General features: G+C 41.6%; 1 protein-coding gene across 1 annotated transcript; it reads left to right on the top strand.

Annotated features, from left to right (window-relative positions):
* Positions 1-18,109: 18,109 nt before the first annotated feature.
* Positions 18,110-71,383, top strand: GPATCH2L (G-patch domain containing 2 like; the record flags this gene model as incomplete). The annotated part of the gene is given in 12 exon segments (XM_079698812.1): positions 18,110-18,771; positions 32,099-32,163; positions 35,916-35,978; positions 36,797-36,973; positions 38,542-38,621; positions 41,626-41,693; positions 42,685-42,739; positions 44,268-44,297; positions 44,300-44,308; positions 44,662-44,747; positions 60,851-60,945; positions 71,223-71,383. Coding segments are annotated over 12 exon segments (1,551 nt in total).
* Between the last annotated feature and the right edge of the window lie 72,796 nt (positions 71,384-144,179).

Consider the following 144,179-nt stretch of genomic DNA (forward strand, 5'->3'; position numbering starts at 1 on the left):
CATGTCTTCCCTGGCTCCTGGTCTTGGCTCTTCTAGCCTCACACATGCCCTTGTCTTTAACACCACTGCTGCCCGGAGCCACATGGAGCCATCGCTGTTGGTGGTGCTTGCCACTTCTCCCTGGTGACCATCTCCTGCCCTGTGTATTGGGGACACACCTGGCCACTGTCTTCATTTGTGTTCCCCTGAAAGCAGAGCTTGAACAGACTTGGGCATAGATAGTTTGAGAGATGACATCAGGAAGCAGGAGTGAGGGGTGGAGAAAGTGAGGGTGATAAAGAGGAAAAGACAATAAAAGCATGAGTTAACGAGGGAGCTGTTTGGCTGGCAGTGGGGCTTGACTCCACCAGGCCCTCTGAGCCAGGTACACAATGCCTTCCAGAATTGTGCTTCTGGAAAGCCTGGGGTATTTGTTCACAGGGCCCTGTGCCCCATTGGCTAAGGGTTGCCCCCAAGGGTATAAACTCTCCTGTACTTCTTTTTTTTTTTAATTTTTTGAAGTTGATTTACAATATTGTGCTAATTTCTGCTGTACAGCAAAGTGACTCAGTTATACACATATATACATTTAAACTCTCCCATACTTCTCCACCATGCTTGTGCGTGGGTGATAGGTACTGCTGAGCACCTTCTGCGTGGAGAAGTCCCTAGGGCAGAAAACTGGAGAGAAATGTGAGGCTTCTTCTTGAGATGGGTTTGGTTGGGATGGGTTCACAGGGCCCTGACCAGCACAGCTATCGCTGAAATCAGAGATGGGCCAGGAGGAGTGAGGTGGCATGAATAGCATCTACTCCTGCCAGCATCCCACATGCCCACCTCCTCTCAACAGCCCCTCCCACTCAATCCCCAACCCCCAGAACCTCCAGTAGTACACAAATGCTATCACAGGCCAGGCAGGGGTGCAAACAAGTGAGGCAGGAGGGGGCCAGTAAACAGGAACTGGTGGGGACTGACAAATCAGAGAGTAGAGACAATCTTGTAAAGACAATAACATAATTTAAAAATGGCATAAGTTTGTGCTATTAGACAAACTTGTAAGGGGGCTAGAAAATCTCACCTGTAGACTATCAGTTTAGCATCAGGATGGATGAAGTCTTTGGAGAAGGTATGACTTTTGCAAAGTTTTCACTCACTGTTTAGCATTTTCCCCAACTCTAGCTGATGGCTTTGGGAACTGTTTGGAAGTGAGTAGTCGGGGCAGAAGAGCAGGAAGGCCCATCTAAAGGCCAGTGGCTTTTCCCCCCAGCTCAGTCCTTCCCAAATTCCCTTGGCCTCCAGATCCCTGCAACCCTCCCTCACACTTCGCTCAATAGCTCTTGGAAGTTCTCTAATCACCTCTCTGCTTCCTGCATTAATGAGCCTCTCATCTCACTGATGGCAATCAGAATATTTGCTTATGAAAGAGACACGGTTAATAACACGATTGCTCCCTTCCACCTTCTTCCTTCCTCTCCTCCCGCCTCCCCTTCCCTCACCCTCCACACAATTCTCTCAATTAACGATAGGCAGAAATTAATTTTTCCCCTCGATTGAAACAATTGCTGGGAAGCGGATTGCCAGCGTCGCTTCAGATAGGGACCATTCCCAGCAGAGTGGAGAGAAAGGAGGGGAGATGGAGGAGATATGCACGGCCCTATCTGCAGGCACAGGACAGAGTAATACAAATGTTATCCTTAGAAATGTACTTAAAGAGGATATGTTTATAATTCGGAGGGGATTTTCAGGGGCTCTCCTGCCCTCCCTCCCTCTCTGGGGCACTCCACTCCACGCACTTCAGAATAGCAGAACCCAGAGTTTGTTGGGAATTTTGCTCCTGTTGCCTCTGTGAGTGGAGTGGGCCTGGGGTGAGAAGGGAGATCAGGTTAGCTGGGGGCATGGTCATGGTCCAGGGGCCCAGGGCTTAGGCCATTACCGATAGTGCTGATTTAGTGGCCAAACGCCAAACACCAGGTGTTAAATCTGGCTGTTGTGTGGGCTTTCCAGGTGAAGGCCTTGCTCATTTGCCACCCTCACCATCCCTTCTGCGCCTGCCTGGACTTTCGGTTTGGGCCTCCCTCTCAGTCCATCCCTCCATCCAGGCAGAGAGGCAGGGGCCTCCGTGGAAGCCAAGATCATATCCTAGCAAGGTGGTTTTAAGAACATGGACTCTGGAGCCAGACAGCCTAGGTCTGAACCCCAGCTCTGCTGCTTAACAGCTCTGTGATCATAGGCAAGTTACTTAACCTCTCTGTGCCTTGGTTTCCTCATCTGTAAAATGCGGATCACATCTACCTCATAGGGTTGTATAGGGGTTAAATGACTGAATGTCATTTAATAACATTTTAATTTAACGTAATTTACTTAGAATAGTACCTGGGAGGTAGCAGGTGCTATTTACATGTTTGGGAAAGAAGTAAAAAAACACACAAAAACAAAAACAAACCTATATTCTAGTGGTAGTCAGGAATTTGTTGATCTATTCATTCAACAAACATTTACTGCATACTGATCCTATGGAGGATATAGACATTTTAAAGATTGGTGGTTTCTGTACTCTAGTTGTGAACAACCATAACAGCATGGGCAGAATTCAGCACATAAAGGTGGTGTGCAGACTGCTATGGGATTTCAGAAGAAGGGAGGGAAATTCAGGCAGGACGGGGCAATCAGGGTTGGCTTCACAGAGGAGGTGGCATCTGAGCTGACCTTTGAAGAGTAAAAGTTGAATTTTCTATAGGTTGGGAAAGGTTGCTGCTGGGCAGATGGGGCCAGAAGAATGAGAGTATCAAGTTGTGCGGCCAACTGGTCAGGCCGGAAAGTTGGGACCTTGGGTCGGGGAGGGGATTAGAGCAGGGTAGTCCCTTCTGTCATCTCCGCCCTTCCGTGTTCACTCACCCCAGCCCCACCTGTCCCAACTCTCCCGCTTCTCTCAACATCCAAGAAAGATTAACTTCACTCAGTGCGAGAAAGTTATCATTAGCAGAGAATTAAAAGAGTGATTAATCATACACCCCTCCCCCCACCCCACAGCCCTTATCTGGTGGCGGTGAGCAGGACAATGCGGCGGGTGGGGAGGAGAAGAGAAGGAGAGGGAGAAATGGAAAACAATAAATACCAAGTGCAAGAAAAAAGGGAGCGCAGCGCTGTTCCCACTTGTTAGATTGAAGGCGCCTCTCCAGAGGGGGGAAGGATCCAAATTGCTAATTAGCGCCTCTGAAAAGGCCTCGCTCCGATATGTGCGCCGCTGAAAGGCCGCCGTTAATGAAGCCGCAGCGAGCCCGCTTCCCTTTGACTGGCCTTCATCCCTCCTCCGAGCCCCGGGCCGCCTGAACAATGAGGCGGGGAGCAGCGGCTCCCCCAGGCCTCGCCGGGACGGCCCGGGCAGCGCTCGCGGGGAGCGGCGGGGCGCCAGCGAAATGTGGAGGGGGAGATAAGGCCGAGCGGAGGGAAGAGGCTCACTCCCAGGGGCCCAGGGAAAATTTGCAGTTATTATGAAGGAGATGAGACAGATTAAAAGCCCTTGTGTTCGCCGCTCTGCCCTTTTATTTAGTGGCTTCATCTAGGAGATGAAAGAAGTTGGAAATGACTTTCTCTGCTTTGCGCTGCAAGAAGCTTCATGGCACATTTCTTGACTTTATTCCTTCTTTTGTTTCTCTCTTCCTTGCCTTTAATCCCTGAAAGACTTCACTGTGTGGCCATAGGCACTGGAGGCCAGGAAACAGGGACCGGTAGGGTCCAAACCCTATTGACCACTGGTAGCCAGACCTTGGAGAGCCGTGGCTTCTGGCTGATCTCTGGGGGCAGTGGCTGAGCTAGGGAGGGATGAGCTTGCCATCTGTCCCTGGAAGGTCCCAAGAGGAGGCTGGATGACCCATTATCCAAATGGGGAGAGGGGTAGAGGCTCTCATAATACCCTGGGCCTGTTCCCAGAGGGCAGTACAACATTGTGCACAGGGACTCCACAGCCAAATTACCTGGGTAGAAACACAAATTCCACCACACATGAGCTGAGACCTTGGGCAAATTATTTAACTTCTCTGTACCTGTTTGCTATCTGTTAAATGAGGACAATGATAATAATACTAATATCTGCTTCATAGGGTAGGATAGACTGATTGCATTACTGTCCTGGTTTTTCCTGCCTCCCTGAACGTATACCCTTTGTTAGTGCCTTTTCATGCTGACTCTGGGCTTCGCCACATTGCTAGCTTTAGCCAGTGGCTCAGTTCATTACAATCTTGATTCGAGCAGAGTCATCGCTGCATTTTTCCATCTTAGAATGTGTACTTCTGTGTGTACCTCTCAGAACACTACCACAGTCATGAGACTATACCAGGGCTAGACTCTGGTCATGATAACATGACTGTGCCAGCCTGCTGGAGGCATGTGGAAGATAGCCAACTTGTCCCAGTAAAAGATATACTAGAGCAGCTAGCTCCTTGCTGACTGCAGGTACATGAGCAAGCCCAGAGATCTGCCAGTCCTAGCCCAGATGGGCAATGCTCTCCAGTCAGCCTATGGACCTGTGAGAAATAAATAAGTGGATGTTGTTTTAACAACTCAATGTTGGGGTGGCTTGTTATGCAGCATTATTCTGAAGTAGATAACTGATACACAGATTGGTGCTTAGAAGTTTGATGCTGCCAAAAACAAAAAATAGATCAAAACCCAAGCCCAAGATACAAACATTGGCTTTGGGATTGGAAAGCAAGTAGGAAGTAGAGGCTGGAAAAGATGATAAAGATACTGCTATAGCAGGTTGGCAAAAAGGTAGCCCATATTATGTATGCTTAAACAATCAGTAAAACTGCTGTCTGAGGTAATCTGGACAGTAGAAAAAGTACTTAATCAACTTATAGATTTGAGTAATTTTCAGGTAGAGTCCTGAAAGGATCAGCTGGCTCTTACTAGCTGAATACCATAAGGTACTATGAGAAAAAGGTGGACTAAAAAAGGAAACAACTAGTTTGTCAACAGAATTTAGAGGGGATATAAAGGGGCCAGAACTTCCTGGACTGAAAAATAATCTCTAGTCTCCCAAGCCAGTAAAATATTCTCAATGTAATACAGGGCCTGGGACTTCTGTTTCTGGCATTAATGGAGTAATAGGGACTGTATTTACTCTCCCACCTTAAATAATTAAAGGAATACAAAATTTTCCAGTATCCAACAAGGTAAAATTAGAAATGTCTGGAAAACAATAAAAAAAATTTACCAGGCACAAAGAAGCAACCATAATGTAAAGAAAAACCAATTAGTAAAAACAGACTCAGAATTACACAGATGACAGAACTATTAGATGAGTATATTAAACAGCTTTTATAACTACATTTCATGTTTAACAAGGTAGAGAAAAACATGAGCATATTAAAGAAAGTCATGGAAATTTTTTAAAGCCCCAAGTCTAACTTCTATAAATATATAACGTCTGAGATAAAAAATATATTGGGTGGGATTCACAATAGATTAGACAATACAGAAGAAAAGATTATGACTCTTAAGACATAGTAATATAAACTATCCAAGATAAAACAGAAAAAAAAAAAAAAACAACCAGAAGACAGCAACAACAAAAGAAGAAAGAACAAAAGAACAACTTAAGGCAATCTAAAATATGTGTAATTGGAGTCCCAGAAGTAGAGAGGAAGTGAGAGGAGAAAAATAATATTTGAAAAAATAATAGCCAAAAACTTTCCAAATTGAATGAAAATTATAAACCCACAGAACCAAAAAGCTCAATGAATCCCAAGGACAAGAAACATGATAAAAATGACACTAGGACACATCATAGTCAAATTGCTTAAAACTAGTGATAAAGAGAAAGTCTTAACAGCAACAACAGTATAAAGGCATGGCCTGTATAAAGAAAAAATAAAAAGATAAGAGTGACAGGAGACTTTATCTCAGAAATAATGTGAGCCAGAAGACAATGGAGCAAAATCTTTAAAAAGTACTAAAAGAAATGCACCGTCAACCTAAGATTCTATACCCAGCAAAATATCTTTCAAAAATTAAGATAATATAGATTTTTTTTCAGACAAACCTGAAGGAATCATCAACAGCATACCAGAACTACAAGAAATGTTAAAGAAAATAATTTAGGCAGAAGCAAAATTATACCACATGAAAATCTGGATCTACACAAAAGAATGAAAAGCACCGAAAGTGGTATTTGTGAAATCATGATTTTTTTTTCTGATTAAAAAAAATCTCTTTAAATGATAATTGTCTGCTTAAGGCAAACAAGTAAGAATGTATTGTGGGATTTCTGCCATGTTTAGTAGTACAATGTGGGACAACAATAGCACAAAGGCTAGGAGAGAGGAAATGAAGGGATATTGTTGTAAGCTTTTTATACTAGGTATAAGTGTTACAGTATTACTTGAAGTCAGACTAAGATAAGTGAAAGATGTATACTATAAACTAAAGCAAACACTAAAAATATAAAACAGAAGTATAACTAATAAGCTAACTAAGGACATAAAATGAAATAAAAAATACTCAATCAAAAGAAGGAAGAAAAAGTGGGAAAAAGAACAAAGAATAGATGGGACAAATAGAAAATATATAGCATGATGATAGATTTAAACCTAACTGTTATGGGCTGATTATATCCCCCCAGATTCATATGTTGATGTATTAACTCCCAGTACCTCAGAATGTGACCATATTTGGTAATAGGATCTTTAAAGAAGTGATTAAGTTAAAGTGAGATTGTTAGTGTGAGCCCTAATCCAATATAACTGGTGTCCTTATAAGAAGTGGAATTTGGGACACAGACACACACATAGGGAAGACAGTGTGAAGATACAGAGGGAAGACAGCCAACTACAAGCCAAGGAGAGAGGGCGCAGAAGAAACCAAACCTGCTGACACCTTGATCTTAGACTTCAAGTCTCCAGAATTGTGAGAAAATACATTTCTGTTGCTTAAGCCACCCGGTCTGTTATGACAGCCCTGGCAAACTAATACACTAACCAGATCAATAATCATATTAAATATAAATATTCTAAATAACCCTTGTCTCCACCATACCACCCCAGCCCAGCCAGACCAAATTGTCCTTTTAATCAGTAAATCTCTGGATCAAGAGGAGCCACATTTAAGGAGCTGCATTTGGTCCTAATGTAGATCACAACATCTTAGACTCCTAGCCCAGTGCCATGGTTGGATGAGACTTTTGGGTGTCCTGGGATGGGGTGTGAATATTTTGCATGTGGGAGGGACATGAATAATTGTGACCCTCAGGAGGACTGTGATAAGATGATGCCATTAATGACTCCAATTTTTCATGTGTCCTCCAAAAAGATATGTTCAAGTCCTAACCTCCAGCTAACTTATTTAAAAATAGAATCTTTGCTGATGTAATCAAGTTAAAATGAAGCCATACTGGATTTGGGTGGGCCCTAGTCCAATAGCTAGTGTCCTCACAAGAAGAGAAGAGACATAGTGACAGCCACACACTGAGGGAAGACTGTCTTGTGAGGATGAGATTGGAGTGATGCATCTACAAGCCAAGGAGTGCCAAGAACCACACAAGAAGGTAGGAGACAAGGAAGGATACTTCCCTAGAGTCTTTTGGAGGGACCCTACCAACACTTTGATTTTGGACGTCTAGCCTTTAGAACTGTAAGAGAATAAATTTCTGCTTCAAGCCACCCAGTTTTGGGTACTTTGTTATAGTAGCACTAGGAAACTAACATGCCACCTCATGACCCCTGCCTTAACTGTTCCCTCTGCCTGGAATGTTCATCCCTGAGATGGTTGGATGGCACACTCCCTGCTTTCTTTGAGGTATCTGCACAGATGAGCCCTTGTCAGAGGGACCTATCACAAATAGCAGCAAGCCCCCAAGTCCAGCAATCCCTTTCCCCTTATCCTGCTTTGTTATTCTTCATAACACTTCCACCACCTGACAGTTCATATATGGATCTGTTTATTGTTTGTCTTCCTCCCCCGAGAAGGGAAGAATACTGAAGGCAGGGACTTTTGTCTGTTTTGTTCACAGATGTATCTTCAGTATCTAGGATTTTGTACGCACTCACTAAATATATCCTGACTGGCTGAATGAATGTCAGTGCAGGCAATACCTGTCAAATGCCTCCCAAAAGGGGAGGAGAGAGTATAGTGAAACGAGTACCCTTTGAAATCAGATGCCTGGTTCTGATCACAGTTATTTCACACACCAGCTGTGTGATTCCAGTTAACTTCTCTAAGGTTCAGTTTCCTCTTCTGTGTAAGTTAAGATGAAGCGCTTTCATTAAATGGTTATTATGAGGATTAATTGAGTGGTTTTATTAATATATAATAGAGGTAAAAATCTCTGTATAATCAATATATGTCTAACAGTTAATGTATATCATGTATGTGTGTATGTATTGCTATGTGTCATGCAGTGTGCTAAGCACAGCTATTCATTTTAGGGGCATATAATTTAGTGGTTAAGGACATGGCTCTGCCTGGTTACATGCTTACCAGTGTGTGGCCCTGGGCAAGCTACTTAACCTCTCTGTGACTTAGTTTTCTCATCTGTAAAATGGAAATAAGAATAGTACTGTAAGGATTATTAGGTTTATCCATGTTAATATTTAGAATGGTGTCTGGCACCTACTGAGGACTCAATAGATATTAACTACTATTATATTATCATCTAACTTGATCTTCTGTGCATTTCTGAGGCAGTTTCTGGCACATTAGTGCCCCATAAACACTAATTTCCCTTTCTGGCCCCTTCATAATTCAGTTCGAGCTGCCTTTACAGCACATTTTCCCATATGCTCTCCAACGAGCTGCAGCTTAAACAGTCTTGGCCCAGTCCTCTGAACACTCCGGTTTCTTGCTTATTGTTACTTCCAGTGCCTTCCATGTCAAAGTAAGCTCATCTATGCTTGGTTACTTCAGCCCCTCATTACCTGTCCAGACAGGCCCTACATCTCGTGTGAGCCCCTTTCAAACAGAACTCCAAGGATTTGTATTGTCTAAGCTCTCAATGGCTAAGCTACTTTCATGCATGTCAGGGCAGAAGATTGGGTGCACATTGCACTGTCACTTCTGTGAAGGGAATGCAAGAGGGACATGAGTAGAGGAGCTGCAGGTTTTGTCAGCCTTGAGTGGTAGAGCAGCTTTTGGTCCTAATGGCGGGCAACAAGATGGTAGTGGATACAGAGCGTGGCCTGAATGGTGGGCAGGTAAAAAGCTAGGATGCTCTTGGCTGCAAGCAACCCAAAGTTGCTTTAAAAACATGGACATTTGGGCTTCCCTGGTGGTGCAGTGGTTGAGAGTCTGCCTGCCGATGCAGGGGACACAGGTTCGTGCCCCGGTCCAGGAAGATCCCACATGCCACGGAGCGGCTGGGCCTGTGAGCCATGGCCGCTGGGCCTCCGCGTCCGGAGCCTGTGCTCCGCAACGGGAGAGGCCACAACAGTGAGAGGCCTGCGTACCACAAAAAAAAAGAAGAAGGAAAAAAATAAACATGGACGTTTGGTATGTCACATAACAGAACACATAAGTTCTGGAATAGGTCCTTCAGGGTTGGTTGTTACCTGAGGTCCAGGTTCTTTTCCTCTCTCTGCCCTTTTATCCTCAGTTTTGGCTTCATCCTTGGGATGTTAGCAAGAAGGTTGTAACAATTCTAGATATCATATCTAGACATAACAATTTCCAGAAAAGGAAGAGACATGATGTCTTCCTATGATTCTCTCTAGAGTAGAAACTTGTCTCAGAAGGCATCCCCAACAATTCTCCCTTCGTGTCTCCTTGCTCATAGTTGGGTGATGCGCCCACTCCTGAAACAATCTGCATGGGGAATGGGGTTCAACAACCCTTGAGATGGGGGTGTGGTCAGCATTTTCCAAGCACATGGATTAGTGGGGAGCTGTGGGCTAAATTATGTCTCCACGCAAGTCCATAAGTTGAAGCCCTGAGCCCAGGACCTCAGAATGTGACTGTATTTGGAGGTAGGGCCTTTAGAAGCGATTAAGTTAAAATAAGGCTGTTAGCGTAGGGTCCTAATCCAATCTGACTGGTGTCCTTATAAGAAGAGGAAATTGGGACATGCAGAGAGCCATTAGGGGTATGAAGAAGCAGCAAGAGTGTTGCCACCTGCAAGCCAAGGAGAGAAGCCTCAGAAGAAACCAATACTGCTGGCACCTTGATCTTGGACTTCCAGCCTCCAGAACTGTGGGAAAATAAATGTCTGTTGTTTAAGCCACTCAGTCTGTGGTATTCTATTATGACAGCCCTAATAGACTAATATAAGGGGGAAGGCTCCATTAAAAAAAGGAAAGGGATTGTCTGGTCGGCAGCCAGTAGCATTCACTGCAGTAGTAGTGAGAGGAAAGGAAGGGGTAGGAATAGGTGAGCACAGCTTAGAGATAGTGTGTACAAGCTTTGGAGTCAGGCAGAGCTGGATTTGGGGCCTGACTCTATCCTTTACTGGTTGTGTGAATTTAGGCAAGTTTATTAGCCTCTCAAAGCTTCAGTTTTGTCATCTATAAAATGAGGATCATATAACACTGTGGTAGGCAGAATAATGGCCCCCTGGAATCTGTGAATATGTTACCTTACATAGCAAAAGGGACTCTGCAGCTATGATTAAAGCTAAGGACCTTGAGATGGGATGATTATCCTGGATTATCCATGTGGGTGCACAAGGGTTCCTAAAAACAGAGAACCTTTCCCAGCTGTGGTCAGAGAGTGATGTGATGGCAGAAGGAGGATAAGAGAGATTCGCCATTGCTGGCTTTGAAGACGGAGGAAGGGGCCACGAGCTGAGGAATGTGGGGGGGCCTCTCGAAGCTAGGAAAAGCAAAGAAATGGACTCTCCCCTAGAGGCTTCAGAAAGGAACAAGCCATACTGGCACCTTGATTTTAGCCTAGTGAGATCCATGTGGAACGTCTGACCTACAGAACTGTAAGATAATAAATTTGTGTTGTTTAAGTCACTAAATATGTGATAATTTGGTATCAAAGCAACAGGAAACTAATACGTACACCAATGTCAAAAAGGTTCTGGAGAAGATGAGATGAAATAATGAATTTAAAGTCTTTAGTATGATGCCTGGCCCATAGTAAGCCTTCAATAAATGTTACCTCAACGACCCCCCCCAAATTCTATAGAGTTGAGGAGGGTACGTGAGAGAGTATGAGAGCTGTGGCAGAGGTGGAGTTTGGCAAACTTCTGCCATCTGCCACCTGCAAGAGAAAAGGCATCAGGTGTCTGGGGCCAGGGAGGAGGGCAAGTTTCAGGGAGTCACTCATTTTTTCAGGTAAATGCAGACACTTCCTGCCCTCCTTGGTGGACACTGCTTCTATTAGGAACATCTCTTCAGTGACTATTGGAAAAATTTCTGGAAAGATTCCAGAATGTCTTGGATCAGTTTAAAGAGAAGCTCTGAGCAAGGAAAAGAATTGTGGAGGGACACGAAGGCAAAAAGAAAGACAACGTCCCTGTTCTTATGATATTTATATTCTAGTGGGAGGTGACAGAATATAAATAAATACGTACCAAATAAACAAGGTAATGTTGGATTATGATATAGGCCATATGGCTAGGGGAGTAGGATTTCTTCAGATGGTATTAGAAAAGCCCTCTTTATGGAAGTGACATTTTAGCCAAGACTTCAAAGATGAGGAGATTCCTTGACCCTCACCTGCAAAGCCCTATAGACAGGTATTCTTGGTGGCAGGACAGCATATGCCAAGGCCCTGGGGTGGGAGTGGGGAGGCAGGGAGGGACAGCTTAGTGGGTTCGTACTTGGAGCATGGGGCAGGGACCAGATCCCAGGCTGTGCAGACCACGAGGAGGACTTTCACCTTATTATAACCGCAGGGAATCTAATGAATCAGCAGAGGTACTTTTTTTTGGTGGGAAGGACAAAGGAGGGAGAAGCTTACTGTGTGCAGATCCTTTTCAGCTGGTGATTTGCTCATTCAACTTACAATTCCACCCTGATGGTCAATTGAGGGAACCTTGTTGACTAGACTGTCTTCCTCTTCTTGGTAATTATTAATATTTTTGGAGTGCTTAATTTGTGTCGGGCTCTATATGAAATGCTTTGCATTCATTATTTCATTTAACCTCCACCCAGGAGATGAGTACGCTCTGTTATTGTCTCATTTTACAGATGAGGAAGTTAAGCCATCAGCGCTGGACACAGCTAGGCACATATGGAGCTTCACCCTTGGCTTCTCTCCCGCCTCCATTTTACCTGCTCCAAGTCTGCTCACAACTCCTATCATCCACTGTCATCAGTGCCTGCTTCAATCAGCAAGTGTGATGGCCTTTCCTGAGAACTATTCCTCCCCCATTTTCCTTTTGGTCCTCTTTTTCTTAAATGTCACCCTTCTCTGGCTTCTGTACACTGGTTCTCTTCCAATGCTCTCTGTCCTTTGAGCTGGCCACCTTGTTCTCCACAGGCTTCTTCTCTTGCACCCTTTTTCCTCGAATGGCCCTGCCCACAGATGCCACCATCACTAGCTTTCATTTACATTTTCTCTTAAGATTGAGACAAGCACTTCTAATTTCCTGTTCCAGCATAGTAAACAAATATTTGTTTTTTCAGCTGACAATAGTTTCTGAGAACCTAGCACATGCAAAGCACTGTGCTAGGAATTGGTGAGAATACAATGGCTAGGACGGGGTTTCTGGGGCAATGGACTGTAGGCTTCATTTTTGTTCACATAGCTATGTCTCCAGAGCTTAGTTAGTGTAGGGCCACGCATGTTGTAGGTAGTCAGTAAATATTTGTTATATGAGTAGTTTAGCTGGGGAGGCAAACTTGCACATAAATGGCTCAGATTCAAGGTTGAATGAAGAAGATGATGTAATAAAGATACCAGCAAGTGCTGAGAGAGCCCAACAGAGTAGACAAGCAAGGGGAAGTCTTCATGGAGGTGACATTGGCATTGAGCCTTTATTTTTTAAATTAATTTATTTTTTTAACATCTTTATTGGAGTATAATTGCTTTACAATGGTGTGTTAGTTTCTGCTGTATAACACAGTGAATCAGCTATACATATACATATATCCCCATATCTCCTCACGGCATTGAGCCTTTAAATCCCTTCAAGTCCCAGGGGTGTTCAAGAAAGAGCAAGTGGTCTGGTGTGCCAAGCATGATATAGGAAGTAGTGGAAGATGGATGAAGTGAAATGGTGTTTCAGGAATCTCACTCTGGTGCCAGTGTAGAGAATGACTTTTGGGGGAGAGACTGGAAGTGGCAAGACCAGTAAGGAGGCTGCTGTACCATCCAGAAGAGTGGTTGCCTACCCAGATGTGGCCAGTGGCAGACAGAAAGCAAAGGAGGGAGGGTGGATACAAGAATACTATCAAAATAGAATCCTCAAAGCTTGGCATTTAATTAGATGAAGAGGTATGAAGGAAAAAGCAGGGACTAATGGCTAACTCACCCGGGTAACTGCATGATGGTGTTGACATTTCCCAAACTGGGAATAGTTGAGGAGGGGCAAATATGATAGAGACTATGGAAGAAACTAAGATTTCTTTTGACATCTTAAACTAAGAGATGCTGGTCGAGAAAATAAGTGGAAATATATAGCATAAATCTGAAAACAAAAGCTGGATTTCAAGAAATTTGGGAGCTTTCAGTGCTGATGGAGGCAACTGACACCATAGGAGTGGATATGATTTGTGGGAGAGAACTTCACTTAAGCAGAAAAGAGGGCTGATGGCTGTGGACACCTCTTGAACATTTCCATCTTTTTGTCCTGTGGGAATCGCAAACTCAGCGTGTCCAAAGTGAACCTTTTTCTCTCCTTGTCTTCTCTCGCTGTGCAAATGGCACCAACCACTCTGTTAGTCACTCTGGCTCAAAACCTCAGTCTTCTTTGCCTCCTCCCTTAATTCTTTACACAATGTTTCACCTACAGAAAATTCTGAAAATCCACAAAAGCAACAGGTAGTAGAGACAGTCACTTATAATGGAACTATTTTGGATGATAGGTAGTGTATCATTCGGGTCATATTCCTGCGCAAGTATAGATTTAGTTTCCTTTATGTATGAACAGAGTCATAAGCTACATTTTTAGAGTAACCTTTTTATTAAGGTACAACCATCATACAGAAATGTACACAAGAAATTGATGACTTTTCATGGCATTAAATATTCTTCCACAGTCAATTTCAAAAGGCTACAAGGTATTCCATCCCATAGACATAATTTAGATAACTAACCCCTGTTGTAGGATGTCTGGCATTTTTCTAGTCTTCTCACTGCTTCCTCCACAATGCTACAAAGATGAATTTACCTGTATTTAACATTTCTGTGCCCATTTCCAATTTTTTCTTTAGATAAAATTTGTAGAGGCAGAATTTCTGGGTCAAAGGTATGTGCATATTTAAAAATAAACTTTTTATTTCAGAATAGTTTTAGGTTTCTAGAAAAATCCAAAGGTACTACAGATAGTCCCCACATACCCCGTATTCAGTTTCTTCTGTTATTAACATCTCACATTAGTAGAGCACATTTGTCACAATTAATGAACCAGTGTACAGACATTATTATCAACATTAACTGAAGTACATAATTTATCCAGATTTCTTTAGTTTTTACCTAACATCCTTTCTCTATTCCAGTATCTCATCAGGATACCATATTACATTTAGTTGTCATGTCTCCATAGGCTCCTCTTGGCTGTGACAGTTTCTCAGACTTTCCTTATCTTCGAAAATCTTGACAATTTTGAGGAATACTGGTCAGACATTTTGTAGAATGCCCCTCACTTGGGGGTTTCCACTTTTTTCCTTTTGATTAGACTGGGGTTATGAGTTTTAGAAGGAAAGTACCATAGAGATAAAATGCCATTCTCATCATATCATATCTACTCCGCATACTACTAACATGATTTATCACTGTTGATGTTAAATTAACCTTGATCACCCGGCTGAGGTAGTGCTAGTTTCTCCACTGGAAAGGTTACTCCACTGTAGTTGTTTCTCCACTCTAAAAGTTACTCACTTCCCCCCACTTTCCATATTGTACTCTTTGGAAGGAAGTCACTGCACAGTCCACATTTAGAATCAGGAGTTATGCCTCAGGGTGGAGTATCTATAAAAATTGTTCGGAATTCTGCACCCGAGACTTAGTTCTTCTTTCCCATTTATAAATTTATTTGTATCCGTAATTGATTTATACCGGTTTGACTATGGATATTACTTTTACACTTCAAGTTATAATCCAATACTACTTTGTTTTGTTACTCAAGCATGTATATCTTTAATAGTCTGAGCAACTCACTCGTGCTACCCCCCCAAAGGTTGTACAACTCGCATGGTTAAGAATGAGGACCCATTTCCCTAACTTCACACACCCCGTAAAAAGTAGGTCAGCGATCAAGGGCAAGGCCGACGCCCCTCCCTAGCGCCCAATTTCCTGACGCCTCCAAGGCAGACGAGGCCTGCATGGGTAGGCCCTTCACTAAGATGGGCACCTCAGCCCCACGCGAACCCCCGCTCCAGTCAGCCCCTGAACACCGCCCCTCCTCGCCCCCTTGCTTTTCTTCCGGGTTCTCGCGGCCCCGCCCCCAGGGGGCGGAAGTGGGCGCGGCCGCGGGCAGGAAGCGCTGGGCCGGGGCGGGCCCTCTCGCGCAGCCTGTCCCTCCCATTCCACCACCGCCCCACCCCCACCGGCTCAGACCGGAAATGAGGTCAGAGAGGGAAGCCCCGGCGGGGAGACTGGGCCCCAAAAGCCGCGGCCGTCGGAGGTGACTGCGGCAGCGGGTGAGGGGGACGGGGAGTGAGGGGGTCGGGGCCTAGGGGGCCCGCGCCAGCGGGGATCGGCGCTCCGGGCCGCGGCGGAGCGGCCACGGGCGCCATGGGGCCCCGGAGGCTGGCGGGAGGGGAGAGGGTGGCGGGGCCTTGTTTTTCAGGGCCCATCTCCCCGATCCGGGGGATGAGGGTCGGGCCATTTCCCGGGCAACAGTCACCTTATCTCTTCTCTAGTGTCTGGCTCTTTTGAGCTGGCGACAGCATGAGGGCTTGGTGTCCCGAGCAGTGGTCGCCCTAGTCCTCGGGGGCGGGCCCGGGCGTGGGGGAGTCCTTCGAAACACGCTTTTTCTCACGGATGTGGCCATGTTGCGACCCTTGAGCACGGAGGGAGTTTAGTCGCCAGGACTTGAATTTTGGCAGTTTCTGCCCTGGAAGTGCTGACCCCCTGCCCCTGGTCACCCAAATTGAGAAGTTGCCTCCTGCCTCCCCCAGCCCCTCCCCCCCCGGTCCCCCCCCCCCCCCCCCGACTGTGCGCCTGCCCGCCTCTCTTTTTACTTCTGCTAGTTTCTCGTTCCTTCCGATGTGTGACTCGGACAGCCTTTGTCTCCCCGAGTGCTTGCCTGGCCCCGGGACCCTCTCGGACTGTGCATTCAGGGAGGGTGGGAGTTCCAGGGTTCTTCTGTCACCTTCTGTTCGAATTGCAGCCTTTGAGCTTGGCATTCGACTGCACAGCCAACTGCAAGTTGTTTGGTAACTTCGTTTCACGTTAAAGTTTGTACAGTTCTGCTTGAGTTTTTAAAGCAGTAGGTCTTTATTAGGGAAATAGATTTAGATAAGTGCGTCCCCACTTATTTATTTTGGTTTTAGAGACAGCTGTCTCCCAAACCCCAGCCATGGTGTTTTAAACTACTTATTGCTTAAATGAGTGTGGCTTTTGACACTTTGAGTTTTGTTTGGTTGGTAGTTTGGGACTAGGTGTCCCCGTTGCTCCTCCTGCCTTTAAATTGCTTGGCATAAGGATAGCATGAAAATAGATTTTAGAAAGTCCTTTGCAAAATGTAAACTGTGTGAAGGGAACTATGGTCTGAGAGTGGCGCCACAGAGTTTTAAGCTCTAATTATGGTCTTGAAGTACGTTGGACTTAACAAGGGCTAGGGAAAAGGTGCTAATTTAAAATGTTTTTTTTGTTTGTTTGTTTTGTTTTGTTTTTTGCGGTACGCAGGCCTCTCACTGTTGTGGCCTCTGGAGCACAGGCTCCGGACGTGCAGGCTCAGCGGCCATGGCTCACGGGCCCAGCCGCTCCACGGCATGTGAGATCCTCCCGGACCGGGGCACGAACCCGTGTCCCCTGCATCGGCAGGCGGACCCTCAACCACTGCGCCACCAGGGAAGCCCTAAAATGTATTTAATTAGATGTTGTACGAAGTATATTAAACGTTTCCCTTTAAAAAGGTATTTTGAAAATCGCTCCTCCTGCGCTCAGCCTCTGGAAGGCTTGCCTATGAAGTGATCCCTGAAGTATGATGGTTTGACAAGAATGAGTTGAAAAACAGGAAACTTTGGAAAGCTGTTAGCTAGAAATCTTAGAGACTCTTCTTATCCTTGTCATTTCAACCTCAGCTGTAACGTGTTTTTGTGTGACTGTCTGGCACTAAAGCACAAAACTTGGATAATCAATTTATTTTCTGAAGGTTGGCAAGAAGACTTAAAAGTTGCTAATTATTCACAAATATATGACATACTCTTTAAGGCTCTTTACCTGGTAGCTTCTGGGTGGTAGTTGGGACCAGAATGGGTGCAAACTTGGTCTTTTTTTTCCATGCAGAGTACAAACCTGGGTCACTACAGATTCTTGGAACACTAAAACTGCAAGCAGCCTTCCGTAAAGTGTGTCACTAAGTTGTCTTTCTCTTCCTGCCACAAACATTCTTATTAGTGACCCCAGACCATAGAACGGTCTTTTCATCCATGGTTTTGAAGTTGAGTGTTTTTCTGCTCCTGTTTGGACAGATGAGACATTCTCTAATCTTTTTAGATCTGATCATCAGGTAATTTAGTTTAGCAAGTTTAATTGGGGGAAAAGGGGAATGACTGATTTATTCCCCTGAGTTTGCTTGTTTTTACTAATAACCCAGTTGTCATCTGGTGAGTATTTTGAGAACATGCTGACTTCAGGCATTTAACAAGGGCCAGATACCTATTTTTAAAGGCTTAAGGGAGTATGGATGGTAAGAATAGAGTCTAAGGGTAGCCAGGTGAAAGGTGACTTTATTTTCTGTAGATAGGGTGGACTCTGCAGTGCCATGATCTGTTTGAAAAATTATTCGAAAACAACAGATCCTATTCAGTCTTTCTTCTTCTTTTTTCTCTTTTTTGAACCTCCTTTTGGCAGATGTGGCCTCATGGATGAGCTGGTACATGACTTAGCCTCAGCCTTGGAGCAGACATCTGAGCAGAATAAGCTTGGTGAGCTGTGGGAGGAGATGGCGCTGAGCCCTCGGCAGCAGAGGCGGCAGCTTCGCAAACGGAGAGGCCGGAAGCGCCGTTCAGACTTCACTCACCTGGCAGAGCATACCTGCTGCTACAGTGAGGCCTCTGAGTCAAGTCTGGATGAGGCCATCAAGGACTGTCGAGAAATGGCCCCAGTCACCAATTTTAGTGACTCTGATGACACTATGGTAGCCAAACGGCACCCAGCTCTTAACGCCATTGTTAAGAGTAAGCAACATTCTTGGCATGAATCTGATTCCTTTACTGAAAATGCACCTTGTCGACCGCTGAGGCGCCGGCGGAAGGTGAAGCGCGTAACATCAGAGGTCGCTGCCAGCCTTCAGCAGAAGCTCAAGGTGTCAGATTGGAGCTATGAGAGAGGCTGCAGGTTCAAGTCTGCTAAGAAGCAGCGTCTGTCCCGCTGGAAGGAGAATACTCCCTGGACCTCATCAGGTCACGGGTTGTGCGAAGCAGCAGAAAACAGGACTTTCCTAAGCAAAACGGGAAGGAAAGAAAGGATGGAGTGTGAAGCAGATGAACAAAAACAGGGCTCTGACGAGAATATGTCAGAATGGTGAGATCTCCCTTACTAAGTCATAGATTTTCCTGGTTAACTTTACCTAAAGCACAAAACCACAGTCCTGATGAGTTCAACTTTCTTTCCAACCAGCCTTTGTAATACTGACTTTGTAGCTCTGCTTTGACCAGTCAGGTTGTGTTTAGCTTCTTAAAGTACACTCATGATCCTGTTTCCCTACATCAAGAAGGCTATATTTTATAGAAACACATTTGTTTCTAAAAATCGTTTAAAACGTGTACCTCTTATTTTAAAAAAACATTTTGCTGCTCTTTGTGCCACGTAGTTCATACACAGATACTGTTCTTTAGAAACAGGGCCTCAGTAGAGGCTGGTGTGTATATGTATGTGTGAGAGAGAGAAAACACGGGTGCCAGGCATATGGAGTTTGTAAATGTTCTTGGTAAGCTGCCTTTACCCATTAAGAATCATGGCTTTAAATATTTCTGGACTGTAATTCTGTTCTCTGCTACTTACAGTTTGACTGTATTGAGTTTAACATTCAAGTTGTCTGAACACATGGTAGGCTTTGAAAATAACAGGGCTAAATCCCATCAGTCTTACACCAAATGTCCTAGAGCCAGAAAAATCTGTCTCTAATGGGTGCATGTTTAAAACGTCGGTATAGTTTTTGGTGACTTTTAATTTTTTACATCTCAAATAGATAGTCCTAGGGACACTGATACTCCCCAGCTTGATATTTTAATATTATTATTAATATTAATCTGTGATATCTGTTTCTCAGTGTGGATGCTGTTGGTGTTTTGGATGGGGCAGTTCTTTGTGGTACGGGATGTCCCATGCCTTGTAGGATAGTTGCCATCCCTACGTTGTTCCCATCACCCTTCACAGTATCAAAACAGATGCCTCCATGGGTGCTCCCTAAGTGGGTTGAGTAGTCCCAATTGAGAACCAGTGTATTCTATTATTGTTAATATTAGTTAGCATTTATTAAGCACTAACTGTGTGCCAGACACTGTACTATTGTGCAGAACATATTTCTTCTTTAATGTTCATAACTCCCCTGTCTGGTAGGTACCACTATTTGTATTTTTTTTTTTTTTTTTTTTTTTTTTTTTGCAGTATGTGGGCCTCTCACTGTTGTGGCCTCTCCCTTTGCGGAGCACAGGCTCCGGATGTGCAGGCTCAGCGGCCATGGCTCACGGGCCCAGCAGCTCCGTGGCATGTGGGATCTTCCCAGACCGGGGCACGAACCCGTGTCCCCTGCATTGGCAGGTGGACTCTCAACCACTGCGCCACCAGGGAAGCCCCCACTATTTGTATTTTATAGAAGAGGAAATAGAGGTTATGAGTGTGGAGATAATTTGCCCAAGGTCACCTAGTAGCAAAACTGGGAATCAAACCTGATTCCAAAGCTCATAGTTAACAACCATGTTTTGCTATGCTCTGAGCTTGCCTTTGCCATGGCACGTCTTCTGTCTCATCTGAACTTTTACAACTGTAGAACAGATGACCTTTCTTAGGACTTGGCTTCTTCTGACGTTTGTCTGAAAAACAAAGGCATAAATCTTACGAACTTGGAGGTGAGGTTTTGTCAGTAACAGGAAAAGCTGTTCAGGTCTGTATGCCTGTACCTTTCATGGGTGGTTTTAATCCAGTTTTTAAAATTTTTCTTAACTAACTTTATATTTGCCAGGCTGTGCAACTAGATTTGGCTTTCCTGACTTTCCTCTAATGTATAGTCTAAGGCCTATTTACCCAATTTATATGTATAATTTTGGATTATAAAGCTTTTTTCCTTATCATACTATTTTTAATCAAACAAGAAATGCCTAGTTAACTTGTATCCTTCACACTGTTGAAACCCTCAGTTGAGGTGTTCAAGTTTGTTTCAATGTCAAGCTTACATACCAAATAGTAATCATCGTACTGTTAAGAATGTTTTGGGATGATATTTTTGGATGTATGTATTTCTTCCCCAGAATTTCTTGCTAAACTATGACTTAATTGTGTGTGTGAGTGACTGTTAACTCTGTCTTCTCTAAGATCACAGCCCAAGTGTGGTTCCAAATGCAGAGCCTGTAACCTTGCAGTGAGGCACTTCAGTCTTTCTAGGTCCTTCTTACCCCAGATACATCTGTTGCACATTATAGTCAGGTTGTGATAATATACACCTAGAGCTTGGATAAATTGAGGTAGGCAGCAATTTACCCTTTCAAAAATCTCCTTGGATGTGCCAGTTTGTTTGCATACAGATCAAAGTGTAGAACTTTATATCAGAGGTATTGAGGGTTGTCAGAGTATATGATCCAACTTGTGAAATTATTAAGATGAAGTTGATCATTAAGCTTTACTTAGCCTAGTCAATAGATAGAGTTCTTTTAAAAAGCATATGTTAGGTGTTTCAGGTTTGAAAATCTGTGTCTCAATCAGAGAGCTTTATTTCTACTTTCCTTAAATTTATTCTGCTAACTAAACATAGAGTAATTTTAAGCTTAACCGATAATTCTTTTCGCTTTTCTGTTTCTGTTCTTCCTTCCATTCTATACCAATCAATCCCTCAGGCATCCTGAAGAACTGAAAGTGGTTATGATGTAATAGTTTTTTAAAGCCTTCAGAAAGCTCAGTTATTATTTTAATATTTTTCTTTGCATGTGTGTTCCATTCTAAAATGGATCAACTCTTTTGTAGGATTACTTTCTACTGATCTTTATTCAAATTGTCTATATAGCAGTTATTAATTAGGTGAGTTATAGCCTAATTTTGCTTTATTCTTCACTAATGCATCATTCATTTGTTCCCCTTGAATATAATTTAGCTTCTTTTCTTTCATAAGTGAATTGGTTTGGTGATGGCCTGAAGTCAGGAGCCTTCCTAAGGTGATGTATTAGAAGCCGATCTCACAAGAAAGAAAATATTCCCTTCTGTTGGAAGCCAAGTGACAGAGATAGAGTGCTAAACCTTCCCCCTCCTTCTCTAGCCCAAGCTGACCTTCTGCGCCCCTTGGTGCCTCTTGTTTTCTTATTTTTATAGAAAATCAATATCCTTTCTGACACAAACAATAGCTCAGAAGCAAGAATAAATGGTAGAAAGCTGAGATCTCTGTCCATCACCTTTCACTTTAACTCCCCCAAACTCTTTAATTATGAGGGTGCTTTGCTCCAGGTGTTTGTGACAGTAAAATTGCTAAATGAGGACCATTTTAACCAAAGATTGGGTGATCAATAACACTTTATAGCAGTAGCTTGTTGGATCAATAGCATTCATTATTTCATGGTTAAGGTAAGTAGCCTCCTTTGCAAGTGGAGGTCATTAATCAGGGGTTACTGGAGCTGTGGAAAAGACTCTGTGTGGTAGGTTGAGGATGTTCTGTTTTCTATTCTGTAAATAGGGGTGCTGACCAAGAGGATATTTACCATTGTTGAAGATTGTACCGTTGCATTTGAGAGTACTGAGTAGCTAGCATAGAGTGCTTCTGTAGATTTATTCAAAGCTCTGCTACTATATCCTTAGGAACAACTGAAAAAAAAAAAAACAACTTGGGAGATAGATTTGATACTATTGTATTTGAAGATCTGTCTCTTGAAAGAAATGTTAGGATTATTCTTTGACTCCAGAGGAAGGAACTAGGACTCATAGGTAAAAAGTACAGAGTGTGAAGTGTTGCCTCAGTATAAAATACAACATTCTAAAAATTAGGACTCTATAAAAATGAAGTGAGTTGTTTTACCAGGTGATGAGTTCTATGTCACTGGAGGGATTCAAGCCTGGGCTTGGTGACCACTTACTGCGTTGTTGTAGAGTTGGAGAGGTTGAACTGAATGACCTCTAAGGTCCCTTGCAACACTGAGATTATGTAATTCTTTTCAGTCACAACCTCCTTCCCATCACTGTAATTTCATATTTTAAAAAGCATCTGATAAGCAGCCTCAACTGCCCCTAAAATATTTATGAAGACATAAAACATTGCAAACTCACATCACCAGAGATCAGGACTTACAGCTGGCTTACTGCCAAGATTTTCTCAAAGTCCGAGGCTGATAGAGCTGCGCTGGAGAGTGCAGTTGGAAGCCCACAGCAATGCTGAACCTGCCCTGAAGGTCGGTAGTGAGGCCCTGCATTCTTTCTCTGTAGTCTGCCCTTGGTTCAGAAAGGCAGGATCCGGTTCAGTTAGAAAATTGGGCAGCTACAGTTTGAGCCAGAGTGTTGTTCCACCCTTTACTTGCAATCAGTATCTTTCCGTTTCTCTTTGGAGGCTGTAACTCCCTTATATACTTGGATAGGGAATTGTAGTGTTTTCTGTGTGTGTATTTGTTCCGAGGCATAGGAGGCAGTCATAGCATATTGAGTTCTGGGAAATAGAGTCTCCAAGAGTAGTTTACTGTTGGCATGGACAGAGAAGGAAAAAACACTCTTAGTAGTAGTGCATTCTGGAAACTGGAGTGTTTTATATAACTTCATTTATTGTAGACTCCTGGAATGGGCCCAGAATCAGGCAGTGAGCGTCAGAAGAAGATCTTGTCTCAGTCCCACGTAGCTACATGAGATAAAAGCCTACCAGTGACACTGGGGATTAGGCTAGGGGCTCTGCGCATCCTCTTGGCCAGTTGTAGATGCGACAAGAGCATGTTACCCGTATCCAAGGAAGCAGAGGATGGAACCAGGGGTAATTTACATACCCTTTCTGTTGGTAAATACCAAATTCTAGGTAAACCGGTTCTCAACAAGAGGCTTTTGGACAAGTTATGCAGAATAAGGGAAAGGGAACATCATCCTGAATGTTCAGTGGAAGAACACATCTTTGAAAATGACTGCCAGTGGAAACCAGAAGAACATTTTAGAAAACCTTCATTAGGATGCAAGGAGATAGAACCACTTTGAAACAGGAGCAGTAAGTCATAAGGACAGAAAGATAGCCATTTGAAAGCCCAGTAGTATGGGAGGAAAACGTGTAGGGAGATTTGAAATGTAATTACAATGTTAAAATGAAGGACAGTTCTTTCTGCAGAAAATTGAGTTGATGATGTGGGAAACTTTGGAAGCCCTCCCAAAATGCACAGAGAGGAGATAGAAATGAGAGAGAAGGTGATAGATCTGGAGGACAGGGATAGAGGCCCAGTCAGCAAGTATGTAAATACTCCCAAGGAAGAAACCAAAGCATAGGGGTAGAAGAGGGATTTTAAAAATATAACTGAAGGGAAAACATGTTCCTGTGTTGAAAAAATTAAGTATACAGATTAAAAGGGAAAACTAATGAAAAGAGACCTCTACCTAGACATATCCTGGCAATATTTTTGCATTCTGCATTGGTGGTGGGAGGGGAGCAGTTATAAAGAAAAATCTTTAAAGGGATGAAAATAAGGTTGACGTTGATCCCTGCAGTACTAAATGTGAGGGGCTATCGACTTGCCTGTAGAATTTTGATGGCAAAAGTCTCCCACCTTCCCACCATGAATTTTATATATAGCTAAGATAGATTTCATATGGAAGGGCACTAGAAAGACATTTTCAGATATCAAGTCTCAAAATATATGCTCTTTAAAAATTTACTCTGAAAAGATATTTCATCTAACTGAGGATGAAACTGTTAGTTCTAAGAAAAGGTAAGTCTTAAAAGGATGGGTGGACTTCTCTAAGGCACAGCCCACGGCTCAGTAGCAGAGTCCTGACAAAAATCATTATCTCTGCAAAGTATACCTGATTGCAGTGGCCACGCTAATGAACCTGTGAAACTAGAGAGGTTGCTGCCTTCTTTTGTGGTGCCATCTGAATGAAACTGAAAAACAAACTCCTTCGTTATACATTCTCATAACTTACTGTGAGAGTAATTTTGCAGTTGGTGTGAGATATTTCTCTGAAAAACCTGTCCCTCAGTCCTGTTTACTTTCAGAATCAGAAGTCTGGTTACATATAGTTACAAGTGTACCACCTCAATCCAGAAAAAAGAAGGAAAAAGAATTGAGTAGAAATGTTTTGGGTGATAGGTCTAGGAGTGACCTTTCCGTTTTTTGTAAATTCTAAGACAATTAAAAGTGTTTTTTAAGTGTATTATTATTTAATAAAAAAATTAAAATGAAAACCCCTTAGTTTTTAGCATGATAAAGTAAGACATTAACTCTATCCTGCTTGTTTCTTTTAAAATTAGATGTAAAAGACACCTCTTATTTAATAATCTTAACTGGGTGAGAAACCCAGGTGGTAAAGTTACTGATACCAACTTTTGAATATAGATGATAAACTAATTCTGTACCTCTGTACTATAATTGTGACAAGTATAAACTACTTTGATTCAGTTCTAAGTTTACAGTTTTTCTGTGTTTAGGAATATGAAAGAATTAGCAAGCTCTCGGGTCAGAGGACAAGCTGTGTTTTCCCCCTCTCAGCTGTGGGAATTCAGAGATTTAACTTACAGAAGTTAGAAACTTCTTGTTAGAGCTAGACAGGAGGGAATTCTTTTCAAAAAAGAATTCATAAAGATGCTATATTATCTGTTGCTGCAGAAAAAGTTGCCCTAAAACTTAGTAGCTTTATAAAACATTTATAGCCTTACAGTTCCTGAAGTCAGGAATCTGGCAACAGTTTAGCTATGTGATTCTGCTTCAGTCTCTCATACTTTTGCAATCAAACTGTTGGTCTGGGCTGCAGTTGTCTAAAGTCTTGGGTGGGGCTGAGGAGTCCACTTCCAAGCTCACTCACAGGGCTGTTGGCAGATCTCATTTTCTTATTGGCTGCAGGATCGAGAGAGTCTCAGTTCCTTTCCACGTGGGCCCCTCTACAGGGCTGTTAGCATTCTTAAGATATGATAGTTAGCTTCCCCTAGAGCAAATTGTCTGAGGGAGAGAGCGAGAGAGCGAGCCCTCACTCAAGTACCCAAGATGGAACCCTAGTGTTTTATAACCTAGTCTCAGAAGTGACATACCGTTAGTTACATCTGCCTGTGCTACTGGTTACACAGCCCAACCAGGGTGTGAAATACCAGGAGGCTGGGATCACTGGGAGTCATCTGGGAGTCTGGTTACCACAGGTGGCCACTGGTCTTCTGAAGATTTTTCCTAACTTAGTGTGGAGCTAAATTCAGAAATAGTATTCTCAAACTAATTATTTCCTCAGAACATACTGAGAGAGTGTTTTTACTGTGATTTCAAAGGAAGGGCATTCAGGAACTATAAAGGCAAGCAAGGTATAGATCCCTGAGAATGTATTTTGTTGTATTTTAAGTAAGTATACTGAAGATGAATGTTTATTTTTTAAATTTAAGGTATGGCATTAAGGGAGAGAGCTGCTTTCTGAAGTGAGTTTGTAATCCGTTTTCTTGATGTTCAGCACATATGATGCATTTTTAGCTGATGAGCTCCGGAAGGCTGGCCCTATCCAGCAGAAGTACACAGGCTCCTCTCTTCCTCTGAACTGGTTTCCCTTAACCATGATGTCCCACCCCCTTCATCCCTCCACTTTGTTCATCACTCTACATGAGGGTTCTCACCTTTTGGGCCAGATATTCTCTGTTGTGAGGGCTATCCTGCGCGTTGTAAGATGTTTAGCAGCAACCCTGTCCTTGACTCGCAAGATGCCAATAGAATACCAGTTTCCTCTTCCCCCCTCCAAGTCCTGACAAACAAACATTTTTCCAGATATTGCCAGATGACCCCGAGGGCTGGGGTGGGGCAGGAAGGTAGGAGAAGGGGGACAAAATTGCCTCCAGTTGAGAACCACTGCTCTAGATGTTTCTGGTATTGAGATTGGGTTTTTACCTTGTTGACTCTGCTTTTACCAAAAAGCATGAGTTTCAAATGAGAGAACTCAGTAAGACCAAAACATTGATCTCTTCTATAGAATAAAAATACTGTGATTTAAAAATGGAGAGTTTTTGGGCTTCCCTGGTGGCGCAGTGGTTGAGAGTCTGCCTGCCGATGCAGGGGACACGGGTTCGTGCCCCGGTCTGGGAAGATCCCACATGCCGCGGAGCGGCTGGGCCCATGAGCCATGGCCGCTGAGCCTGTGCGTCCGGAGCCTGTGCTCTGCAACGGGAGAGGCCACAACAGTGAGAGGCCCGCGTACCGCAAAAAAAAAAAAAAAAAAAAAAGTTTTTGCTAATTTGAAGACAATACCCTTTAATTGCTCTGAAAAGGGCAGGCAATTCATTTTCAGAACTTGTCAAGAAGAGCAGTTCAGATGAAAGCATTTAAAAATTTATATCAAAGTTTACAATGTTTAGCTAACTCTTTGCCCTGGAATTAATTATTTAAATGGACAGGAGGTATCAATAGTGTTTTATTAGGCTTGATTCCTAAGATAATCTACCCCTCTGAAAATGAATGCGATACCCAGTCATCTGGTCTGCCCAGAGTGCCCTGAATTACAAAGGTGCTCAGGTGAGGTTAGATGGATGCATGTGTGACAAAACAAAAAAAAAGCAAAATGTTAATTGCAATATCTAGGTGATGGAGTGTGAGTGGTAACTTTCAACTTTTTTGTATGCTTGAAAGTCTTCCTAATAAAATGTTGGGAGGGGCTTCCCTGGTGGCGCAGTGGTTGAGAGTCCACCTGCTGATGCAGGGGACAGGGGTTCGTGCCCTAGTCCGGGAGGATCCCACGTGCCGCGGAGCGGCTGGGCCCATGGGCCATGGTCGCTGAGCCTGCGCGTCCAGAGCCTGTGCTCCGCAATGGGAGAGGCCGCAACAGTGAGAGGCCCACATACCTCAAAAAAAAAAAAAAAAAAAAAAAAAATGTTGGGAGAGGAAAGCCGCTGGAACTGCTGGTTAGGTTGACTTTCTTTACATTTACGTTACTTCAGTTGGATGTGGTTCAGTTGCTTCTAACAATATTATAATAATTAGATAATACAATTAATTGGTAGTCCAAAATCTAGGCTTTAATTTTATTTGTCTTATTTTAAATGGTGGCTATGCTGCTGAATTGTGGAAACATTTTTTTAGTGAAAACCATATAGAGAAGTACGATGTGTTATTACTATTTTTACTCACATATGAATATTTTTGAGACGTTTTCTGGCTTCTAAAATGGAGTGACTTTCTCAGTATTATAAGGTTAAATTCTAGGCTTGCCCCACCCCTTATTTGGAGAATTTTCTTCATTGGAAAGCATTCTTCTTTCTATGTTTTCACACTCTTCTCCCATAGTCTAAGTTTTTGATAAAATGCATCCATTTAAATTGTGGTTGACATGCTTCTTTGTTAGTTTTAGTGCTGGTTATAGCAGGGTCTGGAATATAGTAAAACTTAATAAATGCTTACTAAGTGAATGAGTGAAAATATAGGGGAAATAGTGGGGGAAATCCTTCCTCCTCCTTCTCCTGTTAGAGACTTTTTATTGCCCCAATTTAGAATTGAATATTTTTGAATGACATATAAATTATTTGTAGGGTTAATACATTTCTACTCAAAAATATTTTAGAAATATTCTATGAAGACTTTTATATGCAAACTGTTTATAGATTAGAATCATGTGAGAACAGGGAGTATAGAACAGCTCCTAAGGCAAAGACAGGAGGCATTGATGCCTCTAGGAGTTGCTGTCATTTTAGGAAAAGACAGGATTTCATTACCTACTATCTTTCTGGGCTTTGTCTTGTTACTTTTTCTGAAGATTAATAAAGGCTGAGTTTCTGTCTTCCTGACTAAGTTTCAGAGGACCATAGTGGAATGGACACTAAGGATAGGATCACATTTCTTTTTCCTTATAAAAATGAGGAACAGAGCTTTTTTCCGTGCCTAATAAAAATGCTCATAGCAAAAAAGTTATAAACAAATTTGATGGTTTGGGCATAGGAAAAATGTGTAGTAGCCTGACATCTAACTTTTTGACCTTGTGATCTACAAGAGTACTAAAAGAAAATTGTTTTTATTGAAAGATAGGAGCTTATCTTTACCAGAATATTAAACATTATGTTTAATTAGCTATATTAACATTTTATAGTTGACTAAATCACTATTAAAATCCTATGAATCTGATTTTGTTTTAAAAAACCATAATCTCTGAGTCAGAAGTGAATGAAAGCCACAGGACTGGATAGCTTTGGCCTGTAAATTGTAAGGGGAAATATTTACTTCTACTTCATAGCTAGCACTACATATTTGCATGCTGTATCATGGTGTTTATGTGCAAATATGCCTTGAAGTTCCCATTTTTTTCCTCAGAAAATTATGCTAACAGTTTCTTACATATAATTAGATTTCCACAATGCAAGTTCTTCTTAGGGAATAAGATGCTATCAGATGAAATAGTCATTTCCAGATATTGATGGAATGATGATACTTTTATGTAATAAGTGTTCTTTAAGGCATAAATTATTTTCTCAGTGAAGAAAATACGTATCTCCCTTGAACACAGTCTTAAAATCCTGGTGATATTTCTGTGACATCATTGCCATTACTCTAATTAACTGTTTATAGAAAACTTACAAGTTTAGTCCAGTCTCTTTAAAGAACAGTGAGTCTCTTTAAATACTGTTGACAGAAATAGAAAATGTACAGGGACAGGAAGGTTTTAGGTTACCAATACCTTTCTTGATCCAGCAGGTTTCTTTGCGCTTACTTTATTTAGAATATGAGGAGAGAATGGAATCCATGCAAAAAAGGATCAGAGAAGCACTGTATCTTGTAGTGCTTACAGGTGGCTGGAAATGAATGAGGAGAAGAATCCATAGACTTCGTAATAAAGCAATGGCTTTAATTTCTTACTTGGAAATATTCAAATAGAGGAAATATTCAAATAAATATTCAATAGACATTGCAGAGTAGACCTTGTAATACACTTACAGCAGAGATCAGCAAATTTTCTCTCTAAAAAGCCAGATAGTAAATATTTTGGGGCTTTGTGGGTGATTCGTTCTCTGTTGCAACTCCTCAACTCTGCAGTTGTAGTGTGAAAGAAGCCAGGATAGGTCAATGAATGAGCCTGGCTGTGTTCGAGTAAATCTTTATTTATGGTCACTGTAATTTGAATTTTGTGTCATATCCATATGTCACAAAGTATTCCTCTTTTGATCACCCCCCCCCCCATGATTTAAAACTATAAAAGCTATTCTTAGCTCACAGGCTATACAAAAATGGTTGACAGGCGGCTGTTTGATGATCCCTACATCTCAGTTACTGATATGTTAACCAAGAAAGCATGTAACACAGTGGTGGAGTAGAATGTCTGTCTTATGGCCTGATGTGCTTTTTAAGCCCTCCTTAATATCAAGAGGAACTAAAAAATATAAAATATGCTTTACCTTCGAGGCAAGATGAGAGAAATAAAGTAGTTGATATGAGAGAATGTATATTAAGACTCAATGGAGTTAGAGTTAGACCACTAATATTCCTAGGAATTTGCTAAAAACATAAAAACAACACCATAGGGCTTCCCTGGTGGCACAGTGGTTGAGAGTCCGCCTGCCGATGCAGGGGACACGGGTTCGTGCCCTGGTCTGGGAAGATCCCACATGCCGCACAGCGGCTGGGCCCGTGAGCCATGGCCGCTGAGCCTGCGCGTCCGGAGCCTGTGCTCCGCAATGGGAGAGGCCACAGCAGTGAGAGGCCCGCAAACGCAAAAAAAAAAAAAAAAAAAAAAAAAACAACACCATAAAGTTCAGCAGGCACAGTTCCTTGGACTCAGAAGTAGGAAGAATATAGTACCCAGTGAGGATGTCTTCCAGATTTAACTGCAGAGCTCTTTGAAGATTCTAAATCCATCAGAATCCAGTGGTATAGTTTTGTGAGACATTTCTTATAATGACATCTGAGAATGTTCCCACTTATAAGTGTAGAGGAAAATAAAATGAAAGAACCTTTAAAGAAATCAGGTATGTTTTGTTGGCTCTTGCTGAGACAAATTTCTTGGATCTGTTACCCAGAGACAAGCTTAAGTGAGGAAACATTGCTACTTAATTTAACCGGCATTTTTAGGATTTACTATTGGCAAGATATTTGGAAATGTTGCAAAATACAAAATATTTTCAGATATTTGATCCAGAAATGTAGACTGGGATTTTGCCAAGCCTATTCTTTATGCAGCATGGTGAGAATGCTTCTTCTGTCTTCTAGAGCACGTGAACAAAATTGACTAGCTTAGAAGGAAACATCCCAATCAAGGAAATCGCTAATATTGTAAAGAATAGAGAAATTTTTCTTGAACCAGATAAGTCAAATTTGATGATTAGGTGGGAGAAATGCAGCATCAGAAGAGGCAGAATCAATTGTTGGAAGTAGCTCAAAATGAAGCTGACTTGGACAGAATTCTATGGGGCAAAAGTTTTATTTCCATTTATTTTTTTTCTTGCATATAAACAAGATGGGTTGATGGATGGATAGATGGAGAGACATGTGATAAAGGAAATAGAGCACTATGCTAATTGTGGAATTTACGTGGGGGGTATATGATGGTTTACAATTTTTTAAAAAATATTTATTTATTTATTTGGCTGTGCTGCATTTTAGTTGTGGCACGTGGGATCTTTGTTGCCGAGTGTGCGATCTTTAGTTGCGGCATGTGGGATCTAGTTCCCTGACCAGGGATCGAACCCGGGCCCCCTGCATTGGGAGCGCAGAGTCTTAACTACTGGACCACCAGGGAAGTCCCTAAAAGTTTTATTTCAATGAGTTCAAATGGAGTTTGTTTTTTTATTTTTAACCTCCTTTTTTGAAAATGAATTTTGCTGTATCCATTTGCTATCAAGAGAGACATTAATTTTAGAAAATACAACTTTTGTCATACTGATTTTCTTTTTTTTTTCTGTTCATGGATTTTTGTTTGCTGCTTTATAAATGGGAAAACTTGAAAGATGCTGGATTTCTTAAAGTTGCATGGCTTCATATGAAACTGATAGTAAACAATATTTTAAAATAAAATTGGTTGGTAAATTTGTGTTGTTTGATATACCAAAGCAGGTTGAGAATTACTTCTGTGAGCCTTAATAAATAACTTTCTAATGCTAAACTAACAAAGCGACTTGAGATCTTTTAAAAGTACTTCAGGGGCCGCGGAGCGGCTGGGCCCGTGAGCCATGGCCGCTGAGCCTGCGCGTCCGGAGCCTGTGCTCTGCAACGGGAGAGGCCACAACAGCGAGAGGCCCGCGTACCGCAAAAAAAAAAAAAAAAAAAAAAAAAAAAAAAAAAAAAGTACTTTAAAATATAAGTTAAAGTTTTACAGTTCTCCTCTTCTTACATTTCTTTTGTTTTGGGGGAAAATAAACTTACCCCTGTGACATAACTATGAAATTTACATTTCTGATTGGCTAATGAGCTAGAGTGAAATTAGGGAAACTTGGAATCTTTTGATTTGAAAACCAGGAGACATAATGGACAGTGTTTTGTTTTTGACTGGAGCTGATGCATTCTCTTGTGTTTTACTCTTTTTTCAGTGAAACCAGCAGTGTGTGTAGCAGCAGTGACACAGGGCTCTTTACCAACGATGAAGGACGGCAAGGTAATCTTGATTCCATCTTTGGGACATTGGTTCAATGTTTCTGGGAAGATTCTAGTGGTTCTAGAAGTGCCTCACAGAGAATATGATGGTTGTCTATGAAAGTGTTTTTCAAACTTTAGGGCATAAAAGCCATGTGGGGGAACTGTTAAAACTGCAAGTTCCTGAGCTCCTGGAAATCAGATTGGTCTAGAGTTGGCCCCTGGAATCTGCATTTTCCGCAAGCACCTGTGGTGATTTTTGTGCAGGTAGTTCAGACTTTGAGAATCATTGATCCAGGGGGGTTATAGTGTCAAAGATGGAACTTAGGGAAGTGGCTTTTTATTAAAACCAAAAAGTAACCTTATGTATTACTGGATGTTAAGACATTCTTATTTTCACATATGGAGGATTTATTTTTTTAACCTTATTTATAAGTGGCCATAGTGTTCTTGGTGAATATATTATAGAAATTCTTTCTGAAGTTTAGTAGAGAGCACTGTGAATAAGGCTGGTGTATGTTAATTATCAGTTTTTTATTTTTACTATTTAAACAGTAATTTGATCCTGTCCTGTACACTTGCTTAGTGCCACAGTAAGTGTGTACTAATAAGAATTTCTTATAGCTCCTTTAGACTGTAGTTTTCTTAATCTAAATAAGGGGTTTGTAGATCTTCTGAAATCCAGTGATTTTTCTCCAAGGGTTAAGTGATTGAAGGACAGAGACACAGCTACATGTCTAGGTCGGTCCAGATAGGCTCCTTAGTAACTGAAGGGATCCTGGGACAGTGAGACTTAGGTTCCAAGTCCTAATTTTGGAGAGAGACGGTGGGGAGGTGTCTCACCCATGCCTCAGAGTTGTGGGCATAGATGGAGCTCTTGAGCTTCCTTCTATAATGGAGGCTGTTGTGAGTACATTTCTGTTCCTTTCTGATTCTGAGGGAGCTAGGTGTCATTAGAAGCTGTGTGTATATACTCCCCGGTGGGCTCTAGCTAGGGTCTTGATTCTCTTATCTCATACCAGGAAAGTCTGGTTGTCTTTCCATGAATGAACTGGAGCATACTTTCAGAATTACTTTTTCTTTGCTTTTACTACAGTATCCTAATGCATCTCTTAAAGGTTATGATGTGTATACAGAGGTGTAAGAAAGTGTGGACCTATTACAACCAATTAAGTTTTGGGCCTTTGGAAAGCCTTCCACTGATAAGGAATCCTTGGTATATTATGGAAGGTTGTAGAATGTTTTATAGCCCCAGCTTTCCCTTTGTTTCTGCCTCAACTTCACACATTTTGGTGATATTTAGATACTTAGAGTTCTCAGCACAAAGCTATGTTACTTTCTGCTTCTATGTCTTTGTTTATGTTGGTCTCTCTGCCTGAAATCTCATCTTCACCTTTCCTTGAATGGCTGGTCATCCTCCAAGACAGTTCTCATTTTGCTCCTCTGGGGCATATTTATGGACTACATCTGTGAGTTTTCTTACTCTCAATTTCTTGTTGGGTTTGGCCAATAGGAGGCAACAGCAGAAGTATGGAGGGAGGGAGGGGAAAGAGATTGGGTGTATTAGTCAAGTTTTGATTATGCTAATACTGCTTAACAGCCCCCAGATTTCAGTGGTTTACTACATTTATTTCTTGCTATGGGGCTGGGGGTTGGCTGTGGGTCAGCTGATCTTGCCTGGGCTCAGCCTGGCTCCAGGCTTCAAGTTAGGTTTGTATCTACTCATTGTTTTCTTATTCTGGGACCTAGGCTAAAGGAGCAATGGCTCTGTGTGGCATGGACTTCTTATGGCAGAGGACATAAATGCCAAGTGACCAAACCAGACCATGCATGAATATTTAAAGCTTTTGCTTGAATCACATCTGCTAGTGTTTTACTACCTAAAGCAAATCAGATGACTAAGCCCCATGTCTGTGTCCGTGGAATGAGGAAGTGTGCTCTGCCTCAAGGGGAAGGCTCTGTGGAATCCCAGGGCAAAGGAAAAGGGTGTGGATGTATCATTCTATTATAGTGAGGTAATGAAGAGTTGGAAACAGTAATGCAGTGTTGGATTAGAGCTGTCCCTGACTCCCTTTCTGTTGGACTGCTGGTTGGTAGGGGTTGTGTTCTCCTGCTGAAGGCTCCCTCTCCTCTTTGGGCCCTTCTCCTATAACCACAGTTCTCTCTCTGTGCTCTGGTAACCATTCTTTCCCCTTCTTCAGATCTAGGAATGGTAAAGACTCCCTGCTCTGCTGGCTCCGAATTCTTCAACATCCCTTTGGCTTCTCTTAGTACTGTCTATACCTTTGTAAATAATCACTTCACTAAAGTTTCAAATACCCCATTCAAATGTACATGTTTCCTAAAGGGATTCTGACTGATACACTTAGTGTAGGCGTCATCTCCTAGAACCCTCGACTCTTCTTTCCCTGTACTTCTTTCTTATCACTTACCATTATTACACTGTTGTTTATAGATGCATGTCTTTTCCATTGAAGCTTTTCAAAGGCAGGAGTTTTTTTTTACTTGCTACCACAATAAGTAACACATTGCCTGGCATATAGTAAGCTCTTAATAAATAATTATTGGGGAACCCAGATAAGGGGAAAATTCTCCTTTTTCTCCCTCAAACAGAAGTGTACATAGAACCTCAAATTATAAAACAACTAAACTTATTTTGGTTAAAGCAAGATCCTAGAGGAGCAGGAGGTCTGGAGCCTGATCCACTCAGCCTCTTCCTTATTCTCTGGCAGCACTCTTTTGAGGAGCTCCTGCATCAGGCATCCTAGTGAACCCAGGTTGAAGACTACTGGTCTAGATGAGATCTCACAAGGTTCCTTCCAGTTCAGTGAGTCCCTTTCTGTATTATCAAAAATCTTGAGTGAGTGCCTGAGAACCAAAAAAAAGAAAATTCCCGTATAGTCTGACATTTGTCATCAGAAAATACGATCTAGCTAAATAATACTATTTTAATAAATGGCCTGAGGAATGCTTATGAATAGGAAGGAATTAATATATTGACTTGCAGTGAAACTAATCATGGTTAATTCTGATGTCTATCTTTAATTCATCCTTGTACCTGGTTTGGTGAGATCTTTTAGAGTAGTGGTTCTCAAAGTATGGTCTCCAGACCAGTTTAGCATTACTAGGGAACTTGTTAGAAATGAACATTTTTGGTCCTGTGTAGGCCAGAATTGGAAACTTTGGGGGTAGGGCCCAACAGTCTGTGTTCCAGCAACCCTTCCCAGTCCTTCTGATGCACACTAAAGGTTGAGAACCACTGTTTTAGAAAAACAGCCTGTTGATGGTGTGTTTTTATAAGGGAACACTTGGAGCAACTTCTTTAGTGGCTTCTTTCCCCTGTTAGAGATCTCTGCAGTGATTTAAGACTTACCATTCTCCTGGGTGTTAGTGGTCCATGAAACTGATACTTCATGAGATTAGCATGGCCTGAGCAGCTTCCTTGAGATCCAGTACCCATTAGAAAATGAATGCAATATGAACTCTTTAGATGTTCTAGTAATACTTTCCTTCATCCTTGCTGTTTTGAAAGGAGTGTGGGGTAGCAGACATAAAGTTACCCATCTTACCTTTTGTGGGCAGGAATAAGCTCTTTGGGAAATTGAGATGCTATCATTGTAGCCAGTTGAAAGAAGTTTGAACCAAGAGTCTGGGCTATATGGGTCTAGTCCTGACTTTGTCAATAATCAAAAGTATGGCCTTGGGCAAATAGTATAACTTCTTGACAAGCCTTGGGGGCTTATATTCTCTTTGTGGTTAGTTTTTTCCTGGTAGCTTGGATTGCTACTGTCAAGATGATTTTGTGTCCCATTAATGAGGCATTAAGGAAGAAACAAGGTATGGATATACATTCTTTATTCACCTATTATGAGAAATACAAATATAGCAAGAAATTCTTCAGGAATAGCTAGTTTTGAATTGAGAAACGTTTGTGGGCTTTGAACCTCGAAGTTCATTTTTACCACTTAAAATGGTACATGGGAGGCAGTTTATTTTTGTGTTAAAGGCTTTGAAGTTAGTCAGGCTTTGGGTTGAAGCCATGGCTTCATCATTTACTAACTTGACCTTGACTTCTCTGGGCTTTAGTTGCCTAATTGATAAGTTGGAGTTAGTGTAAGGTTTGGAAGAGATAACAAATTTACAGATTTTTAGCATAGATTCTGGTAGGTGGTAAGGGCTTAGTAAATGGTAGCTTTATTAGTTTTTACTATCAAAAGCAGTCCAGTGTACCACAGTATGACATTTATGTGGAACTAGTTTGATGTCCCAGTTTTCATCAAAATATGGATCAAGGGCTTCCCTGGTGGCGCAGTGGTTGAGAGTCCGCCTGCCGATGCAGGGGAGACGGGTTCGTGCCCTGGTCTGGGAAGATCCCACATGCCGCGGAGCGGCTGGGCCCATGAGCCATGGCCGCTGAGTCTGCTGAGTCCGGAGCCTGTGCTCCGCAACGGGAGAGGCCACAACAGTGAGAGGCCCACATACCGCAAAAAAAAAAAAAAAAAAGGATCAAGAAGAAGTATCAAAACAATTTTTTTGTATTTTGGCTTTATTTAAAAAGTATAATCAAACCTATAGCACTGAGAAGTCATCTTCCTATTTGGTTTTTCATAGAGCATGTTAAAATTCCAGCTTATGATAGGATCTCTTTACTTTAGGGGACGACGAGCAGAGTGATTGGTTCTATGAAGGAGAATGTGTCCCAGGATTCACTGTCCCTAATCTTCTGCCCAAGTGGGCTCCTGACCATTGCTCTGAAGTAGAGAGAATGGATTCTGGACTGGATAAACTTTCAGATTCCACGTTCCTTTTACCTTCTCGGCCAGCTCAAAGAGGTGAGTTCTGAGGAGACCAAAATATACTTCACACTTATATGATTCTTTCTGGGGAGAGTCTTCCCATGGCAAGCATACTCATGCCGGTAAGCATGCATTACCTATCTGAATGTTAGAACTAGTCCAGGGATTTTTCTAGAAGATTCAAGGGTGAGTCTCAAAGCTTGAGGTTCTCTCCATTTTTACCTAAATCAATCCATGGAGACTCTTGGAATATATATTAGCAGGGCGTTCCTTCAGCTGGCTGTTGCCATTTGGCCAAATTTAAGAAGCCTAGCAGCGTGTCACTGCTGCTTATCCTGCTGTGAAACTGATGGGCTACTGAGTGCTCAGTGGAAGCCTGAAGTAGTGGATCTTGGAAGAGAACAGATTTCAGTAACAACACTCACGTACAAGGTATAATGACATTTTAAAAATGGATGATTTAAAAATATTTTAAAAAATATTTTATTTTAATAATTCTATTATTGTGGACTGTAACACAAATACGTATCCTTTCCCTTTGCTTTCCATCAGTTATGATGTAGCAAAGTGAAATGGAAAGAGCCTAGGACGGGGAAGGAAATGTGGTGATACTCTGTGGTAATACTGTCTGGTACTGCCTCTCTAGCTCTGTGACTGTGGCAGAGTCACTTCATTTCCTAGGGACATCAGGGTCATCACTTAGGATATTGTGACATTGAACAAAACTGTTTCAGAGGTTTCCTTTAGCTCTATAAATTTATGATGTGAGGATTCCCAATAATCAATCATCAACCAGTTAGTCAGTTACCAAGTATATGTTGAGCATCTATTGGTGATCAGAATTACAATAGACCTGTAAATTCCGATTCTGTAGCATTCCGTTGTGATAAATTTGGGTGATTGAAAGTCCTTCTCAAACCAGTTGGTTCTTGGTAATGATGCTTGGCTGAGGCACGTTGTTTGCTACCTTAAAACTTTCATAAACATTTCAGTGACCATTTCTAAAAGTTCTTTATGGACCACTTAAAGTATATACAAATAAGCAAGAATAGGAAGAAGAAACTTTAAATGGCCTATAATCCCACACCCGGAGTCACTGATAACATTTTGGTGTGGATTCTTCCAGTTGTCTCTTCTATGTGTAGAACATATACAGCAATTAGAAAAATGGGATTATACTATACATGCTATTTTTACCTATTTCATGAATTAGAATTTTTAAGATAATAGCTAACATTTAATTTGCAATTAGAAATTATTGATAATACCTTATATTTGTGTAGTGTTTTCAGTTTATAAAGTACCTTCCATGTGCTGTTTCATTGAGCCTTCGAAACAGTCCTGTAAAAGAGGACTGAGCCAGTGATCATTCTTTTTTTATAGATGAGGATGCCTAGGTCAGAGGTAAATGACATGCCTAAGATCATACTACTGGTGACAAAGACATGGGAATAGTAAATCATTGGCAAATAGCCTAGTGATATTAGTTTAAGGGTCATTTTAGTAAGATCTTGGGGAGGAAGGCTTTTGGTGTACTAGAAGCATATCATTGCTAATGAATCTTCTGCATTCAGTTACTGAGGTCTTTCTTATTTTTTATTTAGGGTACCATGCTCGCTTTAATCGTCTGCCTGGAGCTGCAGCTCGATGCCTCAGAAAGGGGCGAAGAAGGCTTGTTGGGAAGGTGATAGCTGTCATTGTTTTCTAGGCTCACTGGGAAGATAATATTCACTATAAGATTTGCGTACACTGTTGATAATCAAAGGTGCTGCCTCAGAACTCCCTGGGGTTAATTAAACCAGGTGTATTTTGCAAGTTCACAAGAGTGAACATTATCTAGGGCGTGAATGGATGCACACATAAAAGATGAAGCTTGATTCATACAGAAGTTCTGACAAAGCGAACACTGTCCTGACAGTGTCTGCTGTCTGTAAATCTACAGGCCTGATCTCTGTCTCTTCTACTCTTTTGATTAATCTTATATTATTATTATATAAGTTGAAATACTTTTGGCTTCTTTATGGCTCCTCTTGAATTCATGAATGCTTCTTTTGTTCTAACTTTGGCCTTTTATTCTAGACTTCATTAAAAAAGAAAATAACTGGGGAAAAAAACCTGTTATCAAATTTCAGAAGCCCCTCCTTGGCCATGAGGGAGGGATATCTACCATTTACTCAGTTCTGCCTTCGCCAGGGACTGTGCTAGGCACTCAGTTCACTTAATCCTCCCAAAAATCTTGTAAAAAAGGTGATATTCTCTTTAGAGGATGAGGAAAATGGGTTCAAAGATGTTAAGGAATGTCTGATGTTACCCAGATAGAAGTGGCAAAATATAGAAAATTGAACCCAGGTCTACTTCTTCTTTATCTTTTTCAATTTAAATTTAATTAATTATTTAATTTATTTTTTTACTCTGGCTTTGAGATTGAAAATAGGTTAAGGCTGGGGTTCATACCCAGTCAGAGAGGATTGTGGTGGACAAAGAATAAGGACAGGAGAGGCATTTTAGAGCATTAATGTGTTTGTTCACTCAGTAAGCATCTAGAGTGCCTATGTGTGTCAGGCTCTACGCCCAGCCAGGTATGTAGTGGTCGGAGCCACGGTCTGCCTGCCCTCAGGGAGCTACTGTTTCATAGATTAATCAGGGAACTGTTTTCTGCAGAAGAAATGAGGCTGTTTATTTTCAGATGAATTCATATTCTTTTTATCTTTTTTTTTTTTTTTTTTTTGCGGTACGCAGGCCTCTCACTGTTGTGGCCTCTCCCGTTGCGGAGCACAGGCTCCGGACGCGCAGGCTCAGCGGCCATGGCCCACGGGCCCAGCCGCTCCGTGGCATGTGGGATCTTCCCGGACCGGGGCATGAACCCGTGTCCCCTGCATCGGCAGGCGGACTGTCAGCCACTGCACCACCAGGGAAGCCCCATATTCTTTTTATCTTTAAATTCAACTTCAACTCTCTAATTAGAAAGACATTTCCTTATTGGAAGAATGATACCTCTTCTTTTGGATTACTCATTTTATAGGCAATAAAATGCTGCATTTGCTATTCTGAGAGCTTATTCTTATCAGGACAGCTAGCAGGGTAGGAGTACATGAGGGAGGCAGGAGATTGGGAGTGGGAAGCAGAGCGCTGGTTTGACTTTTTCTCTTTATTGGTTAGGCTTGACAGATGATGTTCTCCCTACCACCTACCTTACTTTGTTTCAGCTCCTATAAAATAAGAGCCTTCCACTTCCATGGAGGTAAATCATTTCATCCTGGAGGCTCCCTTTAGCTTGCATGGAAGGAAAGTAGGGCCTATTGGATGTGTCTTTAATGATTTCAAATGAATAGGATAATATTTACTTGTTTAATTCATCTTCATCACCTTAAAGGGATATTTGTCATTTCTACCAGAGGTCACTGTTCTGCCCCCCTTCTTCTCCCTCCCCCATCTCTCTTCTCTTTTTCTAAATTGTAATCATAAATAATGAGTTTCATTCACAGCTCCCTGCCAGCGAGCTGCTAATTACGCAAAGTACTGCTTGTAATTTACACAGTAATAAACTGTAAATTTAAACATTACGGCACTTTAAGTTAATAATTTTTCTGCTGTAACAAATAGCTCATTTTTCACCCATCTTTTCCCTTGGCCCCATTACCATGGCTTTGTCTGTGACCAGGAGGCATAGGTGTAAGGAGTGAAGAACATGAAGAATACAGTATGTGAAGCCTTTTCATTTAGCTCCAATCCCACCTGAAATCTGACCTCAAATTAATTTTTCTATAGCCAGTTCTGCTAAAACGTGTACCCTAATATTTAGGCTAATCCACACATATAGACGAATGCAGATAATAATGTTTGCTCAGAAACACATGTGTTTGAGTACCAGGCTTGACATTTTTGACATTCATGTCTATGACTTACGCTCTCTCATCTTAACACTTCCTCATATGCGCGTAACTCTTGCTCCTGTACTGTTGGTGCGCATCCCAAGGTTCTGTGATAGATGTTCACTGTAAGTGTACTCACGTTAAATGAAGGGTGAGTGTCTTCTGCCATTTTCCAGTTTTTTGGATATGATTAGTTTCTGAATTGCTTGTGGTGTTATGGATATGATTTCATATTACAGTCTTGAGAACTGGACATTTAAGAAGCAATTTATACAGACTTCTATTTTTACTTTAGGACATGTTTAACAGGCAAAATACAGGGTGACGATTTTTGTAAGTTACAAAAGTCCTTTGACATGTATACATTTAGTTAGTAGATACTTAGGTGTTACTGTTGAGGACTCAGTAAATATCCCATTATGAAGGCTCTTGAGGCTAAAATCATATGACTCTAGGGATATTGGTATGCTGGCCTGTTAAAAATTGGCTGCTGTTGGATTTTTTTAAAAGTGTTTCTATTTTGATACACTTTAATAACTCTAGGAGGTATTACTATATTAAAATACTGTATATAGTAAAAAGAAATGCTTATAATGACTTTTTTTTGATCACTAGAGAAAAATAAGTTTAGAATAACATGCAATACTTTAACAGTAGAATCCCACAAAAAGATGCTATTGGATTTTAAGATTGACATCTGACTTGTGCTTTGGGGTTGCTGGTATAATTATGGGAAAGCATGAGCTTGATGACAGATCATACTTACATATTTGTTTCTGTGGTTAGATGACACTGTTATCCTCTTGGCCTTTTCAGGAGTCCAGCATGAGTAATTTGGGGACTGAGAGGATAGGCCACCTCATTAGTGACCCTCGGCAGAAAGAGTAAGTCCGTATGTATTTACTGGCTGTCTTAGCCTTTTCCTTGAAGGAGGCAGCAGGGGAACGTTTTATGAAAGAACCTAAAAATTCGATTGTAGAGCTGAAAAAGAAGGTTTTAAAGATGGGTACTTTATAACAGTTAAAATGGCTAACACCCTAAACTCACAAGAGGGATTTTTTTTCCTTTCTAGACTAGTTTTTATTTCTTTGCTATTTATGTCTATAGGTGCTGCATTATAGAAGTAGCCTCCAATAAGGATATTATATTTTAAATTCATTTTTCTGTCTCTTAAAAATTTTTTTGTTCAAAATGGGTGATTGCCTCTGTATTCTCCTATATGGTCTTCCCATTTTTAGACTTCTAGACAGAGAGATATCTTTTTGTTCTAACTACTGTGATAAGTGCCACTGGAAAGCCTATGTGTAGCTATAGGAAAATCATTCCACCCTTTCTTGTGACAGCCTTGTCCCCTAACATGGTTGGCTCTTTGGTGTCTCCACTACATGTCATGGTCAGTATCTAGTAGTTATACTCCTATACCCATCCAGCCTGCTTGAAGTTTTAATCTATAAAATAGGCAAGATGTGGTTTATGCCCTTGTTTAATTGGGGATCCTGTTCTCATTGTACAGCTGAGAGTGCGTGGGTGTCACACCACCACCTTGAGTTTTTTTAAGAGTGTCTAGTCTTCTGCATTCCATTAAAAGGCTTTTTACTTTGAAGAGTTATTTTCTGCAAAAAAGTTCATACACATTTAACATCTCTCTCCTTTTCTCCAACTCCATTTTTTCTCATTTCTTTGTCTTCATTAACCCAACATCTTTTTATCTTCTCTCTAATAATGTTCCTACCACTTCTTTTATTGTTTTCTTTCCTCTTATTCCCTCCCTCTCTTTAGTTTCTGGTTACCATCAGCTGGGAAAAGAGAACGAAATCAGGTGAGATTGCTTTTCTTTGTCATCTTTATTTTATCATTTGATTTCCTTTTCTTTAGAAAGAATAAAGCGTTGGCTTCTGATTTTCCTCACATTTCTGCTTGTGCACATGAGGTAAGGTTCTTGTGCCTTATGTTATTCTGATTTTCTTGGAGGACTGTTTTCCAAGAATATCTAGTATTCACTGATAAGAACTGTAGCTAATTCCCCTTTTTAGTTTCAACTCGTGACGTTCAGTTTATTACTTATAACACATATTTCATAGGAATGCAGTTGTCATTCTGGTTTTGAACTTTGCAGTAAGAAATCAGAATGCATCAGCATCCTGTGCTGAGAAGTACAATGTTGAATCCTAAACATATGAAGCAGAGGAAGGTAGAGCTACTTTGGGTAAAGTGGGGTCGAGGCCTAGAGCCTCTTACTCTTTTACCCTAGCTACCCCTGAGGGGGCCCTTGGCATGTCTAATCCTGTGTAGGGGTCATAACTTTAAAATTACTGACAGTGACGCTCAATATGTTCCTTTAACGTTTGAGGCTTTTGAGTTTTGCTGGGAGAGAGGTTGCTTTACCTTGATGATTAGTTGTAAAATAGATGAAGACTGATAGGTAAAAATTGTCAGGCTTTCTATCGCTCCATCGTTTTTTTGTTTTGTTTTGTTTTGTTTGACTGCTTATTAGCTTGTTAAGTTGATAAACATTTTAGACTTGGAACTTTCATCTTGAAGTTACTGTTTCAAAATGAACTAGAACAGTGGTACACCTAACTGGTGTGTATTTATATGACTTTAGATGGCTTGTGGATACAGAATTTTTACTTTAAGTTCCAATAATTTACTTTAGAAACGTGATCATTCTATCAAACTTTTTATTTCATAGAAACATAGTAAGGACAAGGGTGAGTAAAAATAATTGATATGAAGAAAAATATTAAATAAGTAGTAGAGCAGGTGGTGGGCAGATAAAGAGAAAGTCATTAAGGTGGGATGTGAGAGATTGCAGTTTGAGGAGCACTAAGCTAGGGTATTAATTGTGTTTGCGTCAGAGGATCTAAAGGCAAAGAGACCTGTGATGATCACCTAGTCCAGATCTGTTATTTACAAATGAGATGTGTTATTTACAAATGAGGTTTAAGCTATTTGCCCGAAGTCATAAAACATTGGGACTGGAACCTCTATGATAGAACAGTTGCTTAGTTTGTATACTTTTTAAGTCCTTTTGAAATTACCATTCAGTGTTCTTCTAGTATTGATATATATTTACTTCTCAAATTTTGGGGAAGGAGTACTTACTGTGGAAAAAATCCAAAGAAAGGTAGCCAACATAAAGTGAGGTACTTTTATTATAGTGTCCTAGTTGACCCTTACAGCCCCCTTTTGAGGTGAATAGGTGTTTTACAGATGAGAAACTGAAATTACTTGTTAAACCGCAAGTAATATTTTATGTAGCCCTCACAATAATCCCGTAAAATAGGTAAGACAGATAGTGATACATCTATTTTACAGATGAGGAGAGTAAAGGTCAAAGAGATTTTGTGGTTTTTAATACATGGCAACTCAGTTGTAGGCTGGAACTAAACGTTGGGTATTTTAATTCTTAATCTAGTTCTGTTTCCACTACACTGCTGCTGGTATGTGCTAACCAGTTATTCACTGGAAACATCTGCCAGGATAAGTAAATGAAAAGGTAATTTCATGCTAGTATTCTTGGGAACAAGGGCTGATAATCAGTAGGCATAAGTTCCCTTTATGTCAGTTAGAAAGTACTATCTTTTGCCATTTAAGTAATTATTGTGTATCAGAAGTTTTTGAAAAATTATTGGTTACCAAGGAATAGTCTGTTTTTTGAGGCGTGCTAGATCAGTTATGCTACATTCGTGGGTACACTGTTGAATATGCACAACTTTATTGAATGGTGTCTGTGTTATGGCAAGAGAGTTGAACAGTCAAAGGGCAAAAGTAAGCAAGTAGCAGGTAGCCCTTTAGGATCAGGTCTGTTTCATATAAGCCATACTGAAATAATCTCATTTATTCCTGCAGTTTAATCCTCTTTCTCCCCTTTACTCCCTGGATGTTCTTGCTGATGCTTCTCACCGAAGATGCTCACCAGCACACTGCTCTGCCAGGTAATTGTCTTCGAGTGACTTCTTTTCTCGATGATACTATTTCCTTTTTATAACACTTTGCAAACTAAAGTATGTTAGTGTATACTATCCAATTTGACCTTTTCAACAACCTTTTGAGGTCACTGGTTTTATAGGTGCAGAAACTGAGGCAGAGTGTTGAAGTTCTTTCCTTTGGTCACATGGCTAGGATGTGATTTAAATCTCAACTTTGACCTAAGTTCTGGCTCCTATTCCTTATTTCTTATGCTAGAAGCCCCATCCTCAAAGAACATTATTAATGGTCCTTGCCATGACCTGCAAAACTCTGCATGATCTGACTCCTGCCTTCATGTCCAGCCTCCTTTCATAGACTTTGTCCTCCTCGTGGGGAGGAGATCCAGCTGTGCCAGGGAGCTCCATTTTGTTCTTCAAAAATTGCAACCCTTTCCTGCTGCTGAACCTTCACACGTGTTCCCTTTGCCTGGACTGCCATCTTAGAGCTCTTCCCATGATTGGCTCCTTCTCATCTCAGCTCAGGCCACCTCCTCAGGGAGGACCTCTCAGACCGCCCTGTCTAAAGGGGCCACCTGTGCCACTCGCCATTCATTATCTCTTTCCTTTAGAGCTTTAGTCACAGTCTGAAATGACTTTGTTTATTGTTTTTTTTTTTCTTCCTACTTTCCCCCTGGTTTCTCATTAGAATATAAGCTTCTAGGTGCTGGGACCTTGTCTTGTTCCCTGATATGTCCCCAGTACCTAACACAGTGTGTGGCACTTACTGGGCATTCAGTATATATTTGTCAGAAAGAATCCTGCACTTGCATAGCAGAATGAAACCAGTGCCTCTAAATATATTCTCTTAAGTTGGGTGACATGCAAAGTAAATATGGTTTCAGTGATGGCATGCCCTAGCAGGTTTTTGTGCACAAGGAGCAACTAATAGGCTGAACCATAGAACTTGTATTACCTCTAGCAGCACAAACAATTTTTTTCCAAGGTTCTGATGATTTTTTTTTTCTGTTTTTCTTCCTTACACATTCTTAAGTGGATATGTTCTTAGATTTGGGGTGCAGGCTGCACAAAGAGATTATTCTTTCATGGATACAGTTAGAACTTTTGCTGTGGGCTGTAATAATAAACTCTGCACTATAACCTACTGCCTAGCCTTCTACTGGAAAAGTAGTATTTCAATAGGGAAAGTCATTTGAAAAGAGAGACTATCACACATGGTGTTAACTAAGAACTTGGAAGATATGGGGATATTAATAAATTACTGTAAGGCCTTTTCTTTAGTTGCATGCTGTTTAGTCATCATTCATTCATCATTTGCTGACTCCCTACTGTGTGCCAGGCACTTTGTTTAGGTACTGTCCCTAAGGAGCTTGTATCCTCATGGGAAGGTCAGGTGTGGAAATGGAGAACTACAATTTGTAGTGACAAGTGCCTAAAGGTGTGCACCAGAGTGATAGCAGCACAGAGGAGTGGCTCCTCACTCAGGCTCAGGGACCTTTTCTTAGAGGTGGTGGTGCTCTGGCTGTCTTGGAAGACGAGATTTCAGTCCATACGAAAGCAGTCCTCCGGCTGTTTGTCTTTTTTTAACATCTTTATTGGAGTATAATTGCTTTACAGTGTTGTGTTAGTTTCTGCTGTATAGCACAGTGAATCAGCTGTACGTATACATACATCCCCATATCCCCTCCCTCTGCGTCTCCCTCCCACCCTCCCTATCCCACCCCTCTAGGTGGACACAAAGCACCGAGCTGATCTCCCTGTGCTATGCGGCTGCTTCCCATGAGCTATCTGTTTTACATTTGGTAGTGTATATACGTCCATGCCACTCTCTCACTTCATCCCGGCTTACTGTTCCCTCTCCCTGTGTCCTCAAGTCCATTCTCTACGTCTGCATCTTTATTCCTGTCCTGCCCCTAGGTTCATCAGAACCATTTTTTTTTTGGATTCCATATATATGTGTTAGCATATGGTATTTGTTTTTCTCTTTCTGACTTACTTCATTCTATATGACAGACTCTGGGTCCATCCACCTCACTACAAATCACTCAATTTCATTTCTTTTTATGGCTGAGTAATATTCCATTGTATATATGTGCCACATCTTCTTTATCCATTCATCCATTGATGGACACTTAGTTTGCTTCCATGTCCTGGCTATTGTAAATAGTGCTGCAGTGAACATTGTGTTTCAAGCCTCTTTTTGTGTTTTGTTTGTTTTATAAATTTTTTAAATTTATTTATTTTTATTTTTGGCTGTGTTGGGTCTTCATTGCTGCACGCAGGCTTTCTCTAGTTGGGCTCAGTAGTTGTGGCTTGTGGGCTTAGTTGCTCCACGGCACGTGGGATCTTCCGGGACCAAGGTTCAAACCTGTGTCCTCTGCATTGGCAGGTGGATTTTTAACCACTGCACCACCAGGGAAGCCCCATCTTTTTGAATTACGGTTTTCTCAGGGTATATGCCCAGTAGTGGGATTGCTGGGTCATACGGTAGTTCTGTTTTTAGTTTTTTAAGGAACCTCCATACTGTTCTCCATCGTGGCTGTATCAATTTACATTCCCACCAACACAGCTGTTTATCTTAATACCAAATAAAATCATGGCTGTGTGTGCTCTTTGGAAGGACTGTATAAGTAACACCGTGTCATGTCATATGCTGAAAGTGTATTATTTGCCCTTCTCCCTTTACCTTTGCTGCCTAGAACTGTGCTATGCTGAGATTGGTATCCATGCTTCTATCAGGTTTCCTGTTACCTTTAAGGCCTTATCCTGGTTGGAGTGGGTGTGAGCTTCTTGTTTCTTTGTGTATCTCATTATCCACATCATTATCTTCGTTCTTTTACCAGCAGTGCTGGTGGCTGGACTTGGAAACATAAGGAAGCCTAGGCCGTGTTTCTGGTGCACTCAGCTCTAGGGAAATATTGCTTATTGCTTCAGACCATTGCTGAAAGCATGATGAGAGAATGTGGGCAATTATAGCTCATATGATGTCCTGCCTGACATCATTCCTGGGCCAGTGGATACAAAGTAGGTTGCAAACATGAAGGTTCTTTGGGGTAGAGGGAAAAATTTTTTTAATTTTTAAATATGTTTTAAATAAATACAGTTACTATCTTATCCTTAAAATTTTTTTTTGCTTTAAGTTGTACATATAGTAGTCTAGCAGCCCATGTTTTTGTTTTATGTGTGTGTATTACATATATAAGGAGGGTTTGTTCAGATTTTTTCCTGGTGAGGGTGCACAGTCAATAGTTTGGCAGCCCCTGATCTGTGGGAAATGGTCAGCACAAGTGACCTATGCAGGTTTTAGGAAATGTGGATGATGGTCTCACTTAGCCCTCGGGGCTCCCTGTTTTCCTTAATAGCAGGGTCCCTGCCCGCTGAGTAGTCAGTAGAGAAGGAGCCGTCTAGCTCCCGTGTGGCTGACTGATGAGATCGGATTCACAAGTGGATGGTGGGCTTTGTAAAGAGTGGACCGTTGAACAAAGCCTGGCACCTAGGAAGGAATGTTAAAGAGTGCTGGTGGTAGGGAAGAGGCAGGTGAATGACCGTCTGAAAAACTGTTTCGAATGGAAATTTTATCTTTTTCTCGTTCCATTTTATTTGTAGTAGGAAAAGATTTCTTTCAAAGCATCTGGGCAGCATTGGGAATTTCATACCCATTATTAGAACGATTTGTGTGTGTGTGTGTGTGTGTGTGTGTGTGTGTGTGTGTGTGTGTGTGTGTGGTGACTATGTTATCATTAGTGGTATAATTTTATTTTGCGAAGAGAGAAGTGTTTCCTGTTTTATCACAGCCTTCCCCGAGGAGGGCTGGTGTATTAATTTGCTGTATTGCCTCCTGGCTGTTCCCAGGCTGTTTTTGCTCTTCATCATGGAATTTTTAATGGCCCTACTGCCTCTTGGGAAGCATGTGAGGAAGAGTTCCTTGGGGAGTGCTTCCCTTTTTTTCACATGCCTATAATTACTCTCCTGTAAAAGCACAAAGAGTTTGATAATCATGCCTGAACTGTGAAGATTTCCTCCTTTCGGGTTACTGAGCTGAGGCTGCTTCCTGCCTGGACATGGCCAGTTCCACTCCCCCAGACCCTCAGCTGCATGAGAGGGAGTGCTCCTCAGCAACCTCCTTCCTCACTGCTGGAGCCTTAACACACAGCTCTGGTTCTCTGAGTGAGGCCTGGGGACCGCTGGGGGGCGATGAGTGACCTCAAGGTACTCTCTTGTTTAGAATTTCATTGCTATAAACAAAGAAATAACAGGACCGTGATTTTAAGAGAAGGTTTGATTGATGTGTCATTTTAATACAGCCCACATGGCAAGTGCAATGAGAGCGAGTCTTTGTGGTCTTTATACCACCTAATCAATTTGTGGGCTAAGAGGTTTTCAGTGCCACTCCAGAAATAAGTAAGTTTGGTGGTTTTCATCCCTGGCTGTACTTTTGAATCACCTGAGAAGCTTTAAAAAATATATCCATGCTGGGCCACCAGGTCCCAAGATGCTGATTTAATCGGCCTGGGATGAGGCCCAGGCATTAGCAGTATTTTGAAGCTCCCAGGTATCTCTAACATGCAGCCAGGGTTGGGAACTATCGCCCTAAATGCATATGGTTTTATGACTGGTGCTTTGTAATTTGCTTAGCAGGAAATCCCATTTCATAATTGGTATGAGCTCTGTGCTTTGCTGTTCTGAGCACAGTTCTATATGGGAGGTAGAACCCTGGGCTTCACTTAGCTTTGGAGAACTGCTGCAGGTGAGGAAGAGAGTGCTAGGGTCTAGCACAGTGCCCAGCACATAGTGATTAACAAATGGGCAGAGTTGGTGGGTGGGTGTGTGGATAGTGTGCAGGGTACCTAGATGAAATTCGTAAACCAGCTGTTTAGGCTTGGTTGTTTTGGTTGCTGGTATTGGGCTGTTGCTATTAAAGTAGTAAGACTTGGTTCCGGTATTAAGGATTGCTGCTGCTCCAACAGCAGATGGTGTGATTGGTGTTCTGGTAGAGGCGGTGGTATTGCTGTCAAGGACACAGTCATGGAATGGTAATAAGGAACTAGTGCTGTAGGCAGCTTTTCCCAAAATGAGAGATTTATTGATTGTGAAGGATAGCTGTTTTTTTTTTTTTTAACCATTATTGTCTTAGAAAACCATAACTGGAACTTATCAATTGCTACATCTCTTTGTGTGATGCACAAGTCACCAGTTGTAGTTTTTGAGTATCTTGTGGCAGTTTTGAGTTTTCTCCAACTTTCCTGACCTTTCCTCTATTTTGGGTGGTGACTTGGTAATGTATCACCATTTCCATTTATTCCTTCTTAATCTCATATTAGTGTGAGGCAGACTCAGGTAAGAATCTTGGCTTTACCTGGGTGAAAGACTTAACCTCCCCATACCTCAATTTCCTCACCTTGAAAATGAAAATATCAATATTTGGGGGGCTAGTGGGGCTCAAAATGAAATAATATATTTGAAAATTTAGCATACTGGTAGCTAAAATTATTATTTTTGTTATATAGTTACCACCCTACCCTGTTCTTAGGATAATTGCAGTTTTACAAACCTTGAGTTGGCTTCTAGAGTCGTTTGCTAATGAGAAGTAGTACAGCTTCCTGAGGTGCTTAAAATGACCTCAAGTGGACTATAAGAGGAGGCATTTGGACAGTGCTTGGGTGAAAAAGAGAGAGACCTTCCTGCCCGTTAGAGAGTTGAAATGTGATAGGCTGCACTCATTGTAATTCATTTTATCTGTTCACAAACGTTATGATCTGCATATCAGAGTTGTGTGCCCAGCTGGCTGTGCCACTTGACAAGGAGTTTCAAAGAGCAAAAAGAAGACTCAGTTCATACTGTTTATTTTGACCTTTGGAGCCATAGTAAACAGCCTCAGGTTTTACCTCAGGGCTTGAGGGAAAGAACCTTTTATTAGTCCTCTCTCTGTTGGGATGCTGTGATGCACAGCAGCTCTTGCTCACCTCTGTAGTGCCTTGGTTTTGGTCATGTGTTAGGAAATGTTTCCGCTCTAATGTTGTCCATAAGGCTGCCCAATCCTACTGGAATTCCCATTATATAGTACACAGTTCTGGAATCTTTTGTCCTCTGTTGGACAGTCTTGTTTATAGCAGCTCTCAGCCAGCTGGCATCTTACTGCCAGAGTGGAATGATGAAAGCATTTTCTCTCTCTCTGTTTTGCTATTGTAATATACCCATCCTTCCAACTGATGTGAAACTGTTCTGCTCCTGTGGGTGACATGAAACAGCTTCATGATATGCTAACCTTGGCCCAGCCAAGGGAAGTAGATTATGGAGAATTTTCATGTGCTAGTGAGCAGTTTGTCATAGACTGCTGAGGGTTAGTTAGGTTTGAGTGAATACACTAGTGGGATTGCTAGGATCTCTTCCTATTAGATAAAGCTCCTTTGTGTCCTCTAATTGTGAGGTCGTTTTCTCTCTCTGGCTGCTTCTAGTGTCAGAAGGCCTGGATCCTCTCATACGTGCAAGTCTGTGAAAATACATTTCCCCTACTGGGTGTTTAATAAATGTCAGTTAACCCTGAAGGTAAAAATCACATGTGAGGAAGGGGTTTCTAAATCCTTAGATTTAATCCTCTTTTTCCACAATTTACCCTCACACTTTCCTTGTTCCTTGATTACAGCTCAGTGTCTTGTATCTGTTACTTCTTTATGCGTCGGCCTCCCTCACTATGTTGTGAGCTCCTGGTGGATGGGCCCTTGGCTCAGTCATCTTGTATATAACCTCTCCACATCCAGCATAGTGTAGGGCTCCGTACATTTTTGTTAAAAATAATTGAGGTGAATAGATTAGTAATTAAGGAGAATAATTGGAATATATGATGTATATGACCTGTGGTCCTTAGAAATATCAATAATTTTTTCCTGATGTTACTTATTTGTGTGTGCTTAAGGAAAAGTACAGCAAATAAATACCGTTTCCCAATAAATTTTATTTTTATTTCATACCAAAAACTGAACTTTTCAATGAATTTTTAAAATGAGTGATTTTTGAAGGTGAACCATTCCTTAAATTAGCTTGCCATGGGCAGATAAAGATTGTTTTCTTTCCTTAGGAGTGACTCTAAACATCTTTGTTCTAAATCTAAAGCAGTCACTTCAGTTATTTTTTTTTTGCCAACGTTGGTTCTATTAAACATGCATGTATTTCTCAAAGGAAGGTTTTTTTGTTTTTGTTTTTGTTTTTCCCTAAAAGTACATTCCTGCCCCAGGGACATAGTGATCTGCCTAGTTTCCTAAGTAACACTGCAGTTTTAACAACTCACCTGATCTTTTCAGTTACCTGCAGTAAAAAATGAAATAGATTTGTTTATGTGTGGATATACGGAATACTCTTTCAATTAATTGTTAATCTTCAGCATTTCACCTTCACATTTATGAAGTGAATTTAGTGATTTTTCCTGAAGTAAGAATTTTTAAAGAGTGTATTTATTATTTTTAATGTTCATTCCACCTCCACCTCCCTGAGTTCTTTTCGGGAAATGCTGCTGAATGTGATGCTTTTAGGGGAAGTACTGACCCGGCATTCATGCTGTGAAAGAAGTAGTGCCCAAAGAATACTGAGGCCCAGATCAGATGAAACAGAAAAAGAGTGAGCTTCACTGTCTGTCTTTTCTCTGGGTTCATTGCTTGCATACTGGGGAACAATACTTTTATCTACATTTATATTCATTTAGTCATTCTGTTATTCTTTAAGTTAAATATTTAGATTTGTTTTATGGACTAGCTTGGCTTTGGGAATTTGGTCTATTTTTTCTAGCTCAGTAATTTTCACAGTAGGTAGAAGCTTTTGAGAATCACCTGAGGAAGAATTTCAAAATACACATTATAGATTCTTCTCCCATCCCAGCATGGTGGGAGATGTGTATTTTGTGAAAGTTCCTTACATGATTCTGATAACCATATGCCACTTCAATTGAGAAGGAAGTTTTAACTTGGTAGAGATTTTAGCTTAACTAATACTTAGCCTTTTTTGCCCCTGCATAATTGAAAGGTCTTGTCCCTCCTCACACAGTACATGGTTCAACACAAAAGCAACTGTGTACTGCTCTTAAAAAGAGTTTTTAAAAATCTAGTTAAATCTTCTGCCATTCAACCTATAAAGATGGGGGTTTGTATGTTGGTGAGAAGGGGAAGCTCACCCTCTTCTCCTGTCCTTTGTGATGCCTCGCCTGTGTGCTGTCCCTTTTCAGTTTCTGTCTTATGAGACAGTGACACAGAGTAAAAGAACACAATTTTCTTTTCTTCGGAATACAAAAAAGTAGTTTAATAACGAAAATAATGTAGTAGTTTATAATAACCAAAATATAAAAGGTCTACAAAAAAGTAACATGATACAAAAGTAAAACAACACGAATTAAAGAAATAACACATTAAACAGAAAGGGAGCCGAGTGGTTAAATACTTCTAAGTGAAAATGGGGGTGGGGATAGTTCAATCTATTTTTCCTTCCCTTCCTTAATTCTTTATGTCTACAATTTATAGATATGGAATTTTGGGGGATAAACAGAAAATTGGAACTGCCTCTTGCACAGGAAGCTGAGCTGCAGCAGTTGCCTGCCGCCACGCACAGGTCCCCAAAGAACACAAGGGGCCCTTCCAGCCCACACAGAGTGTTCTCCACTCCTGTGCAGGCCTCTCCTAACGTTCTGAATGTGCTGCACAGCACGGCAGGTTCATCTCCTGTCTCCTTTAACCCTCCCGCTCCGAACACCCAGCTTCCTCTTGGCTTTCCCCTGGCTCGCTCTGAGTTCTCGTCCTTCTTTGTCCTCTAAGGCAGCGGTCCCCAACCTTTTTGGCACCGGTTTCATGGAAGACAGTGTTTCCACGGACGGGGGTGAGGGGATGGCGGATGGCTCAGGCAGTAATGTGAGCGATGGGGAGCGGCAGATGAAGCTTCACTCGCTTGCCTGGCGCTCACCTCCTGCTGTGCGGCCCAGTTCCTAACAGGCCTAGGACTGGTAGCTGTCCGTGGCCCAGGGGTTGGGGACCCCTGCTGTAAGGTTTTTCCCAAGTAGGGAAAATTAGATTTCCCCAAGCTGTAAACTCTACCATTACTAGGGTTCACTTGGACCTGTCCTACTGTAACAGTTTGGCTGTCTCATCCTCCCTCCCCATATCTTTACTAGGAAGGGACACAGAGAAAAGATATCCCTTCTGTACTCAGCCCTAAGTTGTAAAGTTATTTTACTTCTTTTGAAATAGCTCTCCAACCTGGAAATGATCCTAAGAGAGATGTTTTAAGAGGGAAGGAGCACTAAGCTGAATTTTAGGAATGAGCATGACTTCTCTTTATCTCTGCCTCAGTTTCTCTCTTATGCAGATTCTGTAACTAGGAAAACTGTGCAGCTGGAAATGGGACTAGGCTACAAGCCCATTAGGGAAGAGACTGTCTGTTTTGTTCACCACCGTACTCTACCCAGTGCTCAGTAAAAACTCAGTGAACAATGAAAGAAGCAAAAAAAAAACCACCTCCTGAGTAGAAAGGCAATAGTCCACACAGAAATATACACTTTTACAACAAAATAAGGTTATTGACTTAATAAACTGTGTTACCTGGTTTCGGAAAGCCTTCAGTTCTTTCCTAAGTTCTAACCAGAGGAATTTACAAAATTTGAAGGTGTAACAATTAGGAGTGGGAATGGGGTGGTAGAAGTAGATCATTTACTGCAGAGAAGTTACAGGCTGAAGGCTTAGCAGTTGGGGTCGGGGGTCGTTTAATGTAGGGACAGTTAACCCTGAAGCCCTTAACATCACCGAGCTGGGACGAGTGGGGATCCAAGAAGCAAGGCCTAGAGGGTCTGGTAGTGCAAGGGCCACCTAAGCCTTTGAGTCCACAGCAGCCTTCTAAGGACATTGCAGAATATAGTGCAGTGAATAACTATGTGCAGAATAGTAGGTAAGTAATACTTATTTTCATTTTACTAAAATGGATAAGCATTAAAAAAACTATTTCCATTTAAAGCGGTTAAAAATGTAAACATTTTGGTGCATAAATGGCTTCATCTTTTTACTCCAAAATGTGTCATTCCTGGAAAATGTGAGATAAATATTACTTACTAGGTCCATAAAGGAGTGATAATATGTGCCTTCAACCATCTTACTGACATACATAAAACATGCAGAGCTGTGAAATGATGGATGGTGTGTAAATAAAAGGCAGTATTTATTTCATTTAGCTCAAGTTGATATTTTGAGAATTACTATCTTAAAACCCTTTTGAGTGCTTTTCTTATGCTTATTTTGCATCTGTCAAAACTTAGCATTTTATAAACATTGATTGACCTTGAAGAGCAATATTTTTTTATATATAAATTTATTTATTTTATTTTATTTATTTATTTTTGGCTGCGTTAGGTCTTTGTTGCTGCGCGGGCTTTTCTCTGGTTGCGGCGAGCCGGGGCTCCTCTTCGTTGCGGTGTGTGGGCTTCTCATTGCGGTGGCTTCTCTTGTTGTGGAGCACAGGCTCTAGGCACGCGGGCTTCAGTAGTTGTGGCATGTGGGCTCAGTAGTTGTGGCTCGCAGGCTCTAGAACACAGGCTCAGTAGTTGTGGCGCACAGGCTTAGCTGCTCCGCAGCATGTGGGATCTTCCCAGACCAGGGCTCAAACCCGTGTCCCCTGCATTGGCAGGCAGATTCTTAACCACTGCAACACCAGGGAAGCCCAAAGAGCAATATTTTTTAATTAAACTTTTTATTGAAGGATAATACACATACAGAGAAGTGTACAAAGAAATATACATCTGATGAATTTTCATGAAGCCATATCCAAGTAACCCAGCATCTAGATCCAGAAACAGAACATTAGCAGAAAGAATCCCAAAAGTTCCCTGTGCCTTTTCTAGTCACTGTCCCTCTTCCCCCACTACCCACAGCTCAAGGGTAACCACTGTCTTGTCTAATAACAGTTTAGTTTGAAGAAATGGTGTTAACATTTAATCTGAAAAGTTTTGGAGAGTCCTTTAGTGAGCTTAAGGTAAAGAAGAAAGGAGCATGGCTGTAAACTGTTACCCTTTGTTTGACTTGTTTCTCTTTCTGAAGGTCTTTAGGAGAAGCGTGATTGAATTAGAGCAAAGAGCTTGGATAGTTTATACTCAAGTACCTTGTTTGTGGAAAAGATGGAAGTTCTGTTCTGTACATTTTTCTGTTTTGAGGAGAAACAAAATTTGTAGTGTCACTTTCTTTTCTGCCTGTGTCTTTGGCTTCAAAGGGAATTATCACCTCTGCATTTAGACCTGTCTACCTTTGACCTTCTGTCCTCCATGTTTCTAATTATTAAATCAGCATGCTGATTTAGACTTATTCCCAGGACTCTGTAAGATATGAAAAATGGATCGTTTCCCTGTTTTACATGTTTATACTTACGTTTCACTTTGGGGTTTCAGAATTAACTATTCATGGAGTACCTAACTTATAGTTAACTCTTTTGCCGTGTAGATGTAAATGATCAATATAAGGTGATTTGGTGGAATTTTCCAAACCACAGGCTTTATATTGTAAATATCTGCCTGTTGTAGTGTTCTTTACATTCTAAAAGTTTTCTTATGATTTCAGTCAAATTCTTATATTTTCTTATTTATAAATTGAATTGATTTCTAAGCTTTTGCTCTTTAAAGAGTGTGTGTGTGTGTGTGTGTGTGTGTGTGTGTGTGAGTGAGTGAGTGAGAGAGAGAGAGAGAGAGAGAGAGAACCCATGTGCGTGCACAGGCCCGTATGCTTTTTTAAAATTTATTTATTTATTTATTTATTTTTGGCTGCGTTGGGTCTTCGTTGCTGTGCTCAGGCTTTTGTCTGGTTGCGGCGAGTGGGGGCTACTCTTCGTTGTGGTGCATGGGCTTCTCATTGGTGGTGGCCTGTCTTGTTGTGGAGCATGGGCTCTAGGCGCGCAGGCTTCAGTAGCTGTGGGGCACATGAGCTCAGTTGCTCCGCGGCATGTGGGATCTTCCTGGACCAGGGCTCGAAGCCGTGTCCCCTGCATTGGCAGGCAGATTCCTAACCACTGCACCACCAGGGAAGCCCTCCGTATGCTTTTAAACTGTGGAAGTTGCCAGATTGGGGACCTCTGAATAGGAAAATTTGCCCATTTTGCCTTGCTAACTAGGTTCTCTTAGATTGACTGAGGTTTCAGGTTTAAGACTATTAAGCCATGAGACTTGATTCCCCAAGTAGGACTACGAATTAGGAGTTCATCTGATATAATTTTATTAGAGTCCTTTTTATATGTTTTGTACTCTGGCTATGTTTTAAAAATTGTGGTAAAATATCATAACATATAATTTACCATTTTAGGGAATTCCCTGGCAGTCCAGTGGTTAGGACTTGGCACTTTCACTGCTGTGGGCCTGGGTTCAATCCTGGTGGGCACCTAAGATCCTGTAAGCTGTGCTACATGGCCAAAAAAAATTTTTTTTTTTTACCATTTTAACCACCTATAAGTGTACAGTTGAGTATTTTGTTTTTAGAACTTTTAGTCATTCGTATCAGTTTTATTCAACAGATATCTAGTGGGGATCAGCTATATGCCTTGTGCAGAAGTTGGTAGATCACTGGAAAGTTATGAAAGAAATGTAAATATGGTCCCTGTTCTCAAGGAGATTAGCCTCATTAGGGAAAAAAGATATGTATACACCGGTTAAATAATGATTCATGGTAGATAAGGCCTAAGATGTTCAAGGAAAGCTTTGTATAAATGTGAGGCTCATCTTGGTCCTTAGTCAGGGGTAGGATCTATCTAGGTTGAGAGGAAGGAGAAAGTAGGGAACTAAAATAGCAAAGCAGTGTCCTAGCTATGGCAATCAGAGAAGAAAAAGAAATGAAATAAATCCAAATTGGAAAAGAAGAAGTAAAACCATCACTGTTTGCAGATGACATGACACTATATATAGAAAATTCTAAAGATGCTACCAGAAAACTACTAGAGCTCATCAGTGAATTCTGTAAAGTTGCAGGATACAAAATTAATACACAGAAATCTCTTTCATTTCTGTACACTAACAACAAAAGATCAGAAAGAGAAATTAAGTAAACAATCCCTTTTACCATTGCATCAAAAAGAATAAAATACCAGGAGTAAACCTACCTAAGGAGGCAGAAGACCAGTACTCCAAAAACTATAAGACTCTGATGAAAGAAATCAAAGATGAGACAAACAGATGGAAAAATATATTCTTGGATTGGAAGAATCAATATTGTCAAAATGACTGTACTACCCAAGGCAATCTGCAGATTCAGTACAATCCGCATCAAATTACCAATGGCATTTTTCACAGAACTAGAACCAAAAAATCTTAAAATTTGTATGGAGACACAAAAGACCCCGAATAGCCAAAGCAATCTTGAGAAAGAAAAACAGAGCTGGAGGAATCAGGCTCCCTGACTTCAGACTGTGCTACAAAGCTACAGTCATCAAAACAGTATTGGTACTGGCACAAAAACAGAAATACAGATCAATGGAACAGGATAGAAAGTCCAGAGATAAATCCATGCGTCTGTGGTCAATTAATCTACGACAAAAGGAGGCAAGAATATACAATGGAGAAAAGACAGTCTCTTCCATACGTGGTGCTGGGAACACTGGACAGCTACTTGTAAAAGAATGAAATTAGAACATTCTCTAACACCATACACAAAAATAAACTCAAAGTGGATTAAAGACCTAAAGTAAGACCAGATATTATAAAATTCTTAGAGGAAAACATAGGTAGAAAACTCTTTGACATAAATCGCAGCAATATCTTTTTGGATCCACCTCCTAGAGTAATGAAAATAAAAACAAAAATAAACAAATGGGACCTGATTAAACTTAAAAGCTTTTGCACAACAAAAGAAACCAAAAACAAAACAAAAAGACAACCCATAGAATGGGAGAAAATATTTGCAAATGAATCGACTGACAAGGGATCAATCTCCAAAATATACAAGCAGCTCATGCAGCTCAATGTCAAAAAAAATAAACAACCCAGTCAAAAAGTGGGCAGAAGATAAAAAGACATTTCTCCAAAGAAGACATACAGATGGCCACAAAGCACATGAAAAGATGCTCAACATCACTAATCATTAGAGAAATGCAAATCAAAACTACAATGAGGTACCACCTCACACCAATCAGAATGGCCATTATTAAAAAGTCTGCAAATAAGAAATGCTGGAGAGGGTGTGGAGAAAAGGGAACCCTCCTGCATTGTTGGTGGGAATGTAAGTTAGTGCATCCACTGTAGAAAACAGTGTGGAGGTTCCTCAGAAAACTAAAAATAGAATTACCATATGATCCAGCAGTCCACTCCTGGGCATATATCCAGAGAAAATGAGTCTGTCATACAGAGTAAAGTAAGTCAGAAAGAGAAAAACAAATACCATATGCTAACACATATATATGGAATCTAAAAAAAAAAAAAAGTTCTGAAGAACCTAGGGGCAGGACAGGAATAAAGACGCAGACATAGAGAATGGACTTGAGGACATGGCGAGGGGTAAGGGTAAGCTGGGACAAAGTGAGAGAGTGGCATGGACATATATACACTACGAACTGTAAAGTGGATAGCTGGTGGGAAGCATCCACATAGCACAGGGAGATCAGCTCGGTGCTTTGTGACCACCTAGAGGGTGGGATAGGGAGGGTAGGAGGGAGACTCGAGGGAGGAGATATGAGGATGTATGTATATGTATAGCTGATTCACTTCATTATAAAGCAGAAACTAACACACCATTGTGGAGCAATTATACTCCAATAAAGATGTTAAAAAAAAAAAAGATACATGCACCCCAGTGTTCATTGCAGCACTATTTACAATAGCCAAGACATAGAAGCAACCTAAATGTCCATTGACAGAAGAATGGATAAAGAAGATGTGGTACGTATATACAGTGGAATATTACTCAGCCATAAAAAGGAATGAAATAATGCCATTTACAGCAACATGGATGGACCTAGAGATTATCATACTAAGTGAAGTAAGTCAGACAAAGACAAATACCATATGATATCACTTTTATGTGGAATCTAAAAAGCTATACAAATGAACTTATTTACAAAACAGAAACACGTAGAAAGCAAATTTATTGTTACCAAATGGGAAAGGTTGTGGGAGGGATAAATTAGGAGTTTGGGATTAACATATATACACTATTATATATAAAATAGATAATCAACAGGGACCTACTGTATAGCACAGGGAACTCAGTATTCTGTAATAACCTGTATAGGAAAAGAGTCTGAAAAAGAATGGATATATGTATATGTTTAACTGAATCACTTTGCTGTACACCTGAAACTAACACAGTATTGTAAATCAACTATACTCCAATATAAAAATAAAAATTAAAAAAAAAAAAGCTTACCAGCTATTTCATTGTTAAATCCATTGCCTTTCAGAGAATCTTTCGCTTTTCTAGCTTTGAAGCTCTCGCTCTTTTTTTTTTCTGGCCGCGACGCGTGGCATGTGAGATCTTAGTTCCCTGACCAGGGATCAAACGCACACCCCCTGCAGTGGAAGCACAGAGTCTTAACCACTGGGCCGCCAGGGAAGTCCCTTTTTTTTTTTTTGTTTAAATAAGCTGAATATTCGAGGGAACATATTTTTGCCACATAATGTTTTTAAAAATCAGAGAAACTAAACTTACTTATTTTGTGATATAGACACTATTAAAAATCCACATTTATAGTGATAGAAGGGTTAAACTTCCTATTAAAATTCTATGCAAATATCTGTGTTCATGTAGCGTTAAACTTTTCAATATATTACCAGTTGGGAATAGGTATTTCATTAGCGAGTTTAGAACAATTTCGGTTATAGTTTTTATGAAAAATAATTGTACAAAAAAGAGCATGTAATGAAACATATTTATTGAAATTAATCATGAATGTCTGCTGTTCTGAATTCAGATAAGAAGTTTACAGTGGATATATATAGTATATAAAGAATAAGTTATGATTAATTCTGAATAATCTTGTACTGACACTTGATGGCAAAGGATGGTGCCCATTTTGTTAGTATATGTCTATAATGGGTCAGGGGTTTCATCTGGGCTGAACATATTCTCTTACAATAAGAATTACAAAGTTAAAACAATATTTTTTCTTTCTCATATATGCAGACAGGCAAACATACACCTGGGACCGCCGTGTTCACGTGACATCAAGAGGAAACGGAAACCTGTGGCTACAGCATCTCTGTCCAGCCCAAGTGCCGGTAATTATATATGTAGTTATCCTTTATTGACCACCTACTGTGTGTCAGGCACTAAATTATATGTTTTATATACCTTTTCATCTCTGACCCTGAAGTCTGTGCTTTTTCACTGTGTCTTACAGCTTTCTTGAGTTTGAATCCCTATATTCCACTATCAACAGTCTGTAGTCATCTGTACTTTTGCTCTAACACAGACAGGAAATTAGGTGTGTGGTAATGAAAATCCTGGTAGGGTGGCAGTTTAGTCAATAGCGAAGGAGCCATATGGATTTATTTACTTTCATGTTCGGTATACAGCACAATACATTATCACTGTTTTAATGTCTTATAGAGTGCTAATATTTTACCATTCAAGAAATTTCTAATTAAGTTTTCAAGTTAAAACTTAAGGTTTTCTAGGCAAAACTGGTTCATAGAAACCAAAATAATGGTTATCTTCAGTGGGAGGTAGTGACCAGAGGAGGACATAAAAAAGTCTTCTGGGGGAAAAAAAAAAAAAAAGTCTTCTGGGATGCTGGAAATGCTTTATATCAAGAACTTGGTGGGGATTACATGAGTGTATACACATGTAAAGATTCACTGAGCTGCACATTTACATACATACAGGTATGTTATCCTTAAATGAAAAAGGGGGGATAATTATATATTTATATCAGCAAGAATACTGGATGTCTATAGATATTTTTCTTTGAAGTTAAGAGAAGATAATTAAATGTAATTATTAATCATAGGAAATAATACTTTGTGTATTTCAATACATTTTGGGGTGAATTGCTCTGGTTAAAAAGGGCATATCTGCTTGTAGGACCTATCAGAAATACCTATGGTTATTTTCTTGATGATGGTGAATTCACTCTGAGGGAATGGAGCATATCATAAATTATTTTATTTTCTTCAGAAAATACTATATATTATATAGATCAGAGTAATTGATACCTGAGTAAAGAGTAGACCTCAGACAGATAGGAACTCTTATTTCTCTAACTTTACTTAGTAAGTTTCAGCATACTCTGAAATTGACCTGTTTGAACTTCTGTTTGGAATGGTTGCTTGACAGTGGTTCATACTGAACATTCTTAATCATGGGTCTGATGATTGTAGTAAGTTTTTCTTAGTGATTTTCACATGGCCGTGCTCTGAGCTGAACATTTTACATGAATTATTTCACTTAACCTTTGCAACAACTTTATAAGGCAGATGCTGTTTTTATTCCTAGTTTACACATGGGAAAATTAAGGCTTAGAGAGGTTAAATCACTCACTGAGGTTATATGGTTGGTAAATTGTAGAGCCAAGATCAGACCAATTTCCCTATGACTCTTGAGCTGCCCTCTTAAACACTGCAGGTGTTTGGTCTTGTATACGACAGAATTGGTTCCAAACCATGACTCCATGTCAAAACCCAGATCCTCATCCAGTCTATGGAATTGGAAGCAATAAAACACAGTCGCCCCTCTTTATCCTTTTGTTCTTTTTTCCCCCTTAATATCTAGCTCTATTTTTAGCTTTTAGTTGTTTATAAGAGAAGAGCTGTTGAGAAGTTCATAATCCTTATTCCGTATTCAAATCAGGAAATGTACTGGGAGGTATTAAACAAGACTTGAGCATTCAGCAGTTCCCCTACTGAGCCCAGCTCCTCTCACTTGTTGACTCAGGCCTGCTTCACTGAACATTTTTTTTGTTTTCTATCCGCAACCTGAGTGCCCCATGGAGGTGAAGGACACAGCCCGAGCCCGCGCCATCAGTCAGTAGAACAAATGGGCTTGCTCTGCCTAACGTCGGGCCATCTCGGATTCCACCTCTTTTATAGAAATGAGTGATGAAGAGAGGTGCGTTCCGCTTTGCCGCTGTATTAATACACATCAGGGGCCAGCTCCTGCCATTAAATCATGCTCCCGCATACATCCGTTATCGGACTCTTCACCAGTGTGATGAACAAGACTGCAGATAGAGGCTTCCTTGTGTCATTCTTTATAGGGTTTTCCTAAAAGAATAAATAGCCCAGATCTCTGCCAACACTCTCTCCTGTCACTGTGATGAATTCAGCTTCTTTCTTAAACATGCAGCCACAAATCTTTTGCCTTTTCCCCTCCCCCACTCGTGGAAAGTTTTAAGTTGAAATTGACTGCATTTAAAGATACTAATAAGGCTAGAAAGGTGAAGAGCAAAAGGGAGTAACATGCCTTCCTGTCTTTTTGTACTAATATTAACAAAGGCCAGGGAATAGGACCTTTTCATAGGGTCATTAGGTAGATCCATCTTGAAAGTGTAGCACCTCCATTTTCTTCATTTTACCTCCACTCCCCTTCCCTCTACGGCTTTATAACATGCAGGTGCCTGGTGTACAGAGCCACCCCTGGATCCTAGTGAGTAGCTGTGTTAACCTGCTTTCCAGGTTGATACACCAGAACAGGGAATGCCCAGCAATGTCTCCCTCATGCTGAAGTGAACCAGCTGTCATATATGTTCTGAAAGATTGTAACTGGAAGAGAAGAAAGGGTTATTTTCTCTAAAATTTGAGAGGCTTAAGTAGTTATAAGAAGCATAAGGAACTCAGACAAAAACAAGACTTCTTTTCCTTGAGATGATTTTCTTCATTAGAATGGCAAATCAGAGCTTTGGGTGTGCAAATCCCATTCCTTCAAAAAGTAAACACATGGCTGTAGGTGAAGGAGAATTGGGATAATAAGATATTCTGTTAAGAGCCCTGACTTTTTTTTTTTTTTTTTTTGGCGGGATCTTACTTCCCTGACCAGGGATTGAATCCATGCCCTCTGCAGTGGAGGCACGGAGTCCTAACCACTGGACCGGCAGGGAATTCCCACGAGCCCTGACTGTTTTGGCCATCGCAAGAGCCATTTCTGACCTTCTTCGCCCTGGGATAGGATATGTGTCCTTAGAAGGGTACCCAAGAGTTAACCTGTTAATTAGTTACATAAGATTTCAAATACCAGGCCAGCAATGCTAGCGATGCATTCACAAGGGCAGGAATTTTTACCTGTCTTGCTCACTGCTGTACCCCACAGCATCTAAAAAATAATGCTCCACACATAGAACAGTCTCTAGATATTTGTTGTATGAATAAATGAATAGAATCTTAAAGATGAAACAGAGTGATTCTCAATATTATTCTAATCCTGTGATTGAATTCAGTAGTAGTTCCATTTCAGGTTGGCCCTTGTCTCAGGAGTCATAGGGCAGATTCTTATTGCCTGCTGTGCCTTTTAATTAAGTTTAAATGTTTTCTAAAGTTAAAAATGTTTTTTGAATAAATATTGAATGGCCACAAAAGAACATTTATAGAAAATGTATAAGATATAAAGAAAACCAATACAGCAACTATCCATATACCCACCATCCACTTTAAGAAAAGGAACATCACCTTTAAATTTTTCTTCCCACTCTCCTCAGAGGTAACCATTATCCTGATATATATTTTTGGTTAATCATTTGTCATTCTTTGTTTTTTTCAACTAGTTTTGACAGACATATGTATCTCTAAGCAGTATATTGTCTAGTTTTGCATGTTTTTGAACCTTGTGTAAATGGAATGTTGTATTTTATAAGTTACAAGTTTCACCCATTTATGTTCTTGAGATTCATTCAGGTCTTATCCTACCAGAGTCTATTCATTTTCTTACTTCCATATGTATGGTATTCCATTTTGTCAGTTGACAGATATAATACAATTAACCGTTCTTGATGAACATTTCAATCATATTCTTATGCTGTTTTACGCTATTGTGAAAAGTACTGCACCATTCTTCAGGAGAACATATGCAAAAGTTTCTCTTGGCCATTTCACAGTTCTTAAGATAGCTATATCAAAAAAAAAAGTTGTTTGAAGGATGTGGAGAAATTGAAAACCTTGTGCATTGCTGGTGGGAATGTAAAATAGTGCAGCCACTGTGGAAAAAGATATGGTAGTTCCTCAAAAATTTAAACATAAAACTACCATGTGATCCATGGTAGTTCTTCTGGATATATACCCAAAAGAATTGAAAGCAAAGATTTAAATAGATATTTGTACACCCATGTTCATATAGCAGCATTATTGACAGTAGCCAAAAAGTAGAAACAACCCAAATGTTCATCACTGGATGAATGGATAAAAATGTGGTATATACATTCAATAGGTTATTATTCAGTCTGAAAGCCTTCATTATAAGAATGAAATTATGAATGTTACAACATGGATGAAGACAACATGTTAAGTGAAATAAGCCAAACACAAAAAGGATGAATACTGTATGATTCCACTTATAAGAGGTACCTAAAACAATCCAATTTATAGAAACAGAAAGTAGAATGGTGGTTGCCAGGGGCTGCGGGAGGAAGAGAACGTGGAGTTATTGTTCAGTGGGTAGACAGTTTCCATTTGGGATGATGAAAAAGTTCTGGACATGGATGGTGGTAATGGTTGTGCAACAGTGTGAATATACTAAATGCTACTGAACAGTATGCTTAGAAATTATTAGAATGGTACATTTCATATATATATTTTACCGTCATAAAAAATATGTAGCAAAACAGTTTTTCTAACAGTTTTTTTGTTTTGGTTTGGTTTTTTTAACATCTTTATTGGAGTATAATTGCTTTACAATGGTGTGTTAGTTTCTGCTGTATCACAAAGTGAATCAGCTATACGTATACATATATCCCCATATCCCCTCCCTCTTGCATCTCCTTCCCACCCTCCCTATCCCACCCCTCTACGTGCTCACAAAGCACCGAGCTGATCTCCCTGTGCTATGCAGCTGCTTCCCACTAGCTAGCTATTTTACTTTTGGTGGTGTATATGGGTCCATGCCACTCTCTCACTTCGTCCCAGCTTCCCCTTCCCCCTCCCCATGTCTTCAAGTCCATTCTCTACATCTGCATCTTTATTCCTGTCCTGCCCCTAGGTTCTTCAGAACCTTTTTTTTTTTAGATTCCATATATATGTGTTAGCATACTGTATTTGTTTTTCTCTTTCTGACTTAGAGTCTGCAGACTCTAGGTCCATCCACCTCACTACAAATAACTCAATTTTGTTTCTTTTTATGGCTGAGTAATATTCCATTGTATATATGTGCCACATCTTCTTTATCCATTCATCTGTCGATGGACACTTAGGTTGCTTCCATGTCCTGGCTATTGTAAATAGTGCTGCAATGAACATTGTGGTACATGACTTCTTTTTTTTTTTCCTGTGGTACGCGGGCCTCTCACTGTTGTGGCCTCTCCCGTTACGGAGCACAGGCTCCAGATGCGCAGGCTCAGCGACCATGGCTCGTGGGCCCAGCCGCTCCGTGGCACGTGGGATCTTCCCGGACTGGGGCACAAACCCGTGTCCCCTGCATCGGCAGGCAGACTCTCAACCACTGCGCCACCAGGGAAGCCCCATGACTCTTTTTGAATTATGGTTTTCTCCGGGTATATGCCCAGTAGTGGGATTGCTGTGTCGTATGGTAGTTCTATTTTTAGTTTTTTAAGGAACCTCCATACTGTTCTCCATAGTGGCTGTGTCAGTTTACATTCCCACCAACAGTGAAAGAGGGTTCCCTTTTCTTGATACCCTCTCCAACATTTATTATTTGTAGACTTTTTGATGATGGCCATTCTGACTGGTGTGAGGTGATACCTCATTGTAGTTTTGATTTACATTTCTCTAATGATTAGTGATGTTGAGCATCCTTTCATGTGTTTGTTGGCAATCTGTATACCTTCTCTGGAGAAATGTCTGTTTTGGTCTACTGCCCATTTTTGGATTGGTTGTTTTTTTGATATTGAGCTGCATGAGCTGCTTGTATATTTAGGAGATTAATCCTTTGTCTGTTGCTTCATTTGCAAATATCTTCTCCCATTCTGAGGGTTGTCTTTTTGTCTTGTTTATGGTTTCCTTTGCTGTGCAAAGGCTTTTAAGTTTCATTAGGTCCCATTTGTTTATTTTTGTTTTTATTTCCATTACTCTAGGAGGTGGGTCAAGAAGGATCTTGCTGTGATTTATGTCATAGTGTTCTGCCTATGTTTTCCTCTAAGAGTTTTATAGTGTCTGGCCTTACATTTAGGTCTTTAATCCATTTTCAGTTCACTTTTGTGTATCGTGTTAGGAAGTGTTCTAATTTCATTCTTTTACATGTAGCCGTCCAGTTTTCCCAACACCACTTATTGAAGAGGCTGTCTTTTCTCCATTGTATATTCTTGTCTCCTTTGTCAAAGATAAGGTTACCCTATGTGTGTGGGTTTATCTCTGGGCTTTCTATCCTGTCCCATTGATATGTATTTCTGTTTTTGTGCCAGTACCATACTGTCTTGATTACTGTCGCTTTGTAATATAGTCTCAAGTCAGGGAGCCTGATTCCTCCAGCTCCATTTTTCTTTCTCAAGATTGTTTTGGCTCTTAGATGTCTTTTGTGTTTCCATACAAACTGTAAAATTTCTTGTTCTAGTTCTGTGAAAAATGCCATTGGTAATTTGATAGGGATTGCATTGAATCTGTAGATTGCTTTGGGTAGTGTAGTCATTTTCATAATGTTGATTCTTCCAATCCAAGAACATGGTATATCTCACCCTCTGTTTGTATCATCTTTAATTTCTTTCATCAGTGTCTTACAGTTTTCTGCATACAGGTCTTTTGCCTCCTTAGGTAGGTTTATTCCTAGGTATTTTATTCTTTTTGTTGCAGTGGTAAATGGGAGTGTTTCCTTAAGTTGTTTTTCAGATTTTTCATAATTAGTGTATAGGAATGCAAGAGATTTCTGTGCATTAATTTTGTATCCTGCTACTTTACCAAATTCATTGATTAGCTCTAGTAGTTTTCTGGTAGCATCTTTAGGATTCTCTATGTATACAGTATCATGTCATCTGCAAACAGTGACAGTTTTACTTTTTCTTTTCCGATTTGGTTTCCTTTTATTTCTTTTTCTTCTCTGATTGCTACGGCTAAAACTTCCAAAACTATGTTGAATAATAGTGGTGAGAGTGGGCAACCTTGTCTTGTTCCTGATCTTAGTGGAAATGGTTTCAGTTTTTCACCACTGAGGACAATGTTGGCTGTGGGTTTGTCATATATGCCCTTTATTATGTTGAGGTAAGTTCCCTCTATGCCTACTTTCTGGAGGGTTTTTATCATAAATTGGTGTTGAATTTTGTCAAAAGCTTTTTCTGCATCTATTGAGATGATCATATAGTTTTGTTTTGTTTTGTTTTTTGCGGTACGCAGGCCTCTCATTGTTGTGGCCTCTCCCGTTGCAGAGCACAGGCACTGGACGTGCAGGCTCAGTGGCCATGGCTCACGGGCCTAGCCACTCCGCAGCATGTGGGATCTTCCTGGACTGGGGCACGAACCCGTGCCCCCTGTATCAGCAGGCAGACTCTCAACCACTGCGCCACCACGGAAGCCCCGATCATATAGTTTTTATCCTTCAGTTTGTTAATATGGTTTATCACATTGATTGATTTGCGTATATTGAAGGATCCTTGCATTCCTGGGATAAACCCCACTTGATCATGGTGTATGATCCTTTTAATGTGTTGTTGGATTCTGTTTGCTAGTATTTTGTTGAGGATTTTTACATCTATGTTCATCAGTGTTAGCGGCCTGTAGTTTTCTTTTTTTGTGACATCTTTGTCTGGTTTTGGTATCATGGTGATGGTGGCCTCGTAGAATGAGTTTGGGAGTGTTCCTCTTTCTGCTATATTTTGGGAGAGTTTGAGAAGGATAGGTGTTAGCTCTTCTCTAAATGTTTGATAGAATTTGTCTGTGAAGCCATCTGGTCCTGGGATTTTTTTTGTTGGAAGATTTTTAATCACAGTTTCAATTTCAGTGCTTGTGATTGGTCTGTTTATATTTTCTATTTCTTCCTGGTTCAGTCTTGGCAGGTTGTGCATTTCTAAGAGTTTGTCCATTTCTTCCAGGTTGTCCATTTTATTCGCATAGAGTTGCTTGTAGTAATCTCTCATGATCCTTTGTATTTCTGCCATGTCAGTTGTACTTCTCCTTTTTCATTTCTAATTCTGTTGATTTGACTCTTTTCCCTTTTTTTCTTGATGAATCTGGCTAATGGTTTATCTTTTTTTTTTTTTTTTTTTTTTTGTTTGTTTGTTTTTTTTGTTTTTTTTGTGGTACGCGGGCCTCTCACTGTTGTGGCCTCTCCCGTTGCGGAGCACAGGCTCCAGACGCGCAGGCTCAGCGGCCATGGCTCACGGGCCCAGCCGCTCCGCGGCATGTGGGATCTTCCCAGACCGGGGCACAAACCCGTGTCCCGAACCCGTGTCCCCTGCATCGGCAGGCGGACTCTCAACCACTGCGCCACCAGGGAAGCCCTCTGTCTTCTCATTTTGCTTAACTTACTGTGTTTGGGGTCTCCTCTTCACAGGCTGCAGGTTCGTATTTCCCATTGTTTTTGGTGTCTGCCCCCAGTGGGTAACGTTGGTTCCGTGGGATGTGTAGGCTTCCTGTTGGAGGGGACTGGTGCCTGTGTTCTGATGGATGAGGCTGGATCTTGCCTTTCTGGTGGGCAGGACTGTGTCCGGTGGTGTGTTTTGGGGTGTTTGTGACCTTACTATGATTTTAGGCAGCCTCTCTGCTAATGGGTGGGGTTGTGTTCCTGTCTTGCTAGTTGTTTGGCATGGGGTATCCAGCACTGCAGCTTGCTGGTCATTGAGTGGAGCTGGGTCTTAGAGTTGAGATGGAGATCTCTGGGAGAACTCTCGCCGATTGATATTACAAGGGGCCGGGAGGTCTCTGGTGGACCAATGTCCTGAACTCAGCTCTCCCACCTCAGAGGCTCAGGCCTGACACCCGGCTGGAGCACCAAGACCCAGTTCTTGGAGAAGGGGCCCTTGCAATTTCTAAGGAGCAAGGTTTCTTTGTAACTGCTGTGTCCATGAGATCACATAGAAAGTTCTCATTTTCTGAAGGAAATGTATCCAGAGAAGCAGATGGCACAATTTCCATAGTGTAATTCCTCTTCTTTGGATAGGACTCCTCAAAAAGGTAACAGGCCAAGAATCTAGGATAGTTTTTCACCATGGTTGATGACCATCTAGTAATGGTAGGTATAGTTTTATGGTATTATTTTCACTTAAATAGGAGTGAATGAGCATGTGTGTGTGAGAAAGAGAGAGAGAGAGAGAGATTTGGGTGGTGATGTCAGATGTATTTCTTGCTGCTATGGTTGAGGTTCCAAAATGTTTGAAAGCCACTACCCTCTAAAAACTCTTGTATATGTGCCATGGAGTTAATAGCTTTCAAGGTTTTTTTTTTTCTTTCTGAAATTTATGTTTGAATGTTGGGTATACCTGTAAATCTGAAATAAACCCTTGGATGCACTCTGATATAATCTAATCTTTTTCATGAAGAAAAAAAAAGTATTGGTCATGACCCACTACATTGATTTTGTGACACATAATTTGAAAATTACTTTTCTAGCTTATATTCCTGGGAATGGAATTATTGTGACAGGATAAAAGTGAAACTTTTTAAGATTTTGCTCTATTTTAGTGTCTATATTTGTTTTCAACAGAGGGGGTATGATGGTGGTTTGTACTGCTCTGCTCAGGGGGCATTTGGAAATGTGAGGACAGTGTTTGGTTGTCACAATGGCTGGAGAATGCTTTTGGCATTCAGGGACAGGGTCCAGAATGGTAAGTGTCCTAAAAAAATAGGACAGCCCTGCACAAGCAATGATTATCCTGTCCAGAATGTCTTAATGTGCTTGTTGAAAAACCATGGGCTTGGTTGTGTGATTTTTCTACCATTTGCCTTATTATTCAGTATTTATTGGTGATGCCGTCATATTGGAGGCATAGTATGTTATAGAAAGAGCAGAGGGCTTGGAGTCCAGTATATGAGTTTGAGTCTTGCCAGCCCGGTTGTGTCCCTGAACAAATTATCCGCTTTCTCTATGCCTCAGTTTTCTGATCCAGGAAATGGAGATGACGATACCTACTTGTAAGAGTTTGCATTAAGAAATAAGATTATAAGTATACATTGTTTACACAGTACAGTGCCTGGCTTAATAAGTGATTATTACTACATTATGAATTTGTACTACTGAATTTATTCATTTGTTCAGTTAAACCCATTTTCTGAGGTGGAGAAATACAATACTTATCTTACTTAAATCTTGCCTTTATTTTTTGGTTTAAAAAAAAGAAACTTTATGTGGCCACTTGGTTTAATAGGACATAAAGTATAAGGATTAAGAAAGTTTTGTGTTGACATCTCTCTCATTCTAATTTGTCTCCTTTTGACTTTTTTCCTCCTTACTTTTATTGGAACACCCTTACCAGTTCACATGGATGCAGTGGAGCCAACCATACCAGCATCACAGGCCCCCAAATCTCCAAACTCTGAGTGGTTGGTCAAGACCTCTGCTGTAGAGAAAAACACTGACTCAACTGCAGCTACATTTTTTAAAATGCCACAAGAAAAGAGCCCTGGATACAGCTAGACAGCAGAATTTCACCCACCAAGAGCTGACTAGATGTTGTTGAAACAAATATTAGACTTCATATTATATTGTCTTGCATATATTAATTGACATTCCCAGTCCTTTCACCACCAGGACTGACTCCTCTTCAAAGAAGTGGACTCTTTCTCTTAGAAAATCATATTGTGAAAATCTTTTTTTTTTAATTGTAAAATATTAGGACAGCAATTTTTTAAAAAAAGGTCATCCTATGCTATATTTGTTACATTGCTATTGCTGTCCCAACAGTTACCTACAGCTCTGTTTACAGAGCTGTTGCTGTTTTGCAGGTATGTCTTTTTTCTTGAAGAACTAGTAACTGCTTTTGCATATTTTTTGTGTAGAGCTTTTAATACCATTTGAGGACGTTCCAAATTTGCAGCCAGTTCCAGACAAAGTTAAACACAGATTTAAGATCTGTGTGTGGAATTGTTTGCAGGAGATAAGGCTTGCCTTTGAGCCTGGTCTTGATTCAAGCAGAGTGCCAATAAGATAAATCCACCAAGTACTCAATTTGGAGCCTCAGAAGAGACTACCAGCAGCATGGGCCTTGGAAACTTACTCCATTTTTCTAGATGTCCTGTTGGAATCGCCAGCAGCTGCATTGTACTTTGCCTCATCTCCACAGTCTGTGTTCTACTGAAAGAGGACCTATATATATACACATACAGATTGGTGTCATGAAGAAGGTGCTTTAGGTGTACAGCAAATTTAAAACAGTGGATTGTGTCTTAATACTTCATGTTGCGGTGTAAGCCTTTATGTACTAAACAAGACTTTTATTGTTAGTATTATAGGTCAGTAACCTGTAGCAGAAATTCATACTCTATTATAATAATGGCTTTTTGAGGCCATACTTTGGGGAGGAAGAATGTCTTTTTGACATGCCTTTATACTTGGTATGTTTATGACGGCTCAGCTACATGAAGAGTTATATATACAGCCATGCTTCAAGTTGGATGCTCCTTTGTCAAAATGAGGAATAAGTGACTGCCTAGAGCTTCTGAAGAAGAGCCACCCTTTCTAAAAAAGTATTATCAAGATTGTCTGTCGTTGAGGGACCTGGTTGGCAGAAGGGCCCTTTTTTGTACAAATTGAATGCTTTTACTTTGAGATACACAGAAGCCATTCTCAAGTGTCCGCTGCTCTTGTGACATTCTAGAGGAACTCCCACCCCTGCACCTGGTAGGACAGAGCCTCCTGTCTTTCCCTGAAGCGCAGTTGTCCTTCTTTCCCACACAGAATTTAATGGTGGGCCGCTCTGTCGTATTCCTTTAAAAATTGTTGTCCTTATCAGTGGTAGCTCCAGAATGTCCTTGTCAGTGGTGTGGGTGTGACTCTGCTGGGAAAGGGGGACTGGAAGCTAAGTTTACATAGTACTTCATGTAAGACTGAGAACATGGCAGTTGTCCACAACAAGGAATATGGTGGAGGGAGGGGCGGGTGGAGATTACGGCATGAGGAGGAGTGCTAAAGCCAGCCCAGCATCCCTGGGAGCCGCCCAGATTCTTGTGCAGTAGCGAGTGTACTTCCCTTCCTAAGGCTGCACCCATAGCAGAATAGAAAACATGATGTCATATGATGTCTGTTGAATATAAAGTGGTTCTACTCAGTTGTTGTAGTGATGAAGGTATCTTTTTGTTGTAATATGTGCATTCTTACTTAGTCCCAATAGTGTCCCGAGGCACACATTTCTAACATAATTTGTTGGATTTAAGGGAGAAATTCATGAACATAATAATTTTATTTTCTTTGCACTAAGCTCCATGGCTCATTCAGAGATCAGTCCTGTGATCGTGGCCTGTTAAGACCTCTGTAGTTCGGGTAGCATCTTTTCATGACATGTAGCCTAATAATTATCCTTTCTACCTGTGATTAAAAATCACTTGTATGTACAACTTTATTTACCTTTTAAACATCTATGATGTAAAGGTAGGTGATTACTATCATTTTATAGAGTCAAGAACAGTCTTAGTGACTTGCCCCAAATCTCATAATCAAGTCAAGACTAAAATCCCAGACTTAAAATCCCAGACTTACAGACTTTCTTGGCCCTGGGTTATAATCTTTTGATTGTCATTGATAGACCTGAGTCACTCTGAGACTCGTATTTTTGAAACAGTATGCCAGATAAACAGAATGTTTATCATCTTTCTTGATCAAGCTTTCCTACATATTTTGAATACTTTCAACGGGGAGCAACCCAAAATGCCATATCTGTAATAAGTAGGAGAGAAAATTCATTGCCTAAGAGAATAGCCATTAAGCACACAAATATTTTTCCAATACAGGGTTGTAAATTGTGCTCCTTATTTTAAGCTGCTGCACGAGCATGCTTACAGAATTATTCACCAACTTATTCTGCTTGTTTTTTATGAGTCCATTCCAGAGGAATACTCTTAGAACCAAGTGTATTTTGAATCTTAAATTTTAAATTTCCTTTTTATATGGCAAAGTGTATAATGTCATAAATTAAGAAAAATCTGTTACCTTTCAACAAAAGGTATAATTTCAAAATCGGGTTTTGAAATCTGTTGAAAAAAAATTGTAGCTTGACTTCTTTTGAGGATAATCATTGAGCTCACTTGTGTTTGATCTGCTCAAAAGTAATAACCGAAGCAGAGCTCCGCAGTTCTTCCTAATTTCAGAATTCTGATTTATCCCAGCTTGCTGTCCAGTCTGCCTGTCTAAATCCTAATCTTGGGTATTTTTCACAGTGGGCGAAAACATTATGTACTTGCATGAGCATCATTCATAAAGGATAGTTTTGCTTACGGGTTTAAGGGAATTTGAGATTATTTTTCAGGTGCAGTATTTTAAAGGGAATAACTTCATTTGCATCAAAACTTGTGTTGCTTTTTGGTAAGAACTGTTCAGAAGAGGAAATTAGTAGCTGTTTACATGGTGCCAAGTGTGGAGGGGCAGAGTATGATCTTTATTGAGTGGTGTGTTCTCCATAAATAGGCCTCATTTAGCCTTGAATTCTTTAGAAATCAAATGCAATTGGAAATTTCAGATGACAAAGTTTTGCTGGGCTATAGAAACAGGCTGCAAATAAGGCCATTTTGGCAACAAAATGACCAAAAGCTGAAATAAAGCTTCTTAATCTGTGATGCTTATGGCATCCTTTGCTAATAAGTAAAGCTCAATACCTAGGAGAGGTAATTTAAACTACTTCTGAATCCCTAATAGGTGAATCTGACATATCTCTGTACTTTGGAACCAGAAATGCAGTCTGGATCACAGCATAGCAAGTTCTGATGCTAAAAGTGCAGGAGCAGAGTTATCATAGCAGTAAGTCCTTTAGAGGTGAACGAGTCTCAGAGTGTCACGTGAGGAAGGAGCTAGGTGGCACTGTCATTGCTGGTGTGATGGGTTCTCCACTTCGGCTCCAGGAAAAGGCTCCTGGTGATGCCTGATTCATTTCAAGCCTTTGCTTTATTTTGGCTTCACTACCATGATTCTGAGCCACAAGCTTTTTTATTTCCTGGGGATTCGGCTGTGTAAAAATACAGCATTAGCCGTATTCAGCATTCTGTATATTTGGTGAACCTTACCTGAGCTGGGATGAGAACAGAGTGGCTTTCTCTAGCAGAAGTGGATACAGTCTAGTTGGGGGCATAGCTTATAGGCTGTATCATGGTTCATGGGATGGTGGGAGGGGTGGCAGAAGCGGTTTGCTCCTGCTGTCAGCTGCTTCCTTTGCTCATGTTTCAGCTGCCCATTTTACTTGTCAGTATTTCCTTATCTCCCTCTCCAGGTGTGACAGTGTAGTTACTGATCGTGACAGCAATCAGGTTGGGTTCCTACCCCATGAGAAAACTGGCACAGAGGAAAAAAGGTGAGGAAATTGGTGGGTTCTGCTATTAGCACTAAACGCAAGTGGCCCAGACATGCTTTCATTAAGATCACGAAACAGATGAACATCAAGATCACGAAACAGATGAACATCAAATGCCTGGAAATAGCAACGTGGAAAAGAAACAAAGGAAATTGGGTGATCTTGCCGAAGAGTGTGGATTAGAAGGTTTTTAACAAGCCCAGCAAAACAAACTTATGGCCAAAAGAAGAAATTTTTCTGCCACTGCCCTGCACTGCACTTGGTAAAATTGTCAAATGTGGGGGAAAAAAAAATTTCCAAGCACAGTATTGAAGAATGGGGCAGATCCTCAAGATGTTCACCAAGGAAAGGAATCTTGGCAAGGTTCAGACTGGGAAGGCAAGGGGAAGAGAAGGAGATGCTTAGAGCAGGGCTGCTAGGGCCCCGAGATCAACAGCATCCATACATTCTTCCCCGCTTCAGATCTGCTGAATCAGAAACTCTGAGGGTGAGGCCCAGCAGTCTTTTACCAGCGCTCCAGGGGACTTGATGTTTAAGAACTGCAGGCTTTGCCACAGTTAAAAAGAAGTGTTTTAATATACCGGTGTCCCCCCCAGCCAAGCTCTGAGGTGCTCTTATACTTTCCTCCATAAGTATGGAGATGTTTTGTGTATGGTTCTTTGCAGAGACTGTTAAATGTCTTGATTTCCCATACTTTTTCCCTCAAGTTCCTGAAAGATCTCCTGGAAATATTGAGAAAGGATGATGTGGAGAAAAATGCCATTGAGGCCATTTTTAGATGGATAGAAACAACCTTTTAAAAGTGGATTAAAATATAACAATGGATTTTTAGTCTGTGAGTGATCATTGATTTTCACAACCGACAGTAAAACATTTATGTAAGATACTGCCACCCATGATTTTACGATACCTGTTCATTACATCTTAGTTTCATGGGAAAATGTCATATACTTTCATAATGATGAAGTCTTTAAAGTATGGCTCACAAAAATGAAAAAAATAATTGGAAGAAAAAAACACCCTGAGTACATAGCTATTGTGTAATAAATACCTGTTGAATTATTGGTAATCTTTTGCTGGGAATTAATCTCAGTACTTCAGAGCATGTTAAAATCAATTTTCAGTGATCCCACTTAATCACACCTTACTGTCTTTGTTTTACATTTTCAGCTAGTGATTCCGCAGGGGTTGGGAACGAGTAGTAACAACATATATTTTTTCATCGTCTGACTTACGATTCAGTGTTTCAGAAGACAGTACTCTAATCTTAAAGCTTTGAAGTGGTGGTATGGTCATTTTTTCTTTAGATTTTATTTGTGTGTATTGGCCTAGGGCCTACTTTAGGAGTATGTGTGGCTACGGACGAGTTCTCTAGTATCATTTCCTCAGATGCTCATGTTTTGTGCCTGGATTTTTATTTATAAAGGTGACTGATGACGTGGAAAGGTCAGTGCCATTGAAGGAAAAGTCTAATGTTACAATTCCCCTAGAAACAAGAGGCACAGTTTGCCATGCAGGGCCACAGGACAAACACCAAGTTTGGGTCAGGAGGCAGAAGATGGGAACAAGTGATAGGTTTAGGCCAGAGCCATGATCAGGATTTTCTTGGGAAAGGCAAAGCAGGGCAGGGAGAACAGTTTAGGCATGGCTAGTGAATAATTCCAGGGCCTTAGGGCTACAGTGTGGGCTCCAGTTGCCTGGTGCCTGGCCCTGGGATGATTGTGTCCTGGGGTGTGCAGGCCAGATGGAGGAGGTGTGGCTCCATCAGACGTGGTTAGTTTGCACATCAAAAGCATGCTGCAGGCTGAGTCCTTTGCAGTCTCTAAGAACTGGCCAGCCCTGAGAGGGGTCATCTTTCCCCATCCAGAAAGTTTTTTTAAGATGTCAAAACATCGTAATATATTGGAAATATAAAACATGATTAATACACATGTACAGACTGTTTAGCTCTCCTTTCAATTTTTGTAGTCTTTTAAAGCACCACATAATTTTTCCTTTCCGTCTTGAAAACCATTTAAAAGTTCCTCTGGCCAAAAATGTTAGCGTTACTAGATATTATCAAGGTGTGGGAATATAAAAAATTTTAAGATGTAAATTATGAAAATAAATAATGTTTTCTTTCACTAGAAGTGAGTTCTGACCCTTGCAGATCCCTCATTCAAATGTTTAACTGAAAAAGGAAAGAAAATATCAGAGAACTTGTAAGTAGCCTTGGTGACTGACTTAAATCAACCCGTTTCACTACATATAGATTCTACACCTTGCTCTAGTGGGCCATGTATTTCTCCATGAAAATCTGCTACCCCAAAATCATGGTGACAATTTGAATTGCTCTAAATATTTATCTCACTCAACCTCCCACCTGTTGTCAGCAGCTATTGCAAACTGGCCATTTTAAACCCTTTCATTCCCACCTTCTCTCAACCCCAGCAGCTAATCTCACCTCTCCCCTAACAGATAATAGAGCATTAAGTGGGGAAACTCCGCTTACACACCTTCACATACACCCTTACCTTTTTGTCTTGGAAATTCCTGTCCTCCCCCTAACAAATCCTTTCTCTTACACTCAAGGTCCTCTCCCTTGATCAGATGCCTTGCTCAATACAGCTTCTCACTCCTGACACATATGGCTTTGCATTTAAACACATTCAAAGACTCCCTCTTCAAACAAAAATGCCTTTCCTCAACCCTTTGAACCCCTTGACTAGCACTAAATACTGCTCTTTCCTGTACTTTGTCTATTAATCCTCAGTTCACTGAAGCAGTAGTTTTTAACCCTGGCTGCACACTAGGATCATCTGGGGAGATTTTTAAAAACCCTGATTCCCTTGACTGAACCACAAGCCAATTACACGAGAATGGGGTAGTGGGACAGTCTTTTTAAAGCAAAGACTTGCAGCCAATGTGCAGCCGAGGCTGAGAGCCGACACGCTAAAACCTGGCCGTTACCCTCGCCGCCATTAAGATTGTTCTTGCTCGGCTCACCAGTGACCTCTGGTTGCCAAAATTTAGTCCTTAGGTTGATTTTTATGTCTTGATACCATATCACTGCTTCCTTTCTGGAATTCTGACTCTTCTGACCCTGCTCTCCTGATCTTTCTCCTGCTTTCTCAGCCTCTCAGGCAGAGTGGTCAGTAGGTCAGTCCCATGCAGACTGAATGTCTGCCTCTGCCCTCCCCTCCATTACTTCATTAATACCCATGTGCTAGTGAGTTCCTTTGCCATGCCGCCTTCATGTGCTGGTTTAAAGCACAGATTGGAGTGAAGCACTTCCATTCATTGATAATTATCGTAAACTAGGAAAGCCAACTCAAGGTGTCTGCTCCTTTCCTCACTTCCCTTTGCTCCTCCTTCAAGCCCACTGAAGTAGGAAGAATTGCTGACTACACTAGTCAGTTTCTCTGATGGATAGCCCCCTATTTACTAGTGGGTGGAGTAGTTCTTCGTGAAGTCAGGCTGAACTGTGGTCCCTTTTTTCCTTTCCAGGGTCTTGGGCTGGTAAGGAGGCCTGGGCCCACTTCTACATATAAGAAGGCTACCCGCCATCTAGTATGTGCTTCAGTGCTTTTACTTGCTGCTGTTGGTAAGATTTTAGTTTGAGTTTAGGGGAGAGACAGACCCATTTCCTCACCTCTCTTTGACCTTGGGAGCCATGTTGGAGCTTTTACTTTATCAGAAAACTTTGCTGGAGTCTCAGGCATTCGCCCCACTAATAATAAAGCGGAGCTTGATTTTCCACATCACTGCATGCTGCCTTTGGAACTCTAGGTAGGGGTTCCACCCTCACCAGAAGGGACTGTGTGTTTCTGGCTTCTTTACATCACTAGTTTCTGATTTAAAGTCCAGGATAGGTGGATCTGATTGTCAGGTGCCTATGTCCTAACTGCAGGAAGTGAGAATGAGGTTATCTGGAATGTTTAGCTTCTACTGGGGAGAGATGAATTCCTTAAACACAGTATGTTTTTGTTTTTGTTTTTGTTTTGCGGTATGCGGGCCTCTCACTGTTGTGGCCTCTCCCGTTGCGGAGCACAGGCTCCGTACGCGCAGGCCCAGCGGCCATGGCTCACGGGTCCAGCCGCTCCGCGGCATGTGGGATCCTCCCGGACCGGGGCACGAACCCGTGTCCCCTGCACCGGCAGGCAGACTCTCAACCACTACGCCACCAGGGAAGCCCAACACAGTATGTTTTAATGTCTGGGAGAGCTAGTCCCCTCATAATTTTTCAGTGTTTTCCTGGCTATTCTTACATGTTTTTTTTAATATATAAACTTTAGTGTCAGCCGGCGTAACTCCATTTTTAAAAAGTGTGCTGGGGCCTCCCTGGTGGCGCAGTGGTTGAGAGTCCGCCTGCCGATGCAGGGGATACGGGTTCGTGCCCCGGTCTGGGAGGATCCCATATGCCGCGGAGCGGCTGGGCCCGTGAGCCATGGCTGCTGAGCCTGCGCATCCGGAGCCTGTGCTCCGCAACGGGAGAGGCCACAACAGTGAGAGGCCCGCATACCACAAAAAAAAAAAAAAAAAAAAAAAAAAAAAAAAAGTGTGCTGATATTTTTATTGAGATGGTATTACATTTATTAACTAACTTAGAGAAAAATGACATCTTTACAATGTTGAGTCATCCTACCCAAGAACAGGGGATGTATTTCTACTGTTCAAGTTTATTTTTGTGCCTTTTAAAGACTTTAAAAATTTTCCTTGTATAGTTTTGTGTTTCTTGTTAAGTTTATCCCTAAGTATTTAATCTTTGTTGCTAGTAAATGGGGTTTTCTCTGCCATTATGTCTTCTACTTGGTTATTGTTCTTATATGTGAAGGCTGTTGATTTTTATATGCTGATTTTTTATCCTGCTAACTTACTGAATACTTTTACTTTTGGGTTTAGTTTTATCATTGATCATTGAGGGTCAAAAAACATCTTTCTAAGTGCACAAAGCAGTGGCAAGAAATGAAAGAATCTGTAGAGGTCAAAAAGGGATGTGAAAGCTCGAAACTTGGGAGGCAAGTAAGATGAAAGCCAGCTTTCACCCTGAAGGTATCTGCTGAGAGCTGGTCTCCTTGAGTCTCTGTCATGATGACTGTGATGTGTGTAGGAGGTAAAGCAGGGTCTGCTCAAGGCAGGGAGATCTGAGGTCTCCCACAGAGCGAGGACCCTCAAAGTGCTACACTTAACAGTGTAAGGGTAGATACTAAATAAACCCACCAAGCAGAAATAACAGCAAGGGAACATGCCTTTCTTGACCTTGGCCCTGGATGGAGGAAAAGCTTTTATTTTAACCTAAAAATTTTTAACAAGTTGCCCCTTATAGAGGTTTATGGCCCAAATTTATACTACTCGTGTGGTCCAAAATACTGCAAGTGGGAATTTAATTTACAATGGACCCAGGTAGGTGGTAACCCCAGATGACTGGCAGAAGCAAACACATTCTCTCTGGAGGAATGAAACTTCAATCTAGATATCAAAGAATTCCCACAGATAAAGTTACAAAGAATATGGGCAGCTCACAGTTAAAAACCACAAACCAAAGAAGGAAATAAGTACCATGAGTGCAAGTCATCAGAAACAACATACAGGAGAATCAGACTCACAAACAACTTAGATATTGTACTTATTAGCACAGAATATAAACATGTTACACATGTTTTAAATATATTTCAAGAAGTCAAAGAGAGGCTTCAGAACACCAGGCAACAAAAACATATACTTTTGAAAGGGGTTGATGAGAGTTAACATGTCCTACCGCCCTTTAATTTTTCAAGAGGAGAGTAAAGAGTCTTATTAGTTAGGGACTTTAGGTAAGTAGATCTGTTAAAATATTTGGAGTAACTTTTAAAAGAATAAATATAAAGAATATAGCATTTAAACTAATAATGGATAAAAGGAATGATAAGAAAATAAATTAGAAAGTTAAGAAAAAAAAGTATACAATAAGATGGTAAAAGGATTCAAATATAGTAGTAAAGTGTAAATTAATTACTCCAGTTGAAAGATAAAACCTATAATACTGGATTTTTAAAATCCAGCTATATGCTCTTTATAAGAGACATATCTAAAACTTTAAAGAAAGATTGAAAAGGAAAAGGATGGAAAAAATATACGAACCAGGGCTTCCCTGGTGGCGCAGTGGTTGGGAGTCTGCCTGCCGATGCAGGGGACACGGGTTCGTGCCCCGGTCCGGGAAGATCCCACATGCCGCGGAGCGGCAGGGCCCGTGGGCCATGGCCGCTGAGCCTGCGCGTCCGGAGCCTGTGCTCTGCAACGGGAGAGGCCACAACAGTGAGAGGCCCGCGTACCGCAAAAAAAAAAAAAAAAATATATATATATATGAACCAGATATCAGAGAAAGTAAGGATAATCTCTACAAAATAATAAACATTGGTTCAATTTACTGATAAATGGTTCAATTTGTCAGGGGGATATACTAATTCTCAACTAATCTTAATAATATAGCCTCAATTTACATAAGCAGAACTAAGTTTAAAATATACTTTCAGTAATTGATATAACAAGTGGACAGAAATGTTTATGAATATAGCATATTTAAATAACAAGTACGCTTAGTGTAATGGACATGAGTGGAATCACGCCCAAGAATATGAAGAATTACACATTATTTTCAAGCACAGATTGAACATTTATAAAAATTGACTCTTAGGCCATAAAGCAAACCTTAGTAAATTCCAAAGATTAGAGTCACATAGATCACACTCTAATCACAATGAAAGTAAATTTGAAAGACAATAGCCAAAAGGGGGGAGGTGTGATTTTCTAATGCATTTAGAAATTTAATAACATATCTAAACCAATGAATCAATGCAAAAATCCTAATGGGTATTAGAAAATACTTATAACTAATTATATAAAAATCCTATGCATTTACACTCTTCGGATACAGCTAAAGGGATAGTTAGAGGAAAATTTATGGTCTGAAATGTTTTGAGTTAGAGAAGAAGAGAGGACTGAAAATTTATGGGGTAAGCATTCTACATTTACACTTACTAAAAGAACACTATTCTTCTAGAAAATAATAATAGAGAAGGCAAAAGTAATAAAAGTTGTGAGATCAGAACTTAATGCTATAGAAAATGAACATGTAATTAAGAGATCAACAAAGCCAGAAATTAAGACAAATAATATAGGCAAATCTCTAACATCATTAATTAAGAAAGGGAAGGCACAAAAATATTAGGAATCAAAGGGGTATATAATTATAGAGATTTAAAAGTTAATAAGGTAGTGCTATGAACAACTTTAGCCAATAAATTTGAAAGCTTAGACAAAATGGGCAGATATTTAGAAAGATATGATTTACCAAAACTCAGTTGGGAGAAATAGAAAGCTTGGTTAGTCCTGTAACATTAGACAAATCTAGTCAATAGTTTAAAAGCTGAGACTGTATGTTCTTTGTAGAAAGATTTTGTGTGATCCACTGAAAATGCTGGAAATGTCTACCTCTTTCTGGAGCTAGGTATGTTAATTATAAAGTTCATTTGGAAGAACAAGTATGCAAGACTAACCGAAGAAAACCCTTAAAAAAGAGCACTTGGGAAGGGAGGGTATTAAAACATAAAGTCTCAGAAACTGAAAATGAGGTATAGGCACATGAATAGACCAGTGGAACACAATAGAAAATTCAGAAATAGACCCAACTGCATATGAAAATTCAAGGTACGATAAAGGTGGTGAGTTCAAAAACAGATCCATAAATCAGTGGAACAGAATAGACAACCCCAAAATAAACCCACATACCTAAGGTCGTTTAATCTACCACAAAGGAGGCAGGGATATACAACGGAGAAAAGACAGTCTCTTCAATAAGTGGCGCTGGGAAAACTAGACAGCTACATGTAAAACAATAAGATTAGAACATTTCCTCACACCATACAAAAATAAACTCAAGGTAGATTAAAGACTGAAATGTAAGACCTGAAGCCATAAAGCTCCTAGAAGAGAAAATGAGCAGAACACCCTGACATAACTCGTACCAGTATTTTGTGGATGTGACCCTAAGGCAAAATAAATAAAAGCAAAAATAAACAAGCGGGACATAAGTAAAGTTAGAAGCTTTTGCACAGCAAAGGAAACCCATCAGCAAAATGAAAAGACAACCTACTGAGTGGGAGAAAATATTTGCAAATGACATGACCGATAAAGAGTTAATATCCAAAATATGTAAAACAGCTCATACAACTCACCATCAGAAAACACACAAGCCAGGGCTTCCCTGGTGGCGCAGTGGTTGAGAGTCCGCCTGCCGATGCGAGGGACACAGGTTCGTGCCCCGGTCCGGGAGGATCCTGCATGCCGCGGAGCGGCTGGGCCTGTGAGCCATGGCCGCTGAGCCTGCGCGTCCGGAGCCTGTGCTCTGCAACGGGAGACGCCACAGCAGTGAGAGGCCCGCGTACCGCAAAAACAACAACAACAACAAAAAAACACACAACCCAATTTAAAAAATGGGCTGGGGACTTCCCTGGTGGTCCAGTTCCTACGACTCCACACTCCCAATGCAGAGTTCGATCCCTGGTCAGGGAACTAGATCCCACATGCCGCAACTAAGAGTTCACATGCTGCAACTAAAGACCCCACATGTCGCAACCAAAAAAAAAAAAAAATCCCCCATACTGCAACTAAAAAAAAAAGAAGGGCCAAAGACATTTTCCAAAGAAGACATATAGCTGACCAACATGAAAAGATGCTCAACATCGTTAATCATCAGAGAAATGCAAATTAAAATCACAGTGAGATATCACCACACACCTGTCAGAATGGCTATCATCAAAAATAACAACAAATGTTGGTGAGGATGTGGAGAAAAGGGAACTCTCGTACACTGTTGATGGGAATGTAAATTGGTGCAGCCACTGTGGAAAACAGTATGGAGGTTTCTCAAAAAACTAAAAATAGAACTAGCATATGACACAGCAATTCCACTTTAGGTATATATCCAAAAAAACTGAAAACACTAATTCGAAAAGATACATGCACCCCAAAGTTCATAGCAGCATTATTTACAATAGACAAGATGTGGAAGCAACACAAGTATCCATCAACAGATGAATGGATAAAGAAAATGTAGCATAAATCTGTATCTATAGCTCTCTATATATACACAATGGAGTGTTACTCAGCCATGAAAAGGAATGAAATTCTGCCATTTGCAAAAATGTGGACCTAGAGAGTATTATGCTTAGTGAAATAAGTTAGAGACAAATACTGTATGTTATCACTTAGACGTGGCATCTGAAAAAAATTAATGAATGTATATAACAAAATAAACAGACTCACAGATATAGAAAACAAACTAGTGGATACCAGTGGGGAGAGGGAAGTGGGAAGGGGCACAATAGGGGTAGGGGATTAAGAGATACAAATAGATAAGCAACAAGGATATATTGTACAGCACAGGGAAGTATAGCCCTTATTTTGTAATAACTTTAAATGGAATATAATCTATAAAAATATTGAATCACTGTGCTGTACACCTGAAATATAATATTTTAAATCAACTATACTTCAATAAATAAAAGGTGGTGCCTTAAGTCAGTGGGGGGAAAAGATGGACTATAAAAGTGAATGGTATTGGGATAACTGGATAGCCATATGGAAAATGAAAGTTGATCTGTTCCTCACATTATGTGCCAGGATAATTTTCAAATTGGTCAGAGATTTAATTGTACAATATTAAACCATACAACTACTAGAAGAAATAAGATGAATTCCTCAGTAGACTGGCTGGTCTAAATCTGTGAGTCTATTTTTGGGCTACTGAGAGCTAAGTAAGAATGTTTTTTTCAATTTTGAAGGGTTTAATAAACAAGAAGAAGGAGGAAAAAGACATGATCATGTCTGGTTATAAACCCTAAAATATTTTAAATAGTTTTTTAAAGGTTGTCAACCCCTGCTGTGTAACATGGGAGTGAGGAAACTTTCCTAACAGTATTATTTAATTATTGCATAATAATGCCACATGTCTTTCAGTCTCCTTGGATCAGTAGGAAAATATTCTCCACCCGTTTGGTGGAAGGGATTGTAATTCACATGGTAAAGCATGGGGATACAGAGAAGGGTGAAGAATTGGGGCCAATAATGTAATCCTCCAGACTAAGTATCACTTAAAAATACAGATACAGCAGAGATATATTTGGCTATGCTAAAAAAACAAAAAACATTCCTTTTGCATCTCAAACATTCCAAAGTAACGTAAAATACAAGTGATAACTAGGAAAACATTTTCCATTTATATCACAGATTAAGGGCTAATATCTCTAGTTTATAAAGAGCTTCTAAAAATAGAGTCAGTTTTATAGAAAAATAGAGAAATGGTAGGAACAGTTCACAGAAGAAAATGCAAATGCCCCTTAAACATATGAAAAGATGCTCAACTTTCCACAGTTGTTTGATTTTTACAACAACCTAGTGAGGTGGATATTCTTATCATCCCTATTTTACAGACAAGAAAACTGAGTCAAAAAGAGATAAAGTGTCCTGCCTGAACTCAACTAATAAGTAATGGTGCTAGGGTTTGAACCCAGTCAGGCGGGCTCTGGCTAAAAGTAGTTCACCATGACTAAGTGATGCTTATTTCAGGAACACAGGATCATTTAATATTAAGACTAACTGTGTGTTTCCTTAATGTGATAAAATATGTTTATCTCAGTCCAAAGCCAGCATCATGCTTAATTGAGAATTAGAGAAGCAATTTCCTTAAAGTCAGAAACAAGACAAAGATGTCCACTAATCATCACCATCATTTAAAATTGTTCTGTAGGACTTGGACAAAACAATTAGACAAGAGAAAGAAATTAAAGAAATTAGAAAGGAAGAGAGGTTAGACTTATAATTTGTAGATGATATGACTGGATTGTTTACTTAGAAACTAAGGAGGACTAACCAAAAACTTATAAACAATATAAGAATTTAATAAATTAAATTTGTACAAAATTAATTTTTAGGAAATAACCTTTGTATGCAGTGTCCAATTACATGCTCTAAGGAAAGAGAAGGCCACTTTATAATAGCAGAAAATATAAGATATAAAATACTTAGGAATAAACTTAAGAAACATTATTTGTAGAAAACTTTAAAATGCTAATGAGGGACATAAAGCAAGACCTGAACAAATGGAAAGACATATTATGTTCTTCTGTAGGAACACTCAGTATCATAAAGATGTCACCTCTCCTTAATCTATAAATTTAATGTGATATCCAGTAACAATACCAATAGGGTTAAAAAAAAAAAGATTTACACAAGCTGATTCTGAAGTTCATATGGAAAAATAAATAAGCAAGAGTATCCAGGAAAGAAAGGGATGGTGATAGAGGGAGATTAACTCTACAGATATTTTAAAATTTGTAAATTTACAGCAATTAAAACTGTGGTATAATTTGTGAATAGTCAGATCAGCATAACAAAACGGTTCAGAAATAGACCTAAATACATATGGGAATGGAGTACATGAAAAAGGTGGCTTTTCAATCAGTAGGGAAAAGATTCAGGAAGTGGGGACCACTGAATAGTGTTCTGGAAAAAAAAAACCCTGAAGCCATACTTCACTCCTTACATCAGGGCAAATTGCAGACAATTCAAAGATATAAACATAAAAAAATGAAACTCTAAATGTAATAGGAAAGAGGACTTCCCTAGTGGCGCAGTGGTTAAGAATCTGCCTGCCAGTGCAGGGGACATGGGTTTGATCCCTGGTCCGGGAAGATCCCACATGCTGCGGAGCAACTAAGCCCATGTGCCATAACTACTGAGCCTGTGCTCTAGAGCCCACAAGCCATAACTACTGAGCCCACGTGCCACAACTACTGAAACCTGCGCACCTAGAGCCCATGCTCTGCAACAAGAGAAGCCACCGCAATGAGAAGCCTGTGCGCCGCCATGAAGAGTAGCCCCTGCTCACCACAACTAGAGAAAGCCCACGCGAAGTAATGAAGACCCAATGCAGACAAAAAAAAAAAAGTGACAGTCAAGGTAAATGTAAGTCAAGAAGTATTACTGAAGACAGAGGGTCAGTTCATAAAAATAAAAGGACAAATCTATCAGGAAGATATAATAATTTTGTATTTTGATGCACTTAATTCAGTTTTAAAAGCACAGTCACAGAACTATAAGGAACTGATGGTACAAAGAGTGAAAAAAGAATATGGGAGATTGCAACAATATGAGTAATAAATTTCATCTAGTTGACATACATACCACACTACAATCAACCTTGTCAGAATATGTATTCTTTCTAAGTATTCATAAAACATTTACCAAAAGTTACCATATGCTGGTAAGTCCCAACAAGTTCCAAGAGGTAAAACCATCCAAAACATGTTCTTTGACCAAAGTGGGATTAAGGTAGTAATCAATAACAAAAAGATAACTAGAAAACCCTCAAATATTTGGAAATCAAGCAATATACTTTTAAATAATCAATAATTCAAAAGAAATTACAGGGCTTCCCTGGTGGCGCAGTGGTTGAGAGTCCGCCTGCCAATGCAGGGGACGTGGGTTCGCGCCCCGTTTTGGGAGGATCCCACGTGCCACAGAGCGGCTGGGCCCGTGGGCCATGGCCGCTGAGCCTGCGCATCTGGAGCCTGTGCTCCGCAACGGGAGAGGCCACGGCGGTGAGAGGCCCGCGTACTGCAAAAAAAAAAAAAAAAAGCTCCTCAAAGTTACATAGCTTTGTTTAAAAAAAAAAAAAAGAAAGAAATTACAATGGACATTAGACTATATTTTGAACTAAATGACAATAAAAATATGGCATATCAAAACTTGAAGAACAAAGCTAAAGCTGTACTTCAAGGGAAATTTATTTCTTTAAGTCTTCATATAATAAAAGATAATAACGGCTAAAAATTGATCCAAGTGTTCATCCCAAAAAGCAGAAAAAGAATAGTAAATTAAATCCAGAGATAGAAGAGTGGACAAAATAATGAAGGTAATAGCAGAAATTAATGAAATAGAAAAATGGATAAAAGAAAATCGGCAAATCTAGAGGTAGGTTCTTTCAGAAGACCAATACAATGAATAAACTGCTAGCAAGGAAAAAACTGCTAGATCAAGAAAATAAAGTAGAAAAAAGGGACTTCCCTGGTGGCACAGTGGTTAAGAATCCACCTGCCAATGCAGGGGACGCGAGTTTGAGTCCTGGTCCAGGAAGATCCCACATGCCGTGGAGCAATTAAGCCCTTGAGCCACAACTACCGAGCCTGAGCTTTAGAGCCTGTGTACCACAACTACTGAGCCCACACGCCTACAGCCCATGCTCTGCAACAAGAGAAGCCACTGCAATGAGAAGCCGGTGCACCGCAATGAAGAGTAGCCCTCCACTCGCTGCAACTAGAGAAAACCCGCGCATAGCAACGAAGACCCAACGCAGCTCTAAATAAATAAAATAAAATAATTTTCTTTGAAAAAAGAAGATACAAATTATCAATGTCATAAGTAGATAGATACTACAAAGAACTTTATGCCAATAAATCTGAAAATCCACATGAAAATAAATTTCTAGGAAAACAATTACCAACTGAAGAGGAAAATCTAAATATTTTGTGTCTGTTTAAGAAACTGAATCTGTAACTAAAACCTTTGCACAAAGAAATTTCCAGGTCCAGATTACTTCACTAGCAATTTCTTCTAAACATTTAAAGAAATGACATTAATCTTACACAAAGTTCCAATATAGAAAAAGAAGAGACAATTTCCAACTCATTTTGAGGCCACCATAATTTTAATACCAAAGGGTGACTAGTATGCTACAAGAAGGAAAATTATAGACCAATATTTCTCATGAATATATTTACAAATATACTAAACAAAATATTATGTGATTTATTTTAGGAATACAAGTTTGGCTTAACATTACAAAATCAAAGAGTGTGTTCAACAGATGTTGCTGGGACAACTGGATATCCACATGTAAAAAAAACGTTGGATCTCTTCATACACCATGTGCAAAAATTAACTTAAAATGGATCAAAAATCTAAAAGTAAGAGCTAAAATATAAAACTCTTAGAAGAAACTACAAGTGTAAATCTTCATGATGTTGATTAGGCAATGGTTCCATAGATATGACACCAAAAGTGCAAGCAACCAAAGGAAAAATAGATAAATTGGACCACAAGTTTAAACTTTTATGCTCCAAAAGACACTATCAAGTAAATGAAGAGATAACCCACAGAGTAGGAGAAAATATTTGCAACTCATATATCTGATAAGGGTCTAGAATTCAGAATATTTAAATCATTGTTACAATTAAACAAAAAGACATACAACCCAACTAAAAAAAAAATATGGGCAAGGACTTGAATAAACGTTTCTCTAAAGAAGATATACAAATGGCCAATAAGCACATGAAAAAATGCTCAACATCATTAGTTATTAGGGAAATGTAAATCAAAACCACAATGATATACTGAGACAGACTGGGACTTGGACACTTTGCTGCAGTGCTGCAGGGCTTGCACCTGGACACACCTCTCTTCAAGCAACAAAATACAGAGAAACTGTATGGGACTAAAAATAACTGTGTGCCTGTGCAATTGGGGCAAATTCAGGACCCAAAAGATACAAAAAGACAAAAAACCCAACTGCCGTTTCTGAAGAGCTGCGAGCAAAAACTGGGTATGAGGGGCAAAAGCTGGGTACTGCCCATGCTCCCCCTGCACTCAACAGCACAAAGGGGTGGGCAAATCACCTAAGCCACCCCTCTGGCCTGACCCCTGGACACACCCCTACCTTCACCCCGTATATGGAATGAGCTCCCCCTGCTCCCCCCACAAGGAGTGAGTGAGGGAACCTGTTACTTGTTCTCGCTCCCTCCTGCAGCTGGCACAGGGGCCGCAATAAAGCCTTGCCTGAATTTCTTGTCTGGCCTCGAGTCAATTTCTATTGATTGGGGAAGGCCAAGAACCCTGCTCAGTCTCAATACTACTTCACACACATGAAGAAGACAGTAATAAAAAAAAAATACAGACAATAACAAGTGTTGACAAGGACCTGGAGAAATTGGAGCTCTCATAAATTGCTGGTGCAAATACAAAATGGTGTAGCCACTTTGGAAAAGAGTTTGACAGTTCCTCAAAAAGTTAATCACAGGTTACCATGTGACCCAGGAATTTTACTCCTAGGTGTATACCCAACAATTGGAAACCTATGTCCCTATGTTCATAGCAGCATTATTCATAATAGCCAAAAAGTGGAAATAACCCAGATGTCCATTGACTAATGAATGGATAAACAAAAATGTGGTCTGTCCATACAATGGAATATTATTCAGCCATGAAAAGGAATGAAATAGTGATTCATGCTGCAACATGGATGAACCTTGAGAACATTATGCTAATTGAATGAAGTCAGACACAAAAGGCCACATATTATGATTCCATTTACATGAAATGTCCAGAAAAGACAAATTTATAGAAACAGAAAGTAGATTAGTGGCTACACTGATACATAGTCTGGGGGAGAAGGTAATGAGGAGTGACTGCTAATGGGTAGGGAGTTTCTTTCTGGGGGTGATTAAAATGTTCTGGAATTAGATACTAGTGATGCTTGCACAGCTTTATAAATATCCTAAAAACCACTGAATTGTACACTTTAAAAGGATGAATATTATGGTATATGAATTTTATCTCACTTTAAAAATTAGTGTATTTAACCAAATTGGCATAAAAATGTAGAAAAAGGATAAGATCATCTCAATAGAATGATGTAGAAAAAGCATTTAATAAAATCAAATACTTTTCATAATAAATACTCTTAACACACTAAGAATAGAAGGAAACGTCCTTAAGCTGGTAAAGATCATCTGTAAAAAATCTTACAGAAAGTATCACAGTTAATAGTGAAATATTGAAAGCTTTCCCCCTGAGATTAGGAATACCTCCTAATACTACTTCTATTCAATATTGTACTAGCGATCCTAACCATTGCAACAAGAAAAAAAAGTTATAAAGACTGAAAAGGAAGAAATAAAACTGTCCTTATTCACAGATAAAATTATTGTTTATGTAGAAAATTCTAAAGAATCTATAGTTAGAATTATTAAAAATAAATATAGCAAGGTCTCTGGATTCAAGAAATATATATTTCTACATATCTGCAAAAAACAGAAAATGAAAATTTAAAATACTATTTACAATAGCATCAAAGATATAAAATACCTGGGAATATATCTAATGAAAGATATGCAAGACCTTTACAGAGAAACATTGAGAGAAAATTAAGAAGACCTGATGGAGAGAGTTGCTGTGTTCATGAATTAAAGGCTCAAATATCAATTCTTTCCAAATTAGTCTATAGAAAGAATGTAATCCAGTCAAAATCACAGCATTTTGGCTGGGGGGGGAGAAATTAACAAGCTAATTATAATATTTATATGAAAATGTTAATGACCAAGAATAGAGAAGATAGTCTTGAAGGAACAAAGCTGGAAGACTTATGCTGCCAGGTATCAAGACTCCTTATAAGGCTATAGTGCTATGTGGTATTGGTGTACATATAGACAAGTAGACCAACGGCATAGAATAGAGACCAGAAGCAACTGACACACATACATCACTTGCTAAGGACAAAGGTGACTATGTAGTGCAGTGAGGAATGGATGAACTTTTCATAAGAGGTGCTCACTCAGTTGGATATTCACTTGTGATATAAATCTTGACCCCTATCTTAACCACTTAAACAAAACCAATTCCATAAAGATTGCATTATAAAGGTGAAAGGGTAAAATAATAAAGCTTCCAGAAACAACAAACAAACAGGAAAACACCTTCATTACCTTGAAGTAGGTAAATATTTCTTACGCAAAATAAAAAGTACTACCCAGAAAAATAAAGACTGATGCATTAGTTTATATTAAACTTTTCTATTCAAAAGACCTCATTAAGAGTAAAAAAGTCAGCCACAGTGTAGGAGATTATACTTGCAATACAAATATCTGACAAGACTTGCATCCAGAATCTATTTTAGAAATTGCTACAAATCAATTAAAACAGATAATCCAATACCAGGCAAATGACTCGTACAAAACATCACAAAAGAAGATATCCAAATGGCCAATAAGTGTATGACAGAGGGTTAAACATCATTAGTCATTCATGAAATGTAAATTAAAACCACAAAGCCATACACACCAAACAGAATGGCTAAAGTTAAAGAGACTGACAACACTGAGTACTGGTACGGATGTGGAGCAACAGACACTCCCCTAAACTGCTGGTAAGGGTGTATATACAGCCGCCTTGGATAGTTATTTGACAGTATCCACTAAAGCTAAACATATGCAAACCTGGCCACCCGGAAGTACCATTCTTAGGTATATACAAAATAGAAATGTGTACATATGTGCACCAAAACACATGCACATAGCAGCCCTATACAGCGTAGCCAAAACTGAAAATGACACAAAAGTCCATCAACAGAATGAATTCATATATTGTGATATAGTCATACGGTGGAATACTACATAGAAACAAGGATTAACAAAATACATACAGCAACATGAATGAAGCTCAAAAACATAATGTTGAACAAAGCAGCCAGGTACATGAGAACATATTGTACGATTCCATTTACATAAGGTTAAGAACAAGCAAAACTGAACTTTGCTGTGAGAAATCTTTCCTGTAGGTGTGAGTATAACTGAAGGAGACAGAGGCCTCTGGAAGTTTCAGCAATGTTCTTGCCTTTGTTTAGAGGGTGTGATCTCTTTGTGAAGATTCACTGAGCCGTACATTTACAATTGTGCATTTTTATGGAAGTATGCTGTAGTCAATAAAAACAACACAAAAATAAAACAAAAAAAATGTTTGTGAGCAAGGGTGTTTTTGCGTGTAGGGTCATGTCTGAGAGCCAGGGCAGAGCATGTGTAGACCCCACTTTCCCTTGAAGCTCAGGATCTGGGAAGGAAGTACCACCCAGAGGCCCTCCCTCCTAGACTGCCTTGAGGGGTCCTCCCACCCTGCCATTTGGGGATTCTTGAGACACCCTGGCATTTCCTTTCAGAATAGGTCATGGGACCATATATAATTCTCCATGTTGTTTTAAAAAGATCTTCCACAGCGAAGGCCATGCTGGGACTCAGTGCCCTGTCTTCTGGCCAGCATCTCTTCTGATTAGGATAGTCGCTGTCCCTGTAGGATATCCCTGGTGTGGGACTAAGCAGCTGCCCACAGATGTCTTTAACACCGTCCCCCTCCAGCTTCAAAGGGCCTGAGTACCTACCTGGTCAGTGTGGAGTAGAGGAAAGAGCCCAGGCAACAGGGAAGTGAGACTGATGGAGCCCCAGAGCCCAGGGGAGAAGGACTCAGGCAGAAGTGACGGTGACCAGCCAATGGGGGTAGAACCCAAGGCATGAAGTTGAACCCCTGTGGGGAGCTGAATCCAGGGACGTGAGGAGACACTGCCTCAAGACCATTCTAGGGTGTTCATGATCCACAGCCTCCCTCTGGTGTGGATTGCTTGCAAGTCATTTGTGAATTGAGTAACATAAAATGAATCATGTTCCTGCTAGGACACATGCTTTTATTCTAAGAGACTTAAAAGTAGCTCATCTTTGTAACACAGATATAATCCTCTACATGTAGAAATTCATTGGGAAAAGTACTGCTTATAACTAGTGGAATTGGTATCCACATTGTGTAGGTATGTAAAACATGAGTTCCTCAATTCTACCTACAAGCAGAAAACAGCCTCCTAGTCCTGGCCACTCTGGTCATCACCGCAGGGACCCTACACAGAGTCTGAGAGTTGGAAAGCCCATTGGAGGTCACCTGGTCCGGCCTCCCACAGCCAGAGGGCTTGGTCCAAGATTCCTGGCCCTGGGAAATAAAGTAAGTGGAGTAAAAATGTCTATTCACATCTCCTGGGGCAATTCCTACATGAAAGGGAAAAATAGCAGTAGATAATCCTGGAGCTTTCCAGAAGCAACACTGCCTTATAGGTCTATGTGGCTGCAACACTGAGGAGGTTAAATGCTAATAAAAAGCCCTGTCTGGAACCAGAAGGTGAGTACAAGTGCTAGGTATCAGGATATTACTGGTTTGCATTCCCACTTAAAAGGATAATAAAGTAGTATTGCTTTCTCTTCCCCCTGGACCCCACAGGAACAAAAATTCCCCTCTGTTAGATCCAAGATTCTCAAGCATTTTGTTTCAAATGTTGAGTTCCTTTTGGGGAGGGAGGAACATAAACACTTTTGGTGTTTGATTTGTGTGTGTGTGTGTGTGTGTGTGTACACAAAGAAAGGTTGCTTCCTCCCTTTCACCTCCCCACATTACAAGTCTCTGCCTCTTTCTCTGAATTTGTAAGTTTCAGCATTGTGCCAGGGGGCATGCAGTTTCTAGGTTGTCAGTTTTCCAAGGTCATCCTTGGAGACTAGCTGACTGCTGGATGCATCTGTATGCATCTGTAACAAGTCAGACGAGGGTTTCTTCGGCTGACTTAGTTGGCTCTTCCCCTCTGATCTGAACCTGCTGAGGAAGTTTCTGTGTATCCTGTAGCCTGTTTAGTGACTGTAAATTCCTAAAAGAAAGTGAAAGCAGAGTTTAATAATTCCTGGTGCCCGTTCCTTATCTCCTCTCCCCCGCCTCCCTGTCCTTTGGTGAGTGTGAAAGGACATGACAGTGTCTGGAGGAGTTGGTGGAGAGAAACAGTGGCCTGTGGGTTGGGACTCAGAGAAAGAGGTTATCCTAGGATGAAATACAAACCATATCACATTGATTTTCCCTTTGGGGGGCCCGGATATCACATCCTTCCATTTCCCTCTAGTCCCTGCCCGCCATCGACAGGGAAGCATTAACAGGGAATAATCAATGGCGCTCTGTCCTGAAAATAAAAGGCTTGTCATGTCTCTCCATTTGGTGGAATGGATGTGGGACCACGGGTAATGTGGCCAGCTCCCATCTGTCTCCTGACACAGGCACTGACTCAGACATGTTTTCCATCCAGAGGGCTGCAGCTCTCAGCCAGGTGATTGCAAACTCTCTGTGGGCATCAAGAAAAAACATGACTTCCATTTCTTTGAACTCTTGTGTCAGGAGCTTGGCTAACTATCAAACATGGCAGCTAAGGAGTGACTTTACTGAACTTTAATTTCTGGGTTACATAATGAATTGATGTTCCCTAATATGATAGATGTTGTGCTTGCAGTCAAAGCAAGGCTGTGTATTCACTGTTTCATGATAGAATCACAGAAATTCAGAATTGACAGGGACTTAAATCTACGTTCCAGCCCTATCCCCCATCTGATGTATGAATTTGCTATAAATTTCCTGATAAACCCAATGATTGAACACTACCGCCTCCCAGCGTTGCCCATCCATTGTCAGAAAGCTCAGCTCTTGGAAAGTATTTTCTCACACTAACCAAAATCTGTTTTATGGTGCTTGTGGACAGCACTCATAGTTTCCTCTCCAGAGGCCCCTCCGCTTTCACTTAGATCCAGTTCCCACTTGGTTCCCAACCTCTTCTGATTCTTTCCCACCAATAATCCTGTTAAGTTCCTTTAGATCTAACCCTTATATCTGGTTATTCATCAAAGACTCTGGCTTGGAAGCATGCCAGTAGTCTTCCTCCTTTCAGACTCCTTGGGTAGCCTTCCTGCTCCCACCTAATCCCCCACCATCAGCCCAGAGGTAAGTGGGAAGCATCCCCTTCCATTTTCTGTACTTGTGGTCACTTAGCTGGCTTTGGAAGACATCCTTTGGACTTGTGTTAAGATAGCTCTAAACTAAAATCTCTTTGCATTTTTTCTCTTTTTTTTTTTTTTTTTTTTTTTTTGTGGTACGCGGGCCTCTCACCGTTGTGGCCCCTCCCGCCGCGGAGCACAGGCTCCGGACGCGCAGGCTCAGCGGCCATGGCTCACGGGCCCAGCCGCTCCGCAGCATGCGGGATCTTCCCGGACTGGGGCACGAACCCATGTCCCCTGCATCGGCAGGCAGACTCTCAACCACTGGGCCACCAGGGAAGCCCTCTTTGCATTTTTAATGCATGCTACAAAGCCATTTTTCGATCTTATACCTGTATGACTTGATTTTACTTGGACCTACATGAAGAACAATACCACTATTACTATTACATTTTATCTTGTTAGATTGGTTTGTTGCTCCACCTTTTTAAGATCTTTAAAATCAGAATCAGATTCTGCCATTGCAAGCGTGCACCTTCATTCGCAGCTTTGGTTAATCTGAAATATGATAAGCATACCTTTTCTGTCTTGGTCTACAACACTGGCAAAAATGAAAGGATGGGGTCCAGGACAGGGTCCTTGAATAACCTTTAAAAACCCCTCTTTAATTAGTATCTCTGAGGCAATCTCATTGAGTGTGGTAGTTGCTAATCCTGCTAATTAAACTAGCACCTATGCTGTATTTTTAAATTTAATTTTTTAATTGAAGTATAGTTGATTCACAATGTTGTGGTAATTACTGCTGTATGGCAAAGTGACTCAGTCATACACACACACACACACATATATATATATATATTCTTTTTTTTTTTTTTTTTTGCGGTGCGCGGGCCTCTCACTGTTGTGGCCTCTCCCGTCGCGGAGCACAGGCTCAGCAGCCATGGCTCACGGGCCCAGCCGCTCCGCAGCATGTGGGATCCTCCCGGACCGAGGCACGAACCCGTGTCCCCCGCATCGGCAGGCGGACTCTCAACCACTGCGCCACCAGGGAAGCCCCTATATATTCTTCTAAAAAATATTCTTTTCCATTATGGTTTATCATAGGATATTGAATATAGTTCTCTGTGCTCTACAGTAGGACATTGGAACCCTTCCTTCCCCCAACCCCCTCCCCCTTGGCAACCACCAGTCTGTTCTCTACGTCTGTTATTCTGTTTGTTTCATTTGTGTCATACTTTAGATTCCACACATAAGTGACATCATATGGTATTTGTCTTCCTCTTTCTGACTTACTTCACTTAGTATGATAATCTTAGTTGCATATGCTATATTCTTAATGATGATGATTACTTATTGAGCCTTACTATGTGCCAGACTTGTCTCATTTACTCTGCATAATAGCCTAGTGAGGTTGGTACTGTCATTATTCCCATTAAACAGATGAGGCACAAAGAGGTTAGTTAACTTGCCTGAGACCACAGAGCAGAGCCAAGATTTGAACCCAAGTGTTCTGAGTCCATACTGTTAACCACTCCTTTTTTTCTTTTAATTAATTAATTAATTAATTTATTTATTTATTTATTTTGGCTGCGTTGGGTCTTCGTTGCTGTGCACAGGCTTTCTTTAGTTGCAGTGAGTGGGGGCTACTCTTCATTGCGGTGTGCGGGCTTCTCATTGTGGTGGCTTTTCTTGTTGTGGAGCACGAGCTCTAGGCATGTGGGCTCAGTAGTTGTGGCTTGCAGGCTCTAGAGCGCAGGCTCAGTAGTTGTGGTGCACAGGCTTAGTTGCTCTGCGGCATGTGGGATCTTCCCAGATCAGGGCTCGAACCCGTGTCCCGTGCATTGGCAGGCAGATTCTTTACCACTGTGCCACCAGGGAAGTCCCTGTTACCCACTTTTATACTGATATCTCATCCACTGCACTGTGAAATTCCTTGTCATGTGTCTGTGTATTCTGGAACATTCAGCAGCTGCACACTCATGCAAGCCAGTGTGAGAGCTGGATAAAGCCACCATGAGCAAGAGTGTCCCACCCTGGGGACCTGTTCCAGCTTGCCTTCCACCAGCCCCCTTCAATATTTCTTGCTCACTGGCTCCTCTGATTTCACTGAGATTGGGTTTGATGGGGTTGGAAGTGTAGAGATAAGATCCATTTGCCTTCCCAAGTTGGGAACCAACTGAGAGATAGACCCAGTTGTCAGAGAGATGGAGATCAAGATGTCGACTCTCTAACAGAATGGAGTGCAGGGACGGAGCCCATCCCACCAAATTACTACATAACAGGGCAGTGACTCCCAGTGGGCAGGCAGGCTTCCAGAGAGCCCAGAAGGGGCTGGTGGACATGCTCTGTTCCTTCTCAAAATGCACCAGAGAAGTTTTTGCTCCTCCTGTCCTGTTAATAATATTAAGCCTTTTGTGGTGCCTTTCCATTTATGAATCACTTTGCTATGCATCCTCTCATTCAGTCCTACCTCAACTCTTTTATAGGTGGAGGTATAAAATATAACTCTTTTATACTTTCCTCGCTGAAGTACTTCCACATGTTAACATAGACCCTGGAAACAGACTACTCCATGGGTCCAAACAGAGTTCATTCACCGTATTTCCAGCAACAGCTCTGATCTCCGTAGGGGGATCTGTCCTCCTCTCACTTCATGACGTTTAGATGAAACCTCTCCTTCCCTTCCCTAAGCTCAAGGGATGGACATACCACTAAATAGAAGTCTGGTACAGTGAGTCCCACTGCTAACCATCTTAAGTGAGTGAAACAAGGACAGCCTCCCATCCCCCAGAGACAACACCGGATCCATGCGTGCCAGTGGGAGTGCCCTGACAAGACAGCTCTAACCAGTTGAGTCCTGTGCATCCCTGCCCTGCCTCTCCACCTTCCTACCAATTCAGTGAGTTCTCCACTACTTTCCCGGGGAAGCCCACTGTTCCCCTTAAATGTATGAGGGAGTCTATTGCTTATAGCAATGTAACTAAGTAAGAAAAATACAGTGCAGGTTTTGATCGTTACCAGGGTCTGACGCAGCTTTCCCTGATTCAGCTTCTGGCCCCATTAACACAACTTTCCAGGTTTCCTGGGCGACGCCTCTGACATGCGTCCACATCCATTAAGGGACAGCCCAGCCTTGTTCCTGAAGGGAGGGGATCAGGAAATCTTTCATTGAATTACAGATATACCATATCCAAGGGCCTAATAATCATGGCAAAGACAGAAATGATGTCAATCTGATGTTACACGTGTGCATTTATAAACGAAGCCACACAGCATCCCTCAGTTCACCATTTTGTATTTTAAGTGCTTGGAGTTTATTCAGAATTTGATGCTCTTGTTTGGGTGTCAGTAATAATCCCCTTTATTTGCCAAATAAACTAGCAGTGGGACCTCTGGAAGATCTGTTTGAACCTCAGCATCCTCATCTGTAAGATGGATGCCATCCCACTTATGATTCCAAGCTTCTGTATGTGGCTTTATCATTTAGCATTTATTCTCTCATTTGATCCAACTATACTTGTTTGTTGCAAAGAACAAACAATAATTTATGTGAAAATACTTAGTGAAATGTAATGCATTATATCTAGGCAGCAGTTTGTTATAAAAGCTCCAACCTTCATCTTCTAGAATCTTCTATTCTCCCGGTTGCTTCCAAGATCCTTGACAATAATTTAGCAATCCCATTTGCAAGAGTTATCAGCATCCAGGAGAGTAATTCATCAAAGTAAGCGACTTTAATTCATTAGAGTAGCTAGAAAACAGGTGAATCTCTTCACTCAGGGCTTTAATTCTTTCTTATCAAACATTTGTGTTACCCATTTCATGGTAAAAGATTTTATTTGACAGAAAAGATGGAAGCAAATTAGGGGGTGTAGAAGTTCTGCCTTCTTTCTGATAAAAATCACTACCATTCCTAAATGATAAAGATCACTACCATTCCTAAACAGTGCCCATGGCATCTTTTTCTTTGACTTGCCCTAAACTTAACTTTAAAAAGCAGAAGCCATTTTTGATGCCCTTGACTCGTTTCACAAGTCTCCACTCATTGCTGACTTCAGCCTTCTGACTCTTTAGCCAAAAGCCATCTTGTTTATTGACGTTTTTTTCACATTCTGCTCTGCCAAGATTATGAAGAACAGAAGCGCATGAAGATGGAAGCGTTATTGGGGAAAGTGTTTTGAGCACTGTGTCAATTCAAGATCCTGTTGCCCCACTCAAGGACTGAAGCCTCTGCTGTTGGTGTTAATCTGGATGTGACCCTAAGGGTTGACCAGGCCACAGCCCCCATTATAGACACACATCACCCTGTCATCATGAACATCTCTTCTATAGCACTGCCCGTCACTGTTCTCAGAGTTATGTAGGCCCCTGATTTCATGTTTCTTCTTTCTACCATTTATATTTGAGCTTGTCAGAGCTCCTCCTGCAGCTACTTAGATTTTCTTACAGTCCGTTTCCCTTTCTTTCCTTTGGGTGACATTTTTAGTTACATATTCAGGTTTGAGCTTTTGAGAGTTTCCCAGTCATGAACTACCTTTCTCATGCTATGGAATCATTGCTAATATGGCTAAAATTTAGAGACTAAACACACACACAAACATTTCTAATTATCAAAGTAAGTTATACTTATTGGCATACTGTGGACCATTTGAAAAGTTTAGAGAAGTAGAAAAAAATCACAATCTTACCAGCCCAGAACAGCTACCCATTGGCATTTTGGTATAATTCATGTACACATTATTCTACCTGTATTTCAAAATCTACATGTGTATAGTAAAAATACTGTACATCAAAAGTTTTGGACATGTTACATTCGCCTCCCCTTATCAATATGAGTTCTTGATAAGTGCTATATTTATTTATTTATTTATTTATTTATTTATTTATTTATTTTTTTGCGGTATGCGGGCCTCTCACTGTTGTGGCCTCTCCCGTTGCGGAGCACAGGCTCTGGACGCGCAGGCTCAGCGGCCATGGCTCACGGGCCCAGCCACTCCGCGGAATGTGGGATCTTCCCGGACCGGGGCACGAACCCGTGTCCCCTGCATCGGCAGGCGGACTCTCAACCACTGCGCCACCAGGGAAGCCCAAGTGCTATATTTAATGCCTGCATAATATTGCATACATGAAACATAGGTCTTCTATTATTGAACACTGAAGTCATTCCCAGAAATTTTTCTTTTATAAATAACCCCATGTGAGGTTGGAGGAGGGGCACGATCCACAAGACTATCATAATTTCTGACACCAACTGCAAAGTTAGGGAACAGTTTACATGACCACCCTCACTTGTGACACCATTGTAAGTTTAGGGGTTCCCAAGACCACCTTGAGTTTCTGTAATTCACTAGAAGGACTCACAGAACTCACTGGGAGCTATTATACTCGTGGTCATGGTTTATTACAGCTCAAGAATACAGATGAAAATCAGCCAAGGGAAGAGCTTCCAGCAGTCCTCTTCCCATGGAGTCACAGACAGTGTTACTTTTCTGGCAACAATGTGTGACAACAGAAACCAGCACTGCCAACCAGGGAAGCTCACATGAGCCTTGATGTCTAGAGATCACAGATATCCATATCCAAGGGCTCCCTGGGTGACTGCCCCTTTAGTCTCCAGCCCATCCAGACACAGAGTGGATACCACTCGGCCCAAAGCCCCCATCATAAATCACAGTGTTAGACTCTGTTCAGTGGCCAAGGCCCACAGGTAAACAAAGACACTCTTATCAGGCAGGACGTTCTAAGGGCCTAGAGATCGCTCCCAATAGCTGAGGGCCGAGGCTGGACTGCTCTTTGGTATACATCTTGTAATGACTATCTTTGAGCATAAGTTTTGTCCATTTTGAGGGCTATTTCTTTAGGGTAGATTCCTGGAAATGGAATTATTGGATCAAAGGATAAGACTTGATACTTTTTTTTTTTTTTTTTTTGGCAGTACGCGGGCCTCTCACTGTTGTGGCCTCTCCCGTTGCGGAGCACAGGCTCCGGACGCGCAGGCTCAGCGGCCATGGCTCATGGGCCCAGCCGCTCCGCGGCATGTGGGGTCCTCCCGGACCGGGGCAAGAACCCGTGTCCCCTGCATCGGCAGGCGGACTCTCAACCACCGCGCCACCAGGGAAGCCCTGTAGATATATATTTTTAATCTAACATATGTTCTTTAATTTATGAATCCTCTCTCTTACCCTCCTCCCTCTCTGCCTCCCCGGTAGAGATGACTTTGTTCTTCCTCCTCTCCTTCACCGCCTCCCTCTAAGACATGACTTGTTCACGGCTGTATTCCTGGTGTCTGCACCTTTGGGTAACCCCCTCCTCTTGACTGACTTCCTTCCAACAATGAGAATATGGCGAAGGCAGTGGGATGTCACAGCCATGACTATGTTATGTAAGACTCCTTTCTCTCTCCCTCCGTCTCCCTCTGCCCCTCCCACTCCTTCCCTGTTGCTGCCTTTGGAGAAGCAGCTGCATGAAGCAAGCAGCTCAGGCGGCAAGGGACTGTGGGCAGTCTGTAGGAGCTGAGGGTAGATTCCAGCAAGAAACTAAAACCCTCACTCTGGCAACTACAAGGAAATGAAATCTGCTAACAATCTGAAGGAGCTTGGAAGCAGGTCTCTTAGTTGAGCCTCGGATGAGAGCACAGCCACAGCTGGCACCTGGATTGCAGCTTCGTGAGACTCTTCATCAGGAAACTCAGCTAAGCTGTGTGTGCAGACTTCTGACCTATAGAAGCTATAGATCGTAAATGTGTCTTTAAAGATGCTAACTTTGTGGTAGTTAAGTGGCATAGAAAATGAATACAGAGGGTGTTTGCTAAGCCTATGCATAATACAGAAGGCTAGTTAAGAACTGGTCAGATGCTCTGCTTTTAGCTGAATGAGTCTTCCAACCATTGACCAGGTGGTTGAACATCACCACTGCCATTGCCTTTGAGGTGGTTCGTGACCCATATTGGCACTGATTGAGTTGGCCAGGTCCTCCTTCTAGCCAGGCCGACTGTACTATACTCCAACAGCTTTGCCTCCCCGCCCTACCCCACCACCTCCATCCTTCCCCCATGATCTCTTCTCAGCCTGCTTACAGTGACCTTAGGATGAGCTTCTGGAGGCTAAGCACCCTCATGAGAGCTCTCCAAGGGTTTATACCTTCTCAGTGTGCCTGGTGCTTTCTGCTAATGTGGACGGCACTGAGCGTATGGGCTTTGGGTGTCTGCCCTGCACTTTCCTCACCCTGTGAATATCTCTGCCTTTGATATAATTTACCTTCTCCTCTCTACACAGCTTCCCCAGTCTGATTTCTGGATGACTGTGAATTGCTCCCAGCAAAAAGCTTTTGAGTGGGACATAACCATGCCGCCCTGAGCTGACCCTGTGTGCTCACGGTGCACACAGGCCACCCTGGGAAGCTTCCTCGCCTTCCACCTGCAGGGGCAGCTCTCCTCTTTGTCTCCACGGCCCAGCCCAGGGCTTCACAAACCCTCTGTTCTTAGCGCTCTCTCTGCCACCTCCCAGATTCCATTCAGCCTGGTGTTTAAGGACAAGCGTTGTCAGAATATGCCATTCAATCTGGTTTCATTTTTTCCTGTAAAATGAAGTGAGGAGTAGCAGGAAGACTGCAGATGAATAATGAAAGAATCCCTCCCAGCTGTTCAGGGATATATATTTTTCCTGCAGTGGAGCGAGACAGATTCCCATCACAGATCAGGGACTTGTTCCATGAAGCCTCTCATCTGTCACGCTCCTGGGGGAAGGGGAAGGTGGAGAGGTGTCATTATGGATGTAACTGGGCTCAGAAGGGACTGGTCAAGGTTGACGCTGCAGTTCTGATGGAGCGGTTGATGGAAATTTTCCTGGGGGCCGCTGCTGGCTGGTGGAGTGGGCAGCTCCAGACGGCCCCCACTGCCCTGTTCTGGGGCTGACTCCTGAGTCCTTTCCTGTCAGCCTGCCTTGAAGCTAAAATAAGTCCCTCCAAGGTAGCTACCCAGGGAAAATACCCTTGACCTGTTCCAAACTAGATAGGAAATCAAAACAAGATTCTTTCAGTTTTGCAATAAGCCTGAACCAGATCCCCTTAATTGTCTCTGCTTTCCTATCCTGAAGCCAGCCTGTCTCCCTGGGAACTCTGAGCAGAGTGGAATCAGGTGGTCTGTATCTGTAGCTGGTTCCTTATACCCAAAGGGAGAAATGCTTGTGATCTGGGGGGCCAGCATCAGGTATGCCAGTCTTGTGGGGATGCTGACTTAGCTCCCCCTTTCTTAACCCTAGAAAACAACTTGCACAGAGCTTTTCTGCCGCTAACAGCTGTTCTTCCCTCCGTTCACTCCTGCTTTTTCAAAGGCTGACCCCGAATGCAGTGCCTGCGGCCACCGCTGCCAGAAGGGATCAGGGAAGGTCCTGTTGTGCGGATGGCTGCCACCCAGCCACTCCTCCTAGGTTTTCAGTTTGCTTCGGAAAAGACTCCCTCTGCCTTTTGAATTCTTATCGCCAGTCTTGTTCCTAAAAGGATTTGAGATGTCTGACAAAAATACAAATAGTACAGCAAAGTAGAAGGTAAGGGAGGAGCATCAGGTGGGAGAAATAAAGGCAGGAAAAATAAAATAGCCACGCAAGTCTCTTACACCAGAGGCTGATTGATGTGCACTTGCTAATTTGATTCTGGGTTTTCTGGAAGAAGGAAACATAATCAACGATTCCCTCCTCAGTGTCTATGAGATAAAAGCAAACCAGTTGTTTGGGAGAAAGTTCTGAAGTACCAGACACATCTCTGGTGGGATGTTTGTTCTTTCAAAGAGGTGAACAATGCCCTCAATAATGCTGAGTGTCACGGAGCATAGAATTATTGAAAATGTTTAACTCTAAGGCTGTCTGAAGATCACTGGTGTTTGAATTCTGCGACTGTCTTAAGAATTGATGTCTTATGGAATCAAGTTTAAAATAATGATTTTTCTTTCCTCCTCTCTCTCCATTTCTTCTTTCTCTTCCTCCCCCACACCTCTTTATTCTTCTTGAAAGACTAGACATTTCCTACTTTCTGGAATCAAGGAACCTGGGCTCTGATGCTGACTCTAAGTGGTTATCTGTATCACTGTGCCGTGTGTCATGATCTGGTGTGTTTCTGCCATTGTGTGCTCGTGCACAAGAGTGAATGCAAGTGTCTAGTCCAGCTTCTCTACCAAGTTATTGTTAAATTGCATGCGGTGAGTTGGGGGTAGAATTTTTTTTTTCTTTTTTTTTTTGCGGTACGCAGGCCTCTCACCGTTGTGGCCTCTCCCGTTGCGGAGCACAGACTCCGGACGCGCAGGCTCAGCAGCCATGGCTCATGGGCCCAGCCGCTCCGCAGCGTGTGGGATCTTCCCGAACCGGGGCACGAACCCGTGTCCCCTGCATCGGCAGGAGGACTCTCAACCACTGCGCCACGATGGAAGCCCGGGGGTAGAATTTTTCCAGAGTTTGAGCATGTATCAGAATCTCCTGAAAGGCTTGTTAGATCACAGATTGCTGGGCCCCATCTCCAGAGTTTGACTCAGGAGGTCTGGGTGGGTCTGAGAATTTGCATTTCTACAAGGTTTCTAACAGGTGGTGCTGTTGCTGTTTGTCTAGGGATCATGCTTTGAGAACCACTATTGTAGAAAAACTTCCTTTCCCCTAAACCATCCTAGGCTGGACAGTCAGTTCATGTATATCTGGGAGTTCCCATCTCATTTTTTCATCTTCAAAATGAAAAAGTGAAAACTAGTCAAAAATAGCCTCTGTCTTTTGGCTTTGTTCTTGACCCAAACTAGGACCTTGGCTGGGCAAGGTTTAGAGTAGCTCCCGCTGAAGTCACAGAGAAACAAATTTAGACTTCATGCGCATGCATGCTCTCTACAGACTAGTACTGGGCCTTTCCACAGTTCTCATTTGGGCAAAACACCGTGTGGTGCTGCTCAGATCCTGAGAATGTTCTGAAAATGAGATAAACATTATCCACATGTGTAGAAAATATGTCAATACAGGTGGCAGGCTAAAAGATTTAACTTGCTGAGTTAAGATCCAGGCTCTTTTCCCAATACTGTCATCTGAAACTAAAAGCACTTGCTAGAAGGCATTCATTTGGGTCAGAGTCTGGCCACTTTCACCAACCGAAGAGGGTTTAGGGAGAACAAAGAGCAAGTGGGGACAAGATTTCTTAGCCACCTAACACTGTGCATTCGTAGGGCCAGTTGGTCACTTTTGCTGGTATATCTTTCGTGGCTCTGCTACTAGTGCCAGTTAAATCGAGATCAGGGAATCAGTACCCCCCATGGTGGTTTAAATATGTCCACAAATTCTTTGTTACTCCTCCCTTCAGTGGGTGGAGCTTAACTTTCCATCCCTTGAAGGTAGGCTCTACTTAGTGACTCTTATAATGAATAGAATATGGCAGAAGTCATATTCTACCTGAAACTTGATAACTTCTGAAGGTAGGTTATAAAAGCCATTGCAGCTTCTTTCCACCTTCCCCACTTTCTGGAATCACTCAGTCTGAGGAAGCCAGCTGCCATGTTGTGAGGACCCTCAGGCAGCCCTGTGGAGAGGCCCATGTGTCAAGGAGGTGCCAACAGCCTGTGAGTGAGCCACTTCAGAAGTGGACCCTCCAGTTGTGTCAGACCTTCAAATGACTGCAACCCCGGAAAACATTTTGACAGCAACCTCATGAAACACCAAGATACTACTGCCCAGGTAAGCTGCCCCCAAATTCTTGACCCACAGAAACTGAGATAAGTTTGTTGTTTTACTCCTGGAAGAGAACATAGGCAAAACATTCTGATATAAATCATACCAATGTTTTCTTAGGTCCGTCACCCAAGGCAATAGAAACAAAAGCAAAAATAAACAAATGAAACCTAATCAAACTTATAAGCTTTTGCACAACAAAGGAAACCATAAACAAAAAGACGACCTATGGACGGGGAGAAAAGAGTTGCAAATGCTGTTACTGACAAGGGCTTAATTTCAAAAATACACAGAAAGCTTATACAACTCAATAAAAAAAACACAACCCAATCAAAAAATGGGCAGAAGACTTAAATAGACATTTCTTCAAAGAAGCCATACAGTTGGCCAATAGGCACATGAGAAGATACCCAACATGGCTAATTACTAGAGAAATGCAAATCAAAACTGCAATGAGGCACCACCTTCTACTGGTCAGAATGGCCATCATTAAAAAGTCTACAAATAATAAATGTTGGAGAAGGTGTGGAGAAAAGGGAACCCTCCTACACTGTTGGTGGGAATTGATGCAGCCTCTGTGTAAATCATCATGGAGGTCCCTTAAAAAACTAAAAATAGAGCTACCATATGATCCAGCAATCCCACTCCCAGGCATATATCTGGAGAAAACCATAATTCGAAAAGATACATGCACCCCAATGTTCATTGCAGCACTATTTACAATAGCCAAGACATGGAAGCAACCTAAATGTCCATCGACAGATGAATGGATAAAGATGTGGTATATATACAATGGAATACTACTCAGCCATAAAAAAGAATGAAATAATGCCATTTGCAGCAACATGGATGCAACTAGAGTTTATCATACTAAGTGAAGTAAGTCAAAAAGAGAAAGATAAATACCATATATCACTTATATATGGAATCTAAAATATGACACAAATGAACTTATTTATGAAACAGAAAACAGACTCACAGACATAGAAAACAAACTTATGGTTACCAAAGGGGAAAGGGGTGGGAGGGATAAATTAGGAGTCTGGGATCAGCAGATACAAACTGCTGTATATAAAATAACAGGGTTCTACTGTATAGCACAGTGAACTATATTCAATATCCTGCAATGAACCATCATGACAAATGTGAAAAAGAATATATAACTGAAGCACTTTGCTGTATACCCGAAACTAATACAATGTTGTAAATCAAATATACTTCAATTAAAAGAAAAGTTTGTTGTTTTGAGGCACCAAGTTTGGGCATAATTTGTTACATAGTAATAGAGAATACACAACAAGACAAACATTTACACCACTGCTGCAGAGACTCTGATCCTGTCACGTTCCTTCTGAGACACTTTCAGTGACTCTTCATTACCTCAGATTAGGTGCTCACTCTTCAGTTAGGTGACCAAGACCCTCCTACGTCATCTCCCATAACTTCCCTAAACAGTCTCAATTGGACTATTTGCTTTGCTCTGAACACTCTTCACACTTTCACGCCTTTGCCCACCAGCCTGAAAATATTCCCTAGATCTCATTTCCATCTTTAAAATATCCTTGCATCCTCAAATAGAGAAGGTAATAGAACAAAACTAAGTCGGTGTTTTGAAAACAAAATTGAAAAACCTTTAAGCTAACTAAGAAAAAAAGAAGACTCAATCCATAATGAAAGAGGAGACATTACAATGGATGCCTCAGAAATAAAGAGTACAAGGGACTATTATGAACAATTATATGCTAACAAATTGGCTAACTTAGAAGAAATGGATAAATTCCTAGAAACATAACCAAGACTGGATCAAGAAGAAATAGAAAGCCTGAACACACCAACAAAGAAGGAGATTGTAGAAATCAAAAAACTCTCAAAAAACCCAGGACCAGATAGCTTCATGGCTGAATTCTACCAAACATTCAAAGAATTAATACCAATCCCTCTTAAACTCTTCCAAGGGATAGTAGAGGGAATACTTCCAAACTCATTTTATGAGGCAAACATCACTCTGATACCAAAGCCAGACAGACAACACAAGAACTACGGACCAATATCTGATGAACATAGATGCAAAAAGCCTCAGTAAAATACTAGCAAACTAAATTCAACACCACATCAAAAAGATTATACACCATGACAAAGTGGGATTTATCCCTGGGATGTAAGTTTGGTTTAATGTATGCAAATTAAACAATATGATACACTATATAAACAGACTGAAAGAAAAACCACATGGTCATCTCAATAGATTAAGAAACACTTAACAAAGTTCATGATAAAAACTGTCAACAAAATAGATACAGAAGGAAATTTCCTCAACACAAAAAAAGGCCATTTATGAACAGCTAACTGCATAATCAATGGGGAAAACTGAAAGCTTTTCCTCTAAGGTCCAGTATAAAGCAAGGATGCCCACTCTTGCCACTTCTATGCAACATCAGACTGGAAGTACTAGCAAGAGGAATCAGACTAGAAAAATAAAGTGCATCTAAATCAGGAAGTAAAATTACCTGTCCACAGATGACATGATCCTTTATATAGAAAACCCTAAGGATCCCATTAAACTGTTAGGATAAATGAATTCATGAAAATTACAGGATATAAAAAAGTACAGAAATCAGTTGTGTTTCTTTACACCAATAATGATCTATCCCAGAAGGGGAAAAAAAATCCCATTTACAATTGCATCAAAAAGGATACTTAGGAATAAATTTAACTGAGGGGAATAATCTGTACACTGAAAATTAGAAAACATTGAAAGAAATCGAAGATACAAATAAGTGAAAATATATCCCAGGTTTAAGGATTGGAAGAATATTGTTAAAATGTCCCTACTACCCATGTCCATACACATTCAATGCAATCCCTATCAAAATTCCAATAGCATTTGTCAAAGAAGTAGGAAAAAACAATTCTAAAATTTGTATGGAACCACAAAGACCCCAAATAGCCAAAAGCAATCTTGAGAAAGTTAGATTAGCATCATACTTCCTGATTTCAAATTATATTACAAAAGTATAGTAATCAAAACAATATGGTGCTGCCTCTTGAAATGAATTTAACAGTACTGACCTATTATCAGCATTCAGACCATTTGATGAGATGGAACAGTCTAACAATTTCATCTTCTGGACAGTGAAACTTAAAGAGGTTTCAAAGATGGGACTGTAGGGGAACAAAGTTTGCCACCCCAAAATATCTTTGACATGTGGATTATTTTGAGCTTAAACAAAAAATAATCAAGCCGCCAAAAGACTCAGAAACTTTGACCTTCCCTGTAAGTGCCTAAAGAATTTAGATAGCTCTATTCCTGTAATAGAGCCTCTATCACCAGAGATATCTGCAATAAATATGGGCTAGGTGTGGTGGGGAAACTCATAGCTAAGGGTCCACTCTGTCCTATTGTTTCAGCATGGCCCAGCAAATGTTTACCAAACACTTGCTTCTCCATCTCCAGGTGAACTGCCTTCCTCCACTTTGAAGTCCCAAATCTCTACCCCCAACATCCTCTTTCGTCTTTAGCTGAAGAGGATATTTAAAAGGTGAGGGTTTAGGCCATTTTGGTGAGTTACTCAGTTTTTCTGGGTTTCTCCCATGTATACATGTTAGCAAAAATTTGGTTTTCTCCTGTTAATCTGTCTCATGTCAATTCTTAGACCAGCCAGAAGAACCTAGAAGGGTAGAGGAAAATATCTTCCTCCCCAACAATGGTAGGTCATTCCAGTTCAAGTCATTGTGTCTTTCTAGTGTTTTACATCTTTTATAGGATCATACACAACTTTTGTAATCTTATTCCTAAGTATTTTATCATTTCTGTTGATATTTCCCCCTCTTTATATCTTTCTACATAGTCTCATATGCATTGATGAAAGGTACTGATTTCTAAATAAATGCATACCCACCACTGTACCAAAACCAAAACACAGTATGGGACTGCATAAAATCAGATACATAGATCAATGGAACAGAGTTGAGAGTCCAGAAATAAACCCAAGCATATACAGTCAAAGGATTTTTGACAAGGGCACCAAGAATACACAATGGTGAAAGGATAATGTCTTCAATAAATGGTACTGGGAAAACTGGATATTCACATGCAAGAGAATGAAATCAGACTCATCTTACATCATAAACAGATCAACTTAAAATGGATTAAAGACCTGAAACCATAAAACTCCTAGAAGAAAACATAGGGGAAAAGCTTCTTGACATTGCCTTGGTGATGATTTGTTGAATATGACATCAAAAGCTCAGGCAACAAAAGCAAATATAAACAAGTGAGACCGCATCAAACTAAAAAGCATCTGCACAGCAAACAATCAACACAATGAAAAAGCAACCTATGTATTGGGAGAAAATATTTGCAAACCATGTATCTAATAAGGAGTTAATATACAAAAAAATACAAGGAACTCATACAACATAGCAAAAAAACCTAAACAACCCAATTTAAAAAACTGTCAAAGGACCTGTTGGGCTGCACCCATGGGCCTGCAAGCCTTGTAGTTGCCCAGCCTTGAGACCAAGAAAGAACCCAGAGACAGCGACAGAGGCATCAACGATTTATTAGACAGGGAATCTTACATGTCTGAGGCAAAAGGTCCTGGAGTGACACCCCAGCCCAACGGGTTAACACGGCCTAGGCACTGGGACCATCACTCTTGGGATATTCAGTTATAGTTTGTAGGGCTCGAGTTAGCCTCCTGGTCCTCGTGTTGAGAGAGCAGTTTCCCATCTCAGCTGTTGTTTAAGTAGCCTGTTCATCCTTCCAATTAGCCGGGCAGCAGTGGGGTTGTAGGGCAGGTGGAAATGCCAGCGTATGTCATTTTTATCGGCCCACTCCTGAACTTCATGGCCGGTAAAGTGGATCCCTGGGTCACTATCCAATGTCCATGGGGGTCCTGTACATCACTCACAACTGTTCTAGACACCAAATAGTGATTTTTGGCGTTGCTCGAGGTCTCGGGTAGGCCTTTTGTAAGGTCTCCCACCTGTTGTAATGCTGTGTAGATGCATATGGCTGCTGTTCCATCACACTATATGGTTGCTCTGCCCACTTCCGTAGCTGGGATCAGGAGCCCAAGGACACTCTTATTAGTTTGCCATTGCCAGGGGCCCCAAACAAACCCTTCCAGGTAACTGGCCACGTCCAAGTCACAAGTCCGTCCCTGAGTTAATATCCCTAAAGCCTGTGTCTGTAACTGTTTAGGGGTGGAGGGTCAGACAACACCTAAGTATCTGATAGATAATCCAGGTCCTTGCGTTTCTTTCTGTATTTACCAGGGATCCCCGTGCAGTCAGAGGAACCACAAGCACGGGGCTGTTACTTTAAAACTGGTAAGAGGTTCCGAGGTTAACAGGATATCATCAATCTAATGGAAGAGAAAGACATCTCCCATGGCAGTCGGCTGCCACGGGGTCCCACAGGCTAGTGGACGGCCACCTCGGGATCACCGCCGCAATTTTCCATTCCCCATCCTTACTTCCTGACATCTTGGTGCTCACAGGAGTTTTCTCAGCCTCCTGGTTGGCTCTTCAACTGTTGGGCTGCACCTGAGGGCCTGCAAGCCTTGTAATTGCCCAGTCTGGAGACTGAAGAAAGAGCCCAGAGACAATAACAGAGACATTAATGGTTTATTGGACAGGGGATCTTACTGGTCCACAGCAAAAGGTCCTGGGGTGACACCCCACTGTGAACGGCAGCTGACAAGCAGACCATGGCAGCCATCTTTGCTACTTAGTGGGGAAAGAGGCTACCATTTATAGGGGGAATTGACATCAGGTTGGCTCATCAGTTACCCGGGAAACCAGCAGCTGGGGTCCATCCCTCACAGCCCCTCAGGTTAACGACCATCACGAGGTCAGATGTTTCCCTTTAGTAAACTAGCAGGTGGAGCCGTTCTGGCCTAAGGATTAGAACTATCACTAGCTGGGGCAGGGGGCAAGCGCGTTTATGTAGGTAGGGTATAGGTGAAGCAAGGACTGGTCCAGCAGGGGATGTACAAAGCGCAAGAGAACAGCCATCTTGAGTGGCCTGACCATACAGGATCTTAATAGACATTTTTCCGAAGAAGACTTACAAATGGCCAACAGGTATATGAAAAATGCTCAACATCACTAATCATCAGGGAAATGCAAATCAAAACCAAATGAACTATCACCTCACACCTGTAAGGATGGTTATTATCAAAAAGACAAAAGAGAGAGTTCCGGGGAAGATGGCGAGAGTAAGACGCGGAGATCACCTTCCTCCCCACAGATACACCAGAAATACAGCTACACGTGGAACAACTCCTACAGAACACCTACTGAACGCTGGCAGAAGACCTCAGACCTCCCAAAAGGCAAGAAACTCCCCACGTACCTGGGTAGGGAAAAGCGGAGAGATTCCCGCACAGAGGATCGGTGACGACCGGCACTCACCAGTCCGAGAGGCTTGTCTGCTCGCCCGCCGGGGCGGGCGGGGCTGGGAGCTGAGGCTCGGGCTTCGGTCGGAGCTCAGGGAGAGGACTGGGGCTGGCGGCGAGAACTCAGCCTGAAGGGGCTACTGCGTCACAGCTAGCCGGGAGGGAGTCCGGGAAAAGTCTGGACCTGCCGAAGAGGCAAGAGACTTTTTCTTCCCTCTTTGTTTCCTGGTGCGCGAGGAGAGGGGATTAAGAGCGCCGCTTAAAGGAGCTCCACAGACGGGCGCGAGCCGCATCCCAGAGACCGGCGTGGGACGCTGCGGATGCTGCTGCCGCTGCCAAGAGGCCTGTGGGCAAGCGCAGGTCACGGTCCACGCCTCCTTTCCGGGGCTGGTGCAACGTCACGCCGGCCTCTGCCTCCGCAGGCTAGCCCCGCCTCCGTGCCCCTCCCTCCCCCCCCCCCCACCCCGCCCAGGCCTGAGTGAGCCAGAGTCCCCGAAGCGGCTGCTCCTTTAACCCTGTCCTGTCTGAGCAAAGAACAGACGCCCTCCGGCGACCTACACGCAGAGGCGGGGCCAAATCCAAAGCTGAGACCCGGGAGCTGTGAGAACAAAGAAGAGAAAGGGAAATCTCTCCCAGCAGCCTCAGAAGCAGTGGGTTAAAGCTCCACAATCAACTTGATGTACCCTGCATCTGTGGAATACACGAAAAGACAACGAATCATCCCAAATTGAGGAGCCAGGGGTCGGTGCTGTGCCTCTGAGGTGGGAGAGCCAACTTCAGGACACTGGTTCACAAGAGACCTCCCAGCTCCACATAATATCAAACGGCGAAAATCTTCCAGAGATCTCCATCTCAACACCAGCACCCAGCTTCACTCAACGACTAACAAGCTACAGTGCTGGACACCCTATGCCAAACAACTAGCAAGACAGGAACACAACTCCACCCATTAGCAGAGAGGCTGCCTAAAATCATAAAAAGTCCACAGACACCCCAAAACACACCACCAGACGTGACCTGCCCACCAGAAAGACAAGATCCAGCCTCAGCTACCAGAACACAGGCATTAGTCCCCTCCACCAGGAAGCCTACACAACCCACTGAAACAACCTTAGCCACTGGGGACAGACACCAAAAACAACGGGAACTACGAACCTGCAGCCTGCAAAAAGGAGACCCCAAACACAGTAAGATAAGCAAAATGAGAAGACAGAAAAACACACAGCAGGAGAAGGAGCAAGATAAAAACCCACCAGACCTAACAAATGAAGGAGAAATAGGCAGTCTACCTGAAAAAGAATTCAGAATAATGATAGTAAAGATGATCCAAAATCTTGGAGATAGAATAGACAAAATGCAAGAAACAGTTAACAAGGACCTAGAAGAACTAAAGATGAATCAAGCAATGATTAGAAACACAATAAATGAAATTAAAAATACTCTAGCTGGTATCAATAGCAGAATAACTAAGGCAGAAGAACAGATAAGTGACATGGAAGATAAAATAGTGGAAATAACTACTGCAGAGCAGAAGAAAGAAAAAAGAATGAAAAGAACTGAGGACAGTCTCAGAGACCTCTGAGACAACGTTAAACGCACCAACATTCGAATTATAGGGGTTCCAGAAGAAGAAGAGAAAAAGAAAGGGACTGAGAAAATATTTGAAGAGATTATAGTTGAAAACTTCCCTAATATGGGAAAGGAAATAGTTAATCAAGTCCAGGAGGCACAGAGAGTCCCATACAGGATAAATCCAAGGAGAAACACGCCAAGACACATATTAATCAAACTGTCAAAAAATAAATACAAAGAAAACATATTAAAAGCAGCAAGGGAAAAACAACAAATAACACACAAGGGAATCCCCATAAGGTTAACAGCTGATCTTTCAGCAGAAACTCTGCAAGCCAGAAGGGAGTGGCAGGACATATTTAAAGTGATGAAGGAGAAAAACCTGCAACCAAGATTACTCTACCCAGCAAGGATCTCATTCAGATTTGATGGAGAAATTAAAACATTTACAGACAAGCAAAAGCTGAGAGAGTTCAGCACCACCAAACCAGCTTTACAACAAATGCTAAAGGAACTTCTCTAGGCAAGAAACACAACAGAAGGAAAATACCTTCATTAACGAACCCAAAACAATTAATAAAATGGGAATAGGAACATACATATCGATAATTACCTTAAATGTAAATGGACTAAATGCTCCCACCAAAAGATACAGATTGGCTGAATGGATACAAAAACAAGACCCATATATATGCTGTCTACAAGAGACCCACTTCAGACCTAGAGACACATACAGACTGAAAGTAAGGGGATGGAAAAATATTCCATGCAAATGGAAACCAAAAGAAAGCTGGAGTAGCAATTCTCATATCAGACAAAATAGACTTTAAAATAAAGACTACTAGAAGAGACAAAGAAGGACACTACATAATGATCAAGGGATCGATCCAAGAAGAAGATATAACAATTGTAAATATTTATGCACCCAACATAGGAGCACCTCAATACATAAGGTAAATAGTAACAGCCATAAAAGGGGAAAGCAACAGTAACACATTCATAGTAGGGGACTTTAACACCCCACTTTCACCAATGGACAGATCATTCAAAATGAAAATAAATAAGGAAACACAAGCTTTAAATGATACATTAAACAAGATGGACTTAATTGATATTTATAGGACATTCCATCCAAAAACAACAGAATACACATTTTTCTCAAGTGCTCATGGAACATTCTCCAGGATAGATCATATCTTGGGTCACAAATCAAGCCTTGGTAAATTTAAGAAAATTGAAATTGTATCGAGTATCTTTTCCAACCACAATGCTATGAGACTAGATATCAATTACAGGAAAAGATCTGTAAAAAATACAAACACATGGAGGCTAAACAATACACTACTCAATAACGAAGTGATCACTGAAGAAATCAAAGAGGAAATTAAAAAATACCTAGAAACAAATGACAATGGAGACACGACGACCCAAAACCTATGGGATGCAGCAAAAGCAGTTCTAAGAGGGAAGTTTATAGCAATACAATCCCACCTTAAGAAACAGGAAACATCTCGAATAAACAACCTAACCTTGCACCTAAAGCAATTAGAGAAAGTAGAACAAAAACACCCCAAAGTTAGCAGAAGGAAAGAAATAATAAAAATCAGATCAGAAATAAATGAAAAAGAAATGAAGGAAACAATAGCAAAGATCAATAAAACTAAAAGCTGGTTCTTTGAGAAGATAAAATTGATAAACCATTAGCCAGATTCATCAAGAAAAAAAGGGAAAAGAGTCAAATCAACAGAATTAGAAATGAAAAAGGAGAAGTGACAGCTGACACTGCAGAAATACAAAAGATCATGAGAGATTACGACAAGCAACTCTATGCGAATAAAATGGACAACCTGGAAGAAATGGACAAATTCTTAGAAATGCACAACCTGCCAAGACTGAATCAGGAAGAAATAGAAAATATGAACAGACCAATCACAAGCACTGAAATTGAAACTGTGATAAAAAACCTTCCAACAAACAAAAGCCCAGGACCAGATGGCTTCACAGGTGAATTCTATCAAACATTTAGAGAAGAGCTAACACCTATCCTTCTCAAACTCTTCCAAAATATAGCAGAGGGAGGAACACTCCCAAACTCATTCTACGAGGCCACCATCACCCTGATACCAAAACCAGACAAGGATGTCACAAAGAAAGAAAACTACAGGCCAATATAACTGATGAACATAGAGGCAAAAATCCTCAACAAAATACTAGCAAACAGAATCCAACAGCACATTAAAAGGATCATACACCATGATCAAGTGGGGTTTATTCCAGGAATACAAGGATTCTTCAATGTATGCAAATCAATCAACGTGATACACCATATTAACAAATTGAAGGAGAAAAACCATATGATCTTCTCAATAGATGCAGAGAAAGCTTTCGACAAAATTCAACACCCATTTATGATAAAAACCCTGCAGAAAGTAGGTATAGAGGGAATTTTCCTCAACATAATAAAGGCCATATATGACAAACCCACAGCCAACATCGTCCTCAATGGTGAAAAACTGAAACCATTTCCACTAAGATCAGGAACAAGACAAGGTTGCCCACTTTCACTACTCTTATTCAACATAGTTTTGGAAGTTTTAACCACAGCAATCAGAGAAGAAAAGGAAATAAAAGGAATCCAAATTGGAAAAGAAGAAGTAAAGCTGTCACTGTTTGCAGATGACATGATACTATACATAGAGAATCCTAAAGATGCTACCAGAAAACTACTAGAGCTAATCAATTAATTTGGTAAAGTTGCAGGATACAAAATTAATGCACAGAAATTTCTGGCATTCCTATATACTAATGATGAAAAATCTGAAAGTGAAATCAAGAAAACACTCCCATTTACCATTGCAACAAAAAGAATAAAATATCTAGGAATAAACCTACCTAAGGAGACAAAAGACCTGTATGCAGAAAATTATAAGACACTGATGAAAGAAATTAAAGATGATACAAATAGATGGAGAGATAAACCATGTTCTTGGATTGGAAGAATCAACATTGTGAAAATGACTCTACTACCCAAAGCAATCTACAGATTCAATGCAATCCCTATCAAACTACCACTGGCATTTTTCACAGAACTAGAACAAAAAATTTCACAATTTGTATGGAAACACAAAAGACCCCGAATAGCCAAAGCAATCTTGAGAACGAGAAATGGAGCTGGAGGAATCAGGCTCCCTGACTTCAGACTATACTACAAAGCTAGAGTAATCAAGACAGTAAGGTACTGGCACAAAAACAGAAAGATAGATCAATGGAACAGGATAGAAAGCCCAGAGATAAACCCACGCACATATGGTCACCTTATCTTTGATAAAGGAGGCTGGAATGTACAGTGGAGAAAGGACAGCCTCTTCAATAAGTGGTGCTGGGAAAACTGGACAGGGACATGTAAAAGTATGAGATTAGATCACTCCCTAACACCATACACAAAAATAAGCTCAAAATGGATTAAAGACCTAAATGTAAGGCCAGACACTATCAAACTCTTAGAGGAAAACATAGGCAGAACACTCTATGACATAAATCACAGCCAGATCCTTTTTGACCCACCTCCTAGAGAAATGGAAATAAAGACAAAAATAAACACATGGGACCTAATGAAACTTAAAAGCTTTTGCACAGCAAAGGAAACCATAAACAAGACCAAAAGACAACCCTCAGAATGGGAGAAAATATTTGCAAATGAAGCAACAGACAAAGGATTAATCTCCAAAATTTATAAGCAGCTCATGCAGCTCAATAACAAAAAAACAAACAACCCAATCCAAAAATGGGCAGAAGACCTAAATAGGCATTTCTCCACAGAAGATATACAGACTGCCAACAAACACATGAAGGAATGCTCAACATCATTAATCATTAGAGAAATGCAAATCAAAACTACAATGAGATATCATCTCACACCAGTCAAAATGGCCATCATCAAAAAATCTAGAAACAATAAATGCTGGAGAGGGTGTGGAAAAAAGGGAACACTCTTGCACTGCTGGTGGGAATGTGAATTGGTACAGCCACTATGGAGAACAGTATGGAAGTTCCTTAAAAAACTACAAATAGAACTACCATATGACCCAGCAATCCCACTACTGGGCATATACCCTGAGAAAACCATAATTCAAAAAGAGTCATGTACCAAAATGTTCATAGCAGCCCTATTTACAATAGCCCTGAGATGGAAACAACCTAAGTGTCCATCATCGGACGAATGGATAAAGAAGATGTGGCACATATATACAATGGAATATTACTCAGCCATAAAAAGAAACGAAATTGAGCTATTTGTAATGAGGTGGATAGACCTAGAATCTGTCATACAGAGTGAAGTAAGTCAGAAAGAGAAAGACAAATACTGTATGCTAACACATATATATGGAATTTAAGAAGAAAAAAAAATGTCATGAAGAGCCTAGGGGTAAGACAGGAATGAAGACAGAGACCTACTAGAGAATGGACTTGAGCATATGGGGAGGGGGAAGGGTAAGCTGTGACAAAGCGAGAGAGAGGCATGGACATATATACACTACCAAACGTAAGGTAGATAGCTAGTGGGAAGCAGCCGCATAGCACAGGGAGATCAGCTCAGTGCTTTGTGGAGGGGTGGGATAAGGAGGGTGGGAGGGAGACGCAAGAGGGAGGGGATATGGGAACATATGTATATGTATAACTGATTCATTTTGTTATAAAGCAGAAACTAACACACCATTGTTAAGCAATTATACTCCAATAAAGATGTAAAAAAAAAAAGACAAAAGATAAGTGTTGGTGAGGATGTGAAGAAAATGGAGTCCTTGTACACTGTTGATAGGAATATAAATTGGTACAGTCATTATGGCAAACAGTATGGAGGTTCCTCAAAAAAATTAAAAATAGAACTACCAGATGATCCAGCAATCCCTCTTCTGAGTATATACCAAAAGGAAATGAAATCAGTACCTTAAAGAGATATATGCACTCCCATGTTCATTGCAGCATTATTCATAGTAGCCAAGACATGGAAACAACTTAGTGTCTATCAACAGATGAGTGGATAAAGAAATGTATATATATCCATTTGCTACATCATGGGTGAAACTGGAGGACATTATGCTAATTTAAGTAAGCCAGAAACAGAAAGAAAAATACTGCATGATCTCACATATATGGAATCTTAAAAAGTTGAATATGTAGAAGCAGAGGGTAGAACCATGGTTACCAGGGGTGGGAAGGTAGGGGAAATAGGGGAGATGTTGGTTAAAGTGTATGAGGTTGCAGTTATGTAAGATGAATAAGTCTAGAGATTTAATGTACAACGTGATGACTACAGTTAATAATACTGTACTGTATACTAGAAATTTGCTAAGAGAGTAGATTTCAGGTGCTTTTGCCATATACAGTACCAAAAACACGGTAACTTTGTGAAGAGATGAATATGTTAATTAGCTTGACTATAGTAATAATTTCACTATGTACATGCATATCAAAACATCATGTTGTACATCTTAAATATATCCAATTTTATTTTTAAAAAGTAAATAAAAGTAACATTTTTACTTGTCTCTTTCCGTTTCTCATTCTTTTCCCTACCCACTTTTAATCATCAGCCCCTCTCAAGGGTAACCGCTATCCTTACTTCTCATGACATGGATCAGTTTTGCCTGTTTTTAAATTTCATGCAAATGGAAGCATGCAGTGCTACTGTTTTGGTCTGGCTTCTTTTGCTTATTATTACGTCTGTGAGATTCATCCGATTTGTTGTAATATCTATCAGTAGTCTTGCTCATTCTCATTGTGATAGTATTCCATTGTATAAATATACCACAATTTATGCGTTCACTCTATTGTTGATGGATATCTAGGTTGTTTCCAGTTTGGAGCTGTTACAAATAGGGTTGCTATGAATATTCTTCTACATTCTTTGGGTGAATGTATGTACACATACCTAGGGGCTGAATTGATGGGTCATAGAGTAGGTGTGTGTTCAGTTTTGATATATATATGATGCCAAATGGTTTTTCAGATGTTGTCTTCTTAGTCATCTACTCACATTCCTCACTCTCTTGTCTTTCCACCTTCAAAGAACCTACTTTGCACATAATGGATACTTAACAAAGAATCATTGTATAATATTATATATTACATATATGTGTATATCTATATCTATATCTACATCTCTCCATGCTGTATATAACAGAGTTAAATGTAATAATAACCCTAGTAAGCCAAAAGTCATACATACTATGCTATGCTGGGATCACAAAGGGTGTGAGGTCAGCTGGGGGTAGCTGGGGAGCACCCATTCCCATTTGAAATTTAGGTCAACAAAGGATTCATCCATCAGTATATTGCAGGTGCCCTTTGCCTGAATTCTAGAAGTTGGTACAACTTCTTTCTTGTGGTAGTTGACAAAATGGAATCAAGCCTTTGTAAGGAAGGGGAATTAATGAAGAAGAAGTTTATCTTTCTTCCACAGTGCTGGAATGGGGAAGAATGGGCCATGTTAGGATACTTGGAGAAGAGGAATGAGATCTTTGGTGTGGGAACAGTCCAGTAAAAGTTGCCAGGCCAAGACTCTTAGAGGTCTTATTGACTTTCTTAGAATCATTTTCGTTTCAACAAATTACCTTTTCCTGAATGTTTTTTCTGATTCAACCTTTAGAAAAGACTTGGTTTGTATAGTGATATTAGTATGGCTCTTCTGTGAACTGTCTCCCAAAACTGGGAACAACTTTCAGAATTTCTATAAATGGAAACATTATGGTGTTGGGTGATTTTTTTTTTTTTTAATCACGGGAAAGCTCTAAAATGTGTACTGTGATTTGCTTCAAAATTGATTGATCTCATGTGCAAATTTAATGTCACTAAGAAACATAATTCCCCACAGATGTTAAATTTCTTTATTAAGCTATTAGTATCCAGGAACCCTGTGTGCTCATGAAAAGGGCCAGAGTCTGTGACTTTGGCTAACCACCTACCTGTTCTCAGTTTCTAATGTAAAAAAAAAAGTCAGTGATTGCAATCCAGGATCCCTTACAATGAAATTGTGTGTGTGGTGGGGATTTATCAATCTATCTTTTATCATAAGCAGTATGGGTGATTCACATTGAATGGCAAAATTACAGGTCTTTAAGTCAAGTAATTGAAGTCAAGTAAACTACAGATTCCAAGTAGATCTGCACATATGTATCAGAAAATACTACAGAATTCATAAAGTTGAAGCGAAACGAACAGTCATTAATAATTTAAAGGAAAGAATGATGACTATTAAAAACCCTGACTTGGGACTTCCCTGATGGTGCAGTGGTTAAGATTCCACACTCCCAATGCAGGGGGCACGGGTTCAATCCCTGGTCGGGGAACTAAGATCCCGCATGGTACGGAAGAAAAAACAAAAAAACCCTGACCAACTTAGGATAACACTGATGATTGACAGTACACTGATAATAATTTGTCTTTTTCAAAAGCTATGGGAACCTTGAGTCTATGCGTGCATGTTCAGGAGTTGCTCCGTGTGGCCCAGGACTGCGTAGATGCCAGATGGCATAGCAGACCCAGGACTGCAAGTCCCTGGTGAACCCAGGGAATGTGCTAATGTAAGCTTATGAATGTGAAATTTCAGTAATCCTTAATAACCTCCTTAAGAGGTTACTAGTAAGAACCCCTTAGTCATATGAAAAAGAAAAGTCTTTGTAATTGTTCATCATTTGCCCTGAAAAGAACCAAGAAAGAACTCATGCTAGTTCTTAGCCCAACAGGGGACCCCACAAAACCCAACAGTGGGATGTAGACCTTCTGAGAACCAGAGTCCTATACTAATATGGCAAATAGGAATGGAGGCCCCAGTTCTCTTCGTGCAGATGTTTAGATCTTCCTGCAGGACTTGGGTGATATGGGATGAGTTAAGAGGCACGCCCTAAAGGAGCACAGAGTGCAGTGCTAGCTATGGCTACGCAGACCCCAGTATCAGCAGCCGAGTGAGTTTGGTTGAGACTTGGATATGAGGTGATCAATTATCACGCATGTTACGGTGGGGTGAGCGGGGATGATGGAGGTAGCCTAGGTTGGGAAAGGCCAGGTCAGCACGTTGTCTGATTATTTCTCATCTTCTCTAGGTGATTTTCAATCACCTCTCATAGCTCATATATACACTTAATCGTCAAATAATTTCCTTAAAAAGCAATCAGAAAGCCAGGAATTGATTTATAGCTGAAGTCAGTTTCTATGTTGTTTAGTTCCAAATATATATATATTTCAAAGCTCTGTATGATATACAGAACCATAGAGAGATCAGAAAACATACAAAGATCAGATCTTGTCATTTGTGAATTTGGTGAATTATACCATTTGAATCACCACTTGAAAGTGTGTTATCCTACAAGTCTTATGTATTTCTCAAAATAAAGGAGGTCTTCAGATACCCAGGTGTCCAACTGCTCTCCTTTTTAGCTACCTAATATATTTTGTATTAATCTCCACTTTGCCTTTCTCAGTCCTCAACTGCTAAGCGTTACTCTAACCAGATTCCCAGTTGATTATTTTTTTAAACGAGTGTGCTTGTGAAGGTGGCTTAGAAAGATAGTTGCACATCCTGAGCTCCTGCAGGACACCAAAAGACAGAATTAGACATGAGTCTCCCCCTCTGTGCTCACCATGAAAATATTAAATAGGCTAGAAGCATGAGGAAGGCACAAGAGCACACACCTTTGTAGTTGGGTTTTTCCACTGGAACCTGCAGATCAGTCTACATTTTGTGGAATATTTTTTACAAATGTGTTTATTGACTGAGTTTTAGAAAGGTAGGTGTACCTGTGGTTGTCCTATGTTAGCTACCAGTAGGCTTAGAATTTCCTGCCTAATGTGTTAACTAGGTGTCAGGAACGTGTCACGCTAGTAAGCAATGGAAGGCCCCCGGGACCTGAGGAAGCGCTTAGTGCGTGGACAGATCTGTGACTGACTTGTCGACATACCTAGTTTGGTCTTAGAACAAAAATAGACAAATTTAGAAAGTCCGCTTTATTTCTGTGGTTGGTATGTCTTTATTCTTTGCTCTGAAATGCTAAAGAATATTCTATCAAACTGCAAATTTTAGCATCCCAACCTGTTATGACAACATTAGAAGTTGTCAAATACCTCACTGTTATTCTTTCTTCCCCTAGAAATGGAACTTTTACACAGAACCACTTCTTACACTGGCAGGGGGAAATGTGAACTTTGCTATAATTGCTACTCTGATGTCGTCTACGCTCCCAAGAGCTTGAGGTCTCCCAAAGCTTGATTGGAAGATACCTGGTGAAGTGTGAGAGTCTATGGGGAATGAGAACGTTTGGAGTTGGAGCAAGAAGGCAGAGAATTGAGTAGAGGTTGCAGCTGTCTTGATGATAGAGTCAAGTCCTCAGAGAAGTGGAGAAAGCCTATAGCTCAGAGAACCAGCACCGATGGACTGACACACCTTGAGGCAGAGAGGGTGCTGGGACTAAGAACCCTTGGTAAAAGCCTTCACCTTAACTGTGCATGTCCACTTTTCACATACTCAATGGCAAGGGTGCCTTTGCAGTCTAGGGAAAAGATAGAGCATCAATTAAGCAATTAGCGTCACTGTCTCCTCCTCTAAAAGGACTTCTCTACCTGAAGGAAGATAGCTGGCTTTATGTTTTCTTGGAGCTCACCGCTCAGAGTTAGTTATAGTTGGAGAAAGGGACATAAGAAGGGAGAGTGTCACCATTTCTATATTCACTCCGAAAGTCCTAATACTATCTCTATTCCCATCATCTGAGTGACTCCTTTTGTTTTTGTAAAGTGTGTTTCACGGAAGATCTTTATCTTCTTGCTTCTTGCAGTTGGAGCTTTCTACTTGTTTCTACCCACACTTTAGTGGCAAAGAATCCAAGAAAGATGATGAATTAATTAGTGTTATTGACTTCCTAAAGGGGTGAGCAGTTCATCTCACAGAGTCCAGTAATTTTCTAAAGTGAGAGGAAAGGGTTTGTGCACATAGAGATGTGCATATGTAATGAACTTTCAAATGTATAGAATGTAACACTCACTGGGACCATTCTTAAAAAATTAAACAGATTCTCATTTAGTTTCGTCCCATATCCAAGTTAGCCTGGAAAATGACCAATGAGACAGGTCAGTCAAGCAAGCACTAGTCCCAGTTCCAGAGCCAGTGTGATGGTGGGCTTCTAATATGTATGAGACAAACACACAAACAACCCAACAGATTGAAGCTTTTCTTCTCCCTCCAACCTCCCTACCACAGGCAATGTCTCTTAACTCTTTAATTCAAGGCACTAACAATAACATCAACACATTTTGGTCTCACTTCCTCTCTCCCTTTTTCTGTTTATTCTCAAGTTGACATTCTGGGGAGTCAGGAAACAGCCAAAAGCAAAATATCATGGGCGGTTTTCAGAAAAGAAGAGCTCCTTGGACACCTATAAACAGAGTAGGAGTGCTTTGCGTATCTACATTAGTTATATGTACTTAGGAAATATGGGGCCAATCCCCCCACTCCCTCCCACTCCTTCCCCCCCACCAAACCCAATTCCACTCCCCCAGCCCCATCCCTAGATGTATCCACTGCTGGTCACCCTAAAGTGGAAATTACGAGCAGGGAGGGAAGAGCCCACCTGCACACATAACTAGTTTTGACCTTGTTTGCTTGTGGTGTCTGTGTTAGCGTGCGGGTGCCTGCACGTGCGGAATTCTTTATTCTCTTTGCATGTACCTCTAATTGATCTTGAAAAGAAGGGACAGTTAAAGAAGACGTTAGGGTGAAATGAAGCCATAACTGCAGCTGGAGACTTTTATTAAGTGTGGCAAAGTTCCCTGGGCTGCGCTGAAATTGTTTATTGATTTTGGTATGGCTGGGTGCTCAGGAGTAATCGCCCAGAATGCCGCTAGAGAGAGCGTCTTGTTAGCTCCTGCTCGCTGTCTCCTCAGCACAGCGCTCACTCTGGAGCTGGCCTCTTTAACCTGTAAATAAATACCCCTGGTTAACTCCTGAGGTGCCTCTGCCTGGGACCAGAGCTGCTTTGGACCTGAAGTTGCACACCCCCAGCAGCATTCAAAGACCACAGTGGGATTTAAGTTCTCCCCTTGGAAAAGGTGGTCTAGAGGGGGAGAGAAAACAGGGTTAGATTTGCTATTAAGGGCGTATACCACTTTCCATCTTTCGTGCGTATTTGGTTTGTTTTTTCTCATTTCCCTTTTAGTATTTAGGTGGGAAGTTTGAAGAAACAAAATAAGTTGAGATTTTTCAGCGGTGTTTTCACTGTCCCATCCCTGTGTCTTTCCTTGTGTGTTTGTCAGTTTCATGGGCTTTGCCCTTGCCGGGGCCTTCCTGGTTTTCCCGTCACTATATCTAAACTTTCTCCAGAGTCTCAATAGGGCAGTGATGCCAAGGCTGTTCTCTGGCAAGCAATCCTGTGTGGGGCAGCTGTATGGCAAGGGCAGAGTGTGCACACGGTCATACGGTCCATGTCCTCAAGCTAGCGAGGAGGCGGGAAGAGAAGCCTGGTTCAGGATAATGCAAGGGAGGAATCAAATTGTGGGATGAGAGTCAGGATGTTGGGACAGCTGAAAAAGGGCAGGCTTAACCTAGAGTATCCCTTCTCCAAAATGGATACGGTTAGCGTCTCTTGGGAGTTCCCAGGTTGACTTCGAGTAGAGTCATATTCTTGAAGGTATTTTGCTTCAGAATTAGGGTTGGCAGTGATGGGGAATTGCCATCAGTTGCATTGGTGGGTTTTATTCCATATCATCCAATGAAATACCCCCATGGTTATTCTTTCCTTACCTTTGAGATCCTTCTGCAAGTATCAGGCATCATTTTTTGCAAGCTCCATGACCATGCTACTCACAGCATTGGACAAATGGCTTCAAAATAACAGAGCTACAGAGCACACGGGACCAGGGGTTTACATTGGAGTCCTTTGGAACTATTCAAAAATAGCATTCTATGGGGCTTCCCTGGTGGCGCAGTGGTTGAGAGTCCGCCTGCCGATGCAGGGGACACGGGTTCGTGCCCCGGTCCGGGAAGATCCCACATGCCGCGGAGCGGCTGGGCCCGTGAGCCATGGCCACTGAGCCTGTGCGTCTGGAGCCTGTGCTCCACAACGGGAGAGGCCACAACAGTGAGATGCCCGCGTACCGCAAAAAAAATAAAGCATTCTATGAGTTATTTCTTCTTAGTTATCCCTAAACAATCTCTCTCAAGATGCTGATGTAATGTCATGTCCTCTGTGAATCCCTCTGTATTTGCCTTTTCCTCCTCACTTAGTAATTGTTTTTTTTCAAACAGTAGCATATTTCCTCATTCCATTCTGACCACAATGAGTTTTATTTTTTCCTCTGAGTTATCAGTTATCTATTCCTATCAGTTATCCTATCTGTTCCTATTAGTTATCTGAGAGAATCAGAGATTCTTTGGAAAGCATTGTAGAAAGAAAATCTGCAATTTTCCACCTCCGCCATCCTGAGTATCATGACAGCTGTGCCCAGTGTCTGAGGGAATGACTGTACTCCCAGGGAAAGGAGTGAAGATGAAAGACAAACGCATAGAACACTTGAGTTATCCCTAAATTACTACTGCCTTTTCATGCCTCTACGTAGCCTCCTGTAAGAGGGGGGTCATATTTGTTCCCCCATCCAACTGGTCAGTATTGGTCAAGACTAAGGAGGAAGTTGGAGCTATTAAGATGAAATGGACCATAAGTTAACTCAATGACAAATGCCATTACACTGAAATCTCAGCGTAATCAAAAGATTTCTAAACCTAAGATGATATCTTCCTTAACCTCAAAAACCACTCAACTGAATGACATGTTAGTGAACCAGTGGGGTTTGAGGGGTCCTTGGGCCAAGTTTGACTTGTATAGTTACGATTTGTATAGATATCTGACATATAGATAGCGTTGTTAAGAGTGAACATAATACCTTCTCCTTTGGAAAGTAGCACGCATCTAAGGGAAATTTTTTGCATCAAGCAGACTTGTATTCAAATCCCAGTACTATCCTTAAATATGATATTGAACAAGTTATTTAACCCTTATGAGTTAAAGTTTTCTCATGTAAAATGGAGATGTGGCAATTAACTAAGATCCTATAGACCTTTCTGCAACAGGCTAGATGGTAAATATTTAAGGCTTTGCAGGCCATATGGTCTCTAAGGCCACTACTCTACTATTGCAGCAAAACAACCATAGACAATATATATATGAATGGATGTGACAGTGATCCAATAATACTTTATTTACAAAAACAGCCAGTGGTTGGATTTGGTCATATAGCACCTGACTGCTGCTATAGATGAAGTATTTGGCAGATGATCTGGTATTCATAAATATGAAATGCCTTCCCTTTCATTGATCATAGGATAGTTGGCTAATACTTAGACTATATTCAGCAAACTGGTTTGGCCAGTATGAAAAACTCTTCTAAAAGCTTGTACTGGGTATCAATCCTAAATTGTAATCCATTCTATCTTCCTAGTTAATGTTTTCTTTTCTCCCTAAGCTCGAATGTCAGAGACCTCATTCTGACTCTCCCTTTGCCACAGTCTCCAATTTGGCCCTGGGCTACCTCGGTCTTCCATTACTTCCGGAGCCCACGCCTGTTAGAGAATTTAGAATTCCTGCTCGAATTCCCCAGTCTGTTGCCTCCATTGGAAAGAGTTATTTTTGACCTACCCTGACCCCGTCTTGAACAACAATAAAATGGGGATTGGGAGAAATGTGACACAAATCAATAGGTTATCCCAACAGACGTGATCTGTGAAGCTGTGTTTTCTCGGAAACTTGCAGCAGTAACAAAGATAAATAGTGACTCCCTCACATGGCCATCTGAGTAGTAGGTGTCTCAGCAGATCACGATGTGACCTCTAGTCTGGGTGAGCAGCAGATCTGAGCAGTATGAAGAGCAGGGGAGAAGAAAGGTTCTGGCCGCAAGGAGGGAAAAGGAGGTGGCCAGAGGACAACCGGTACCTCCCCTCCGTTTGTAGTCACAGTTGTCAGGCGCGTGGGTTTCCTGCCTGCGTTTCACTTTGCTCTGCTCACTCACTCACTCACCCACTTTCTCATTTATTCTCATTCCCTTATTTTACAGACATTCAATAAACATTTCTTGAGCACCTGCTGTGTACAGAGCACTGGCATGGTGTCTCAGGCATTAGTAGTGGCTCTGGGGGGCCCTTGCCTGATTCTGAGCAAAATGAGGTTGAGAATTGATTGCTGTGGCTGATTCCAGGACCCTGGGGGGCGGGGAGGGGAGGGGAATGTAACGCAGTGCCTTCCTCTTCTGCCTTCTTGGGTACCATAGCTGGCTGGAGAGTGATCAAGAGCAGACGGAATAGATGGAAGAAACTCTATTGCCTCTTGTATGGGTTATGTGCCCCTCTTTGAGCTCCCGTGGAACTAGTAGTGATGATAATACTAGCTAACAAAAATAGCGATCAAGGGCTTCCCTGGTGGCGCAGTGCTTCAGAGTCCGCCTGCCGATGCAGGGGACACGGGTCCGTGCCCCGGTCCGGGAAGATCCCACACGCCGCGGAGCGGCTGGGCCCGTGAGCCACGGCCGCTGAGCCTGCGTGTCCGGAGCCTGTGCGCCGCAACGGGAGAGGCCACAACAGTGAGAGGCCCGCATACCGCAAAAAAAAAAAAAAAAAAAATATCGATCAAGGACTTCCCTGGTGGTACAGTGGTTAAGAATTCGCCTGCCAATGCAGGAGACATGGGTTCGAGCCCTGGGCTGGGAAGATCCCACATGCGGCGGAGCAACCAAGCCCATGCTCCGCAACAAGAGAAGCCACCACAATGAGAAGCCCACGTACCGCAACGAAGAGAAGCCCCCCGCTCGCCGCAACTAGAGAAAGCTCATGCACAGCAACAAAGACCCGACGCAGCCAAAAATAAATAAATAAATGTATAAAAAGAAATATCAATCAATTATTATACATAAGGTGTATTCTAGCCGTATTACCTATAATTACTCATCTAATTTTTACAACAACCCCATGAGGCGGGGGTGATTATCATTCCCATTTAAACAAGAGGAAAAGTCCAACAGAGTCGAATTCACTTGTCATCACATGACTAGGCTGTGGCAGAGCTGGGAAGGGAGGCCAGGTCTTCACATTTACCTCACTGTGTTATAAGTGTCTGTTTACATTTCTGCTTTCCCAGCTTGACAGTGAATTTGTTGGTGGTATAAACATTCACTTAAAAAACAATTTATATTGTATGATATAGCACATATATAGAAAATTGCACAAAACATAAAGGGTAAAGTGCAATAAATTATTGTAAAACAAACTTCTGTGTATTCACTGCCCAGACATTGCCAGCACCCCAGAAAATTCCCCCCATCCCCCTCTCAATCCTTACACCTCCTCTCCTCCACAAGTAACAATTCCCTTGACCTGTAGCACCACGGTTATTTTTGTCTATGTCTGAACTAGAGCTACATGGGAGCATAATGTAAATTCTCTTTCATGTTTGGCCTCCTTTGCCCAGCTTGGTGTTGTTATGCATCGCTGTAATTCGTTTATTTTCATTTTGGTATAGTACTCCGTTGTAGGAACTTGCCATAGTTTATTTATCTAGACTATTGTTGATGGACATTTGGGCAGTTTCTAGCTTTTGAATATTATGAAAAGTCTCGCTGTAAACTATAAACATTTGTGTCCACGTCTTTTGGTGTTCCTCTGCGTGCATTGTCCTTGGATGTAGATCTAAGAGTGGACTTTCTGGGTCAAAGTGTTCACTTTGTTTTTACAAGTTTCCCTCCTCCTGTTGTTTCATGCCTCACTAGCACAGGGATGTCAGGTTTTTAAAATAGATGGTGGTAACTCATTCTGGCCTTAATTTGCATCTCCCTGATTCATAATGAGGTCAACATTTTCGTGTTTACTAGCTCTTTGGAATCCTCTTTTTGAATTGGCTGTTCAAGCCTCTTGCCCATTTTTCTTTTTTGTGTTTGCCGTAAAAAAAGAGTTATATATTTAAATATAAGTGCTATACTGGTTATATGTTTGGCAAATAATCTTCTCTCACCCTGTTGCTTGCTTTTCTCTGTCTTGATGGACTGACGTTCTTAATTTTAATGATGCTAAATATATCAATCTCTTTCTTTACACGTTATGCTTTTTTCTTACGTACTATCCTGTTTACTGTTCTGTTTTCATTGTAGAGCTGTATAATGAGGCTTTGCTATAGAGCTGTAGTCTACTTGGAGTTGATTTTTGTGTATGATACGAGGTAGGGGTTGACTTTCTTTTTATTTTCCTTACTGATGTTGAATTGACCCAGTACCACTTATTCAAGAGACGTTCCTTTCCCCACTGCTCTGCAGCGTCACTTTTGTTGTAAATCAAGTGACCCTATAAATATGGGTCTATTTCTGGACTCTATTTGGTTCCATTGGTCCATTTGCCTATGCTTGAGCCAATTGTATACAATCTTAATTACTGTGGCTTTATAATAAGTCTTATACTCAGTGGATGAACTCCCACCTAGATCTTACCTGAATTCTATATTTCTATCCCTGGTGCCTATCCCAGTGCTTGGCACATTATAGATACTCAAGAAATATTTGTTTAGTGAAAGGGCCTCTGGTGCTGGTTTCTGCAGAGCTGCCACTGTGGAAGGCTGTGGGAAGAGGATGGTTTCACTCCTCTTCCAGGATGGAGGCTGGATCTGGAGGGTACTTTGGACCCATGGGTGTTTTGTCAGGGTAGCAAGACCTCATTGTCTACATTAGGCATATTCACAAAGGCCATGGGGGTTAGTGGAGCTGGGAAGCTCTGACAGTGACCGGCATCAGGGGTGGGGCAGAAATGGCAGGGTGAGTTAGCTGGGCGCCCTTGGCAGTGACAATGTCATCCAGCTGTGCCCCTGGAGAGAGGCAGAGGCTTATCTGTGGGAATTGCAGAGAGCATTTGCAGACGGAAGCTTTCATCAAATCTAAACCCAAAGCTTTCCTTGCCACCCACAGAGACTCCTTTGCCTGGAACTGGGCCTTGTCAAGCAAACTGCTGGGTTGCCTCCTTCTCTCTCCATCTCCCAGTGTGATGGTGGAAGGGATCCATGTTCCAGAGATGGCTTCCTGGACTCTGGTCTCTCCCTGTCCCTGTGGGCAGCTAAGCTTCCTCAAACACCACCTTCAAACTCTCACCCCTCTACCTCAAGACCAACAGCAGACTCTTGTCATTTACAACATACATTCCAAACTCCTCAGATTGGACCTTAAAACCCTCCATAATCTAACCCCTAAGTTCCCAATCTTCCTCTTCTCTCCCAATTATTCTCTGGTTTACTTAATTATCTTATCTCCTACACAGAAAATGCTCATTCCTAGCCGAGTTGTTCCTTTTATACAAATGTCTTTATCTTCTCCTCTATCCTAGTCTATGAATTCTTTAAAGCCCAATCCCAGTTTCATCTTTCCCTCAACTCAAGCCCTTTCTGACTATTTCAGCACCCTGTGCTCTCCCATCTCTGAAACTCTTCGTGTATCTTTATCCAGTATTGAAAAGTTGCTACTTATGGTTCTCCCCATAGATTGCACAAAAGGAAAGCCCTATTAGTCGAGATTCTCTTGGTGGCTGCATTAGTTTGCTACGGCTACTGTATTAGGGTTCTCCAGGGAAACAAAACCAATAGGATGGATGGATAGATAGATAGATAGATGATAGATAGATAGATAGATAAGAGGATATTTATTATAAGAACTGGCTCAGGCTGTTATGGAGTTGAGAAGTCCCACAATCTGCCATCTGCAAGCTGGAGAACCAGGAAAACTGGGGGTATAACTCCCAGTCCTAGGTCAAAGTCCTGGAGTCCAAAGGTCCGAGAACTAGGAACTATGATTGTCTAAGGCCAGAAAATGATGGACATTCTTCTTTCAAGAAGAGAGAGAATTCACTTTCCTTTACTTTTGTGTTCCATGCAGGCCCCCAACAGATTGGATGATGCCACCCACACTGGAGAGGGTGGATCTCTTTACTCTGTTTACTGAATTGAATGTTAATCTCCTTCAGAAACACCCTCCCAGACACACCCAGACATTATGCCTTACCAGTTATCTGGACATCCCTTATGACAGTCAAATTGACACATAAAATTAACCATCACAGCTGCAATAACAAAATACCACAGACTGATGATTAAAACAACAGACATTTATTCCTCACAGTTCTGGAGGCTATAAGTCTAAGATCAAGGTGTCAGCAGGTTTGGTTTCTTCTGAGACCTCTCTCCTTGGCTTGCAGATGGCCACCTACATGCTGTGTCCTCACATGGCCTTTCCTTTGTTTGCACATGACTGTGGTGTCTCTCTGTATGTCCAATTTCCTCTTCTTATAAGGACACCAGTCAGATTGGATAAGTTTCACTCAAAGTCCCATTTTAACTTAATCACCTCTTTAAAAGCCCTATCTCCAAATCCAGCCACAGTCTGAGGTACTGGGGGTTAGGGCTTCAACATATGAATTTGGGAGGAACACATTTCAGCCCGTAACTGTAGCCAACTCATGGTGGATAAAGTGAAAGAGAGAATTTATTACCTCCAATATCTGAAAAGCTGTGGTTGATCAAATTGTTACAGCTGGATCCAGGCACCCCACGTTGTTTGGAACATTGTACCCTCCCTCCCTCCCTCATCTCCATGTTTCCTGGCTTGAAATCATTCTCAAAAAGCTTCCTTTCCACTGTGGCAAGATGGCTGTCACAGCTCTCAGCTTGTCTTCTGCCAACTCAGCAACTCTAGGGAAAAGAAAGCTTCTAACCCAGTGGTACCAGGAAAAGTCCTGGGGCCAGTTGTCATTGACACTGACTAGTCATGTGCCCACCTCTTCACCAATCGCTGAGATTCTAATTCGACTGACCTTGGCATCCCCTCACCCCCACTCACACACACACAAAAGGTGGAGTCAGCCTGATGAAACCACATAGACTGAGGGGGACAGGGGTTCCCTCTAGAAAAGCCAAGACTTCGTTATAGAAGAAGGGCAACAGGGTGCAGAGTAAGAAAACAAGAAATATCCATCCCCACGGCTTTACTAGTCATCTTATTTGGATCCACACATTAACCCCAAGAGGTAGGTTTTGTTTATTCTCATGTTCATAACAGAGAAATGGATGCTCAGGGAGGGTAAATCAAGTCAAGTGGCGGTAAGTTGAGAGCTAGATTTAAGTACCAATCTCTCTGACTCCAAAGTGCTCTACTATGCCATCTCTCTCAACTTTTTCTGGGCAGGGACTTAGCTTCCAGCTTCCTCCACAACTGGCCCAGCTGTAAGAAGTCATAGGCGCTCAAGAGATGATAGAGGCCAGAGGGTGATGGTCGTCGGTTGCACGTTGGACGTGCTGCAAAGTGCGTTCAGCCTCAGGCCTGGGGTGGGGGCAGGTAAGCCTCCAGGCTGGGAACAGAGGGTGTGTGAGCAAGGAATTCTGGGTGAGACAGTGAGGGGGGCGGGGAGGAGAGAACTTGGAGGTACACACAGGAGCAGGTCGGCGGGTGGGACTGGTGCAGCTCATTTCCCACAGCTTTGCCAGGCACGCGGGACACCCGCTTGTTGTCTCCCATTTCTCCCCTCCAAGACTTGAGCTTTGCTCTTTGAGTGAGGGTGGGTCTATCAGTATCCTTCAGATCTTCCCCTTTGTTCTTCTTCTTTGTAGATGGCTTTGCAGACTTTTAAACACTAGAACATTGAATTAGAGATTGCTTGGCTCACTGCAGTAGAGTGGAGAGATTCAGAGAGCAGTACAGAGGTGGTCTGCCTGGCTCTGCCACTTAGTTGCTGTGTGACCTTGGGCAAGTTATTTAACTTCTCTGGGCTTCAGTTTCTTTATGTGTAAGATGGGGAGAGAAAGAGGTTGACCTTATAGAGTTGAGATGATCTACCAAAATTTCTCAGCTCAGTGTCCCACTCACTGTATATGCTCAGAAATAAAAATGTCAGGTGTTCCTGAGAAGCCGAGCTGGACAGGGGCTGCCCAGCCCAGAGCAAAGACCCTGATGAGCAAAGGTGAGCTGGTTCCTTGTTCAGAATATTCCTGCAAACTCAACTCAGAGTTACAGTTCTGTCTCCTTTAGGGGAGAGCTCACGGGCAGGCAGGCAACGTTACATCTGAGTTTGCTTTCCTTGAAGAGGGCTTAGAACAGGCTTCTCAGAAGAAGTGAGTCATAGGGAACAATTTTAAGAAAGGGAAGTTGTTGATTAATAGGGTGACATGAAACTTCAAAAGCTGACCTCCATAAAAATTTAACTAGTGGAGCAATTTTTATCCCCTCATATTAACTGAGGGCTCCTTTGCCTTGGAAATCTATACCCACTGATAATCCCAAATGCACCTGTGATTTCAGAGTGCATATATATATATATATAAATGTATATATGCATATATATATATATATATATATATTTTTTTTTCCTGCAGTACGCGGGCCTCTCACTATTGTGGCCTCTCCTGTTGCGGAGCACAGGCTCCGGACGTGCAGGCTCGGCGGCCATGGCTCACGGGCCCAGCCGCTCCGCGGCATGCGGGATCTTCCCGGACCGGGGCACGAGCCCGCGCCCCCTGCATCGGCAGGCGGACTCTCAACCACTGCGCCACCAGGGAAGCCCACATATATTTATTATTTTGGCAATAGATTTACTTCTTAATCACGTTTGTAGTTTAAATTAATATGGAAATTAACCCTGAAATTAACCCCAGACCATTTCAAAGCACTGCATCTTACAGGTCTTGAACTACCCTAAAATAAATGCTGAAAATGTGAACTGCATAAAAAATAAAAGCTGATAGTTTTAATTTAATTTCATCTCCATTAAAGATATCACAAATGATTTACTGAGCTTTTAAAAGTGAAAAGGCGTATGCTCTGTTATGGGCACATGCCACTTACAGATGCAGGTTGTTAGAATGAAAAACGATGCTTTTGCCAGATGCTAGTTTATGGCTGGATCCCAACCCAGGAATAAAATTTTGTGGGTTTCACTTTAATGATAACCTCTATGAACGCATGTCTTTGTGCAGAAACATCTCATATCTTTTGCAGTATGTAGCTACATACCAGAATTTGTCACATTCCACATTCTGGGGAGAATAAATTTCAAACCATCCTTATTGTGGATCTGAATTTGTTCATTCACAAGATGTACTGAACACTCACTATGTGCCCTGCACTGTGTTGTGTATTTACTGAAAGTAGTGGGTAAAGAGAGCAGACGTAGTCTCTGCCTTCATGAAAATAGTAGCCTGGGGGTAAGGGAGACATGAGAGAAGTGAACCCAAATAACTATATAATAATAATCTGGGATAAGTGCTTGAGAGAGAATTTGGAAAGGGTGTTTAATTTGGTTTGCAAGAGGTCTGAGAAGGCCTCACTGAGGAACTGACATTTAGCCTGAGCTGCAAAGAAAGGTGAGGACTTTTGCCTGTTCATGCGCACACAGGTCACCTCTGCACACGTATGTTATTATGTGCCTGTGGAAACACAGCTGGAAGGTTGGAAGGATCCTCACATACCATGTGCTTAGCTCAGGGTGAGGAGGGGTAAGGGTTTTATAGGGAGGATTCTAAGTGTGCTTCATTCCCAGTTCAGAGAGACTGCCTCCTGCTCCAGTCACACTCTTGGTAAGTGGCACAGCTGGGATTTGAACCCACATCTCTGACTCAGGGCACATGCTCTTTCTCTCACACTACAAAGCCTCTCAGAAAAGAGGAGCTTTCTCCCCCACTTCAATTCCCAGCACGTCATCAAGGGCATCTCGGCAGGTGGTTGGAATTTCATCTTTCTTCTTCAGTTTGGGCTGAGACAAGGGGTCTTTCTCTCTCCCAGAGGAACTCCCTGGACCAGAAGACCTGAGCTATCACTTCCCCCTCTGAGGCTGTCTGTCCGCGCAGTGGCTCAGACGGATGGGTGGCTTGAACAGGACAGTTGTAACCAAAGCCAAGGAGTTCCTTCGGATGTTGAGAGGTTTCTTTAGTGCCTTTCTTCCCAGCTAGAAGCCTGTGGAGATAATTCCATCACCAGCTGGAGGAAGGAGTGATAAGGCTGGAGGCTGAGGATAAGTGGACCCGCCTGGGGGTGGAGAGCAGGTGGGGGTGGGGTGCCTGCCAGGTGTCACCTGTAGGATGGCCACACCTGTAGGGGAGGGGAGATACGTGGCATTCTAAGCCCCAGAGAAGAACAGCTTCTGACCTCTATTCTTTTTTTCTTTGTAACTGACATTTGAAAAGACAATTCAAGTATAATTTACATATGATCAAATGAGCAGATCGCAAGCTCAGCTCCACGGATTATGACAATGTGTACACCTAGGAAACTGATATGATATAGAACATTTCCACCATTCCAGAAAGTTCTCTTATTCCCCTGCCCCCACCCCACCATAGAAAACTGATGTTCTGACTTCTATCACCATTGGTTAGTTTTGTCTGGTCTTGGATTTCAGTAACATGGAATCACACATCTGGTCTTGGATTTCAGTTACATGGAATCACACACTGTGGAATCTTTCACGTCTGACCGCTATCACTCACCTAACACTTATGCGATTCATTCAGTTTGTTTCATGTATCAGCAGTTTCTGCCTTTTTATTGTGGAACAGAATTCCATTGTATGGGTATACCATAATTTGTTTATCCAGTTTTAGTTGGCGAACATTTGGGTTGTTTGTGGTTTGGGGTTTTTATGAACAAAGTGCTATGCGTATTTGTGTCAAAATCTTTTTAGAGTAATGTGTTTTCATTTCTTTTGGGAAAATATCTAGGTGCGGAAGTGCTGGGTCAGAGGGAAGTTGTACTTTATGTACCTTTACTCTGGCTTCTAGTGGAAAGAGAAGCAGTGGGGAGATGGAATCTAACCCACTCATGGTTTTGTTGTCTTTTCTGATAAACTTCAGTGCGTGCAGCGTATTTATGTCCTGTCCCCACTCTGCTGATGCTGACCAGACAGCCCTAAACAAATGCTTGTGGACATTGCTCAGCAGGTTGCTGCTGAGTAGAAGGGCTGGTTCTCACCCTAAAATCGTCCTTCCTTGGCTTCATTTCCTGTCCATTCTTAGTTCTCTAACTCCAATGTTTAGGTCCGTCTCCACGTAACCACTTCTCTTGCTGCAGGCAGGGGATGTTGTATAATTGGCAAGCTTTGGAGTCAAGCAGATTTGGTCTGTCTCCTGGCTCTGCCACTTATTAGCTGAGTGAAAAGAGCAATTACCTAATGTCTCTGAGCCTTGGTTTCCTAGAAACTGTTGAAAACAACTATCTTGAGGAGTAGTTATAGGAATTACATCAAGGCTGTCAAGTATGACCATGCAGGTTGCTCAAGCCCAAAGGGACCAGTGCATGCTCTGTGGCTGAGCCCTGTGTCTCCGTGTCACCATGGAGGAAGGGGCATCTTTGGTAATTTGTCTGACAGAGGGAGAAACTTTTCAAGTTTTCCCGCCCAGAGGTGGTGTCTTGTAATTCATACATTGATGGCTGTAGTCAAACCACACAGTGAACAATATTCCACATTCAGAAGGTGCTAAATAAATGGTAGCTATTATAATGCACATTGTGTCAGGCAGGATTCTTGGTTGCAAGCAACAGAATTGACTCTGGCTCTCTTATGGGTAAAAGGAAATTTTCTAAAGGGATATCAGGGGCTCACAAACTTGTTAGGAGACAGGAGAGCCAGGCTTGGGAATGTCAGGAACCAAGGGCAGGGGACTGTTTTTTTTTTTTTTTTTTTTTTGCGGTATGTGGGCCTCTCACTGTTGTGGCCTCTCCCGTTGCGGAGCACAGGCTCCGGATGCGCAGGCTCAACGGCCATGGCTCACGGGCCCAGCCGCTCCGCGGCATGTGGGATTCTCCCAGACCGGGGCACGAACCCGTGTCCCCTGCATCGGCAGGCGGACTCTCAACCACTGCGCCACAAGGGAAGCCCAGGGGACTGTTTTTAAGGACTGTGCAGCCAGTTCCTGCTCAGGTGGCCTTGGCTGTTGTTCCTGGCTGGTCCGTGCCCTGCAGTAACTGCTGAAATAAATATGGCCTCCAACTGTCCCACATCCTTGAATCACTCCAGGGAGAGAGTGTCCAATTGGTCCATTTGAACGCATGTTCTTGCCCACCTTTGGGGATGGGCCAAAAGAGTCAGGATTGAGCTTCCTTAATGATAGGCAGGCCCTCCCTACCCCCAAGATGTCACCACATGGACAATTCCCCATTATGATGATGCCTCTTTCCCAAGAAGGCATCTAGTGGGGATTTCCCATATTGGGGTGGTAACAGGAAGGGGGATTCTATGCTGGACAGCCAACGAAATGATGAATCCCATATTTAGGTCAGTTCTGAGGAATGGAAGATGTTCACATTTATTGCCAGGAGTCCTCATCACTTGGTAAAAATGCAGGAGCCTGTTAAGCCACATCTTCTCTTAAATTAATGGAGGGACAAAGACCCTCAGACAGAACAGGGCACAATGCGTCAGTCTTTTCTACTTTGGTATTTGGAGAAACACTTATTCATTGTTGTTGTAAAAATGCAGAATCACCTGAAGAGATACGATTTTAGTTCTGGCAGAGCTGCCTGCCAACTTCCAGAGGATTTATTCCTCACATTAATGACTGTTAGCATAGCAGAGTGAAATGTGCCTGAGAAACTGTGAAAAAGGTAACAAACATGGTGGTGATCAAGGCTGATGGGAGGATGCTCTTGGGGAGAGTTGAGGTTTTGATTTATATCAAAACCTTTGATATAAACCACATCAAAACCTTTTGATTTGGTTTAGCTTTAGTATCAAGGAGTCACAAACACTGCCGTTGCAAGCCACATTGTCACCTGACACTAACCATGGGGGTAGATTCCAGAAGGACTCAAGACTAAGTTTTTGGAGGGATACAGACGCCAGGAAGAATGCATTATACATTCTATGGTGGGGTGACAATCTGGTAGGGTTGGGGATAAGTGTAGGGTGAACAGTGGGTTCTCAGTTCCTAAAGAAAGAATGTCAGCCTTGTAGGGCAGGAGAAGGAAGATGCTAATATTAGTTGGGCATCATTCCTGGCACTTGACCTCTGTCAACTCGTTTAACCCTCACCACAACTGAGTGTGGTAGGTATTATTATTCCCATTTACATATGAAGAAACTGAGGCTCAGAGGGGCCATCTAAACTGCAGTATGGTGTTATTCAGATGGACTCATGTATGGCTAGAAGTCTTTTTGTTTTTTGTTTTGTTTGTTTGTTTGTTTGCGGTACACAGGCCTCTCACTGTTGTGGCCTCTCCCGTTGCGGGACACAGGCTCCGGACACGCAGGCCCAGCAGCCATGGCTCAAGGGCCCAGCTGCTCCACGGCATGTGGGATCTTCCCAGACCGGGGCACGAACTCGCGTCCCCTGCATCAGCAGGCGGACTCTCAACCACTGCGCCACCAGGGAAGCCCTGGCTAGAAGTTTTAAAGGAAGTCCTAGAACACTGTCACACATTTTAGATCTGGAATCAGTGGGAGGGAAGGATATTCAAAACTGCCACATCAGGGCTTCCCTGGTGGCGCAGTGGTTGGGAGTCCGCCTGCCGATGCAGGGGGCACGGGTTCGTGCCCCGGTCTGGGAGGATCCCGCGTGCCGCGGAGCGGCTGGGCCCGTGAGCCATGGCCGCTGAGCCTGCGCGTCCGGGGCCTGTGCTCCGCAGCGGGAGAGGCCGCAGCAGTGAGAGGCCCGTGTACCGAAAAAAAAAAACAAAAAACAAAAAACTGCCACATCAGCCAAACGATAAGAGGCCCTTGTCACCTCTGCGTTTTGATGACTCTTCATGGTCTTTAACATGTCCTAGCTGCCCTCAGCTCTCAGGTTCTCAAGGCAGATCTTTCCTGATGGCACGAGAGGGCACGGAGACTCCTCCTGCCACAGTGTGGACGCTCCCATGCAGAGGGTCCAGCTGCTGCTTGTCAAGGAAAGGAGAAGAGGGAGGAGGGAGGACAGGTGAGCGCTGCTAGGTCCTCAAGCCACGAGGCCTCTTTCTCTATGCAAACAGCCCCGGCAGAGCCGCAGAGAGGCCGGGGTTCGTTGGTGGCCCAGGCTGAACTCCTGTCACCTTGGGGTGGGTCTGTGAGCAGAAGGGGCTGATCCCTTCACCCCTACTTCCCATGTTTTGTGTGTTCTGAAGAGCCACCCTATCCCAAGGCTAGGACACCCCCAACTAACCAGAGCACGACCGTGATTATTTGGCTAGTAACCACCTCCTCTACTGAACTTCCTCAAGCCTGCCTCACTGAAGGTATCCAAACACCTCACCCATTCCTCATCCCACAAATATTTACGAAGCACCTGCTATGTGCCAGGTACCATGTGGTCCCCATGGGTTTGGCAAGGAGTCCCTGCCCTCAGGAGTCTTACAGTATAGTGGGGAAGACGAACCGTTCTCTTCCATAGCCCCCCCACCCCCAAAGCATCCCTGCTATTTTCTCTCACCCACCTCCCACCCCAGGGCCTACAGTCCCTGGGTCCTCCCCGCAGCCAGACAACACGATGACAAATGCTGGGCTGCTCATTAAAGACTCCATTGAGAGCTGGTCACCGTGTGCAGAAAGCAGCAGTGTTAGTCCTGAACCTGACCCGGGGAGCACTGCCTATTGTCAGCGTTGTTTTGACAGCCCTTGACAGCAGGTGTCTGTCAGCCCTCCATTCCTCCCTCCCCCATCCCACCCCCAACACATACACACACAGGCTCCAAGTGTCACTTCAGTTTGGAAAGCATGGAAGGAGCAAGGTGGAGAGAAGATCCAGGTGTCATGCGGCCTGTTGACCAGCGATGGGGGCAGGTGTGGCCAGAGGACACATGGAGCTGTGCTGAAACACCCCACGAGTGTGATGCAGCCCCTGCCCTCGAGGATGAAGGGAGTGGGGGTCACGGGTCCCTCAGCTGCAACACTTCTCTCTGCCTATGCCTTTGAAGAGGGCTGTTTTCTTCCGAGGACCCACCATCAGAGTATGCCTTCTCAGTGTCTCACCCAGTGGAAAGAATTGCTCCGGCTGTAGGGTCTGGGTGATGAGAGGAAGGGAATGTCCTGGTTAAGGGTGGTGTGGGCTGCCAGAGATTGATTTCAAGGGAAGAGAAACAGAGTGAGTATAGGGTAGTGAGTTAAAAGCTTTGGGGTCAGACGCACTTGGAACTCAAATCCCAAATATGATCCAGCAATTCCATTCCTAGGTGTCTACCCAAGAGAAATGAAGACACCTTTCCACACAAAGACATGTATGCGAATGTCCATAGCAGCATTCTTCGTAATAGCCAAAAAGTGGAAACAATCCAATGTCCATCAACTGAAGAATGGATACATAGAATCTGACATATCTATACAGTGGACTACAATTCAGCGATACACAGGAGTAGAGTGTTGACACATGCTACAACATGGATGAACCTGAAAGCATTAGCTACATGAAAGAAGCCAGATGCAAAAGCTCCTAAGTTGTATGACTTCATTTATAATAAAAGTCCAGAAAAGGCAAATGTCTGGATACAGAAAGAAGATGAGTGGTTGCCTGGGGCTGGAGACAGGGGGTGGGGTGTGAACAGGGAGTAACTGCAAATGGGGACAAAGGTGATCTTTTTAAGGAGGTGGAAATGTTCTAAAACTAAGTAGTGAGGGTTGCACAGCTTTGTAAACTTACTAGAAGTCCCTTGGAGTACTTTTAGAACTGTTATTTGGGGAACTCTTTGGCCCTGTTTGATGGATCCCCTTAGTCTGCTATTTTTCAGAGGCTCCAAAGCTGTCCTCCTCTTCAGGCCTGAGTACTGGTTAGCAACTTCATTTTCATAAGAGAATGTTAAATCCAGCTCCCACCTGGCTCATTTTCAAAGCATATGTTTCAGCATTTCACTGGAAACACAATATCTGCATTATAAATTCTTGATAAGGAATATAACTTTAAAGATTTAACTCTTATAAAAAATTTGATTTCAGGGGCTTCCCTGGTGGCGCAGTATTTAAGAATCTGCCTGCCAATGCAGGGGACATGGGTTCGAGCCCTGGTCTGGGAAGATCCCACATGCTGCAGAGCAACTAAGCCTGTGCGCCACAACTACTGAGCCTGCGCTCTAGAGCCGCAAGCCACACTACTGAGCCAGCATGTTGCAACTACTGAAGCCCGCGCACCTAGGGCCCGTGCTCTGCAACAAGAGAAGCCATTGTAATGAGAAGCCTGCACACCGCAACAAAGAGTGGCCCCCGCTCGCCGCAACTAGAGAAAAGACCATGCACAGCAACAAAGATCCAACACAGCCAAAAATAAAATAAATAAATTTTAAAAAGTTTTTGATTTCAAAATGTAATTCACATGGAGACTGTTTAGAGCGCTTACAATGTAATCGTTTCTCCAGATACTCCAGACTGCAACCCTGGGTCAAGCCAGAGCTACCCAAGAACCGTATGGCTACTTCAACTGCATGGCTTTGGCTCCCCTGTGCAACCACCTCTTGGGAGTACGCCACTGGTTTTTACTGAAGTGTGCTAGAAAAAGCCATTGTATTAGTCAGGATATTCCAGGCCATGATGCAACAACAAATAAACCCTGAATCCTCAGGGGTTTCACACAACAAAGGTTGACTTTTTGTTCACCTTGCAGTCTGATGTGGGTCAGGTGGTCCTCTCCCAAAGAGACTCAGGAATCTAAGCTGCTTCCACCTGACTCCTCAGCTGTCTCTGATTTCCTTTCTCTCCTTCTTGAGGATGAAGCAGCTGAGCGGAAGGGAACCAGTGAGCAGAATTCATTGATACTTACATTCTCTTCCCTGAAAATTCAGCTACATGATCCCAAACTAAAAGGGGTTCTGGAAAATGTCATCTCCCTGAGTGCCCCTGAAGAGAAAACAGGCTGGTGAACCCACGGCCTTGTCTCTGTCACATTGGTTGTAGGAAAAACACAAGCTTATTTGTTATAAGAAGGCTGTTGAGATTAAGTATGGTGGATGGAAACACATGCATTTATTACCATTCCTTCCCCAAACCCAGCTAAAAGTATAGTAAATGGAGTTTCGAAAGGCATGAACCCATGAGGATAAAGAGAACGAGAAGGAGATGACAGCAATTAAATTTTGGAAGTCGGAAAACGAATAAACAAGTGGGTACCGGCCACTTCCGGGAAAGCTGAAGCCTAAGTCAGGACGGGGTGGAGGTAGGGTCAGGTGAGAGAGGAGCCCGGAGGCAGGCTAAGCCCAATCCCAGAAAGGCTTAGGTGTCAGAGGTGCCAGGTAGTTTTTGGAAAGTGAGGGGACAGATAGTACCAAAAACAGAGGGACTAGTTTAAATTTGTAAAAGGAGCCTTTAGACCACCCCCTACCCTCCTCCACACGTGGACAACTGATTTTTCTATCCCACTCCAGCAAAAGAAGAGAGGTTTATTTTCTAGAGAAACTGAGCCAGAAAGACTCTGGACTTGCGCTTCTGGACACCCTTGAGGGCAGGGATCCCCTGTAGACAACAGGAGCGTTAAGTGTAAGTCTGCACACTGAGGGTTAACCCCCCCTAGCCCTTCCCCATCCGGCTCCCAGAACTCAAGCAGTCAGATTTATGATATAACCCAACTGGAGAGTGGCAGAGTCCTCTCTGAGGAAACCCATGAAACCAAGAGAAAAGACCTACAGAAGCTTGCTATTTCTTTATGGCAAGGT

Source organism: Hyperoodon ampullatus, assembly GCF_949752795.1.
Source record: "Hyperoodon ampullatus genome assembly, chromosome: 3".
In the NCBI taxonomy this organism is placed as follows: domain Eukaryota; kingdom Metazoa; phylum Chordata; class Mammalia; order Artiodactyla; family Ziphiidae; genus Hyperoodon; species Hyperoodon ampullatus.